General features: G+C 35.6%; 3 protein-coding genes across 3 annotated transcripts in view; 1 reads left to right on the top strand and 2 right to left on the bottom strand.

Annotated features, from left to right (window-relative positions):
- Positions 1 to 33,820: 33,820 nt before the first annotated feature.
- LOC101896341 (mucin-2) lies at positions 33,821 to 72,005 on the top strand. Its single transcript, XM_011293786.3, has 5 exons — positions 33,821 to 34,288; positions 57,487 to 57,822; positions 65,225 to 65,305; positions 65,365 to 67,881; positions 69,254 to 72,005. The coding sequence occupies exons 1-5, from the start codon at positions 34,189 to 34,191 to the stop codon at positions 70,999 to 71,001; spliced, it is 4,782 nt and encodes a 1,593-aa protein (XP_011292088.2). The 5' UTR covers positions 33,821 to 34,188; the 3' UTR covers positions 71,002 to 72,005.
- A 16,772-nt stretch (positions 72,006 to 88,777) lies between these two features.
- On the bottom strand, positions 88,778 to 106,938 carry LOC101895834 (protein rhomboid). The gene is made up of 4 exons (XM_005182468.4): positions 106,367 to 106,938; positions 94,799 to 94,942; positions 89,923 to 90,102; positions 88,778 to 89,648 (listed from the first exon to the last, which is right to left on the bottom strand). Exons 1-4 carry the CDS (start codon positions 106,571 to 106,573, stop codon positions 89,466 to 89,468), a joined length of 714 nt encoding a protein of 237 aa, XP_005182525.1. The 5' UTR covers positions 106,574 to 106,938; the 3' UTR covers positions 88,778 to 89,465.
- Positions 106,939 to 125,720: 18,782 nt separating this feature from the next.
- Positions 125,721 to 144,179, bottom strand: part of LOC101896170 (gustatory and pheromone receptor 33a) — a 42,900-nt gene continuing 24,441 nt past the window's right edge. Inside the window, exons 2-5 of the mRNA XM_005182470.3 lie at positions 131,199 to 131,629; positions 126,466 to 126,795; positions 125,944 to 126,409; positions 125,721 to 125,838 (exon numbers count right to left, since the gene is read on the bottom strand). Coding sequence (XP_005182527.1) covers positions 125,755 to 125,838; positions 125,944 to 126,409; positions 126,466 to 126,795; positions 131,199 to 131,617 — 1,299 coding nt within the window. The 5' untranslated portion in view covers positions 131,618 to 131,629 and the 3' untranslated portion in view covers positions 125,721 to 125,754. The remainder of the gene's footprint in view (positions 125,839 to 125,943; positions 126,410 to 126,465; positions 126,796 to 131,198; positions 131,630 to 144,179) is intronic.

The following is a 144,179-nucleotide window of genomic DNA, read 5'->3' as shown; positions in this document are numbered from 1 at the left end:
CCAAATTTGACATACTAGCTTCTAGACTCAATTCGGTCGTAAGTGCCAATTCCATCCCATTTGGACAAATATTAGACGTTTGGTGCACAATAAAAGATAAACCGGACGAAGTTATATATGGGAGCTATATCCAAATCTGAACCGATCTCGATAAAATTTAGCAAATGTATTTCTGAGCTGTATTTGATATATTTCCCCAAATATTGTTGTTAGAGAGTGCATATTACGGCTGCGAGGGGACAAAAATAACAAATCGGATGAACAATATATATGGGAGCTATGGCTATATCTGAACCGATTTCGATCAAATTTGGCATACATATTTTTGGGTGTATATGCAAAATTCCATACAATTCGGGCTGATATTACACGTTTGGTGCACAATAAAAGGCAAAATGGACGAAGATATATATGGGAGCTATATCTAAATCTTGACCGATTATTTCCAATTTCAATAGGGTTCGTCCTTGGGCCAAACAAATGATCTGTGCATTCATTTGGATCGGGCAATAAATGCGACCTGTATTTTGTTTACAAAAATACATGGACAGACGGACAGACGGACGGACGGACATGCATAAATCGACTCAGAATGTGATTCTATGCAGATCATCAAAAGGAACTATGGGTCTATCTCGTTTCCTTCTGCCTGTTACAAAGAAATGCACAAAGACATAATACCCTAACCACCTTGTGGTGTAGGGCATAAAATCAGTCGAAAAATGTGTAGTATATCACCCATTTTTAATATTAACAATTCTGCGGACCTAAAATACATTTTAGTTAAATTTTGTAAATTTACTTTAATTTGTTCGGAATCTAGAGTGATTTACATAGGCGTACGGACATGGCTAAATTGACATGGAGTTTTACGTTGACCAAAAATATATACATTTTGGGATCTAAAACGGATATTTCGAGGAGTTACTAATAATGGAATTACTAATTAATAGAATGACAAATTTAGTATAAAATCCATAAGTTAATTATCGATCCCCTTAAAATTACAGAATTCTCCAATTTATTTGGATCTCTTCATAAAATATTCACAGTGACGAAAACTTGTCTGATTAAGAAGTTTTCCACATTAAAGAAACAAGTAAAAAAGCAGTAAGTTCGGCCAGGCCGAACTTTGAATACCCTCCACCATTTGGAACGAATTACAAAATTTTCAAAAACTAAAATTCATTAAAAATTCTGTTAAAATCTTTAAAATATCTAATATCGGTGTCGATATATGGGAGGATATACGATATTGTAGACCTATATAGACAAATACCTTTCAGAGGTTAAAGTGCTCACAAAGAACTCCTTGTGTGGATTTTCAGACAATACCATAGGAAAATATGGCTAACATCATAAAAATACCGAATATCGGGGGGTACAGTTATATGGGGGATATACGATATCGTGGACCTATATAGACAATTCTTTTTGAGGGGATAAAATGTCCACAAGGGACTCTTTTTGTGGAATTTCAGACAATTCCATTGAAAAATGTATCTAAAATCATCAAAATACCGAATATCGGGGGGTACCGTTATATGGGGGCTATACGATATCGTGGACCTATATAGACAATTCTCTTTCAAGGGATAAAGTACACACAAGGAACTCCTTGTGTGGATTATCAGACAATTCCGTTGAAAAATGTGGGTAAAATCATCAAAATACCGAATATCGGGGGGGGGGGGGGGGGGTGCCGTTATATGAGGGCTATACGATATCGTGGACCGATATAGACCATCTTCGAACTTGACCTGCCTGCAGACAAAAGAGAGATCTGTGCAAAATATTAGCTTCCTATCTTAATTCGTTTAGACTGTAGCGTGATTACAACAGACGGACAGGGCTAAATCGTCTTAGAATTTTACGCTGATCAAGAATATATATACTTTGTTGGGTCTAAAATGATTATTTCGATGAGTTACAAACGGAATGACGAACTTTTTGTACCCTCCATACTTTTTTTGGTGGAGGGTATAAAAATTTACTAAGTAATTTCCTAAGCGACCAACTTAACATGCGGCTTAACAGAAAGCGTTAATCGACCCCAAATTACACCCTGATGTAAATACCAAAAAATCTCCCATTGTGTTCTGTTGCCAGATAGTCATGACCATGACCATCACACCGCCAGCCAGCCAGTCAGCCAGCGAGCAGTCATCAGCCAGCCGCAACACAATATCAACAACAAACGACACAGACTCTTCTTCTTTAAAACTTTTGCGGCTCTAACAGACAAGTTCAGTTGCCAACAAGAACAAGACGGGTTAAGATCGTGTTTCGAATGTAACCGAACGAACGGACTAAACAAACAAAACAAAATCATACTAAAATACACTAACAACAACAAAAAGCGAGCCTAAGAAACCTAAAACTTTAAGAATCTTAAGTGACAGTGGAAAAAATAGAGAAGTGGGAATAAGCGACAATACAAAAGGCAAACAAACAAACGAAAAGCATCTTTTCAAAAAAACAACAAAACAAGTATCAGGTGGATTATAAAGGAAATTCGTTCAGAAAAAAAAAAAATAAAAAAATCAAGGAAAAATATACCTCAAGCAAAACGAAAAATGCACGTGCTTCGTGTGCAACAATTGCAGTAGTGGCAATGCCACATTACAACAGTTTGGCAAAGATCTAGTGTCTGCCCTCCAACTAAATACACCACCAAACCCCCCATTTTCTAAATGCATCAATTCGTCTTTTCATGCTTGAAAGTCAATTCTATAGAAAAACAGAACCAAGAAGTGGTAGTGGAGTGTTAGCTACTGCCTTATACTGAATTATATGACATAAAATGTTAATGACACTAAAGACCACACGGCTCACAATGAAAATATTACATAAATTATAAAAAAATGTGGTAATGAATGTTTTAGAAGAATACAAAAAAACAAAAATAAATAATAAAATAAACAAAACAAAGCAAACGAAAAGAAGAAAAATAACAAAATAAATGAAAAAGCGCCAAGAGTAAATTTGTGTGTTTTTCTCAAATAGTTTGAATGTTTAAGAAAATTTTTGAAGTGAATACCAACAGCGTCCAGACATCGCTTAAATGAATGAATGAGAGATATTGAAATTTTGAATTTGTAAGTATTTCAAAAGAATATCTATCCATATATTTAAAAGAAAGTTGTGTTAGTTACTACGCTTACAACTCAAGAACCGCAGGTCTGATTTTAACGATTCATACAAATTCGGAATTGTCTTTTGGCAGAAAAGGATTAAATCCAAAAAATAGCGTAAAAATGAAAGATTTGAAGTTTTTAATTTGGATTTTTGAAATGTGTTTTGAAATGTGTTCATTTTGACTTACTATTTATACCCTACAACACTATGTGTTGGGGGTATTATAAGTTTGATTGGGCCAAAAATTATGTAACACCTCGAAATATTAGTTTCCCATATAGGAAAGTATATATGGTTCTTCCTAGCTCGCCGAGCTGAGTCGATCTAGCTATGTATGTCCGTCCGTCCGTCTGTCCGTCTGTTCGTCTGTCCATGTTAATTTGTAATCACTCTACAGGTCGCAATTATGGTCCGATCTTCACGAAATTTAAAATGGAGGTGGGGCTAGGGTCAGAATAGAACCCTATTTCTTTTGGTGATGATCGCATAATATTTAGGGGTTGAAATGGACCAAAAACTGAAAAAATTCCTGATTTTGCAGTTGCTCTACAGGTCGCAATTATAGACCAATCGACGTTCGACAATCGAATTTCGCATGTAGCTAGAGTTTAGGGCTGGCAAGAAGCCTACCCATTTGGGTGGTCATCGGATAATATTTAGCGGGTAAAATAGACCATATCTTTTTTGTTGAAAAAATTCAAAATTTTTCATTAAACCGCGAATATTTTAAATCCCGGCGAAATCACAAAGCCATGACAAGGTTACTTCTGATCTTTACATTGATGTTAACATCCAAAAAAACGGATATATAGCAAAATATGTGCGATATATATGTTTATCAAAGAAGATATGCTTGAAAAATCTCTTATATGTCGAGAACGGCTGAACTGATTTCGACAGTTCTCATTAATTCAGAATGGCCTCTTGGCAGGAAACATAAAACGTCTAAAAAATCGCATAAAATAATCTCTCTAAAGATGAAAATCTTGATTTTGTAAAATTTTCTCATATTTTTTCAATTTTGTCATATTTTTGGCATATTTTCATTTTGAATTAAACATTTGGTAATATTTCTACAGCTAACAAAACTAAGTAGTTAGGATATCAGGATATCATGTACAGATCGCATTTATGGCCCGATCCTTACGAAATTTTGCATGGAGATAAGATGAGGGTCAGAATAGAGGCCTATTCTTTTTGGAGATGATCGCCATATATTTAGGGGTTGAAATGGACCAAAAAACTGCAAAATTGTCAGCAGGTCGTAATTATGGGGGTTACCGGACATTGGATGGATGGCCATCCAAAAATATTAAATGTGTGAAGGAGTTTGCCAACTTTTATAGACAAAATACGAAAATGTCCATTCCAGTGACTTTTTGGAGAATTCACAAATACAGGATAGACGCACTTCTGACTATTTCGTTAACGCTGATTTCGTTGAAGAATATAGTCAAATGTCTGTATCTCATATAGATGCGTTTCAGTCAAAAACCAATAATAAATGTTAATCTTTTGCCACTTCTGAGAGATTATAGGTCTTTGGGAAATATTGGTTCCAGATCTAGGAAGACCATTTACGTGCAACATCTACCAATAAATTGGAAATAAGCAAATTCGTTTAAGTTGCTATTATTCGAAAATTAGAGAACGGAACCTGATGGTTTTTATTTTATTATTTGTCACAATATCTTGTGGATTTCTTTCGAGTATCTGGCATATATTAACTGTATCGTTTATTATAGTGTTGTAGGGTATTCAACGGTCGGCCCCGCTCAACTGTAGCCTTAGCTTATTTGTTTCGAATACGCAGCGTTTTTTTTTTTTTTTTTTTTTTTTTGTATTCTTATATGATGTGTATTTTTTTGGGTAGTATAAAGCGACAACGGACAAAACAGTTATTTATAGATTTTATGTATTTATTGGGTAAGTGGAGCTATACGAAGAGGATACAAAATAACTTGACGGATTTTGACAATTCATACAATGTCTTGACAAAAAGAAATCGCGTGAAAATATGACAATAAAAATTTGAATGACTTTTGTTTTCGAATGAATGATATTAAAATTGAAATGAGTGAAATACGATATTAAATGACGATCTTTCACGTCTAAAATTGGCATCTACCTTTCAACTCCAGAACATATATAGTACTTCAGCTAGAAGATGCGAACACATTTAAACAAACAAAAATGATCGACAAAGCCTAACAATAATCTGTGGAATGAGGGCTCAAAATGCGAAATTCGTTGGGACTGCAATCATTGAAATACCGAGTATAAAGGGTGCAAAATAGTAGATCAAATTAAATATTTAGTAAGAAAGGGATTTATATCCTCCAGAAATTCTTCCCAAACATTAAAGATACCTTAAATCGCTTTTGTAGGTCATGATAAGAGTCATAACCCCCGGATAAGGGTACAACCCGATTTTAAGCATATTTTACATTTTAACCATTTTATATAACCATTTTTACAATTTAAATGAGGAAAAAATCCTTTCTTACGGTAATGGGTGTAAAAGAATAATTATTTTTCACCATTCTGAAATCATTCTGCCCTAATTATGAGTTGGATAAAACTAAATACTACGCAGTACTGTATTGTAAACGTTGGACTTACAAATTCCAAATTACAGCTGATTTGAATGGAAAATGTTGCAAAGCTCTTTACAATACCAAAAATTGATCTGAGTTTTCACATGGGGCTATTATAGAAGTTTCATGTAGCTTTTTAACACTCAATTAAAGAATATGGCTGAAAAATAAGATCAGGCTATTCTATTATAATTGTTGCCATGAATATTTATTTTTATTTAGAAATTACATGGAGTCATCACTTATAATAAAAACCAGTAAAGAAAGTCTTAAAGTCGGACGGGGCCGACTTTGTGATACCCTACACCACTTTTAACAATTAAAAGTTTTTGTGGGAGTACTCAATCATACACGCTATGATTATAATTACAATTTAAAGTTCAAAGGACTAAATATGCCGAAGCATTTGTATCTTTTAAATTCGGACTTGTATTGCCCATTTGGTGCAAAATTAATTTGAAATCGGATAAAGATATATATGGGAGCTATATCCAAATCTGAACCGATCTCGATAAAATTTGGCAAAGATATTTCTGAGCTGTATTTGATATATTTCCCTGAATATCGTTGTTACGGAGTGCATATTACGGCTGTGGGTAACAAATACAACAAAGGGAATGAACAATATATATGGGAGCTATAGCTATATCTGAACCGATCTTCATCAAATTTGACATACTAGCCTCTAGACTCAATTTGCTCGTAAGTGCCAAATTTCCAGTTTCATCCAATTTGGACACATATTAGACGTTTGGTGCACAATCAAAGGTAAATCGGACGAAATTATATATGAGAGCTATATCCAAATCTGAACCGATCTCGATAAAATTTACCAAAGATATTTCTGAGCTGTATTTGATATATTTCCCTAAATATTGTTGTTATAGAGTGCATATTACGGCTGCGGAGGACAAAAATAAAAAATCGGATGAACAATATATATGGGAGCTATAGCTATATCTGAACCGATTTCGTTCAAATTCGGTATATTTATTTTCTGACCTAATTTTGTTGTATGTGCATAATTCCATACTATTCGGGCTAATATTATACGTTTGGTGCACAATAAAAGGCAAATCGGACAAAGATATATATGTAAGCTATATTTAAATTTTGACGGATTATCTCCAATTCAATAGGGTTCGTCCTTGGGCCAAACAAATGAGTTGTGCAAAATTTCATCTGGATAGGGCAATAAGTGCGAACTGTACTTTGTTTACAAAAATACATGGACAGACGGATGGACGGACATGCATAAATCGATTTAGAATGTGATTCTATGCAGATCATCAAAAGAAACTATGGGTCTATCTCGTTTCCTTTTGCCTGTTACAAACAAATGCAGAAAGACATAATACCCTGACCACCTTGTGGTGTAGGGTATAAATATCGCATGCGATAAAAAGTATGAAAAAATAAGAAATTGTCACAAAATACTACAAAATCTATAATAACATCATTATTGGCATATTTTTTACATCGTGTTTCTTAGATTTTATAATTTTATGTCAAGAGGGCATTCTGAATTGAAAAAAATTTCAAAATCTGTCCAACCATTCTCGAGATATAAGCATTTTAGCTAACATCCTCTTCCTTTGTGTATACACATTGTATATATTTCGCAATATTTATCCGATATAATTACTATTGGCATCCTATAACGGTCAGAATTTACCGGTTTGTCTATTTGTGATTTCGCCGGGATAAAAGTATTTGCGGTTTAAGAGAGAATTTAACTTTTATTTAACACAAATGTTGTGGTCTATTTCACCCAGTAAATACTATCCGATGACCATAAAAATTGGAAGGCTTCTGCCGGCCCTCAGCTCTAGCCCCATGCTAACTTCCGCATCGATTAGTCTATTATTGCGACCTATAGAGCAACTGCAAAATCAGAATTTTCTCAGTTTTTAGTCCATTTTAACCCCTAAATATTATGCTATCATCTCCAAAAACAATATGCTTCTATTCTGGCCCCATCCCCATTCTAAATTTCGTGAAGATCCGGCCATAATTGCGACCTGTAGAGTGATTACAAATTAACATGGACAGACGGACGGACATACATAGCTAGATCGACTCAGCTCGGCGAGCTAGGAAGTTCCATATATACTTTCCTATGTGGGAAATCAATATTTCGAGGTGTTACATAATTTTTGGCCCAATCAAACGTTTAATACCCCCAACACATAGTGTTGTAGGGTATAATAATAAATAAATAATAATAAAGTTCTGGAACTTTATATGATGTAAATTGAAATTTTTCCCAACTACTTCATTCTGAAATGATGCTTTGTAGGAGAAAACTTTGGACTTTTGATGCATTTTGGGACCTTTAACATAATTTAAGAACCAATAATTGCGTACAATATTTTGATAATGTTTTCAAAGAAAGGGCCAAAATAATCCTCATATTTTCATCTGTAATGCTGTTAAAGACACTATATATCTAAACTGTAGTTCCAAGTAATCTTAATCCATGTCAGATAGTCCTTTATGGATTACTTAGTTTTATTTTTTAGGAAATCTACAATTAAAATATATATGCAATATTTAAATATAAATTATTCTAAGAATGACCCCAGAAAAAAATCAATGACTCTTTAAAAAAGGATGCTGGGAAAATGCTCGATTATTTTGAAAATTTTTCATACATTGTTTGAAGCCTTTATAACTTTAATAGTCAATAAAATTTTTTCTTAATAACACTTCTGAAAGTCTTATATAATTATGTTGCCTGTTTTTATAAAAATGTGCCTACATTATATTATGGCCTCATTAGTATGTTGAATACTAAAAGCATTCCCTTTCCCCAATTTCGGGACTATCATGGAAAAGGTAACATCATAAAACTCAATTGTATTCTTGTTCATTCTTCCGAGAAAACTATTTGTTTTTAAAATCGCTTTTTAACAAATAACCATCACGTGCTTAAGCATACACGGGTATTTTTTATGTTTTTAATTGTTTAGCTTCAAGAAAAAGAAAGAGTGAAAGTGGAAGTAGATCTTCTTTTAATTATTTAATGAATGTAACTTTTGAGAAATAGAAATGCCGATATTGGTTTTACAATATGTTCCTTTTATTTTCGTTTCGGTTTTTTAATCGATTATGATAATAGGGCTTAAGTTCAGCGGATCTTCACTCACGATATAGATCAATTTGCGTGTTCTAGGAAAACCGGATTGATTATATACATATTGGACGCTGCGCCATCGTCAGATTCCCTTTGATATTCGAATAACTTTAGTTGTTATTCGATTTTTACCTTTTTAATGATTTTCGAATGATTTCGTTTGAAATGCATATTTTTCGGTTAGTATTTAGAATTAGTTTTTTTTCTAAATCTAAAAAATAATTAGGCATCCAATGATAACAATATTTTGTATTTTTATATCCTAAGCCACATTGTGGTATGGGTATTGGTGAATTTGTTTGTAAAATGTAAAAGGAAACGATAACTTATAGTTTAATTTGGTAATCTGATGGGATTCACATTTTGAGTTGATGTAAAGATGTCAGTCCATCCGTCTATCCTATAATCAGCATAAAATTCTAAGTCTATTTAACGATGTCCGTCTGTCTGTCCCTCTGTCTGTCTGTCCGTCTGTCTGTTGAAATCACGATACAGTCCACATTATTTGACGTAGAGCGCCAAAATTTAGCAGAGCAATTTGCATTATGTCTAGGATGGTTGGTATTAAAAATAAGATATATCGGCCCACGTTCTGGTATAGTCCCCATATAACGGTACCTCCCGATATTCGGTATTTTGATTATTTATGCCACATTTTTTCACGGATTTGTCTGAAAATTGGTACTTGTAGGTCATAATGGGTCCCTATGCGTGTGGCAAAACATTGCATGTATGGGTCCATGATTTGGTATAGCCCCCATATAACGGTACCTCCCAATATTCGGTATTTTGATGATTTTTGACCTATTTTTTCACTGATTTTTCAAAAAATTGGTATTTGTGGGTCACAATGGGTTTTAGTTCGTGTGGCGGAATATTGTATGTATAGGTCCGCGTTTTGATATAGTCCCCATATAATGGTACCTCCCAATATTCGGTATTTTGATGATTTTTTACACATTTTTCCACGAATTTCTCTAAAAATTGGTAGTTGTAGATCATAATGGGTTCCAGTTCGTGTGGCGAGTCATTGTAAGTATAGCTCCACGTTTTGGTATAGCCCCCATATAACGGTACCTCCCGATATTCCGTAATTTGATGATTTTTGACACATTTTTCACGTATTTTTCTGAAAATTGGTATTTGTAGTTCATAATGGGTTCTAGCTCCGTTGTCGAAACATTGCATGTGTAGGTCCACGATTTGGTATAGCCCCCATATAACGGTACCTTCCGATATTCCGTATTTTAATGGTTTTTGCCACATTTCTTCTAATGTTCTTTTACCCTAAGGTGGAGGGTATTAAAAGTTTGGCCCGGCCGAACTTAATGTTTTTTACTTGTTTTTCGGGTGTTTTAGAAACAATTTTAAAACGAATTTGCTGTAAATTGTGAAAATATGGGTCCACGTTTTGATATAGGCCTCATATAACGATACCTCCAAATATTCGGAATTTTGATGATATTTGTCACAATTTCCCCCGGAATTGTTTAAAATGTGGTATTTCAAGCTCGCAGTGGATACTGTCTTCTATGACAGAACATTGGCCACACAAATGCACGTATTATTGTAACTTCCATATAAAATTACTACCCAATATTCGGTATTTTGATGATTTTAAATACCCTCTTCAAGGAAATTATCTTAAATTTGATATTTGCAGTTCTTAAACGGCACCTCCTTCTCTGGCAGATAATTGGCTGTAAAGGTGCATAGCTTCCAACAAGCCCCATAAAACTGTAACTCCAAATATTCGGCATTTTGATAATTTTTTAACACAGTTTTCACCGAAATTGTTTTAAATATGGTATTTATAGTTTAAATTGGTACTACCTCCTATGACCGAAAATTGGCTATAAAGTTCCACATCTTGGTATATCTCCCTACATTCGATATTTTGACGATTTTTGCCACATTTTCACCAAAATTATTTCAAATCCGGAATTTGGAGTTGGCAGTGGGTACTGCCTCTTATGACAGAAAATTTTCTATACAAATTCACGACCTCGTGTAGCTCCCCTACAAGGGTATATCCCGGCATATATATAACTTTTTCAACATTTTTACCGAATTATCATAAACTTGGTATTTGGAGTTCGTAAAAAAAACACCACCTTCTCTGCCAGTTAATTGTCTCAAGAGGTCTTCGTTTTCGAGTCGTCCCATGTAACTCTAACACCTGATATTCGAAATTTTTAAAATAATAGCGACATAGTTCAATGGATTTTTTTACATTTTACTAGTTCCTTCGAAATGGATGAAGGCCCGGCCCAAATTTGCTGCTTTTTTACTTGTTTTTAATCAAATTACACTATGGGACAATTTTCGGATCATGGTTTGGTGGGTGGGAAATTTCAAATGCATGTTTTGGCATTAGATCAAAATAGATCTAATCTAGATCTACGACAAAAGTAAACTAAATAAAAATTGTTACCAAATCGAATGGAAAATGTTGTCTATACCCGGGTAAAATCAGAAGGCACTTTTATATGGGGGTTACTCCGAAACATTGATCTACAAATTTTTTGCAAAGCGGTTTTCTATCCCCTTTAAAATCAAGATGCCAAACAAGGCGAAATCAATTGAGAAAGGTGATCAAGACCCCCGAAATAGCTTAAATCAGGGGATACATTCATATGAGATTATACCAAAACATGGGCCTGAATTGGCAATTGTTTGCAAGGATGATTTCTTCTTACTAAGGACTCAAATTATATATAAAAAATGTGTAATGTAAAAAATGCTTGAGTTCGTGGTATACCCTTTATATGGGGACTATACCAAAACGTGGACCGGCATGACCCACATTTTGTAGAACTTAGTCTACATGTAAAACATAGGCATGTATCAAATTTAAAGCTCTATCTTAAATTCTGCGAAGTATAGAGCAACATATTTGATGCATTTTATATAATGGACCCTGGCAAACCCAAACACTTTTGGAATTTTTCTTTACTATCCGAACACTACCACCTCCACTTAGAATTTTCCACTCCCCACATTGGCTTGTGACCAGTGTAATTTATTCAGATTGATACCAAACTTTTCACAGCACATTTGTTTGTCGCTTAAATGAGCCCCTTATTCTTATTACAGGTATAATCGTACAAAACGTCTCAGAAGGCCGAGGAAATATAAAAATATATTTTTTTTAAGTTTACCTCAGATATTATATATAAGAAAATGAGATATTTTACAATCTGTCGGAGTCGGAGCCAACTATATGGTACCCTACACCACTATGCGTTTTTAGAAGAGCTCCCGTAACAAAAATGTTTATTTGGGAATTTATGTCAATGATATGACTTCGATAAGAATTATATTAAAAACATTCATTGGAGCAATAGATATGCCGGACCGAGATTCACCAAATGGAAAAATTCGCTTGAATATAAAAAAATCTATCTAATTTGGGCTGATATTACATATATGGTGGACAATAACTGTAAAATCGGATGAAAATGTCTATCGAAGGTATATAAAACTCTGAACCGATCTCAATAAAATTTGGCAGAGTTTTTTTTTTTTTTTTTTTTTTTGAGCTTTATCTGATGTCCGTTATCAAATATCATTCTTGTACATATTATGCATGTGAACGACTTTAACACAAATTTTCACCAAAATATGCTTTTAGGCTGAAATGCATCGAAAGTGCCAATATTTAGTCCATTTGAGCTGATATTAGCCATTTGGTGCACAATTAATTTGAACTCGGGAAAATATATATGAGAGCTATATCCAAATCTGAACCGATCTCGATAAAATTTGTCAAAAGTATTTGTGATCTATATTTGATAAATTTCTCCGAATGATGTTGTTACAGAGAGTATATTATGGATGTAGAGGAGAAATTGAAACTAATGGGATGAAGAATAAATAGTGTGCCATAACTATATCTGAACCGATTTTCACCAAATTTGACACACTTTTTTCTAGGCTCAATTGGGCTATATGTGCCGAATTCCATCCTATGTGGACTAATATTACATATTTGGTACACAATAAAAGCTGAATTAGACGAAGATATATACGGGAACTAAAGCTAAATTTTGATCGATTGTCTCCAATTTCCATAGGGTTCGTCCTTGGAGAAAACAAATTATTTTTGCAAAATTTCATTTCGATAGGACAATAAATGGAGACGGACGGACAAGCATAAATCGACGCAGAACGTGAGTGTGGTGTATCGTAAAAAAATCAACTTTTTTTTGCACTCTACCAGACACTTTCCTTAAAAAATGTATTCCCATCATGTCTCGTGAATAATCTTAACTTAAGTTTATTATTCGCAAACTAATACTCTTCCTTAAATGCATGCGGAGAACGGCTTCTAACATAAGCTTACACATTTCCCCCCGTACCACCTCACCCCTCAGGCTCTCATTCGCAATTCGAACATACTTCGCATAAATGTTTTCTCAAAACGACCGAAAACATATGCCACGCCCACTACTCATATCTCTCGATATGTTGGGGTGCAACCCCATAATTGTTTCTGGTTTTTTTTTTTTGCCATTGATATTGTGATAATCAATTATTATCACAATGTTTTATTAACAATAAATGTTGCAACGAATCGTGCCGAATCAATTTGCAACGAATGCCGGGGAATGGACACAACACTTAAACACTTTATTGCGTGTCTGGCGAAAAAAAGGAGCTGCCTGTTATTAAGTTGAGATCTAGAGATGATCAGACACACATACATAAAAACATATTTGTAAATGCGCTTAGGCTGTTATTAATTACAAGCTTCCGAGCGCCCGAACTTGGCAACAGGCATCGTTTATCGATGGCAGCACTCACTACTATTATCATCAATATCCACATCGTCATCATCATCTTCCTCATCCTATGGCAACAGCATGCTATCATCAGGGGCACACCAGCACACATCACCGACAACAGCGGTTAGTAGTAATAAAGGGTTTTTTTTCTGCAATCCGTCGCTCGCTGGTGTGTTTATCTTAATAATCGCTAGGGTCTTTTGTAATTTGAATGCCTTCGAGCAAATAGCTAGTTAATGTGTATTAAAGCCGGCTTTATGTTGTATTTACAACTTTTAGGCTACAAGTCATTATAAACAGCTTACGATGTGGCTTAAGATATTACCTGAAGAGTGGCATTTAGGTTTAAGCATGCAGCGAAAGGTTGATATCTGTGGATGGGGTCCAAGACCTTTAACAGGTTCAAATGGTGGAGCGTCTTAAACCAAAGTGCAAATTTAAATGTATATGGTATACCACTACCTCAATATAAAATAGCTGTTATAATTTTTCGAAAGCGTCTTAAAGTTTCGGAGAATCAAACAGAGATTGAACAAGTATAAGATTATCAGTCGATTTTTGCCAACTAATGTATACCCTAAGCTATTGTCAGTTTATTTAAATATGTTTTTGCATCCGTATTTATTATTCATCATGTTGAGCCTTTATGTGGGAGGCCTCGAATAAGTTGGGCAATATTGTCCAACTCCTCTCCGATGTATGGCTGATATAAATATTCCAACGTGCCATATTTGAACTATACCACTTGAGATATATGATAATTTAAAAAAAAAATGTTGAAATGTGCGTGAGGTGCCAGATATAGTGGATCGAAGTAGTCAAATTCATCTAATACTAATAAACATGACGGAGGAGGTATCAGAGGGAGTGGGCAGAACAATTCATTCACATCAGATCTCTTTTTGAGGGAAATATAAAGATATACCTGGTTTGAATGGAATCGCTGACTTCTTTCGAAAGTTATGAGAGATTTAAGTATTTAAAATTCTGATACTTTGTGGCGGAAGTTCCAGAAGATGTAGGCCGATATTTATCACTTTCATATCTTGTATTAGTACAAATATTGAGATGAGTGAAGTTTAAAATGAATCGGTTTTTTTTTGCATTTTTGAGGGTGATTTGTTATTGAAAATTTGATCTCTCTGTGGAGGAGGTGTAGATCGAAACATCTCATCTTTACACCAGATCTTGTGTTAAGAGAAATATTAGGATGTGGGAAATGTTAAGAGAGTCGGATGCTTATTTCACATTTTATGAAAGATACAATTATTCAAAATATTGACTCATTGTGGGGGAGGTACCAGAATGTGTAGTCCAATATCTGCCATTTTTATAACAGAACTTGTGTTGATGGAAATAGTGAGGTGTACCAAGCTTGAATGGAATCGGATGCTAATTTCGCGATTTATGAGTTTCATTGCTATTAAAAATTTTGAGCTTTTGAGGAGGAAGTAAGAGAAGGAGTGGACCGATATATCCCATTTTCAGTGCAGATTTTGTGTTAGTAGAAATTATGGGGTATGTGAAATTTGAAAATCGGACTTTTACATCACATTTTGTAATCGTTTTTATACCCTCCACCTTGGAAAGGAGGGTATATTAACTTTGTCATTCCGTTTGTAACATCCTTAAATATTCGTTGTAGACCCCATAAAGTATATATATTTATAATCAGCATAAAATTCTAAGTCAATTTAACGATGTCCGTCTGTCTGTCCGTCTGTCTGTCTGTCTGTCCGTCTGTCTATTGAAATCACGATACAGCCCACATTATTTGACGTAGAGCGCCAAAATTTAGCAGAGCAATTTGTATTGTGTCTAGGATTGCTGGTATTGAAAATGAGATATATTGGTCCACGTTCTGTATAGTCCCCATATAACGGTACCTCCCGATATTCGGTATTTTGATGATTTATGCCACATTTTTTCACTGATTTGTTTGAAAATTGGTATTTGTAACGGGTCCCTGTACGTGTGACAAAGCATGGCATGTATAGGTCCACGTTTTTGTATAGCCCCCATATAAAGATACCTCCCGATATTCGGTATTTTAATTATTTTTGCCACATTTTTTTCACGGATTTGTCTAAAAATTGGTATTTGTTGCTCATAATTGGTTCCAGCTCCGGTGGCGAAACATTGCATGTATGGGTCCACGATTTGGTATAGCCCCCATATAACGGTACCACCCGATATTCGGTATTTTGGTGATTTTTGACACATTTTTTCACGAATTTCTCTGAAAATTGGTAATTATAGATCATAATGGGTCCCAGTTCGTGCGGCGAGTCATTGAGATTATAGGTCCACGTTTTGGTGTAGCCCCCATACCAATATTCGGTAATTTGATGATTTTTGCCACATTTTTTCACGGATTTGTCTGAAAATTGGTATTTCTTGGTCATAATGGGTTCTAGCTCCTTTGGCGAAACATTGCATGTGTAGGTCCACGATTTGGTATAGCCCCCATATAACGGCACCTCCCGATATTCGGCATTTTAATTGTTTTTGCCACATTACTTCTAATGTTTCCTTTACCCTAAAGTGGAGGGTATTAAAAGTTTGGCCCGGCCGAACTTAATGTCTTTTTACTTGTTGTTATGCAAAACTTTGACCATTTGTGTGGGAGGTACCAGAAGGAATCGCCCGATCTCTAGGAACTTTATTATAGAACTTCTGTTGACAGAAATATGAAGATGTGCCAAAACTGATTGCAATCAGATATTCATTTTACGTTTTATGAGCTTCATGTGTATTCGAAATTTCGACCCTTTGTGGGGGAAGTACAAAATGGAGTGGACCGATATATTCCATATACATACCCATCTTTGGGTTCATAAAAATATTGTGATGTTTGTAATTTGAAGACAATCGGTCTATTAAAACAAAATTTATAGGAGTTATAATTATAAAAAATGGAATGGACCGATACTGTCCATTTTAGCACCTGATCTAGCACTGATGAAAATATTAGGATTTGCAGAGTTGGAGCAATATCGGATTATCCTTTATCTTTCTGTAAAATATCTGAAAATTTCGCCCGATATTGCCATCTCCCAACTCAACCAAGTTTGGACCAAAACGGACACTTCCTTCGAAAGCAGCCAGACAGACAGACTTACTGACGGACGGACGTAGGGACGGACATCGTTAGATCAACTCCAAATTTCCTGAGATGGATTTGGTCCAAAGAGACCTAGGGTTATTTTCGAAAATACAACTCAAAAGAAAACCGTTATATGTGACTATATCGTGGACCTATAAAGACAATTCTGTTACAGGAAGTAAAGTACTCAGAAGGAAGTCTTTGAATGGATTCTAAGAAAATTCCATTGACAAATTTAGCTACAATAATCAGAATACCCGGAGATACCGTGGGGGCTTTTCGGTATCGTTGACTTATAAAGACAATGTTCTTCTAGGGGTAAAGTACTCAGAAGGAACTCCTGGTGTAGATTTTGAGACAATTTAATAGAAAAATGTCGCAAAAATCCTGAAAATGTCGAATATCGGGATGTACTGTTATATGGGGGCTATACGATATCGTGGACCAATAAGTCTATCTTCGGACTTCACCTGCCTGCAGACAAAATACTGATATGTGCAAAAGTTTAGCTTCCTATCTTTATTCGTTTTGACCCTAGATTAAAACAGATGAAAAAAACGGACAGATCTAAATCCTCTTCCAATTTTACGCTGATCAAGAATATTTGGTAGGTCTAAAATTATTATTTCGATGAGATAAAAATAGAATGACGATCTAAATATACCCTCCATACAATTTATGGTGGAGGGTATAAAAATTTAGTCCTTAATTTAGTTCTAAAGAACAAATTTACATCAAAGTGTTTGATATCCAGCATCTCGTTTTACAATTTTTTCCACACCACCGCCTGGAGACAGATTTCATTTCAAACATCCAAATTGTAATTTTCATCCACCTTTTAAACATTTTGGCAAGGTGTATGCATACATTGCATATCCAATCGTCTTTGTTTCCTCCTTTTTCCCCTTTTGTAGTTTTGTGTAATGCTGCAACATGTCTGCTTGCCTTGTCGGACATGCATTTGCATGTCGGTGCAATTTTGTTTGACACTCTTAGTGGCTGGCCACATGTTTTCTTTCATGTCGGTGTTTTTTTTTTGTTTCTTTTTTTTTTTTTGGTTTCTTAGAATTCTCAGGCTGCTGAAAGTCTGCATTCATCAACATTAGTCGCAATGATTGCTGGTAAAACGACTGCAACTTTGTAATTTTCTCTTCCACTTTTACGTGGCCAAAATGGAATGAACAATCCCACCTAGCAATTTTAGATTCTAACAAAGTGAAAGGTATAGGTATAATAGGTTTAGTTACATCTGCTAACACTAAGGACTGGTTGTGGGTCATTTTCCAAGTTGGCCTGGAATGGAATGATAATTTTGGAGAAAATTAAAGGAAAGTAAACAATGTTCTTTCCTTTAGTATTGAACGATTTATGCCATATTTCCTTCAATCCTCAGGTTTGTTCCTGGTATAAATGTTTTAGACAAGATAGCTTTTTTTATACCCTCTCTGCCATATGGCTAGAGAGAATATATATCATTTGATGTGGCCAACACGAAGGGAGTTTCCAATTTGGTCCAAACTTGGTACATCGTAATGTTATTATAAAACTTTGATCGAGTTCGGAGATGGGCAGTATCGGCCCACTCCTTCTGGTACCTCCCCCAAAAATTTCAACATTTTCAAAAAAAAAAAAAAAAATTAACTGCAATAGAGTAAAGATAATCCGATTTTGCTCAAACTTTGCAAATCCTAACAATTACATCTGTGCTACGTAAGGTACGAAAATAGACAATATCGGTCCACTCAATTCGGTACCTCACCCACAAATGGTCAAAGTTTTGAATAATTATGACTCTTATAAGATGTAATGTAAGTGTCCGATTGTTTATTATTTCACACATCACAATATTTTTATTAACCCAAGGTCTGGTGTGAAGATGGAATATATCGGCCCACTCCTTCTGGTACCTCCCCCACAAATGGCCAAAATTTGGAATATTCATGAAAACACGAAATTAATATCCGATTCCATTCAGACCTGACACATCTCAATATTTCCATCAAAACAAGATCCGTTATAAAGATGGTAGATATCAGACCATACCTTCTGGAATCTCCCCCAAAAAGGGTCAAAATTTTGAATATTCATAAAGCTCATAAAACACGAAATTAACATCTGATGCCATTCAGACTTGGTACATCTCAAAATTTCCATGAGCACAAGATCTGTTATAAATATGGTAGAGGTCGGACCGCTTCTTCTGGTACCTCCCTCACAAAGGGTCAACGTTTTGAATAACAAAAACGATCACAAAAATCCGGTTCTCTTCATACAAGATCTGCTGTGGAGATGGAATATATCGGTCTACTCCTTCTGGTACCTCCCCCACAAAGGGTCAAATTGTTGTCCTTGAAGGTCATAAAACGCGAAATTAACATCCGATTCCATTCAGACTTGGTACATCTCAATATTTCCATCAACACAATATCTGTTATAAAGATGGTAGAGGTCGGACCATTTCTTCTGGTACCTCACACACAAAGGGTCACAATTTTCGATACTTTTATCTGTCATAACTTGCGAAATAAGTCAGCGATTCTGTAGAACTTGCTATATCTAAATTATCAACCAAGAAATTGATAAAAATATGGAATTTATGATTTCGCAACAAAAAATTGGATATGGATGTTAGATTTTCTTGTAATTTTGCCTATAAAAATATTGTTATCTGTATTAGATAGAGTATAACAAATAAAAAAAGCAGTAAGTTCGGCCGGGCCGAACTTCGAATACCATCCACCATTTGGAACAAAATTGGAAATTTTCAAAAAACAAAATCCGTTAGAAGTTCTGTTAAAATCTTAAAAATACAGAATATATCCGTTGTATTAGGGTCTCTACGACGTGGACATATATAAGCATTGTTTGTCATATGCCATTACCATATTCAAATTCGAAACGTGAAATAAACGGTGAATAGTGTAGCTAAAATCATCAGAATACCGTATATAGGGTGGTACCGTTATATCGGACCTATACGAAGACATGGATTCTTTGTCGCAGGCTGTGGCATCCATTACGAACTTCAAATACGACATCTCAAACAATTTCGTTGAATATTGTACCTAAAATCATCAAAATACCGAATATTGGGAGGTACCGTTATATGGGGGCTATATGAAGACGTGGACCTGCACGGAAAATTTTCTGTCTTAGGCTGTAGGCATTACGAACCTCAAATATCAAATTTGAAACAATTCTGGTGAATAATGTCGCTAAAATCATCAAAATACCGGGGAGGGGGGGCGGGTTGATATGGCATATGGGGGCTATACAAAGACGTTGACCTACATGACCCATTTTCTGTTTTATGCTGCAGTATCTATTACGAACTTCAAATACCAAATATGGAATGATTCCGTTAAATAATGTCGCTAAAATCATCAAAATACCGAATATCGGGGGGTACCGTTATATAGAGGCTATGCGAAGACGTGGACCTACATAGATTTTTTCTGTCTTAGGCTGCAGTATCCATTACGAACTTCAAATGCCAAATTTGAAACAATTCCGGTGAATAATGCCGCTAAAATCATCAAAATACCGAATATCGGGAGGTACCGTTATATGGGGGCTAAATGATAACTTGGACCTACATGGCCTATTTACGAACTTAACCTGCCTACTGGCAAAATATACATGTGTGCAAAATTTTAGCCTTCTATCTCAATTTATTCGAAAGATAGCGTGATTACAACAGACAGACAGACGGACATCGCTAAGTCGACTTAGAATTTTACGCTGATCAAGAATATATATACTTTGTTGGGTCTGACATGAGTATTTCGAGGAGTTACAAATGGAATGACGAAGTCAATACACCCTCCATAGTTTGGTGGAGGTTATACAAATGGAATGTCTCGGTCGGCTATATCTGGTACCTCGCTCACATTTTAACATTTTAGTCCAAACCTGGCACATCGCAATATTTATATCATATTTATTTAGGTCCGTTACGAAATGGACAATATTGGTCCATTCCTACAGAACCTACTCCATAGAGGGTCAAGAATTTGAATAATCATAAAAAAAGTCAACATATATTTGAAGAATCGAATATTGTCTAAGTCGGCGAAACCGACTGATCCTTTTTAACTTGTTTTAGTAAATTTTGGGCCCCTGAAAATAGTGATTAAATTTGCAATTGCATCAGCTCGTCAAAAAGAATAATATATATTAGTACATACTTGCAAATTCATCCCCATCTTTCCCCCATTAGTCATTTAATGTCTTGACCGTTGGGAGACTAAAAATGACTAACTTTTTGTCAGAAGAAATCTAAAAAATCAGATGCTTAAGTTCGGATATTCACTCACCAAATTGCTCATTTAAAAACAAACCTAGTACTCTGATCTGCACTATATATATTGATATTATCAATGTATACCTACCTTCTAGGCAAATTTGTATAACCCAATTTACACACCAACCTCGCTCATGTTTATTGGCACATTCTCCTATTTCATTGTTAATATAGCCTCCAACCAAGTATTCTTACATATTCCTACAAAACTTTTTTCTTTCGTCGCTCTACTCCTTTCGTTAAATGGATGACTTCTTTTTGTATGGATGTGTGTATGTATGTATATGTGCCTGTGTTTAATTTTATTGTTTACCTCAAGTGGATGGCTCTCACACGTATTACAGTGTTTATTTATATATATTTGGATGTTTGTAGTCTGTAATAGATTACGTTCTACAGTTATTATTTACAGCAGTTGCATAGCCTCAGCCAAAGCAGTATATGACTGTGGTGGCATCAGACTTAGAGGGAGCAATGGTAGTTTGTTGTCGTAGACGTTGTCGTGTGTTTGTTTGTTTGCTGTTGAACAGACATAATAAACAAACAAACAAAAAATCAAGTTTGTGTCTTAAGTCTTTCGTTTTTTATCTCCTTTATTTGGTTCAGAGACTTGCATTGCCAATTCGGTCTCTCTTCATTCAGCACTGCCTTCGATAACATCAAACTACTTTGTACAGTGCATGTGTGTGTGTGTGGATGTAGTGGTTATTTTCGCACGGCAAGTGAAATATGAGCTTTTTTGCTGTTTTTTCTCTCTTTTTTTTTTCTTTTTTGCTCTCTTGGCAAAAGAATCGATGAGAAAATAAAAAAAAAGGAATAGAAACATGCACTCACGAATTGCTGGAGTATTGTGACGATGGTGTAGCTGGTTCTATTATTCCATACGGGATATCCAGCCATTTCCAGATCATCAGTTTTAATTTAATTAGACTTGCTCCAATTCGATATAAATCTTATTGCCAGCATTATCTCTGTTATAAAATTGGTTTTTATGTGTTTGACTTAGTTTGAAAATAGAAAAAATGGAATTTATAAAGGATAATGTCACCAGACTTAATTGACTGCAAATAAACTGCTGTGACAAGAGTTCGTAATGCCGTCACCTGGGAAAAATATAGAATTGAATATGGGTTGCATTAGTGAATCAGGATATACCCGCAAAATCACTTGAAGATTGCTATGGCATTGCTATGCTCTGAAACATGTATAAATATGGGATAAAGGCGAGAACTGTCAAACCATTCAGCACAGCAGTATTTTTTCAATCAAAATAGCAGCCTATGGTTTCTTAGAAATGATCGCAAAATATTTAGGGGTTGAAATCGATAAAATTCAAATTTTCCTGAATTTACTGTTGCTCTGTAGGCCACAATTATAAAGCAGTCGAACTCGCATGGAGTTAGAGTTAAGGGAAGGAGAAGCCTACCAATTTGGAGGTCAACAGACAATATTTACCGGTCACTTGGGTAAAAAAAAATGTTTTTTGTCATAGAAGTTATTTTTAAAATAACTTCTGGGGAAAATATCCCAGACAAAAATCAAGGGAACTGAAGAGGATTGGTGACTCTTTCCGAAACCTAGGTATTCCCTGCCTTACCCCCTGGTAAACATTACCATCGTTCTCCGCTAATAAACAAACGTTGTTTTTATAAAAACATAATAATACATAACCAGTAAAGAAAGTCTTAAAGTCGGGCGGGGCCGACTTTATGATACCCTACATCACTTTGTTAATTTAGTAGAGCTCCACATAACAATTAAAAGTTTTTATGGGAAAATCCAATCATACACGCTATGATTATAATTTAAAGTTCAAAGGACTAAAGATGCCGAAGCATTTGTATCTTTTAAATTCGGACCTGCATTGCCAATTTTTTGCACAATTAATTTGAAATCGGATAAAGATATATATGGGAGCTATATCCAAATCTAAACCGATCTCGATAAAATTTACCAAAGATATTTCTGAGCTGTATTTGATATATTTCCCTGAATATCGTTGTTACGGAGTGCATATTATGGCTGTGGGTAACAAATATGACAAATCGGATAAACAATATATATAGGAGCTATAGCTATATCTAAACCGATCTTCACCAAATTTGACACACTAGCTTCTAGACTCAATTCGGTCGTAAGTGCCAAATTCCATCTAATTTGGAAAAATATTAGACGTTTGGTGCACAATAAAAGGTAAATCGGAAGAAGCTATGTATCGGAGCTATATCCAAACCTGAACCGATCTCGATAAAATTTGGCAAATGTTTTCCCCAAATTTTGTTGTTACAGAGTGCATATTACAGCTGCGGAGGACAAATCGGATGAATAATATGTATGGAAGCTATGGCTATATCTAAACCGATTTCGATCAAATTTGGTATCCTTTTTTTTAGGCCTAATTTGGTTGTATGTGCAAAATCTTATATTACTCGGGCTGATATTACACGTTTGGTGCACAATAAAACGCAAATCGGACGAAGATATATATGGGAGCTATATCTAAATTTTTATCGATTATCTCCAATTTCATTAGGGTTCGTCCTTGGGCCAAACAAATGATTTGCGCAAGATTTCGTCTGGATGGGGCAATAGATGCGAACTGTACTTTGTTTATTAACATACATGGACAGACAGACGGACGGACATGTATAAATCGACTCAGAATGTGATTCTATGCAGATCATCAAAAGGAACTATGGGTCTATCTCCTTTCCTTTTGCTTGTTACAAACAAATACACAAAGATATAATACCCTTATCACCTTGTGGTGTAGGGTGGTGGTGGTGTGGTGTAAATACGAAAATCTAAGGGTAACATCTTCGCAGAGCTCTATGACATCATTTCAAAAACGAAATCTTCCAAATTGGATTTGGATTTAAGGAGGCTTCCAACATATTGTGGTTTTGTAGGGTATTATATGGTCGGGCCCGCATGACTATAGCCTTTGCTTACTTGTTTACACCACGTCCATGGTCTATTCATATGAACGTGGTGTTGCAGAATATTGCCTATAAGAATTAGAAGAATGTTCCAAACTTAGCTACACGATGATGGATATTGTTGACTTACTTAATGCGCCTTCTCACTTAGTGCGAGGAGCCAATAAAGGTTAGGCTTTCTAATATAAAATTGCATTTCAAACTTACTGGTATGGTCTTCCCAGCCCATAGCTACCATTTTTAATTATTTGTACTTCAAATTACACCCGTTATACAAATCATGTAAATTACAACTTCAAATGTACAATTTTTGAAATCTCAAAAAAAAACCTCACAAACAGTTTCCTCCATACCAACTTGTGATGTTAACTGCAAATGGCATCATAAATATTCTTCATCAACATAATTTTCACTCTAAATGAGTGGAGATTATTTGCAAAAATTCTAATTAACTAACGGTAATGGCAACAACCATATATATGTATATTATTATTATTATTTTACTTAGATTCATTGCTGGTAATTAGATATGTACACACACACACATATGCAAGCAGTTAGTTTGTGTACAATATGTTTACCATGAGCCAACCAACCAGTGCCAGTGCCAGTGCCGCCTGTTGACAGGGAAAGATCAAAACGCGTTTGTGTCTTAAGTCTTTTGTTTTTATTAGCCTTCATAGCCGGTCGGTGGCTTCTAGACGCCAAGTCTATTTGCCAGATATGAATGAAAGCCTCACCGCCTGATTGTCTGAATGAATATGTTAACCCTATCACATGGCAATAAATGAATAATCATAAATATGGACAATGTATAGGAGAGAGAGAGCCAGAAACAAGAAAACTGAGATTGAAGTACATAATAATCGTAAAAAACGAATGAGCAAACATTCAACATTCAAGTTGTTATAATTAAAACATCACTTCAATTATGGGCCATAGAAATGGTTAATAGTCACGTTATAATGTTACAATACAAGTTTACAAGTTTTAATAATAGGAAGATGAAAAGAAAAGAAGAAGTAATGCAAGCGGAAACAATAATAACTGCAAATTCAGAAAAAAAACATACACAATAAGGAAAGCCCTTTTATTTTGCCAATTCATGGAAATCTTTCTAAGGCAAACAAAAAAATGTTTGCAAATTAGTTAGTTTTATTTATGTATTTTAAAGGGAAAATTTTCATTTGCCATTAAGAAACCGAGAAGAAGAGGAAGAAAATTTTGCAAACAAAGACGATTGTCATTGTTGTAATGTAATGAATGCTAATAAGGAAGTAATTTGAAAGCAAAATCAACGAGATAATTAAAGACTAGCTTATTGAGGTCAAAATAGTGAAGATTTTCCAAAAAAATTCTTCTGTGTGATGAGTTATGTTTATTTCCACAAATACATAATATGAATTCAAATTGGTTCAATTCTATTAATGTTCTATTAATATTAATTGAGGACCACCAGCCAGTGGAACAAATGATAATGTCCGTCATCTTTTATTTATCTTCTGTCCATATATTTTTGTGAGCAACATGCAAGTCACATTTATTAAAACCCAGGACAAAAACCACAAATTTTACAAAGAAGATAACAAATCATTTTCTCCTTAAAATTATTGATTTTTAATAGTTTTTCATATAAAAAAGGTTAACAAAATGCATTGTAAAATAATACGGGGTGAGATGAAAAAACTGCAACCAATTTCAGGCTGCTGTCATTTATAAGCCACTCGTTCGACAGCTATTAAAATTATTCCAGTGACAGCTCATTATATTGTTTACAAGCGTTCAAAAGCATTTTGGTGAGAACTTTCCAGAAAAAAATTTTATTCGAGATGGAATTCAAGCGTGATAGGGAGATTTCTTTATATTTGGCTGGAAAAGCACAAATGGCTATCGTTAGAGCACTCCAAGAAAACAACAACATCAGCGGAAATGATTCGAAAAGTAAAGAAGCGACTTGATCGAAACCCGCATCGCAGTGGCTGAAAAATGGCTCGTGAGCGGAAAATATCGAAATATTCCATTTGGCAAATATTGTAAAATGAGCCCGAGGTAAAGCCATTAAAATTCCAAAAAGTGCAAGAACTTACACCGCAACAGAAAGAAACGAGCAAAAAAAAGTCTTAAAGTCGGGCGGGGCCGACTTTATGATACCCTACACCACTTTGCTAATTTAGTAGAGCTCCACATAACATTTAAAAGTTTTTATGGAAGAGTTCAATCATACACGCTACGATTAGTTCAAAAAACTCAATATGCCGAAGCATTTGTATATTTTAAATTCGGACTTGTATTGCCCATTTGGTACACAATTAATTTGAAATCGGATAAAGATATATATGGGAGCTATATCCAAATCTGAACCGATCTCCATAAAATTTCGCAAAGATATTTCTGAGCTGTATTTGATATATTTCCCTGAATATCGTTGTCACAGAGTGCATATTACGGCTGTGGGTAACAAATATAACAAATCGGATGAACAGTATATATAGGAGCTATAGCTATATCTGAACCGATCTTCACCAAATTTGACATACTAGCTTCTAGACTGTCCTAAGTGCCAAATTCCATACCATTTGGATAAATATTAGACGTTTGGTGCTATATCCAAATCTGAACCGATCTCGATAAAATTTGGCACACGTATTTCTGGATATTTGATATATTTCCCCAAATATTGTTGTAACAGAGTGCATATTACGGCTGCGAAGGACAAAAATAACAATATACAATAACAATATAACAACATACTTATTTTCAGGCCGAATTTGGTTATATGTGCAAAATTTTATATTTTTCGGGCTGATATTACACGTTTGCTGCACAATAAAAGGCAAATCGGACGAAGATATATATGGGAGCTATATCTAAATTTGTACCGATTATTTCCAATTTCAAATAAATGATTTGTGCAAAATTTCATCGGGATCGGGCAATACTTGCGAACTTTACTTTGTTTACAAAAATCCATGGACAGACGGACGGACGAACATGCATAAATCGACTCAGAATGTGATTCTATGCAGATCACCAAAAGGAACTATGGGTCTATCTGGTTTCCTTTTGCCTGTTACAAACAAATGCACAAAGACATAATACCCTGACCACTTTGTGGTGTAGGGTATAAAAAGTAATTCGTGATGGAATTCAAGCGTGATAGTGTGATTTCTTTATATTTGGCTATCGTTAGAGCACTTCAAGAAAACAGCAACATCAGCAGAAATGGTACGAACAGAGCTAAGAAGTTACTTTGCTTGGCCGAAAGTTGTGAACTGCCGATTCGTTGTCCAACAAAGTGATTGTGTTGACTTTCCAAACAGGTCAGCTGAAATTGTGTACCTTCGGTTGGCTACCAGAACTCAAGCGCCGGACATGGTGATGGTGTGGGCCGCCATAACAGCCGATTGTCGCTCTTCGCTCGAATAAATCAGGCTATTTTGCTGGCCAGTGCAAACCGAAAAAACAGGAGATTAGGTGCCCGAGAAACGCATACTTCAGCATATCGTTTGTGATACGTGTAGTGTGTGCCGTTGCACAGTACTGCTGAAATCACATGTTTATACCTACCACAAGGTGGTCAGAGTATTATGTCTTTGTGCATTTGTTTGTAACAGGCAAAAGGAAACGAGATAGACCAATAGTTACTTTTGATGATCTGCATATAATCACATTCTGAGTCGATTCATGCATGTCCGTCCGTCCGTCCGTCCATCCGTCTGTCCATGTATTTTTGTAAACAAAGTACAATTCGCACTTATTGCCCTATTCAGATGAAATTTTGCAAAAATCATTTGTTTGGCACAAGGACGAACCCTATTGAAATTGGAGATAATTGGTCAAAATTTAGATATAGCTATCATATATATCTTCGTCCAATTTGCCTTTTATTGTGCACCAAACGTCTAATATCAGTCCGAATAGCATGGAATTTTGCACGTACGATCAGATTGGACCTCAAAATAAGTATGCCAATTTTGATCGAAATCGGTTTAGATTTGGATATAGCTCCCATATATAACTTCGTCCGATTTACCTTGGATTGTGCACCAAACGTCTAATATTTGCCCAAATTGGATGAAATTTGGCACTTACGACCGAATTGAGTCTAGAAGCTAGTATGTCAAATTTGGTGAAGATCGGTTCAGACATAGCTATAGCTCCCATATATACTGTTCATCCGATTTGTTATATTTGTTACCCACAGCCGTAATATGCACTCCGTAACAAAGATATTCAGGGAAATATATCAAATACAGCTCAGAAATATCTTTGCCAAATTTTATCGAGATCGGTTCCGATTTGGATAAAGCTCCCATATATATTTTTACCCGATTTCAAATTAATTGTGCACCAAATGGCAATACAAGTCCGAATTTAAAAAATACAAATGCTTCGGCATATTAGTTCTTTGAACTTTAAACTATAATTAAAATCATAGCGTGTATGATTGAATTCTCTAAAAACTTTTAACTGTTATGCGCAGCTCTACTAAATTAGCAAAGTGGTATAGGGTAACATAAAGTCGGCCCCGCCCGACTTTAAGACTTTCTTTACAGGTTTCTAATCCCAAATCATCAAAAAATAAGTCAGAGTGTAGTATGGGGATATGGAGGAAGTTTTCAAAATTTGTACTTATGTGCACGAAATGTACTAAATGGTACTAAATTTGGTACAATTTTTATTTGGGTGAACCGATAAAGCTGGAATGCTGAAATTTGGAAATGAGGTTGTATTACATCATAGGAGGGGTTTATAAACTCGTAGTTATGTGTACTTAATGGTGTTTAATTGGTGCAAGTTTTGGGGGGAACCGATAGATTTTAAATCGTGAAATTTTAAATTGGGATTACTGTGAAAGTGTAGGATTTGGGTATGTAGAAAACTTTGGAAATTCGTACTTATGCGTACTAAACGATGGAAACGATACTCTTGAAATGAGATTTGAAGTGGTTTTGGAAATAAATGAATATAAATGTAATGAAATAACTGACTGACTGATTTATCAACGCTCAGGTGGTGTTTGGGGAAGGAATAGAGTTGGAAATCTGAAATTTGGAGTGAGAGTCTTTGATGTTGTGTGGGATAGACAAACTAGTTTTTTTTTTTCTAAATACTAACAATATGTGCGTCACTAGATTTGGTGCCCTTTGGAATTATAGGAATATATAGACATAAAAACTTGAATTTAGTTATTGAAATCAAGTCTGAAAAATAGGGTTGATGTAAAAGGTAGTTTTTAAAATACGTACTACATTTATACGAAAAGTACTAAATGTTACTAAATTTAGTATAAATCAGATAGTGCTAGAAATCTGTAATTTGGTGTTAGGGTTGAAAGGTGTTTTGGAAATATTTCTAAATAGTTCTAAATTTGGTATTTATGGTAGGAATATACCTTGAAATCTAAAATGTGAAATTTGTATTACTTTTTGTGGGGTAAGGTTGATATACAGGAGAAGTCAATTGTGAAAAAAATGTGAGAAGTGCGCCTTCTAAGAACACCATTAAGCATTTATACGAAAAATTTTCGACTCGTAAGGCTCTTTCTTATCCGAAGAGGCCATATAAAAGTCGACCAAGGCGATCGGCCGAGAATATCGCTGCCGTACGAGCCAGTGTTGAGAGGTCCCCAAGAACATCCCAAAAACGCCGTTCTCAGCAGTTGGGCATGGCTCGGTCCACTTTACAACGGATTATTCGCATTGATTTGCATTTTTTCCCGTACAAAATTCAATTGACGCAAAGAATGTTGCCTGCTGACAAGCCTCGTCGATTGGAATGGGCCCAAAGAGTCATCGAAATGGCCGAAGATGATGAGCAATTTGGGACAAAAATTATCATGTCCGATGAAGCCCATTTCACATTGAATGGGACCGTAAATAAGAAAAATTGCCGTTTTTACCCCACTGAAAATCCTCAGGAGATTCAAGAAGTGCCTCTTCATGACGAAAAAGTCACAGTTTGGTGCGGCGTTAGTGCGAAAACGGTCTTTCAAAATGAAAATGGCCATGCTGTTACCATCAATCAGGAGCGTTATCGCAACATGATGATCAATTTTGTGATGCCAATTATTCGTCGAAAGCGTATGAGGCAGTTCTGGTTTCAACAAGACGGCGCTCCACCGCACACAAGTCGCATAACAATCGATTTTCTGATGAATTTGCTTCCGGGCCGTTTGATGTCGAAAAGTGGTGATTTTGACTGGCCACCGCGTTCGCCCGATTTGACGCCGCCTGACTTCTTCTTGTTGGGAAATTTGAAGTCAAAGGTTTACGTTCACAAGCCAGGGACCGTAGAAGAGCTCAAGAGGACAATATTCGTGAAGAAATAGCCGCTATTCCGGCCGAAATGTTGGCAAAAACGATGGAAAATGCAGCCAAAAGGGCACAATACGTCATCAACGCCAGAGGCGGCCATTTGAGAGATATCATATTCAAAAATTGATGTAAACAAATCTACTTGGAACAAATTAAATGATTAACATTGTCAACCGCCAAATTTTTACTTTTTTCTTTGATTTAAAAAAAAACATGGGTCCGTCGAATATGGGCAACCCTGTATGGAGGAAGTTTTGAAAATACATGCTAAAAACGTGCTGAATGGTTTTAAACTTGGTATTTGAGGAAGGTATCTAGCTGGAAATCTGAAATGAATGTGTTTTGAAGATTTTCATACAATTTATAACTTGATATTAATCAATTGTGTTTTTTTTATCGAATAGATTCGATTTGGTGTAAAATCTTAACATAAATTCACTTAATGTAAATTCCTTACTCTGCACACGAATTTTTATTATAAATATTGTCGTATAAACCTTCAATTTTCTTTTTATTTTATTATTATTATTTTTCTATTTAATAAATGCTCTCTTTGGCTGACTGTTATAAAATCAAACCGATTATAAGAAAAAATCCAATAAAACTCTTTTTTCTTCGTTATGATTTAATGCTTGCAACATTACATCTTCAATTGTCGCACTTAACCATATTCTAACGGCTTCGGACCTCATGCTGTTACAAAACTTGTTCAAATGACGCAAAACAACTATCTTTCTTCTTCTACTCTAAGTCGATTCAAGTTTGTTTTTTGACATCATTTACAAAATATTTATGTGTCCATCAAATGGCCATGACAATGATGCAGCCAGTCAGACACAGAGCCACATGAAGTTGTAAAACAACTTTGATGCCACAACATCTTTGACTGTGCAACATGCGGTGTGTGTGGTGTTTTCTTGTTGATAGCGCTGTTAATCTCATGCTTTTTTTTCTCACACTTAACGGGAAATGTGTTAAATCATTTCAACATTTGAACATCACTAAGTTGGGGAAATTATTAAATCGCATCATTAATATGTTGTGGCATTAGCGTTGATAGTTGGTTGTGTCATTTTGTAATTATAAACGATTTTTTTTGGGAAAAGTTAAAAATCAGCTTTATTAAAAACAAGTGAAAAGGCCGTAGATTCGGCCGGGCCGAACTTCGAATACCCTCCACCATTTGGAAGAAATTTGCAAATACAAAAAAAAAACACATTGGAAATACTGCTAAAATCATAAAAATAACGAATATAGGAAGATACCGTTATATGGGGGTTGTACGAAGACATGGACCTGTGTGAGCAATTTTCTGTCATAAAATAAAATAGGAAGATACCGTTATTCGAGGTTGTATGAAGACTTGGACCTGTGTGAGCAATTTTCTGTCATAGAATGTAGAACCCTTAAGAAAATTAAAATTTCAATTTTGAACCAATTCCTGTGAAAATGGTGACATATATCACAACAAGTAAAAAAACTATAAGTTCGGCCGGGCCGAACCTGGAATAACCTCCACCATTTGGAATATCGGGAGGTATACGAAGACGTGGAACTGCACAGACAATTTTCTGTCTTAAGCTGAAGCATCTATTGCGTACTTTAAATAACAGATTTGAAACAATTCCGGAGAGTAATGTCGCAAAAATCATCAAAATACCGAATATCGGGAGGTACCGTTATATGGGGGCTATACGAGGACGTGGAACTGCACGGACAATTTTCTGTCTTAGGCTGTAGCATCCATTTCGAACCTTAAATATCAATTCCTGTGAGTAATGTCGCTAAAATCATCAAAATACCGAATATAAGGAGGTACCGTTATATAGGGGCTATACCAAAATGTGCATCTGTACAGACAATTTTCTGTCTTAGGCTGTAGTATCTATTACGAACTTCAAATACCAAATTTTAAACATTTCCGATGAATAATGTAGCTTAAATCACCAAAATACCGAAAATAGGGAGGTACCATTATATAGGGGCTATGCGAAGACGTGGAACTGTACGAACAATTTTCTGTCTTAGGCTGTAGCATCCTTTTCGAACTTTAAATACCAAGTTTTAAATAATTCCGGTGAATAATCTTGCTAAAATCATCCAAATACAGAATATCGGGAGATATCGTTATATGGGGGCTATACCAAAACGTGGACCTATATGACCCATTTTCAATACCAAAAGTCCTGCAGACATAGACATTTGAGTAAAATTTTATCAACCTACTTCGTTTCCTTCGGAAGCTAAAGTGAATTCCACAGACCGACGGGCATCGCTAAATCTGATTCTGCTGATCAAGAATATATACACTTTGTGGGGTCTAAAATGTATATTTCGAGGTGTAACAAACGAAATGACAAACCTAATATACCCTCCATACTATGGCAGGAGGTATAAAAATATATAGCGGAGCCGAGTTCCACCAAATGGAAACGTATGTTCGTAAATTCATTCCATTTGGGCTGATCTTAGCCATTATTTTCCTAAATCGGATTCAGGATATATATGGGAGCTATATCCAAATCTGAGTCGATCTCGGTAACATTTGGCAAAGATATTACCGAGCTCTAAAAGATATCTGGTACCAAATATCATTGTTGAATGTGAGGGACTTAAACACCTAATCGGATAAAACATACATTTGAGAGCTATTGGTATATCGGAACCGATTTTCAAATTTCAAATTTGATGTACTTGCTTCTAGACTGAATTCGGCCGGATGTACCAAAATTCAGGTCATTTGGACTGTTATTGGCCATTTGGTGCACAATTAAGCCGAAATCGATGAAGATATATATGGGAGCTACATCTAAATTTAATCCGATTCTCACCAATTTCAATAGTTTCTTCCTTGGGCTAAACAAATATTGTTTGAAAAATTTCATCTCAATCGGATAATAAATGCGACATGCATTTTGTTCACAAAAATACATGGGCGGGCGAACGGACAGACGAACTGACGTGCAAAAATTGGCTCAGAAAGTGATTCTATGAGGATGTTCAAAAGTAACTATGGGTATATCTCGATTCCTTCTCCATGTTACAAACACTATTTCGGTGTTTGGGTTTAAAAATCTAGATAGCAATCCTCGATATAGTTCCTGTATTCCTAGAACAGTGTTGGCTTGTTTGTTCGGGATACTATAGTATTTTGTTGTTGCAAAATGGTCAGGCTTAATCCCATCATATTGGAAAAAAAGTTCATATATTCCTTTCAAAAACTAAGAAGTTTTTGGATCGTCTTATTTTATTTTCTATTTTATTTTTATTTATTTTTCTATAAAGGATGTGCTATTTTTTTTTTTTTTTTTTTTTTTTTTTGATTTTGAGTGTATTGTAGAACTTTTCCTAACTTGTGTTTTCTTTTTTTCATTTCAGATGCAATGACACTGCGGAATATTCTCTAAAAAATATACAAATTATAAATTCTTCTTTAATTATAGCCTAAATTAAAATACACCCGCAATATCTCATGAAATCAATATTTATATGTGATTTAATTGACTTTGAAATACCACAAGATAGTGACAATAAAAAGTTTACGAAAAAAAATATTTGGCAGCATAGCTGCAACAAAAATTGTCAGTTCTATTTTGGCAATAATGTCTTATGTTTCTGACACATTTAATTCCAAAGATTAGCAGCCAAATACAAGTTCAGATCACACACTTATATATCATTCAGCAATTAACCAAGCCCAGCAGCAACAAACATCCATACAAAGCGAGAGAGAGAGAGGGAGACAACTTGGTTGGCATGCACCTCAGAGCGCGTGTGGCAGCGATTCATTTGATTTGGTCTCATTAATCATAAACGTGTTAAGAACACTGTAAACTTTTTGCACAACAAGACGACAAAACTCAGCATGGCATCGTTAAGTTTGATGAATGTTCTAACCATGGCCATAGCGGCGGTAGTGGTCATCTTACCATCGCAGCTGGATGCCTATTATACGCAAAATACAGGTAAGTAGCTCGGGGCGACCAAAACATAATATATTTAGAGAAAGAATTTAAAATATTTTAGAAATTTTATAATGTTGTGAATTTAAAATTAGGGATGTCGATTACGTTGAGATTTTTGAAAATCCAAATATTTCAGATCTAAATACAATAGAGATGAGGAAAAAAACTTCTATATCAGCAATTACATTAAAAATATTTAGTAATACCTTGAAAGTATCGTATTTTTATATACCTTTTCATACCCTACACCACTAGGTGGTCAGGGTATTATTATTTATTATATATTATTTATTATATAGTTATTATATAGTTATTTATTATATAGTTATTATTAAGTTATTTATTATATAGTTACTTTTGAGGTTCTTCATAGAATAACTTTCAAAGACGATTTATGAATGTCAGTCCATCATTCCGTCATTCCATGTATTTTTGTGAACAAAATGCAGGTCGCATTTGTGAGAATCGGTTCATATTTAAATAAAACCCACATATATATTTTTAACCGATTTCGGGTTAAATGTGCACCAAATAGCCAATGTCAGTCCAAAACGATCTGTATTTTGGCACACAGACCAAAGTCAGTCCAGATTTCGGGAAAAGTGTGCACCAAATGGCCAATGTCAGTCCAAACCGACCTGCATTTTGGCACACCGACCAAATTCAGTCCAGAAGCATTAAAATCGGTTTAGGTATAGCTATATGCTATATATTTCATCCGATTTGTGGTTTTAAGCCCCTCACATATGTAATATGCACTCCAGAAGAAAGATTTTTGGTACCGGATAACTTATGGAGCTCGAAATTACCTCTGCCAAATTTTATCGAGATAGGATCGTATTAGGATATCTTTTTCCGATATCAGGTGCTTGATATAGTGCTAATATCAGGCAAAATGGACTGAATTTTGGCAATTTAGCCTAAATTTATCCTAGAAACAAGTACTTCAAATTTGGTTTAAATCGGTTCAGATATAGCTGTTGTTTTATCCGATTTGGTGTTAAGATCCCTCATATGCATAATATGCACTCCACAACAATAATATTTGGTACCAGATAAAAGATACGGCTCAAATTTCATGTTTCAGTCTCTCTGTGCAGTCATTCTGTGCAGACGTACTTTTTGTGCTAGCAAGACCTTTGTATATTTTTTCCTCAAAGTTTAAACATTGCACTTTGTCACCAGACTGTTTATTGAAACGGTGAATGGTAAATATTACCAACAAATTCAAACCTTTTTTTTCGAAACCCGAACAAACGGACACATTCTACAACAACTCCACGTACCCACACTCAACTGCTGAACCAGCAGCATGAGTGTTGGCAACAACAAAACCACAAGTGCTAGTACCTCCAGCACTAACCATGTCAGAGACCTCGATTGGCAGGTAGTAAAATCCAATAAACGTCGAAGCGAAGATTCCCCAATTCGCAACAACACAAAACGTCTTGCATTAAATGACAGTCCATCAACAAGTGCAAATAAGTATCATCTACTTTTGAACAATGATGTTGAAGAAACACAAGAGATAGAAGAAGTCGCTGAACCCAAACCACCACCTATAATCATACCTGATGTTGCTGATATCAAAAAAATGTTAGAGGATATTTCAACGATTATTATGCCTCAAGAATTTACATACAAATCAGTGAAGAATGGTCAAGTAAGACTAATGACAAAATCCACAAGCGCCTATCGAACTGTTGTCAAATATTTAGACATAAAAAAGAAAATGTTTCATACTTATCAGTTGAAACAAGAAAGAGCATATAGAGTCGTTGTTAAGAACTTGCATCATACAACACCCCCACATGAAATTAAGACTGCTATTGAGAAGGAAGGTCATAACGTGAGGAATGTCATGAATGTAAGAAGCATAATTAGCAAACAGCCAATGTAAATTTTCTTTGTGGATTTGGAACCAAAAGCTAACAATTCTGACGTTTATAAAATGAAATACATAGGCAATGCAGTAATAAAAATCGAAGCCCCTTTGAAATCGAATGATATTGTACAATGTCAGAGATGCCAAGGACATGGCCACACAAGAAAATACTGCAGATACACTCCTTTTTGCGTTAAATGTGGTTTAATCACCTAAGTAGCGAATGTAAAAAAGATAAGAAAGATCCACCTAAATGCGTAAATTGCCAAGGTGAACATCCAGCAAACTACCGAGGTTGTACTGCTTACAAATCACTTCTGCAATTGAGATCTCAACAGAAACGTCAAAATATTCGCCCTGCTATCGACCGGGAAATATTAAGAAATCCCAACGAAGACTGCAACGAATCTTCCCCAAACTCATATGCAGGCATTCTGAAAAATAACGAGCAAACGACTTTCGGCAAAATAGAAGAGCTGTTAAACAAACAAATAGAGTTAACAAATACCCTCCTTAATATGATGTCGTTACTAATCTCAAAATTATGCAATTAAACCTGCGAATAGCGTTTTGGAATGCCAATAGGCTTCTAAATCATACAAGAGAAGTTGAAATCTTCCTTAAAATTAACTATATTGATGTGTTTCTCATTTCCGAAACACACTTTACAAGTCGTTCATATTTTAATATAAGTGGTTATGACCTTATAAAAACTAATCATCCTGACAACAGCGCTCATGGTGAATCTTGCATATTGGTGAAAAATACAATTAAATATGAAACACTAGATGAAGTAAAGGAAAATTTTGTTCAAGCTACATGCATAAAAGTTAAAAGTAATGATGGAGACATGGTAATCTCATCAATCTATTTTCCACCACGACATCAAGTTTTATACCGGCAATATGTCGATTTTTTCAATAAGATGGGACACAAATTCATTGTTGGAGGTGATTACAACACTAAACATCCTTGGTGGGGCTCGCGTTTAGTTAATCCCAAGGGAAGGGAATTGTACAAATGTATTCAAGACACAAATTTATCAGTACTTTCATCTGGTTCACCAACGTATTGGCCATCCGATCCAGGTAAAATTCCTGATCTTCTAGATTTTGCTGTTTATCGTGGTATTCCATGTACCAGTTTAGACATATCAAACGTAGACGACCTGAGCTCGGATCACATACCAATATTGATAAACATTACTTTGTCTATTCGATATACACACTTAAAAAATAAACTGATAACCCCCGAAACTGACCTCCGGACTTTTAGAACGAGTATTGATCGCAAAATAAGTCTAAATACAAGTTTAAAAACTAAATGTGAAATAGATAATGCTATAGATCATCTCACGAAAACAATTCATGAATCTGCTTCTCTGGCAACACCCACAATTTCGAACATTCCGAGAGACAATTTGAAATTATCATTCGAAATAAGGCAACTAATAAGTGATAAAAGAAGGCTTCGAAAAATCTGGCAAGCAAGTAGACAACCCACCGATAGTATACGGTTCAATAGAGCATGCAGACTGTTGAAAAAAGTTCTTTCTGATTATAAGAATGACGCCACAGCTACCTTTCTAGAAGCGATAAATAATTCAAAGTATGATGAACACTTATTGTGGAAATCTACTAAATATTTGAAAAGACCTGTCAAGAAAAATTTCGTAATCAAGAACGCTGACGGAACATGGTGTAAATCATCTAAAAGCATAGCAGATGCTTTTGCAACTCATCTTACAGAAATTTTTCAACCCTTCGATTTCGTTAATAGAGAAGATTACAATGAAACTTGCCAATATTTGGATTCAGCTTGTCAAATGGATCGGCCAATTAAGCACATATCATTGAATGAAGTAGCAGATGAAATTAAAAGCTTAAAAACAGGAAAATCACCAGGGCATGATTTGATAGATGCTAATGCCATTAAAAATCTTTCCCGCAAATGCTTAATTTTTCTAACCAATATATTTAACGCGATCTTGCGATTGGACCACTTTCCAACAAATTGGAAAACCGCCGAGGTAATTATGATTCCGAAACCAGGTAAACCTGAACACATCCTGTCCTCATTCCGGTCGATTTCACTTTTACCAATATTCAACCCTTCAACCCTTCGATTTCGTTAATAGAGAAGATTACAATGAAACTTGCCAATATTTGGATTCAGCTTGTCAAATGGATCGGCCAATTAAGCACATATCATTGAATGAAGTAGCAGATGAAATTAAAAGCTTAAAAACAGGAAAATCACCAGGGCATGATTTGATAGATGCTAATGCCATTAAAAATCTTTCCCGCAAATGCTTAATTTTTCTAACCAATATATTTAACGCGATCTTGCGATTGGACCACTTTCCAACAAATTGGAAAACCGCCGAGGTAATTATGATTCCGAAACCAGGTAAACCTGAACACATCCTGTCCTCATTCCGGTCGATTTCACTTTTACCAATATTCTCGAAAATATTTGAGCGAATTTTTAAAAAAAGATTGCTACCGCTGTTAAAAAATGAAAATATTATTCCCGATCACCAATTCGGTTTTAGACAAAAACACGGCACTCCTGAACAATGCCACATGATCATCAACACCATAATAGACACTTTAGAAACTAAAAAATATTGTTCGGCTGTTTTTCTAGATGTCCAGCAAGCCTTCGATCGTGTGTGGCATGACGGATTATTGTACAAAATAAAAAAGCTACTACCAGCTCCCTACTTTCTCTTTTTCAAAAGCTATCTTGGTCATAGAAATGCTTACGTAAAAGTTAAAGATGAAAAATCGCCCAAAATTGAAATTCGATCAGGAATTCCCCAAGGCAGTGTATTAGGCCCTATCTTATACACCCTGTACACTGCAGATATGCCGATATCTCCAAGGGTTACTATTGCGACCTACGCCGATGATACTGCCATTGCTGCAGTAGATGAATGCCCCCAAAATGCCTCTTTCGATATACAAAGCGAACTGAATGATCTTGAAAATTGGTATAAAAGATGGAATATCAAGGTCAATTCTGAAAAATCAAGTCATATTACTTTTTCACTACGAAGAGGAGACTGCCCCCCCCAGTTATTATTAATAACGAACCAATTCCCAAGCATAACACGGTGAAATATCTTGGAATGACGCTGGACCGCAGTCTCACCTGGAAACCGCATATTAAGGCAAAACAAAACATGCTAAAAATTAAAAGCCGCAAGCTTTATTGGCTACTAGGACCTAAATCTAAACTTAATTTAAACAACAAAATTCGCGTGTATAAAGCTATACTAAAACCGGTTTGGACGTATGGCATCCAATTATGGGGAACATCTTGTAAATCGAACATAAATATTATACAAAGTTTCAATCGAAGATGTTACGATTAATTACAAATGTCCCATGGTATGTCAGGAATAGTACGATATCAAGAGATCTGCAAGTACGCACAGTGGAAGAAGAGATTAAAAGACTAAGTAGAAACTACAATGAAGACTTCAAAACCATCCAAACCCTCTTGCCAAATCTCTATTGGACAACATAAATGAAACAAGAAGACTGAAGAGAAAGCACGTACTAGATTTAAGTAATTGAGGAATTGCATTTATAAAATATATATCTTCTTTTTAATTATGTCATTTACAATTATGTATCTTACTGAAGTTACATAATTCCTGTTAACTTTACTTTATCTAATTTGCTTATTGTCTAGTTTTAAAGATAGATTGCAAATAAAGAAATAAATTTATATTAAAAAAAAAATCATGTTTGAATATAGCTCCCATATAAATCTTTATCCGATTTCAGATTTTTTATGCACCAAATAGCGAATTTTGGCGCTTTCGATAGAATACTGCCTAAAAGCAAGTGCTTCAAAATTTTATGAAAATCGGTTCAGATATAGCTTCGCTCCCATATATATGTTTTGTCCGATTTGGTGGTAAAGTCCTTCACATGTATAATATGCACTCCGCAACAATAATGTTTGATGCCGGGAATCAGATACTGCTCGACAATACCTCTGTCAATTTTTATAGAGATTTGTTTAGATTTTTATACAGCTTCGATACATATCTTCATCCGATTTTGCTGTTATTGCTCACCGTATATGAAATATCAGCCCAAATTGGATAGATTTTATATTCAACCGAATTTAACCATTTGTTGAAACTCGGTCCGGAATATCTATTGCTCCAATAAATATTTTTTTATAATCTTTATCGAAGTCATATCATGCACTATATAGCAATGTTATTTGTTTAATGGTTGGTATGATCTACTTCAAAAAAAATCTCCATATAAACTTTTTTTACGGAAGCTTTACTAAATACGCATAGTGATGTGGAGAATCATATAGTCGGCCCCACCCGACTTTTGATCTTTCCTTGCTGGTTTTAATGGTTCGATAAATTTTGCGGCCAGCTTCGCTCTTTATTAACATCGGCTTAGGAATCCCTATATAAATACAAGCTGTCATCTCTAATTTTTTTACCCACCTCATAGTCAATATGCTTAATAAATTTGTATTATCAGCTTACAAATTCCCGATCTTTGTTTCCACTGCCACTGTAATGTTCGATAAAACGCGTTAGGTTAAATGATTTAACCCATTCGATTTGTGTGTGTTTTCACTTTATTTATGATCCGCTGTTGATGAATGTTCTTTTTCTCTCTCTCGTCGCAGCAGCATAATTGTGTTAATCGTATGCATAACTCTTCCCGCCATTAACACTCGTGTATCGATCGCACACAATGAATGCTTAATGATTACCCATCAGACAAAGAATCGATTAATTTTACAAATGTTTCTAAACTTTCGTTTTCAAATCGATTCATTCTTATTCCAATGATGATAATTTATTGATCATTATGTGTATATTCAGATAGTAAGTTTAATACGTTCAAAGTTATAAAATTAATGTAGGAAATAATGTGGGAAACATTTTTTAATCTCTAGTTTGGAATTACTGTTGTATTAGGTACGAAAATTATTTTGTAACATCAGAAAACTCTTAAGCAATACCATAAAATTTCCAAAGAAAATTAAAGAACAGTAAGGAAAGGTCAAAAATCGGGCGGGCCCACTTTATGATACCCTACACCACTATGCGTATCTAGTAGAGCTCCCGTAACAAAAAAATTAATATTGGGAATTTATGTGAAGTAGGTCATACCAACTATGAACCAAATAATATCGCTATAGTGCATGATATGACTTAAAAAATATTTATTGCAAAGATATACCGGACCGAGTTTCACCAAATGGTAAAAAAAATTCGATTGAATATGAAAAAATCTATTCAAGTTGGGCTGATATTACATACATGGGGAGCAATATCCGTAAAATCGGATGAAGATGTATATCGAAGCTATATAAAAATCTGAACCGATCTCAATAAAATTTGGCAGAGGTATTTTTGAGCAGTATCTGATGCTCGGTGTCAAATATCACTGTTGTGGAGTGCATATTACGCATGTGAGGGACTTTAACACCTAATCGGATGAAACATACATAGGAGCTATAGCTATATCTGGACCGATTTAAACCAAAATTTTAAACATTTGCTTTTAGGCCGAAAACCGTCGGAAGAATCAAAATTCGGTCCATTTGGGCTGATATTAGCCATTATTTGCACAATAAACCTGAAATCGGATTAAGGATATATGTATAGGATTTGAACCGATAAAATTTGACAAAAGGTATTTTCGAGGTCTATAAGATATCTGGTACCAAATATCATTGTTGTCGAATGCATATTACTCATGTGAGGGACTTAAACACCAAATTAGATGAACATATATATGGAAGCTATACCTATTTTTGAACCGATTTTCTTTGATGTACTTGCTTCTAGACTGAATAAACTAAAATTCAGGACTTTTGGGCTGATATTGACCATTTGGTGCACAAATATTCCGAAATCGGTTGAAGATATATGTGGGAGCTGTATCCAAATCTGAACGGAATCGCCCCAATTTCAATAGGGCTCTTCCTTGAGCCAAGAAAAATATTTTTTGGAAAAGTTCATCTCAATCGGATAATAAATGCGACCTGCATTTTGTTCACAAGAATACATGGACAGACGGACTGACATGCTTAAATCGACTCAGAAAGTGATTCTATGAAGATCCTCAAAAGTAACTATCTCGCTTCCTTCTCCATTTTACAAAGAAAGGCATAATACCCTTACCTTAAAGTATACAAATTCTTCGAACTAAAATGCATCTCCTACTACATTTCGTTTGGAAGCTAGAGTAATACAGAGTCTTATGCTGGTCAAAAGTATTCATACTTTGTGAGGTCTAAAATGTTTATTTGTTGGAGTTACAAACGGAAGGGCAAATTTAATATACCCTCCATGCAATAGTGAAGGGTGTAAAATAATAAAAGTATGCAGGGCATAACTTTAATGCGCTCCAATGAAGAAAATCGTTGGAATCTCCGTCCGATTTTTATATCGAACGCGCCTCATCGAAATAACGGTTTTAGACCCTATCCGTTTCAGGGCATTTGTAGTCGATCTAGGGGTGTCCGTCCTTTCGTATGGTGCGCACGATAACTCTCGAATGAAGTATCCGATTTGATCCAAACTTGGTACATCGTAATATTATTGTCAAACTTAGATCCAGTTGGGAGATGGGCAATATCGATCCACTCCTTCTGGTACCTACCCAAAAATGTCAACATTTTCAAAGTAAATAATTTACATCTTGCAATCTTGGCAAATATGTTTATCGGTGCTAGTTCACGTACGAAAATGGACAATATTGGTCCACTACATCAAGTACCTCTCCTACAAAGGGTCAAAATGTGGAATAATTATAACTCTTAAAAATGTAAAATAAGAACCCGACTATCTTCATATTTAACGCATATTTGTACTAATACAAGATCCACCGCATCATCATAAGATGGAATATATTTGTCCACTCATTCTGGAACCTTCCCCACAACTTGAAAATTTTTAAGTAATTATAGCGAAAATTCGCATAAAAAATTGAAATGATTGCTCGATTTTCTTTAATATTTGAACATCCCAATATTTATTATCAGTATTAGAAAAAATGAATACATAGGTCCACTATATCTGCAGCCTCACGCATATTTCCACATTTTACAAAAATAAGCATATATTGCATATAAAGGAAGTAGTCGATATAGTCAAAATCTGTAAAAAAAAAAAACAGAAGTCGGGCGGGTCCGGCATTGTGATACCCTACACCACTTTACATATTTAGTAGAGCTACCCCTAACAAATAAATGTCTTTATGGGAAATTTATGAGAAATAAATTATAACAACTATGAGTTTTTAAATGAAAAGGTAATAATCTAAATCTAATGGAGGCATTTGTGTCTAAACCTATTTCTATCACAATCCATCCTATTTGAGCTAATACTGCTCTTCGTAGGTACAATATGTAAACGTGAAATCGGAAGAAAATATATATGGGAGCTATATCCAACTCTGTACGGATCTCTTCTAAATTTAGCAGAGATATGTCTATGCTGTATCTGATGGCTGGCACCAAATATCGTTGCTGTGGAGAGTATTTTACGTGTGAGAGAGAGTAAAATACAAAATCGGATGGATCATATATAAGGGACCTATAGCTATATCTTAACCGATTTTAACCAAATTTGATAAACATTAACCATTTGGTGCACAACAACCTGAAATCAGATGAATATATATGTATTTGAGAGCAATATCCAAATTGTAATCGATATTGATACAATTTGGCAGAGGTCTTTCTGAGTGTATTTTACATCTTTTCCAGAATAACGCTGCTATGGAGCATTATATATTGAAGCTATATCTATATGTCAATCGATTTTAATCGAATTTGACATACTTGCTTCTAAGCTCAATTTAGTTGCATTTGCCAAATCCTATTTAGGCTAATGTTACATATTTGTACACCATAAAAGACAAGTCGGGAACTATATCGAAGTCTGATCCGTTTATCTCCAATTGCGATAGGGTTCGTCCTTTGGTCAAACAAATGACCTGTGTAACATTACAATAATACATGTTTACAATAATACATGGAGACGGACGGACGAACATGCGTAAATCGACTCATATCCTCGAAAGGAACTATGGGCCTACCTCTCCATTTTAGAAACAAATGGAAAATACTGTGTGGTGTAGGGCATAAACATGAAATAAAGAGAAATATATATGAGGCTCTACCAAATCGAATAAACATATATATATGGGAGATAGATATATTGATTTTCTACCTAATAAAGACCGAAATTTTTTTCAAAATTAATATTGCATGATGATTAACCAGCCTTCGTATGGGGCTTATAGGAGATTATTAATCTGCCCATTACTAACTTCAAATGTCAACAGATTTAATAAAACTTAAATGTGCAGTGTTTTATTTACGATGTCAAAGGATCTAATGTGTTGACAGACTTTTTTGAAACCTGAGTTTTTGATAAATTTTTAGCGCCTATTTGAGTAAGGATCATGTCTGCAACTGAGTTTCCTAAAATCTGTTCCCATTCCTTGATATTTTCTGCCAAGAAAATTTAAAAGACAAAAATCAATAAACGATATACAATCACAAAACAATTCCAGCATGACCTGCAAATCGAATAACCATTTCAAATGAATGGCTCATCAATTCAATATTATACAGTCATTAAAAGTCATCTCTATTGCTTGACGTCATTAGATTAATTCAAGGTGAAAGTTTGCTTCACTAAAAAAGATCCAAATTCAACTACTTTAAAGCGGCCAGAAACTAACAAAAAAGCAATGGTACTTTAGAAAACAAAACATTTTATTAAGCCTTTCGTTACCTTTTTGTTGGCTTCGAAATCGCCGAAAAGACATTAACTTAAATAGTCATTAGATAGGTAGGCAGGCAGCAAGAATTGACTGCCGCCTGAAGATATAAGAAAAGAAACAAATTGTACAACAGAATATCAGCGGGATAGAAAGAAACCTTTCACAAAGCAACCGATACTAAATAAGTATCATTTGCTTCGTTTCAATTTTATTATTATTTTTTAATACGAACTTTTTTTAGGAAAGGCTGTTTATTCTATTCAATAGGGCAGGATAGGATCAGAACAGTATTTTCTCCTTTTTTGATTTTTGCAATTGATTTTTTTTAGTCTCGAGCTATACAGGGTTGCCCATATTTGACGGACCCATGTTTTTTTTTTAAATCAAAGAAAAAAATAAAAATTTGGCGGTTGGCAATGTTAATCATTTAATTTGTTCCAAGTAGATTTGTTTATATCAAATTTTGAATATGATATCTCTCAAATGGCCGCCTCTGGCGTTGATGACGTATTGTTCCCTTTTTGCTGCATTTTCCATCGTTTTTGCCAACATTTCGGCCGGAATAGCGGCTATTTCTTCACGAATGTTGTCGTTGAGCTCTTCTACGGTCCTTGGCTTGTTAACATAGACCTTTGACCTCAAATATCCCCACAAGAAGAAGTCAGGCGGCGTCAAATCGGGCGAACGCGGTAGCGAGTCCAAATCACCACTTTTCGACATCAAACGGCCCGGAAACAAATTCTTCAGAAAATCGATTGTTATGCGACATGTGTGCGTAGAGCGCCGACTTGTTGAAACCAGAACTGCCTCATACGCTTTCGACGAATAATTGGCATCACAAAATTGGTCATCATGTCGCGATAACGCTCCTGATTGATGGTAACAGCATGGCCATTTTCATTTTGGAAGAAAAACGGCCCAATGACTTTTTCGTCATGAAGAGGCACTTCTTGAATCTCCTGAGGATTTTCATTGGCGTAAAAACGCCAATTTTGCTTATTTACGGTCCCATTCAATGTGAAATGGGCTTCATCGGTCATGATAATTTTGTTCCAAAATTGCTCGCCGATCGCCTTGGTCGACTTTTATATGGTCTCTTCGGATTAGAAAGAGCCTTACCAGTCGAAAATTTTTCGTATAAACGCTTAATGGTGTTCTTAGAAGGCGCACTTCTCACATTTTTTATACCCTCCACCAAAAAAAGTATGAAGGGTATATTAAGTTCGTCATTCCGTTTGTAACTCATCGAAATAATCATTTTAGACCCAACAAAGTATATATATTCTTGATCAGCGTAAAATTCTAAGACGATTTAGCCCTGCCCGTCCGTCTGTCCGTCTTTTGTAATCACGTTAGAGTCTAAACGAATTAAGATAGGAAGCTAAAATTTTGCACAGATCTCTCTTTTGTCTGCAGTCAGGCTAAGTTCGAAGATGGGCTATATGGGTCCACGATATCGTATAGCCCCCATTTTTCATCGGAATTTTCTGAAAATCCACAGAAGGAGTTCCTTGTGGGTACTTTATACCTCGGCAGAGAATTTTCTGTATAGGTCCACGATATCGTATAGCCCTCATATAACGGTACCCCCGATATTCGGTATTTTGATGATTTGAGCCACATTTTCCAATCGTATTGTCTGAAAATCCACACACGGAGTTCTTTGTGAGCACTTTACCCCAATAAGCGATGTGACATCTCTGTCAAAAGTTATGGCGTTGCCAGATGTGTCCGTCGAATATGGGCAACCCTGTATACGAAGAGTACTAAATGGTAAATTTGGTATTTGGTGAAGGGATAGGGCTAAGATACCGAAATTTAATATTAAGTACAAAATAGTACCATATTTGTTATCTGAAATATGAAATGGTTTTGGAAATGTGTGCTAAAATGCAACGAAAAGTACTGAGTAGTACTAAATTGGATATTGGGTGAAGGGATGGGGCTGAAATCCCGAAATTTAATATTGATGTCACTATTGGTATCTTATATTGAGATATGGAGATGATTTTGGAAATGTGTACTTTAATTGTACAAAAAGTCCTGTATATTACTAAATTTAGTATAAGGTCATGGAAATCCTGAAATGTGATATAGATATCACTGTTGGTGTCTGTGGTGAGAGAAGGAGAAGGATTGTACTAAATGGTACTAAGTTTGGTAATGGGGAAAATTAAAGAGCTGAAATCCTAAAATTTTATATATAGAAGTCGCTGTTGGAATCTGTGTTTAAGATTCGGAGGCAGTTTGGAAATGTGTACTATAATTGTACGAATTATACCTTACAGTACTTAATTTGATATTGGGTGAAGGAATAGAGTTGAAATCTTTAAATCTGATATAGATGTCACTGTTTGTGTCAGTGGGTAAGGTATGGAGGTGGTTTTGGAAATATGTACTATAATTGTACTAAATGGTACTAAATATGGTAATGGCGGAAATCTAAGAGCTGAAATCTGTTGGTGTGGAGATTGTTTTTAAAATGCGTATTATAATTATTCGAAAGTACTTAATGCTACTAAATTTGTTACTGGGTTAAGAAATTGGGCTGAAATCCTTAAATTTGATAATAAGGTCTCTGTTAGTGTCTGGTGTTGAGATCTGGTGGCGGGTTTGAAAATTTGTACTCTAACTATTCAAAAAGTACTAAATAGTACTACATTTGGTACTTGGTGAATGAATAGAGAGGAATATAGATGTCACTGTTAGTGTCGGTGGTTGAGGGAAGGAGAAGGATTGAACTAAATGGTATTGAATCTCGTAATGGGGAAATCCTGAAATTTCCTAGAGATGTCGCTGTTGAAATCTTTGTTTAAGATTTGGAGGAGGTTTAGAAATGTGTCCTATATTTGTAACAGATCTTGTATTGATATAAATATTGAGATATGCCAAGACTGAATGGAATCGGATGTTAATTTCGGGTTTTATGGACTTTATGGATATTCAAAATGTTGACCCTTTGTGGGGAAGGTACCAGAATTCATATTCATATTTTCCATGTTCACACCACACCTTGGGTTAATAAAAAAATAGCGATGTGGGTTATTCGGAAACAATCGGACTCTAACATTACTCAAAATTTTGACCATTTGTGGGGAGGCACTTGATGACCTAGCACTGATTTGCAAAGTTGGAGCAAAATCGTGTTATCCCTTCTCTTTGTGTGCAGTAAAATATTTATTTTGAAACTTTCAACCTTTGTTGGGCTAAATAACAGAAAGAGTGGGTCGATACTGCCCATCTCCGAAATCGAATTCGAGAATTATAATGCGCACCATCCAGACAGAGGGGCGGACGGCTCGACTCTTACTATCCTGAAACGTATTTGGTCCTAAGAGACCTAGAGTATAATGAGGCTAAGAGTATAATGAGGTGGGAAAATAAGCAAAAAATAATGGGCAGTAACGTTACAATACAGGTTCGAAATTATTTTTCCAGGGAAATTTTGAAATATTGTTATTGAAGAGCATAAGTGGATCTCATTACCAGTGATGCTAAAAGTTGCACAAATGCTATCACTTTTTTGCGTGGAATATGAAAATTTTACATAATTTTACATTTGAATAGAGTTTTTATTCCATTTGTTGAAGTGGTATTAAATAAGAGTATTGAATTTTGTTACCAAAATTCAGCTACAAACAATATATGAGATAGATGTTGGCACATGTACAAAACTTATTTACTGGCATGTACAGGGTTGCCCATATTCGACGGACCCATCTGGCAACGCCATAACTTTTGACAGAGATGTCACATCGCTTAATGACATACCGCGTTTGAAGCGTCAGTCCAAGCAGATTTTTACCATGAACAAACACACGCCACGCTAAATAGTTGAAATTTACATTCAACAGAAGAAGTCAATTGTGAAAACTCAACGTGCTTTTAAAATATTAAAAAATGTGAGAAGTGCGCCTTCTAAGAACACCATTAAGCGTTTATACGAAAAATTTTCGACTGGTAAGGCTCTTTCTAATCCGAAGAGGCCATATAAAAGTCGACCAAAGCGATCGGCCGAGAATATCGCTGCTGTACGAGCCAGTGTTAAGAGGTCCCCAAGAACATCCCAAAAACGCCGTTCTCAGCAGTTGGACATGGCTCGGTCCACTTTACAACGGATTATTCGCATTGATTTGCATTTGTTCCCGTACAAAATTCAATTGACACAAAGAATGTTGCCTGCGGACAAGCCTCGTCGATTGGAATGGGCCCAAAGAGTCATCGAAATGGCCGAAGATGACGAGCAATTTTGGAATAAAATTATCATGTCCGATGCAGCCCATTTCTCATGGAATGGGACCGTAAATAAGCAAAATTGTCGTTTTTACGCCACTGAAAATTCTCAAGAGATTCAAAAAGTGCCTCTTCATGACGAAAAAGTCACAGTGCGGCGTTAGTGCGAAAACGGTCATTGGGCCGTTTTTCTTCGAAAATGAAAATGGCCATGCTGTTACCATCAATCGGGAGCGTTATCGCGACATGATGACCAATTTTGTGATGCCAATTATTCGTCGAAAGCGTATGAGGCAGCTCTGGTTTCAACAAGACGGCGCTCCACCGCACACAAGTCGCATAACAATCGATTTTCTGAAGAATTTGTTTCCGGGCCGTTTGATGTCGAAAAGTGGTGATTTGGACTGGCCACCGCGTTCGCCCGATTTGACGCCGCCTGACTTCTTCTTGTGGGGATATTTGAAGTCAAAGGTTTACGTTAGCAAGCCAAGGACCGTAGAATTGCTCAAGGACAACATTCGTGAAGAAATAGGCGCTATTCCGGCCGAAATTTTTGCAAAAACGATGGAAATTGCTGCATTTCCACAATACGTCATCAACGCCAGAGGCGGCCATTTGAGAGATATCATATTCAAAAATTGATGTAAACAAATCTACTTGGAACAAATTAAATGATTAACATTGCCAACCGCCAAATTTATATTTTTTTCTTTGATTAAAAAAAAAAAAATGGGTCCTTCATATATGGGCAACCCTGTATACAAATCTACTTTCATTACGAAAATCAGAACTTTCAATCTTTCCATTGCTTTAGGGCAGGTCAGATATTTTTCCTCAAAAACAAAGAAAACAACCAGAAAGAGTAAAACAAAGTAATTAATTATTACCAACAATAGCTGATAATAAACCTGAACGACGATGCGACGGCTGCTGTAAATAAAAGTGAAATTTCCAAGAAAAGTTCAACGAAAGTCTGACGGAACACACATACACATATGTACATGCTTTGCTGTCGTTTGTCTGCTCGTTCGCATATTCTCACATCCGACTGCATCTTCAATTAGCTGCCATTGTCTGGAAGAAAAAACGATCTTGTGGGACGTTAAACGGACTGCTATTATTTCATTCATTGGCATTTTTAAAGTGACTGACTGACTGACGAGATGAACGAACAACCTGCCATGCGACAGTAGTTTTAAAGCATTTAAATGGACAAGCCATGGTATGTGATTGGAATAGCCGCACATAGCTGTCTGCGGTATGCATGTTACCATTATGTTTTTTTTTTTTCTTTTATCAAGCGAGAGTAATCTCTGCTTCCATGAATATGAAGATGCTTCTGGTTAATGTGTGTGTGTGTGTGGGGGGGGGGGGGGGGTAGTATTAAGTCCATTCTGTCTTCTGCTAAAGATAAATAACCGAGGAATTAATCGTTGTAAATGTAATAAATTTTAAGTATTTTATTAATTAGTTTGTTACCGACACTCGTTTGTATCCTCTACATAATATTATTTAGTGTAGGTAAGGTTCAATAGAGAGACCATCGAAGAGAAATGAATGACTGATTTAAGTCATATAGATGAGAAACGAAGAGACAAGATCTTTAAAATTACGATATTTCTTAATTTTTGCTGGACGTTTAGATGATAATAATTACGTCGAGGATACAAAAATATATGTACGTGAAAACAGTAAAGAAACTACCAAAGTATGCCGACTATATGATACCTTACAGAGGGTACAGTTATGCCTTTCAACAAATACAGGGTGAGGTGAAAAAACTGCAACCAACTTCAGACTTCTGTCATTTCTAAGCCGTCCAACTCGTCCGACAGCTGTTAAATTTTTTCCAGTGAAACCTCATTATTTTGTTTACAAGCATACAAAAGCATTTTGGTGAGAACCTTCCAGAAAAAAAAACTATTCGTGATGGAATTCAAGCGTGGAAAGCACAAGTGGCCTGAGAGCACTCCAGCATTTAAATGTGAATACATCTTTTGTGTTTCGTACCATCGCTCGTTTCCGTGATACTGATATCGCAGCCCGACGTCAAGGAAGTGGGCGAAAGTAAAGCAGCGACTTGATCGAAACCCCCGTCGCAGTGGCCGAAAGATGGCTCGCGAGCTGAACATATCGCAATATTCCATTCGGCAAATATTGAAAAATGAGCTCAGGGTAAACCATTGATATTCCAAAAAGTGCAAGAACTTATACCGCAACAGAAAGAAAATAGGCTCAAAAGAGCTAAAGAGTTGCTTCGCTTGACCGAAAGTGGCGATATGCCGAATTCGGTTTCTCCGGTGAGAAAATATTCATTGTCCCGCAGCAAAACAAAATGATCGTGTTTACTTGCCAAAGAGGTCAGCTGAAAATGTGCACCTTCTGTTGGCCACCAGAACTCAAGAGTCGGCCATGGTGATGGTGTTGGCACTAAAAAATACCAAAGTGTCAATCACCTCAAACAAGCGCTTCGCCGGGAATAGGTCAAAATATCGCAGAGCAACATTTGGGCAGCGTGTGACGATTTCATTGGCCGTTGGAAGGCCTTAATTCTTGCCAAAAGTGACCAATTCTAACAAATCTAAACTTATTTAACATTTGATGCTATTTCCGATATTTTCTGCTTTCTTGCTATAAAATAAAAAAAAATAAAGACAAGTTAAAAAGCAGTAAGTTGGGCCGGGACGAACTTTGAATACCCTCCACGAATTTGGAAATTTAAAAAAAATAAAATCCTTAAAAAAATCTGTTAAAATTTTAAAAATACCAAATATAGCCGTTATATTGGGGTCTATACGACGTGGACCTACATAGGCATTGTTTGCCTTTAGCCATTGCCATATTCAAATTCGAAATTTGAAATAAACGGTGAATAATGTATCTAAAATCATCAAAATACCGAATATCGGGAGGTACCGTTATATGGGGCTATACGAAGACGTGGACCTGCACAGATAATTTTCTGTCATAGGCTGTAGTATCCGTTTCGAACATCAAATACCAAAGTTGAAACAATTCCGGTGAATAATGTCGCTAAAATCATCAAAATACCGAATATGGGGAGGTATCGTTATATGGGGGCTATATGAAAACGTGGACCTACGTGGTGGCCTTCTATCTCAATTCGTTCGAAAAATAGCGTTCTTACAACAGACAGACAGACGGACATGGCTAAATCGACTTAGAATTTTACGCTGATCAAGAATATATACTTTGTTGGGTATGACATGAGTATTTTGAGGAGTTACAAACGGAATGACAAAGTTAATGTAGTATGTTGGAGGGTATAATTATGGCGTTTGACTTTGTTGCATATTTTTTATTTCACCCTGTATGCGTTAATTTAAAATCATCTATCTATAGAGTAAAGTAATTGGCTGACTGACTGACTCACTTAACAATTCATCAAGTCCCAGAAACAGACCAGAAACGGCTGAACTTTAAATTTTGAGTGAGGGTCACTATCGGTTCGAAAGAGTCAGATAAGGCTGGGTCGTTTTGAAATTCGTATTAGAACGGTAAGAAAAGTATAAAAAAGCATTAGCTATAAACTTTAAATTTGGAGTGGGTATTAAGGTTGAGGAGTAGAGTCGATGTAAGGAGGTAGTTTTGGAAGTGTGTGCTAATGTATACGAAAAGTACTAAACGATACCAAATATAGTACAATTTGAATTTGGAGGAACGGATGGAGCGGAAATTTGAAATGAACATTACTGGCGAAGTATAGTGTTGAGATATGGAGGAAGATTTCGAAACGTGTACTTTTGTGAACGAAAAGTACAAAATGGTACTAAATTTTGGTACAATTTTGAATTAGATGAACCCATAGAACTGAGGAATGTAGGGTATTTTGGAAATTCGAACTTATGTCTACTACATTTGGTACAATTTATATTTTGGGACAACCAATAGAGTTCGAATCCTGAAATTTGTTAACAAGATTACAATTGCATTGTAGGACTGAGGAATGTAGGTAGTTTTGGAAATTTATAATTATGTGTACTAAATGGTACTAAATTTAATACAATTTACATTTTTAGTGAACCAGTAGAGTTGGAATCCTGAAATTTAAAAATAACGCTGTAAGATGCAGGCTTTTGCTAAAATTTGTACTTATGTAATCTAAATGGTACTTAACTAGGTAGAAACTGATATTGTGGTGAAGAGATATATCTAGAATTCTGAAAATTGGAACGAGAGTCAAGATGGAGTGCAGGATAGATATACCAAAGGGTTTGTGGGAATTGGAACATTTTGATTATAAAAAGTTCTTAAATTGTATTAAACTACTAAAATGGAGCCATTTGGTATTATGTGAACCGATAACGCTAAAAACATGAAATGTAGTATGGTTTTTGGAAATGTGTACTAAGTTTGCGAAGTGTACCAAATGGTACTACATTTGGACCAGTTTGCTTTAGCTTGAACAAATGAAGCTGGAATTTTGAAATGTTGTATAGAGGTACCTTTTGATGGTAGGTTTCTGCAGAGGAGGTATTATAGGATATGTTTACAACAAGTGCACGAAAAGTACTTAATAGTACTATATTTGGTACTATTTGGTATTGGGCAAACATAGTGCTTGAAATCTGAAATTTGGTATTTGGGTTGGTATTGTTCATGTGTAGCCTGAGTATAAAGAGTTGGTTTCGGAAATGTGTACTAGTATTTTACGAAAAGTACTGAATGGTGAATGGTGGCATAGAAATGACAGCAGTCTCAATTTGGTTGCAGTTTTTTCAACTCACCCTGTATACACTTTAGTTGTACGAAAAGAAATTAATAGAACAAAATTTGGATTTGGGTAAAGGAATAGAGCTGAAGTCCTGAAATTAGACATAAATAACACTATTGGCGTCTGTGGTTAAAATATGGAAATGGCTTTGAAAATGTGCACCATAATTTTTATACCCTACACCACAAGGTGGTCAGGGTATTATGTCTTTGTGCATTTGTTTGTAACAGGCAAAAGGAAACGAGATAGACCCATAGTTCCTTTTGATGATCTGCATAGAGCCACATTCTGAGTCGATTTATGCATGTCAGTCCGTCCGTCTGTCCACGTATTTTTGTAAACAAAGTACAGTTCGCATTTATTGCCCTATCCAGATGAAATTTTGTACATATCATTTGTTTGGACCTATTGAAATTGGAGATAATCGTTCAAAATTTAGATATAGATCCCATATATATCTTCTTCCGATTTGCCCTTTTTTGTGCACCAAATGTCTAATATTTGCCCAAATAGTATGAAATTTAACAACCACATACAACCAAATTAGACCTGAAAATAAGTATGCCAAATTTGATCGAAATCGGTTCAGATATAGCTATAGCTCCCATATATATTGTTCATCCGATTTGTTATTTTTGTCCTCGGCAGCCGTAATATGCAACAATATTTGGGGAAATATATCAAATACAGCTCAGAAATACCTTTGTTATTTCGAATTGAGTCTAGAAGCAAGTATGTCAAATTTGGTGAAGATCGGTTCAGATATAGCTATAGCTCCCATATATACTGTTCATCCGATTTGTCATATTTGTTACCCACAGCCGTAATATGCACTCCGTAGCAACGATTTTCAGGGAAATATATCAAATACAGCTCAGAAATATCTTTGCCAATTTTTGAGTGTAGGGATAGAGCTGGAATGCCATCATTTGATATTGAAGAATCTGTTGGTATTTGGTATTGAGATATGGTGGTTGTTTTGCAAATGTGTACCATATTTGTACGAAAAGTACTAAGTGGAGCTTAATGGGGTTAAGGGATAGAGCTGGATTCTCGAAACTGCCTGGAATTGGGATATGTGCCATTATCCCGCGGACATAGTCCCCATTACAATTATGGCAAAAATATAGGAATTGGGTCCAAGAAAAAATCGTTCATAATCCCCAGAAAGTAGCGGACATAATTCCCAGAATAATCGGTATGTCCAAAACGAATGCGGACATAAATGGTGTGTGGAATAATATAGATTTTCTCCTCTGGTCTTGTCCTCCGTTTGTAAGTAGCCGACCTTCGTCCATGGCTAGAGATTTTCTCCGTTGGGCATATCCCGCACCAGCTAACGCGAACCCAAATTCACTACTTATTTTTGTACCAAACGGTAATAATGCCCATAATTGCAATAGGGGATTATTTCTGTAGGGAGTATGTTCGGGCGCCTTGGGAACTTGCACTATAATTGCCCGACAAGAAATAAGTAGTACTAAATTTTGTATCGTTTGAAGGAATAGAGCTGAAGTCCTGAAATTTGATAGAGATGTTATTGGTGGTGTCCGTGATTAAGATATGGAGGTGGTTTGGAAATGGAAAATGCACTATAATTACGACCTGTATGATGATTAAGAAGTAAGCAAAGGCTATAGTCGTGCGGCGCCGACCATGTGATACCCTACAACACTACAATATGTTCGAAGTCCCCTTATATCAAAGAGCCCCGCCCAGACCCTTAGTTTTTTGTCTCAGAGAATTTGGCCAATATTTACGCACTTCGTAGTGTTGTTCAGAATTCAAAACAATTTCACACGAAAGATGTGGTCCAATTTACAGCTAAATATAATCCAATGGTCATCCGAAATGCTGGACTTCTTCCCTGTCCTTAAATCTCTTCTGATGCGAAATTCCGTGTCGAGCGACTACACAATTAGGAAAAATTAAGTTTTTTTAGTCCAGGTGTTAATTCTGACCCTAACCCTACCCTCATGCAAAATTTCGTGAGGATCGGACTATAAGTGCGATATGCATATAATACCCTTAAAACGTAGTGTTGGCGGTGCAAAAATTTAGAAAATTTACAATTCAATATTGTAAGTCAAATTGAAAAAATCGCATGCGATTAAAAAATATAACAAAAATTGAAAAAAGTCGACAAAAAATATTCATTTTTTTATTGGTATATTTTTCCGCGATTTTCTAAGATTTAATCGTTTTCTAGCAAGAGACCATTCCGAATTGATGGGAATTATAAAAATCGGCCCAGCGGTTCTTGATTTATAAGCAATCAATTCTACATATATTGCTATATATCCGATTTCTTGGCTATTAGCATCACTGTAATGGTCAGAAGTGATCTTTTAATGTATTTGTGATTTGGCTGGGATTGAAAATATTCGCGGTTTAGTGGAAATTTCCCTATTATTTTACAAAAACGTTAGGGTCTATTTTACGCGCTAATTATTGTCCAATGGCCGCCCAAATTGGTAGGTTTCTGCCCACTACTAAACTCTAACTTCATGTAAATTTTCGCGTCGATTGGTTCATAATTGTGGCCTATAGAGCAACTGCAAAATCGGGAAATTTTTCTGTTTTTGGTCCATTTCAACCCCAACACATAGTGTTGTAGGGTATAAAAATTAAAATGGCCAGACGGACAGACCAACGAAGCTTGAACAACTCAGCTCGGCGTGAGAAGAAAATAGATCAAATCGGTAGATCTAGAAGTTACAAATTTTAAATTATCACCACAGAAAAAAATAGTTTGGCGGTAAATACCATCTGAAATTGTGAGGGACCTGATTGACAGATATGTCCAAAACTATGAATCCAAGAAATCTACAACTAAACTTCTGTTTGGGCTATGATTTCTCCCAAGGGGATTCAAAGTCTCACCAAATGGAATTTATTTTCTTTCTTTTCTTAATAACCAGAATTTTCCAACTATTCGTATCAGAAGCCATACGATTTAATAAGTGTTAAAAATGTGCCAATTCCATGAGAAACTGCATTCAGCTCTTTGAATGTAATACCATATGGAGGTTTCAGCAAAGCAAAAGAAGATAAAATCTACCTAACCACTAAACATACCATAATTGCCAAACATGGAAAGTCATTCTTGGAGACAAGTTTTATTCACACGATTTTCAAACATTTATGGTAACATCAGCAACATTTCCTCCAACACAACAAGCAGCCTTATCTTAATAACTTTATCGGCACTGTTAGTAACACTTTTAGAGTAGAGATGGTAGAGTGTTTTGAAAAAATGCAGTAATTTCCCAAGTCATTCCAAACTAATTTTTATATTTAGTTCCCATCCCACCACACCACACAAACGCACACATACACCCAAACAATGTATGGAACTGCAATGGGCGATCTTCATAAGCCAGGTGATTTGTTGCGTTGATTATCAGCACCAGCTTTCATTAAAACCAGAGTCTTACCACCACTTGCCAACTTGCCAAGATGGTTGTTGTTTTTGAGATTCATTCAATTTTTATTATTTTTGTTGATGTTGTTGTTATTTTATTTTTTCTCTTCTACTTGCATCTTACAGGTTGTTACCACAATGGTACTTGGTACGCGGACAAATCATTAGTTCCCACAACCGAGAAATGTCTCAACTGTCAGTGCACCAAGAAGACGCTGGTCTGCCGCTTAAAAGTTTGCCCAGAGATGCCGATGCCACCGCCGCGCGGCTGTGTCGTCGTCCAAAAGAAGAACACATGTTGTCCGTATCTGTCGTGTGCACGTTTAGATGCCTTCTACAAGATACCCGCCACGCGACGTATTATCGCTTATTTGGATCATTACGAGCGTGAATCAATTGATCGTGTGGTCAATGACAATATGCTGCAACGCCGCTCCGACGATTCGGATGTGGATTTGTATGGTAAGTTGGAAGAATTTGTAAAGATATCCCTGCGATAGGCAGGCAGACAGGTCGAGAGACAGGCAGGCAGTCATTTGGTAGTAATTGGATCCTTAAATCTATATCTATAAAAGAGGAAAATGTTTGTACGTTTGTTTGTTTGTTTGTTTGTTTGTTTGTAATTTATGGACTCGAAAACTGCTGAATAGATTTTTCTGAAAATTTCCATATATACTGCAACATCGCCTGAAAGTAACATAGGCTATATACATTTTTGAATTTCCACTTGGAACTGGAGATATAGCATCAGAATCGGAGGTACCTCCCAAAAATTTAGATTTTATATGCACATATCTATTGATCGGTTAAAGATACAGTCTACAAATTTGGAATGTGTAACGGAATTTGGAACAAAAATAAGTTTGCTAAATTATATTGTAATCGGTTCAGATTTGGATATAGCTCCCATATATATTTTCGACCGATTTCGTTCATTTGATGCCTCAAACACAATATGAATGTTCGATTCCAATGAAATTTGGAATATATGACGGGATTTGATCCGAAAATAAATTTGTCAAATTATATTGAAATCGGTTCAGATTTGGATATAGCTCCCATATATATTTTCGGCCGATTTCATGTATTTGGTGGACCAAATAAGATATGTATGTCCAAATTTAATGAAATTTAAAATAAGTAACGGAATCGGGAGCAAAAATGAATTTTTCAAATTATATTAAAATCGGTTCAGATTTGGATATAGCTCTCATATGTATTTTCGACCGATTTCATGTATTTTATGCATCATACACGATATGTATGTTCGATTCCAAAGAAATTTGGAATATGTAACGGGATTTTGATTAGAAAATAAATTAGTCAAATTATATTAAAATCGGTTCAGATTTGGATATAGCTACCATATATATTTTCCGCCGATTTCACATATTTGATGCACAAAACACGATACGTATTTCCGATTCCAATGAAATTCGGCATGAGTGGCTAAACTTGGTACAAAAATAAATTTGACAAATTATATTCAAATACGCTCAGATTTAATTATAGCTCCCACATATATACGCAGCCGATTTCACATATTTGATGCACCCAAAGCGAGAAAGACGAAATCTGGCACCAGAAAAAATTGCCAAATTTTATTGAAATCAGTTGAGGTTTGGGTATAGCTAACATATGTGTGGTTACAATAATAAATGTGACAAATTAATTGGAAATTAGTTAAGATTTGGATATAGCTCCCATATATATATTCTCGGCCGATTTCACGTATTTGACGCACCAATTTCAATGAAATATGAAAGGTGTGGCGGAATTTGGTGTAAAAGTAATTTTTTTAAAATTATATTTAAATCGGATCAGATTGGGATATGATTTTAATAAGAACCATTGACCAACAACGCCTTAGGCTAACACTAAAAATCAACACAACAATTAATTTGAAATACGCTTATTACGGCGAAGTATGTTGCTATCTCGAATTCATTAATTGCAACAGAAATGCCACTCAACTTCAAAAGATTGCAGTTTACTGCACGCTTGGTATTTGCTATGAAATAAATAAATCCGAAGGACAAACCCTTCGTGTATGTATGTCATAAAATTTTGAATGCATATAAAATCAAAAGGGGTAGCGAAGCGCACCGGGTTCAGCTAGTGATTCTATAAAGGTGGCGGCGGCATGCCTTATTCGTAAAGAAAATGGGCTTTTAATTAGTCTGCATTTTAAGTGAGTGAATTTATTTATTTGATTTCAACGGGGTAGTTCATGTGTACTAACGAGATGGTTTATAATTGATTATTAATGAAGGCTAATACTGCTATGGAATATCAAAGAGGTTTTGGACTAGAGACAGAAGAGATAAGCTACAATAAAATTGACTTGTTTGAAGATAGAAAATAGTATTTTTTCATATATTTTCAGATGCTAATATAATCGACTTATCAAAATATTAATGGAGGTATTCACAGGTATAATCGTAAATTTAAAGAAAATTTGAAAGCCTATCATAACTGTAGTAATGGATTTTAAGACATTTTTCTCAAGACCTAACTCAGCTATGTTCTTGGACTTTAAAAAATACATTTCAAGCTTTATCTCAGTTGAAGTCGTATTTCGAAAAAATATTTTTTGAGGTCCCTCTCAGATATAATCGTGGATTTATATATATATATATATATATATATATATATATATATATATATATATATATATATATATATATATATATATATATAATTCTATATATATATATATATATTTTAAGGCCTACCGCACCTATATCCGTAGAATTCGGGATAAGATTATGCAAGGACTATCGCGCTATAAATGTTTACTTTTGAAATATTCTGAAATCCTATCTTTCTAGAGCAATGGTTGTTAAGAACAGTTTTGAAGGAGCATAACAGCTATAATCGCTGATTTTTAAAGATATTTTTCAAAGCCTGGACATATGGGGGTGGTTTCGGAAATGTGTACTATAATTGCACGGAAACTACTGAATGGTACTTTATTTGGTATTGCATTTATAGGGACAGAGATAAAATTCTGAAATTTGTTAGCTAGATTACTGAGGGTATCTGTGTTTGAGATTTGGCGGTGGTTTGAAAAAGCATCATATATACATATAGAAAAAGTACTAAATGGCACTAACATTGGCATTGGGTGAAGCAATGGGGATGGAATCCTCAAATGTGATGATATTGAGATCTCTGTTGGTATCAGGAATTGGGATATTGAGGTTTTTGATCTTTCATTTTGCAGTTTATCGAGGAGGATATTACTAAAACCATTGTACAATGGACCAACATTAAATTTTTCTACCCAAAACTATAAAGGTTGATTTACCTATCAGGGCTAATAGTGGATCTTAAATAATATTTGTGGCTTAAGTCTAACTTAATAAAAATTGTCGGATTTTTTTGCAGAGGTTGTTATCTGTACTTAAAAAAAACGTAAAAGAGTAGTAAAATAATTTACTGAATGATCGACATACAACACCTTATAAAAACGGCTGAAGTTAGAATTTTGAGGGACAGTCTTGATTCGTAGGCGTGAGGCAAGGCTGAGTTTTTTGAAAATTCGTACAACAAGAATACGAAAAGTACTAAAATGTACTAAAAATTGAATACTTTGTATTGAACAAAAGCGATAGACTGCGGATAGATTGCGAAACCAAGCGATTTTTGGTCATTACGAAAAGATCTAAAATGGTACTAAAGTTTTGAATGGTACCATTTGGTATAATGTGAACGGATGTAAGAATCAAGTTTGGAAAGTAGGTTTGATATATGAAGGTGTTTTTTGGAGCTGTACTAAATAGTACTAAATTTGGAACAGTTTGATTTAAGGTGAACGAATTAGGTTGATTAAGAGGTTGTATTGCAAATACCAAAAGTATTAAATACAATACATACATGACACTTTGGGCCCATTCCAATTGACGAGGCTTGTCCGCAGGAAACATTCTTTGCGTCAGTTGCATTTTGTACGGGAACAAATGCAAATCAATGCGAATAATCCGTTTTAAAGTGGACCGAGCCATGTCCAACTGCTGAGAATGGCGTTTTTGGCGTTTTCTCAACACTAGCTCGTACGACAGCGATATTCTCGGCCGATCCCCTTGGTCGACTTTCGTATAAACGCTTAATGGTGTTCTTAGAAGGCGCACTTCTCACATTTTTTAATGTTTTAAAAGCACGTTGAGTTTTCACAATTGACTTCAATTGACACAATTGACTATTTCAGAGCGCTCACGTGGCGTGTATTGGTTCATCGTAAAAATCTGCTTGGACTGATGCTTCAAACGCGGTATGTCATTAAACGATGTGACATCTCTGTCAAAAGTTATGACGTTGCCAGATGGGTCCGTCGAATATGGGCAACCCTGTAGTATTGGTCGAAGGGATAGAGATAAAATTCTGAAATTGAATATTTAGATTACTGAGGGTATCTGTGTTTGAGGTTTGGCGGTGGTTTTGAAATGCGTTCTATAGTTGGAAAGTACTAAATGGTACTAAACTTGGCATTGGAAAAAGGGAGAGAGCTAGAATCCTGAAATTTGATATAAATGTCACTCTTGGTGTCTGTAGTTAAGATTTGTAGGTGGTTTTGGAATTGTGTTCTATAATTGTACCAAAAGTACTAAGTGATACTAGATTTTTCGTTGGGTGAAGGAATAAAGCTGGAATCCCCAAACCTGATTTAGATTTCACTGTTGGTGCCTGTAGTTAAAATTCGAATGTGGTTTTGGAAAGGTTTACTATAAAAATTAGTATCACTTAGTGCGAAAAGTACTAAGTGATACAAATTTAACCTTGGGTGAAGGGATAGTGCTGGAATCTAAACATTTTATACTGAGGTCCCTGTTTGTAACTGGGATTCAGATATGGATGTGATTTAGGTAATGTCTACTATAATTGTACGAAAGGTATTAAATGGTATTAAGTTTGATATGTTGTTAAGGGGTAGAACTGAAATCCTTAAATTTGATATCGATGCCACCGTTGTTGTTGGGGGATTAGGAAGGGACCTGGTTTTGGATATGCGTAATATAATTGTACTAAATAGCACTAAATTTGGTAATGGGGGAAATTAAAGAGCTAATATCATGAAATTTTATAATAAGGTCACTGTTAGTATCTGGGGTTGAGACATAGAGATTGTTTTGAAACTGAGGGTATTACCTGCACCAATGGTATAAAATGGTACTAAATTTGGAATTGAGTGAGGGGATAGAGCTGAACTCCTGTAATTTAATATTGATTTGAGATGGAGGTGGTTTTGGAAATGCATATCATAAACGTAAAAAAGTCCAAAAATGCCAAAAAAGAAAGTGCCGTTTGGTGTTGGGATATAGATATAATTCTCAGATTTTATATTGAGACGGTGAAATAGTTTTGGGTAGATAAATGTAATGTTGGTCCATTATACAATGGTTTTACTAATATCCTCCTCGATAAACTGCAAAATGAAAGATCAAAAATCTCAATATCCCAATTCCTGATACCAACAGAAATCTCAATATCATCACATTTGAGGATTCCAGCCCTATTGATTCACCCAATGCCAATGTTAGTACCATTTAGTACTTTTTCTATATATATATATATATATATATATGATGCTTTTTCAAACCACCGCCAAATCTCAAACACAGATACCCTCAGTAGTCTAGCTAACAAATTTCAGAATTTTATCTCTGTCCCCATAAATGCAATACCAAATAAAGTACCATTCAGTAGTTTTCGTGCAATTATAGTACACTAATACCAAATTTCAGATTTCAAGCATTATCTGCTCACCCATTATTAAATGTAGTACTATTCGTATAATTATAGTACGCATTTCTAAATCCACCTCCATTTCTCAATTCCAGATATTCATCAAATTTGAGGATTCTATCCCTTCACCTAATACCAAATTAAGTATCATTCAGTACTTTTCTGCAATTATGGTACACATTTCCAGAACCACCTTTTTATGACAAATATATCACCAACAGGGACAAAATTTCAGCTTCATCCGTTCACCCTAAACCAAACTATTCCAAATTTAGTACTTTTTGTGCATAGGTAGTACACATTTCCATTATTTCTTAACCTTGATTGTCATTTCAAATTCAATTTATTAGCTCGATCCATTCATCTAATACCAAATTATACCATTTTTAAAGTTTAGTACAATTTTAGAACTGTTCGTAACCTTATTTTCTAAAACCTCTTTGGAACATATATCAGTGATTCTCATTCGAGACTTAAGAATTCGGCTTATTGCGTTTGTCCAATACAAAGTATTAAATATTTAGTACTTTTGTACCCTTTTAGTACGAGTTTCCAAAAAACGCAACCCTATCACAAGCCGTTTTGTCAGGGCGTTGATTCTCACTCGGTCAGTCAGTCAGTTATTTCACTACTCTTTATACGCTACAACACAAGGTGGTCAGGGTATTATGTCTTTGTGCATTTGTTTGTAACAGGCAGAAGGAAACGAGATAGACCCATAGTTCCTTTTGATGATCTGCATAGAATAACATTCTGAGTCGATTTATGCATGTCCGTCCGTCCGTCCGTCCGTCTGTCCATGTATTTTTGTAAACAATTGATTGGCCCAAGGACGAACCCTATTGAAATTGGAGATAATCGGTCAAAATTTAGATATAGCTTCCATATATATCTTCGTCCGATTTGCTTTTTATTGTGCACCAAACGTATAATATCAGCCCGAATTGTATGCATATACACCCAAATTAGGCCTGAAAATATGTATGCCAAATTTGATCGAAATCGGTTAAGATATAGCTATAGCTCCCATATATATTGTTCATCTGATTTGTTATTTTTGTCCACCGCCGCCGTAATATGCACTCTGCAACAACAATATTTGGGGAAATATATCAAATACAGCTCAGAAATACATTTGCTAAATTTTATCGAGATCGGTTCAGATTTGGATATAGCTACCATATATAACTTCGTCCGATTTACCTTTTATTGTGCACCAAACGTCTAACATTTGTCCAAATGGGATGGAATTTGGCACTTACGACAGAATTTAGTCTAGAAGCTAGTATGTCAAATTTGGTAAAGATCGGTTCAGATATAGCTATAGCTCCCATATATACTGTCCATCCGATTTGTCATATTTGTTACCCACAGCCGTAATATGCACTCCGTAACAACGATATTCAGGGAAATATATCAAATACAGCTCAGAAATATATTTGCCAAATTTTATCGAGATCGGTTCAGATTTGGATATAGCTCCCATAAATATCTTTATCCGATTTCAAATTAATTGTGCACCAAATGGGCAATATAATTCCGAATTTAAAAGATACAAATGCTTCGGCATATTTAGTCCTTTGAACTTTAAATTATAATTATAATCTTAGCGTGTATGATTGAATTCTCCCATAAAAACTTTTAAATGTTATGCGGAGCTCTACTAAATAAGCCAAGTGGTGTAGGGTATCTTAAAGTCGGCCCCGCCCGACTGGAAAATTATAATGTTTTATAAGAAGCGAATGAGCCACAAGAACCGAATGTTAACCGAATGAATGAAGTTAACTTCATTATCCATTTGGGTATGCAGAGTGAATGAGAATTATTTCCACATACTGAAGAATTAGTGTCACTAAACTCATCATTTATCACAACGATGACTTGAAAGAGTATATAGTTTAAAATAGGGTGGTTCAAGTCGACGAATCCTATAATTCACCGATAATTTAAAATTATATATAGAACGGAATCATAGCCGTTACGTCACAATTTTCCAAGATTATTATGTAAAAGCTCTCGAGGAACAATAGTCGATTTTTAAGTCTAAATTTTAAAATATATATACAGTCTTAACTGTTCTGAATTATATTGTTATTAACCATATTTCTTTCTTTTTCAGTTTGCGTGAAAAATGGAACTGTCTACAAATCTGGGTCGGCTATGTCCTCATCGAATCTCTGTACCTATTGTTATTGCATTGGTAAAAAGTCACAAAAATTACAACAACATGTATACAGAAATAAATTCTCTCCCTTTCAGGTGGTACTGAGAAATGCGTCAAACCGAAATGTATGCTACCGCTGGAGGGTTGCAAGCCGATTTTTGTCGACTCCACCTGTTGTCCGGTTCGTTACGATTGCAGTACCAAACAGACGGGTAAATCATCACAAGAGGTACGCTATCGTAAAACTGCAAATAAACATTACATGAGAATGTCCCAACGTCTGCAACGGAATCGTGGCTGCACAGTGGGCAGCCAATTCTATGCAGAGGGCCAGAAAATGAAATCCGATAAAGACAAGCCATGTGATATTTGTTTCTGTATACGAGGTCAAAGGAAGTGTGCCCCTAAAAAATGTGCACCCGCTTTGCGGAATTGTATTCCTGTCGTGCCGAAGGGCCAATGTTGTCCCTCCAGCTATGATTGTGGCAGCCAGAGAGATTATCGTAGATCCCAGAATTCGAGGCAGTTTAATTTATTCTCCCTGCTTTTTGGTAAAGATGAGGAGGAAGATCAAGAGGCCAGCCCATCAGAAATTGCGGTACAATATCCTCCGGACCGTCACCCCGAAGTGGTGGAGAAACAGCCGTTGAAAACAAGGCCAAATGGTGAGGTTATGCTGGAGGGGGGCCCAACAACAGAGAAAAGTATTTTCGATACCCTGCGGGAGGGTCTGGAATTTATTGACAACAACAATAAGCAAATGTTGAAAGATAATGGCGATTTGGTGGGAATTCAACCATCACCAAAGCCCATACCTCTAGGAGGTATGCTCGAGGCCCCCTCTTCAACTACAGAAATAAGTTTGTTGGATCTACTCTTGGGTCCCTCGGAGGGTAATAACGAGGAGAATTTATCCGAAGAAATCGAACCCGAAGAGAAAACCACACCAACCAGCACAACGGGTATATCATGGGTTGATCTTCTGCTGGCTCCAGATGATGAAGATATTAGAGCCTCCACAGCGGTGGCTGATAAAATTGATTTTAGCCAGCCCTCTACGGTTCAGGATTTAACAGATTTCTATGAAACCACTCCAACAGCTACCACCAATACCATTGATCGCTTGGATCACGGCAATTACACAGAGAGTGAAGAAGAGGAAGAAGAATTAGGTGTTTTCAAGGCTGAGGATCAAGAGAAATTGTACTTGACCACAACGGATATGGGGGATGATAGCACCATGGACACCCTTAGTGCAGAAGAAACCACCCAGACATTGCCAACAACACTCAGTGAGACAACGGAAGCAGGCAAATCGACAGAGGCAATACCCAGTGCAAAGCCACAAGACTCGACGACGACAACAACAACAACTAAGAGACATATAACAACAACATCCACCACCACAACAACAACGAAAAAGCCAATGATTACAGAAAGTTCCACAGCAAAATTAGAACTGCAACTTAAAACCGAAACTCCGACTCCAACCAAAGTTCCCCTCAAACTTCCCCTGAAAAATTCCACAAAACCTGATAACGGCCCAGATTTACTTACCGTCTTGCTGGATGGCCTCAGTGGCATATTGGCCAGTGATAAACCTCTAAAGAACCTTACAAAATTGGATAACTACACGATACCCAAACTTCCTCCCGTCAAAATTGTTACAAATAATTTACCCTCAACCAAACCTCTGCCATTCTTTAAACCCCTTCCAACAGACAAAACCTACAGTCGCATCAATTCAAAAATTGCCAATCTCACGGTCAAACCGCCCATGATTTCCACGAAAATTTCAAACAATGCCACCTTCAAACCACTACCTCCACATTTAAGTAAAAATCCTATAATACCGATTTCGGAAAGTCTACTCACAGAGGCTACCACAAGGATAACACCCCCCAGCAGCACCACACCGGTTGCAACAACCCCCACAGCAAGTTCGGAGAGTGCGAGCACTACCACAACACTAACCACCACAACCAGCTCCAAACCTTCAACCACAACATCAACCCTGAAACCGGTTGTCATCAAAACAAATCCCACAATTTTAGAAGCCGAACCCTTGGATCAAAACACCGATCACACGCTACCACCGAGTCTACCCAATTTGAAAATTATACCCTTCCTACCCACCGATGCCGTCAAGGCTGATCACAACAAAGCCTCATCCTATGATTTTTATCATCATGCTGGAGGACCCACATCTCGCATAGATTATGATCAATACGATGACGCCAATTTGTATCCTTCAATAACGGAAAAATATCCCCTCTACCCAGATCTCGAAGATGGCAGCAAGGCGGAATATATTTACAAATTTAATGTTGAAGGGCCCGATTCGTTGGTCTCTTCGCCACCGGGGAAATTTGACGGCACTTTGGGTTCGCCTGCCTTCGTAAAATATGATTTCTCATCGACAAATTTACAACCTCCGAAGGGTTTCTCACCACCCACCAAGACCGAGGGAGGATTTGTACCCAAAGATCCGTTGATATTGGACGATGATCGTGACAATGTCAGTGTGAAAGTTAGCGATAGTTATCAGGTTACCCAACATATCATAGATATAACAACATCGGCGGATGTTTTGAATACCACTAAAGTTATAGGTGAGTACAAGAGGAAATAATTTGAGGGAGAATTTGTAATTGAAACCGAAGTAAACAGAACAGACGTAAATTTTTTTTAATTTCCATAGTTGGCTATAAAATGGGCCATGTAGATCCACGTTTTGGTATAGGGGCAATATAACCGTACCTCCCGATATTCGGTATTTTGATGATTTTAGCGACATTATTCACAGGAATTGTTTCAAAATTGGTATTTAAAGTTCGAATTGGATACTATAACCTAACACAGAAAATTTTCTGTGCAGGTCCACGTCTTCGTATAGCCCCCATATAACGCTATCCCACTATATTCGGTATTTTGATGATTTTAGCGACATTATTCACCGGAATTGTTTCAAATTTGGTATTTAAAGTTCGGAATGGATACTACACCCTAAGACAGAAAATTGTCTGTGCAAGTCCACGTCTTCATGTAGCCTCCATATAACGGTACGTCCCGATATTCGGTATTTTGATGATTTTAGCGACATTATTCACCGGAATTGTTTCAAATTTGGTATTTAAAGTTTGAAATGGATACTTCACCCTAAGACAGAAAATTGTCTGTGCAAGTCCACGTCTTCGTATAGCCCCCATATAACGCTATCCCCCTATATTCGGTATTTTAATGAATTTAGCGACGTTATTCACCGGAATTGTTTCAAAATTGGTATTTGAAGTTCGAATTGGATACTACATCCTAAGACAGAAAATTGTCTGTGCAAGTCCACGTCTTCATATAGCCTCCATATAACGGTACCTCCCGATATTCGGTATTTTTATGATTTTAGCGACATTATTCACCGGAATTGTTTCAAATTTGGTATTTAAAGTTCGAAATGGATAATACACCCTAAGACAGAAAATTGTCTGTGCAAGTCCACGTCTTCGTATAGCCCCCATATAACGGCACATCTTGATATTCGGTATTTTGATGATTTTACCGACATTATTCACCGGAATTGTTTCAAATTCGATATTTGAAGTTCGTAATGGATACAACAGAAAATGGTCTGTGCAGGTCCACGTCTTTGTATAGCCCCCCATATGACGGTACCTCCCGATATTCGTTAATTTGATGATATTAACGACATTATTCACCGATTTTTTCAAGTTTCGCATTTGAATATTGTAATAGACTATGACAAAAGTTGCCTATGAAGGTCCGCGTCGTCGTATAGACCCTAATATAAAGGCTACATTCGGTATTTTAAAGATTTTAAGAGGATTTTTAAGGGATTTAATTTTTTTAATTGCCAAACTTTTTCCAAATATTGGAGGATATTCAAAGTTCGGCCGGCCGAACTTACAGCTTTTTACTTGTTTTATTGTAAACTTGTCGAAACTTAAGTCATCCATTACGTCTTTTCAGAAATCACAACACCAGACCCATTCAAAGATGTCATTCGTACCGAACTGCCACCGGATCTAACATCGCTAATCGAGGATAAGCTAAAAAATTTGATTACCCAATCGAACTACAGCACCACTCAACAGCCATCAAAGGAAAATTTACAAATCTCTTTTGACATGGATGTGAAGGAACAAGCCGTAAAGGCAACCGCCGGAGCGGCAGCAACTCATTTCCATAATGCAGATTTAATACCATCGAATTCGATGGACGATATTGGGGATAGCAAAAAAGAAGTTACACAAGACATGAGTGACAAACGAACAACAGAAAATGTCATGAAGGAGAAGCAACGAGAGGATGAAAAATCAAATCATGGCATGGATTCGACAGTGCCACAGGCAATGGCTTTCAAATACATGCCAAAAGGAACCACCAACAGTTCGTCATCGAAGAACGCTGAAACAACAGCAGCAACAAAACGAACAGAGCCAACTAAACAAACAACATTGATGTCATCGTCGTCAACAACTACAACGACTGTTAGTACTACCAACAAGTCCGGCAAAAGACCGGCCATCAAGAATAATAACAATAAAACAATTGCCCAGGCGGCAACAACAACAACAACGACGACAACAACAGCTACGGCCAATAGACCGAACTTGAAATTGACCAAAAACAAAGTGGATGGCCAGTCAACTGCAACGGCATCGGAAACAAAGATATTGGCGTCATCCTCATCCTTGGTCTCATCGAAGACCAAATCATCGAATGCAACACGACGTGTAACAAGCAATAAGCCGACAAGGCAACAGCATCACAACAAACCCAACTCCAGGCCAAGCAACACGCCAGTTACGGCAACGAAAATGGCTAATGCCACAGTGAGTGCGGCTAAGGGATCATCATCAGCATCATCATCCTCTGGAGCAGCAGTGCAACGATTAAATGGGACAAATATTGAGCCATCCTCTGGCAAAAATACAAAACGTACTGGCGCTGTAACGGTTGGCGGCAATAGACCCAAAAAGCCAACAACAAAAGTTACAATAGGCACCACAACAACGGCAGCAGCAACAACAACAACAGCAGATACACCATTGGCAAACTCATCTGCAACGAAGACGACAACGACAGCAGCCACTAGAAGAACATCCATGCAGACAAAGCCACCACCAGTAACAACACCAACACCAACAACTACAACAACAACCACTACAAATCCATTTTTAATGTCACCTTTTGACAAATTGCCTTTCATGGATGCCAGCTTTGAAGTGAAACGTAATTCAGCAACGCCTTCATTTGCAATTCCAAGCCAAACCTTTTTAGTGGCCAAGGAATCAGAAGAGGATGCTCAACCATTCTTCTCATCATTATCATCGGTGTCGTCGTCATACTCCTCCTCATCCTACTCTGCAGAGAAGCCTTATTCATTGTCTTCGCCGGGACATATTTCATCTGTTAACCATGTTAAATTAATATCTGTCATACCAACACACCCTCTTGGCCAGAAATCCTCCAGCAGCACCACCACCACCTCTACCACCACCCATGGCCATGTTGAGGTGTCAACATCAGTGCCGTCACGCAGTTCAGCAACGCTGAATAATTTAATCGATCCAATTGGAATCTTAAAATTAGCTGGATGCAACATCTATGGCCGCATGTATCGGGTGGGTCGAATCATACTCGAACTCTCCTCACCCTGTCAGGAGTGTCGATGTACCGAGATAGGTGTTAAATGCTCCCCCCTCGAATGTTAGGAGGCATTCAGGAGCGGCGGGAAAAATAAAATTAAATATTTCCATGAGTAGTATTAGCATCATTTCCGTTTTGGAACGAACATTCTGTGAGCACAACGTAACGGGCGAACAAACAACTCTGTTGGTAGTAGTATTAGTAAGTTCGATATTAAGTTTTTAGCGTTCAAAAATTAATATAATATTTATATTAAATACATTTAAGAAATAAAAAAATAATTTTAAAAATTAAAATTTTAGACAGGAGATTAAATACAATTACAGATGTCCATTGACCCACTAATGGAATAAAAATTTAAAATTATATCCAAAAGAGAAAAAAAAGGACAACAGCTCCCTTGCCTTTTATTTTAGCTGGAGTAACATAAAGTGGAGTGGAATAAGCGGTATATTCGGCTTGGCATTAAATACTGTTTCTGGTAAAATAATAAAGATATAAATATATATATGGCTCGGACAGTCCTCCATATCTCTGTCGGAAATGGTATGCATCTCAAACGTCTGCTTGTGTATGTCCCGATTAAGGCATAATAAAGATTTAAATATGGCTCGGACAGTCCTCTATATCTCTGTCGGAAATGGTATGCATCTCAAACGTCTGCTTGTGTATGTCCCGATTAAGGCATAAAAAAGATTTAAATATGGATCTGACAGCGCTCCATATCTCTGCCGGAAAAGGTTGCTTATGTGTCTCCCGATTAAGGCATAGCAAGCAAGGATTAAGATTAAGCAAGGATTTCCGAACTTTTGAGTCCTCTGCAGTATTCGACAATACTCTAATTGTTTTTAATCTCTAAATTTATAAGAATAATACATCTTTAATTTTAATATTTTTAAATATAACAAACATATATTAACATACTTATTTATATCAGTATAAGCAAATATATTAAGACTTATTTCTAAACTAAGCACAAATTAAAATAGTAATAAAATGTATATTTAAATTATTTTTATATAGACGTACATGATAAGTTTGAATTAAAAATTCACCTAATAAAATATGAATAAAATATTAAAACGGTTTTTATTATTTAAAGCCAGGTTGGGGTTAAAAACGCTAAGATCGGCCAAAGTCAAATCATCGCTAAATCTCTTGTTCTCAAAATTATCAAATATTTTTTAATGGTGCTACTTGACCGATATTTGCCAGTAACCACCATACTATGGTGGAGGGTATAAATACTCATGTCAGACACAACAAAGTATATATATTCTTGATCAGCGTAAAATTCTAAGTCGATTTAGCGATGTCCGTCTGTTTGTCTGTCTGTCCGTCTGTCTGTCTGTTGTAATCACGCTATCTTTCGAACGAATTGAGACACAAGACTAAAATTTTGCACACAGGTTTATTTTTACAGTAGGCAGGTTATGTTCGTAAATTGGCCATGTAGGTCCACGTTTTCATATAGCCCCCATATAACGGTACCTCCCGATATTCGGTATTTTGATGATTTTAGCGACATTATTCACCGGAATAGTTTCAAATTTAGTATTTGAGGTTCGAAATAGATACTACAGCCTAAGACAGAAAATTGTCTGTGCAGGTCCACGTCTTCGTATAGCCCCCATATAACTGTACCTCCCGATATTTGGTATTTTGATGATTTTAGCGACATTATTCACCGGAATTGTTTCAAATTTGGTATTTAAAGTTCGAAATGGATACTACAGCCTAAGACAGAAAATTGTCTGTGCAGGTCCACGTCTTCGTATAGCCCCCATAAAACTGTACCTTCCGATATTTGGTATTTTGGTGATTTTAGCGTCTTTATTCACCAATTTTTTTTTTTCAAATTACGCATTTAGAGTTCGTAATGGAAACTCCAGTCTGTGACAGAAAATTGTCTATGCAGGTCCAGGTCTTCGTATAGGCCCCATATACCAGTACCTTCCTATATTCGGTATTTTGACGAGTTTAGGTGCAATACTCACCGAAGTTGTTTGAAATGTCGTATTTGAAGTTCGTAAAGGATGCTACAGATTATGAGAAAAAATTGTCTACAGGTTCAGGTCTTCGCACAGCTCCGATATAACGGTACCTCCCTATATTATATACTTTGATGATTTTAGCTACATTATTCGCGTCTATTTCAAGTTCCGAATTGGAATTTGGTAATGACTCATGACAAATAATGCCTGTGTGGGTCCACGTCGTATAGGCATCAATATAACGGCAATATTCCGTATTTTTAAAATTTTACCAACATTTTTTGTGCACCAACGGGCTAATATCAGCGCATATTGAATGAATCTTGGCAATTCCGACTGAATTTATTCTAAAAATAATTACTGCAAATTTGGTGAAAATCGGTTCAGATATAGCTATAGCTCTCATATACAGGGTTGCCCATATTCGACGGACCATTGTGCCCTTTGGGCCCATTCCAATCGACGAGGCTTGTCCGCAGGCAACATTCTTTGTGTGAATTGAATTTTGTACGGGAACAAATGCAAATCAATGCGAATAATCGGTTGTAAAGTGGACCGAGCCATGCCAACTGCTGAGAACGGCGTTTTTGTGATGTTCTTGGGGACCTCTCAATACTGACTCGTACGGCAGCGATATTCTCGGCCAATCGCCTTGGTCGACTTTTATATGGCCTCTTCGGATTAGAAAGAGCCTTTTCAGTCGAAAATTTTTCGAATAAACGCGCACTTCTCACATTTTTAATGTTTTTAAAGCACGTTGAGTTTTCACATTTGACTTTTTCTGTTGAATGTATATTTCAACTATTTCAGAGCACTCGAGTGGCGTGTATTGGTTCATGGTAAAAATCTGCGATGTGACATCTCTGTCACAAAAAATCACTTATGAAGGAACTCGTTATCGTGTAGCCCACGTAAAATGATATCATGTGAGAAGTATTTTTCTTAATTCTTTTCTTTCAAGAAATGGTGGAGGGTATTAAAAGTTCGACATACACCATGTTCACAGTACAACATGGTGTAGAGATTTCTGGATTCAGGGGAAACATGGCATGCCAGTTTTTCCAGCCTATCGTCTTCTATACATGAGGGCGGACTACTCGACGACGTTGCTATTACAGGGCCAACATAATGTTGTTAGTGATATACGTAAATATTCGGCATGTTAAGGCAACAGCGCTTCCATGGAATATACTTATTTTATATTTTTAAAGTATAGTTTTAGGATGACAAAAATAAAACTGAAGACCATTTTAACATTTCTGTTGTTAACAGAACAATGTTAATTTTTTTTAAATCAGTAACAGACTTGCTCCATTTGGATCAGCGAAATAATAATTTCATATATCAATTATCCGATTATATTTACTTAGATTTATGTACATCCTATTCCATTTAGATAATTTGATTGAACCACAATTTATAGGAACTTATATGTTTATTTAGAAGAACTACCAAATATGTACAAAATTATCTAATTTAATTTTTTTTATCAAAATATTCGTCTATCAGTGTACAATTAAACAATATATAATACATAACAATTTATGAAATAAAAGTAAACTAAAAGTATTGCAGCAAATAGGATCTTTTTAAATTTTATAAGGAAACATTTTTTTTTTTTAGTTATATACAAACTTAAGGCAAAAAAAGATAGGTAAAAACCTTTTAGAAAGCAAATAGCCATGATAGCTAAGATCACGCTACAGGTCGCAATAATGGCCCGATCCATACGAAATTTTGCACGAAGGTGGGGTTAGGATCAGAATAGAAGCCTATTTCTTTTGGAGATGGTCGCCAAATGTTTAGGGGTTGAAATGGACCAAATACTGAAAAAATGTCGGATTTTGCAGTAGCTATACCAATCGACCAATTTCGCATGTAGCTAGAGTTTAGGGCGGGGAAGAAGCCTACCAATTTGGGTGGTCATCAGATAATATTTAGCGGGTAAAATAGACCATATCTTTTGTGTTGAAAAAATTTAAAAAATTTTCATTAAACCGTGAATTTTTTAAATTCCGGCGAAATCACAAAGTCGTGACAAGGTTACTTCTGATCTTTACATTGATGTTAACATCCAACAAATAGGATATATAGCAAAATATGTGCGATATATATGTCCATCAAGGAAGATATGCTTGAAAGATCTCTTATATGTCGAGAACGGCTGAACTGATTTCGACATTTCTCATTAATTCAGAATGGCCTATTGGCAGGAAAGAAAAAACGTCTAAAAAAATCGCATAAAAATATCTCTCTAAAGATGAAAATATAGATTTTGTAACATTTTCTCATATTTTTTTTCAATTTTGGCATATTTTCATTTTGAATTAAACATTTAGTAATATTTATACAGCTAACAAAACTAAGTAGTTAGGATATCAGGATATCATATACAGATCACATTTATTGACCGATTCTTACGAAATTTTGCATGGGGATAATACGAGGGTCAGAATAGATGCCTACTCTTTTTGGAGATGATCGCTATATATTTAGGGGTTGAAATGGACCAAAAAACTGCAAAATTGTCAGCAGGTCGTAATTATCGCCCGATCCTCATGCACATTTGAATGGGAGTTACCGCGCATTGCAAAAGCCAAGCAGTTTCTGATGGCCATCCAAAAATATTCAATGTGTGAAGGAGTTTGCCAACTTTTGTAGACAAAATACGAAAATGTCCATTCCAGCGACTTTTTGGAGAATTCACAAATACAGAAAAGACGCACTTCTGACTATTTCGTTAACACTGATATCGTTGAAGAATATAGTCAAATGTCTGTATCTCATATATATGCGTTTCAGTCACAAATCAATAATAAATGTTAATCTTTTGCTACTTCTGAGAGATTATAGGTCTTTGGGAAATACTGGTTCCAGATCTAGGAAGACCATTGCAACATCTACCAATTAATTGGAAATGAGCAAATTCGTTTACGTTGCTATTATTCGAAAATTAGAAAACAAAACATGATGGTTTTCTTTTATTATTTGTCACAATATCTTGTGGAGTTCTTTCGAGTATCTGTATGGTTTATTATAGTGTTGTAGGGTATTCAACGGTCGGCCCCGCTTGACTGTAGCCTTTGCTTACTTGTTTTACATTAATATTAATTTCTCAATCATGCAATTTTTTAGCAATGTAAAATTTGAAAATCTATTACGCATTTCAAAATTGTTTGTAATTTTTTCGATGAATGGGATGATTATATCCTCTTGGTGCCGTTGATGGAGAAGTTCTGTGGAATATCGTCTATTAAGACCATATATAATTTTAAGATTTTTATTTTGAATTATTTGTAACTTTTTGATGTGAGTTTTTGCACACAAACCATACCATACCGGACAGCCATAGATTTGAGGTTAAGTAGTGGAAATAGAGCTCGACCACATTTGACTGCTTTTTCTGATGAAGTTATAACGTGATCTCTAAATGTGAGATTTTTATCTAATTGTATTCCGAGATACTTTACAGATGTTTGCAGATTTATATTGTTGCTGCAAAATATCAACATTGGAATGCGTTTCGGGGATTTGTTGAAGGGAAAAATTATTGCCTGGGTTTTCGCTTCGTTTATTTTTATTTTCCACTTGTCAAAATACTTTTTAATATGATTTAATGACAACTGAAGTTCCTTGATTATTGAATTGGAAACATTTCCATTGGTAATGATAGCCGTGCCATCAGCATACAATGCGACGTCTTGTTGTTTAAGAAGCTTTAAATCGGATGTATATATCGAATATAGGATCGGGGACAACACAGATCCTTGTGGTAAACCTGCAGTAATTTCTTTTTGATCTGAATGCTCATCATCAATATGTACAGCAAATTGTCTCTCTGTCAGAAAACTGTGTACAATCTTTTGTAGGTAAACAGGATAATCAAACTTGTGAAGTTTAAAAATCAAACCGTTGTGCCACATAGAATCGAATACCTTCTCAATGTCTAGGAATACTGCACCTGTACTTTTACGCTATCTTTTATTTGTTTTAATAATGTTTACTATTCGTTTAACCTGGTGGACAGTCGAGTGTTGTTTGCGAAATCCAAATTGTTCTTCTTGGATGATATTGTGGTTTTCTGCGATTTCGTTAATTCTATGCCGAACTGATTTTTCAAAAACCTTATCCAAACAGTTTAGCATACTTATTGGTCTATAGCTATTAGGATTTTGTGAATTTTTTCCATTCTTTAGCACTGGTAATATTTTAGCCTTCTTAAATACAGTTGGAAAATAACCATTTCTTATACACCACGTAAAAACCTTTGAAACGATCATGAAAAAAGAGTTTGGCATATCTTTAAGGACTACGGATTTTATACCATCTAGACCCGGGGCTTTACAATTTTTAAGGTTTTTGGTGAACCATTTGACTTCTTCAACTGATATTGAATCAACATTCTCTGTTATTATGTTTTGTTTATCAAGCCACCGAATATGTCGTTCAACAGGCCGATCCTTTGATGATACCACATTTGCAGTAATCTTGTGAGATTCTTCAAATACTTTTTGCAATAATGTTAGCCTTTTCAAGAATGTTGCTTACATCAACGCCATCTACCGCTAAGGTCCCAACACTTGTTCGTGTTCCCCTTATAGTCCTGGACAATAACCAAAATTTCTTGCTTCCACGTTGCAAGGATTTCAGGAAGTTACTCCAGCTGACATTTCTATCTTTTAACACGTGGAATTCTATCAGCTGATCTAGCTGCTTTAGTAAACCAATGAATGTTGTTCTCTCCGATACCACGTAACATCTTTGTAGTTTTCGGCGGATTCTTCTCCGTTGTCCAATTAAATATAAAGTTAGTTGAGAGAGCTTTTTTTGCCAGCTGACTTTCTTACACTTTGGAACCATTTTCTCAGTAGTTTGCATTATTGCTGTAATTTCATTAAGAATTCCATCGACATTTAAAGAGGTCACCACTGGATTTTCAATGTGTTTTTGGAGTATTGCGCCTTCAACATATCTGTGGATAGACCTCCAGTTTGCCTTATGATAGAGACGAGTTTGCATGGATTTCATGTTAAAGGAACCAAAAATTTTACAGGTTATCGGAATATGGTCCGATTTTAAAATATTTGGGTGTGTCACTAGTTGTGAAAATTGAAGTCCAGAATTCGTGAGCATAATATCGACAACAGAGGGCAGTTGTGGTGCTTGACGCTGTGTATATCGCGTAAAACCATCGGGATTGTGAATGTAAAAATTGGAGCTCAGTTGAAGATGGTATAAACGTTGTCCAGCCGTATTATTTTGTTTACAATGCCAACTGGTATGATGAGCATTGAAATCTCCGAAAATAAAAAAGTCATTTGAAGAGTTTGTTAGACTTTTTATATCATTAATAAAGTGCGCTGTATATTTGGGGCAATAGGCTGCCGTCAGCCTGACTGGTTTTCTATTAATGTGTATAATTATAGAAATGTTTTCTATAGAATGGGTAGGAATTTTAGGCAATTTTTGATGAGGAATGTTGTTTTTTACTGCGATAAGAACTCCTCCACCATGTCCTGGTCTGTCTTCTCTATATATTATGTAATTTCGCAGTTTCATTTTATGATTTGCTTTCAAAAATGTTTCATTCAGGAGTAAAATATCTATATTCCTTCCATTTATTGTGTGCTCTAACTTTAAAATGATGCTGGTTTTGTTATGCGTTGGACATTAAAATGCATAACATTTATATCGTGTTGAATTAATTGGTTATATGACATGTCTGAGCATCATTCCAAGAACTCGCATTTTGTCATATTTGTTTTGACATTTCTGTAGGGCATCTATAGCCTCGATATAAATTTGAAGGATTTTTTCATTTGATAAATCATCATCATTTTTTTTTTCATCATTATTTTTAACCTTTGAAGCATATGATGTTGACAAATTTGGCATTATAAAAGGGTCACTAGAAAGTCCATTATGCACCCTTTGCTGGTTATTATCTGGTCCAATATTTTGCACAGGGAAGGTTCTTTTCAATTTATTAGAGATATGTTTTGAAGTAACTTTTGCTCTAATTTGAAAGTACTTGTTTCGCTGTGGGCAATTTTTGTCATCTGCTCTGTGATTAACATTGCTTAGACCTTTTGCAATGCAATTATAGCACTTATATATCACGGGCCCATTATTAGCTGTTTTGTTTAATTGACAAGTGGAGTAGTCGTGGTTCTCTGCACAAAGCAAGCACACCTCCTTTCGGTAACAATTTGTGGAACCATGTCCATGCATCGCACATTTGGAGCAATGAGTTGGACCTCGTTTCTTTCTAAGACGATTCCTCCAGTGCACTACAACGTCACAGAGAAACCTTATTTTCCTTACTTCATTTTTACTTACATGGTTCTTGTCAAATTCGATCATATATAAAGCGTCGTCTGGGTTACTTCGTTTAGTTGGAATTTCGTTTAAGTCGAGAGGTTCAATGTTGAAGGTATTCTTAAATTCATCCTGAAGGGTTCCGATACTTATTCTGGGCAATCCAAACTGAACAAGCTTAAATTTCTTCTGATCGACCAATGAATGGGCGAAGAATTGCATGCCATTGGCTTTTAGTTTTTCAACCGCCTCGTAGAAGTTCGCTATTGTTTGTGGAAATACTTTGATTCCAATTGACATTCTTTTGTATTTGGAGCTGTGTCCAAGAAGTATCATAACTTTTGTTAAGCTGTGTTGGCTGTCAACTACTATCGACGGAATCTTAATTTTGCTTTCCGCAATCTCACCACCTTCAATACTACCATCATCATCTAGGTCAGATAAATTCTGGTATCCGCTTCGCCTGGCTGACCTAGGGCTATTACCACAATACTTCTTTCTTTTTTGAGACATTTTTACAAAATTTTTTAAAAAATTGTTGTTTGAGTTTAACTTTTTAGTCAGAGTGAAAAACAGCTGATTTTTATACGTTTTGTTGCTTCAACTATTAGCAAATTTATTTAAATTAATTTTATTTAGAAGCCATAAAGTTTCACAAATTTCTATCAACTTATCCCTGTAGGTAGGAGTGACTAGGTCTACAAATATTTTGTACGAACAACAACGCTGTCAATAATATGGTACCCAAAATATTTTCTTATTCCCAAATTTAACATTGCACTGTGGATAAAAAGCATGATTTTTTGGCATAAAGTCATTTTTTTTGGTTTCATATTTTGAAATTTAACTGATTTCCTAAATGTAGATACCCATATTAGAAAAAAAATATTTAATATCAATGCGGGTGACAACCCTTTTTTGCTGACGAGCTTTTAAAGTCAGCTGTTTGAAAGTCACTTTGTTTTGCTACAACTTTAACAAAATTGAAAAAAATTAAAATGTGTAATTATGGAAAACGTTAGTGCAGGTATGTAAAATTAAGACGAGATGCCCTTTTTGTCATAATTGTCTGTTGTTGTAATACTGTGAAATGTTTTGTTTATGTATAACTTTATATAAAATCTATAAATTGTAGTTGTGTTCCGTGGAGTGTAACTTGCGAAGGTATAAATGCCAAGTTATTAACAAAAGTGTGTTAATTAATGAGTAACTAGCCTTTTTTGTTCTATTTTGTGCCAACACGTGTTTTGCAGATAAACATGTGTTTGCCCATGCAGCGCTTATTGAAAATTGGAGCAGCAACAATCGCTCAGAAGATGCACTTGTGAAATATGTGTTACAGAATATCAATAATATCAGTTTAAATGAAGACCAAATGCGTTTGATATCAAAACAAGTGAAAGATTTTGTTAACTTTATAAAAAAGCATTTGCCAAAGTGCATCCGTAAACTAGAGCGATTTAAAACCAAACATTCAAAATGGCTTAGCAAAAGTATAATTATTGTAATGAATGAGCAGTATGTTTCCTCAAATCATCTTGGGAGAATAAAAAATGTACACAAAACAAATTTCACTTCAATAGCTTCATAAACAAAAAAGTTGGGGTCAAATCGACCAGATCGGCTATATAGCAGCTATATGAAATAGTGTTCCAAATCATATGAAAGTTCGTAGGTCATCTTGGGGGCATAAAAAATGAATACAAACCAAATTTCACTTCAATAGCTTCATAAACAAAAAAGTTGGTTCAAATCGGCCAGATCGGCTATATAGCAGCTATATGAAATAGTGCCCCAAATCATATGAAAATTCATAGGTCATCTTGGGGGCATAAAAAATGTATACCAAACAAATTTCACTTCAATAGCTTCATAAACAAAAAAGTTGAGTCAAATCGGCCAGATCGGCTATATAGCAGCTATATGAAATAGTGTCCCAAATCATATGAAAATTCGTAAGTCATCTTGGGGGCATAACAAATGAATACAAACCAAATTTCACTTCAATAGCTTCATAAATAAAAAAGTTGGGTCAAATCGACCAGATCGGCTATATAGCAGCTATATAAAATAGTGCTCCAAATCATATGAAAATTCATAGGTCATCTTGGGGGCATAAAAAATGAATACAAACCAAATTTCACTTCAATAGCTTCATAAACAAAAAAGTTGGGGTCAAATCGGCCAGATCGGCTATATAACAGCTATATGAAATAGTGTCCCAAATCATATGAAAATTGGTAGGTCATCTTGGGGGCATAAAAAATGTATACAAATCAAATTTCACTTCAATAGTTTCATAAACAAAAAAGTTGGGTCAAATCGGCCAGATCGGCTATACAGCAGCTGTACGAAATAGTGTCCCAAATCATATGAAAATTGGTAGGTCACTTTGGGAGCATAAATAATGTATACAAATCAAATTTCACTTTAATAGCCTCATAATCAAAAAAAGTTGGGTTAAATCGGCCAGATCGGCTATATAGCAGCTATATGAAATAGTACCCTAAATCATATGAAAATTAGTAGGTCATCTTGGGAGCATAAATAATGTATACAAATCAAATTTCGCTTCAATAGCTTTAAAATGAGAGCTTATGCCAAAATACTACACTACACAAACTACACAATTCCCCTTCCCACAGTTCCAAAATAATGTGAACTAAAACTTAAATCTCCATTTAAGGGGTGTCATATTTTATGTGGCATTTAAATTGGCCATCCATGAAAGGGCTGCAAACATATCGAGTACAAGTGTGAACATAGCTAATTACGTGACACAAATAATATTTTATGTCTGCACGATAATTTATGTTCAAAGAAAGTGTCAAAATTTGATTACCTCTCCAAAAACGATAAATTAAAATCATGGGTGACAATAACACAATAATAACCATTCATTTAGCACATCAATAACCTCCTCCAAATGTGGATGCAATTGACAATACACACACGCGCATACACCCACACACGGACACATTTACATGGCACACGAGCGCACTCGAGCAAACCATTTACCGGCGGAAAACAAATTACAATTAAATTAACTATTCAAATTGATAATTTATAGCCATGAAACGATCGATGTATGTAAATAAATGAAAACAAAACAAAATGAAATAAAATTAACTGCAAATTGTTGATGACGAAAAAATAAACTCGATAATTGGATTTTTTTCGCAAGCGCCAAACGAACTTAAAATGCAATTACAGATGAGACGCTAACATGACGTGACGATGGTGACAAGAGTAGTAGAGTGGCAGATTTGGTATTTTTCGACCAAAATTTTTAGTAAAAACATTTTTTATACCCTCCACCTTGGAAAGGAGGGTATATTAACTTTGTCATTCCGTTTGTAACATCCTTAAATATTCGTCGTAGACCCCATAAAGTATATATTTATATTCACAATCAGCATAAAATTCTAAGTCGATTTAACGATGTCCGTCTGTCTGTTGAAATCACGATACAGCCCACATTATTTGACGTAGAGCGCCAAAATTCAACAGAGCAATTTGTATTGTGTCTAGGATGGTTGGTATCGGTCCACGTTCTGGTATAGTCCCCATATAACGGTACCTCCCGATATTCGGTACTTTGATGATTTATGCCACATGTTTTCACAGATTTGTCTGAAAATTGGTATTTGTAGGTCATAATGGGTTCCAGCCCCGGTGGCGAAACATTGCATGCATGGGTCCATGATTTGGTATAGCCCCCATATAACGGTACCTCCCGATATTCGGTATTTTGATGATTTTTGACACATTTTTTTCTAGAATTTCTCTGAAAATTGGTACTTGTGGATCATAATGGGTCCCAGTTCGTGTGGCGAGTCATTGTAATTATAGGTCCACGTTTTGGTATAGCCCCCATATAACGGTACCTCCCGATATTCGGCAATTTGATGATTTTTGCCACATTTTTTCACGGATTTGTCTGAAAATTAGTATTTTTAGGTCATAATGAGTTTTAGCTCCTTTGGCGAAACATTGCATGTGTAGGTCCACGATTTGGTATAGCCCCAAATAACGGTACCTGCCGATATTCGGCATTTTAATGGTTTTTGCCACTTTTCTTCTAATATTTCCTTTACCCTAAGATGGAGGGTATTAAAAGTTTGTTTTTATACCCTACAACACTATGTGTTGGGGGTATTATAAGTTTGATTGGGCCAGAATTTATGTAACACCTCGAAATATTGGTTTCCCATATAGGAAAGTATATATGGATCTTCCTAGCTCGCCGAGCTGAGTCGATCTAGCTATGTATGTCCGTCCGTCCGTCTGTCCGTCTGTCCATGTTAATTTGTAATCACTCTACAGATCGCAATTATGGCCCGATGCTTACTAAATTTTGCACGAAGGTGGGGTTAGGGTCAGAATAGAACCCTATTTCTTTTGGAGATGATCGCCAAATGTTTAGGGGTTGAAATGGACCAAATACTGAAAAAATGTCCAATTTTGCAGTAACTATACAGGTCGCAATTATAGACCAATCGACGCGGAATTTCGCTAGAGTTTACGGCAGGGAAGAAGCCTTCCTATTTGGGTGGTCACCGGATAATATTTAGCGGGTAAAATAGACCATATCTTTTGTGTTGAAAAAATTCAAAATTTTTCATTAAACCGTGAATATTTTAAATCCCGGCGAAATCACAAAGCCATCATAAGGTTACTTCTGACCTTTACATTGATGTTAACATCCAACAAAACGGATATATAGCAAAATATGTGCGACATTTATGTTTATCAAAGAAGATATGCTTGAAAAATCTCTTATATGTCGAGAACGGCTGAACTGATTTCGAAAGTTCTCATTAATTCAGAATGGCCTCTTGGCAGGAAAAAAACGTCTGAAAAAATCGTATAAAAATATCTCTCTAAAGATGATAATATTGATTTTGTAAAATTTTCTCATATTTTTTCAATTTTGTCATATTTTTGGCATATTTTCATTTTGAATTAAACATTTGGTAATATTTCTACAGCTAACAAAACTAAGTAGTTACGATATCAGGATATCATATACAGATCGCATTTATGGCCCGATCCTTACGAAATTTTGCATGGAGATAAGATGAGGGTCAGAATAGAAGCCTACTCTTTTTGGAGATGATCGCTATATATTTAGGGGTTGAAATGGACCAAAAAACTGCCAAATTGCCAGCAGGTCGTAATTATCGCCCGATCCTCACACACATTTGAATGGGGGTTACCGCACATTGCAAAGGCCAAGCAGTTTCGCATGGCCATCCAAAAATATTCAATGTGTGCAATAGTTTGCCAACTTTTGTAGACTAAATACGAAAATGTCTATTCCAGCGACATCTACCAATAAATTGTAAATGAGCAAATTCGTTTAAGTTGCTATTATCCGAAAATTAGAGAACGAAAGCTGATGGTTTTCTTTTATTATTTGTCACAATATCTTGTGGAGTTCTTTCGAGTATCTCGCCTATATAAACTGTATGGTTTATTATAGTGTTGTAGGGTATTCAACGGTCGGCCCCACTCGACTGTAGCCTTTGCTTACTTGTTTTACTTGTTTTTATACCCAACAACACTATGTGTTGGGGGTATTATAAGTTTGATTGGGCCAAAAATTATGTAACACCTCGAAATATTGGTTTCCCATATAGGAAAGTATATATGGAACTTCCTATCTCGCCGAGCTGAGTTGATCTAGCTATGTATGTCCGTCCGTCCGTCTGTCCATGTTAATTTGTAATCACTCTACAGGTCGCAATTATGGCCCGATCTTCACGAAATTTAGAATGGAGGTCCGGCTAGAGCCAGTATAGAACCTGATTTGCAGTTGCTCTACAGGACGCAATTATGGAGCAATCGAAGCGGAAGTTAGCATAGGGTTAGAGCTTCAGGCTGGGTAAGATTTGGTGGGTGAAATAGACCATAACATTTCTGTTGAATAAAAGTCAAATTTTCCATTAAACCGCGAATATTTTTAATCCCGGCGAAATCCCAAATAGACGAACAGGTCAATTCTGACCGTTTCGTAGATGCCGATAGTAAATATATCGGTTATATATAGCGAAATATATACAATGTATATATACAAAGGAAGGGGATGTTAGCTAGAATGCTTATATCTCAAGAGTGGCTGGACAGATTTCGACAAAAACAAAAGAAAAAAAACTAAGAAAATCGAATAAAATATGCCAATAATGGTGTAAATGTAGATTTTGTAGTATTTTCTGACATTTTTATACCCTCCACCAAAAAAGGTATGGAGGGTATATTAAGTTCGTCATTCCGTTTGTAACTCATCGAAATAATCATTTTAGACCCAATATTAGGTCCACAATATCGTATAGCCCCCATATAACGGTACTCCCCTATATTCGGTATTTTTATGATTTTAGCCACTTTTTCCAATGGAATTATCTGAAAATCCATACAAGGAGTTCCTTGTGAGTACTTTACACGTAGACATAGACCTTCCTATATTAGATATTTTAAAGATTTTAAAAGAATTTTTATTGGATTTATTTTTTTTGAAAATTTTCTAATTCGTTCCAAATGGTGGAGGGTATTCAAAGTTCGGCCCGGCCGAATTTACTGCCTTATTACTTGTTTTATTTTTCCTTTTTTATCGCATGCGATTTTTTCAATTTGACTTATAATATTGAAGTGTATATTTTGTTATATTTTTCAGCTTGCAACACAGGTTGGGGTTATTATATGCAGATTGCAATTATCGTCCGATCCACACGAAAATTTTCATTAGGGTAGGGTTAGGTTCAGAAGGGCTAGGCCTGTTGTTGGGTTGAAATGGACCAACAACTAAAAATTTTCTGATTTTGAAGCCGTTATAAAGGTCACAAATAGAAACCAAAGTACACAGTACACGATATCTCGCATGAAGTTGTTGTTTAGAACAGCAGGTTGAATGGACCACTACTTCTGTGTGAAAAAATACCAACATTTCCTTTCTACCTAAACGCTGAAAATGGCTAACAGCGAAATAAAAAAAAAATGCGAACTTCTGGTTGAGAAGATTAGTCTAAATTTGGCAATTCAGTGGAACCTATTGCATTTGGAGATGGTAGCAAAATATTTAGGGATTCAAATTAACCAAAAACCCGAAAAATGTACCTCATCACACAATTGAAACAAATCGACACGGAATTTTGCCTGAGAGAGAAGAGGGAAGAAGTCTATCATTTTGGATGACCAGACGAAGGGCGTAAATATTGGGCAAATATCCCTGGTCAAAATGCTATGGGTAATATCTGGGCAGTGCTCCGTGCCATAATTTCAAAAGCGAAATCTTCCAAAATGGATTTGGACATAAGGCGGCTTCTAACATATTGTAGTGTTGTAGGGTATAACATGGTCGGCCCCGCACGACTATAGCCTTTGCTTACTTGTTTTTTTTTTAATTTTATTGAATGAAAGCAAAAAATGTCGGATATAGCATCAAATTTTGGTATAAGATTAGATTTGTTCGAATTGGTCACCTTTGGAACGAATTATGGCCTTCAAACGGCCAATGAAACTGACACACGCTGCCCGAATGTTGCTCTGCGGTTTTTTGGTACATACCCGGCGCAGCGCTTGCTTGAGGTGATCGACACTTTGGCATTTTTAGTGCAAACCTTGATTTCCAAAATACTCCAGACACAATAGTCCAACGGATTTGTATCCGGAGATTTTGGTGGCCATTGTGCGCTGGAAATGAAGCAAGGAACCTCATTTTGTAACTATTCCAAGGTAAGCGGCCAAAATGTTTGTGTGCCCAAGGCTTTAATACACCCTGCAGAATATTTTCGCGATAATATTCGACATTTATTCTGATGCCACGGTCGATTAATACGAGCGGAGAGCGACCATCGGCTGTTATGGCGGCCCACACCATCACCATGGCCGGCAATTGAGTTCTGGTGACCAACTAAAGGGGCACATTTTTAGCTGATCTCTTTGGCAAGTAAACACGATCACTTTGTTTGTTTACAAACTGCTGGACAACGAATGTTTTCTCATCGGAGAATACCAAATTCGGTAGTTCACCACTTTCGGCCAAGCGAAGCAACTCTTTAACTCTTTTGAGTCTATTTTCTTTCTGTGGCGTTGTAAGTTCTTGCACTTTTTGGAATTTCAATGGCTTTACACCGAGATCATTTTTCAATATTTGCCAAATCGAATATTGCCATATGTTCAGCTCACGAGCCATTTTTTCGGCCACTGCGACGCGGTTTACGATAAAGTTTCTTCTCTACTTTTCGAACCATTTCCGCTGATGTTGATGTTTTTTTCCGTCCACTTTCATGACCTCGGGTTACGCTACGAGTATCACGGTAAGGAGCGATGATACGAGACACAAAAGATATATTCACACTTAAATGATGGAGTGCCTTAACGATAGCCACTTGTGGTTTTCCAGCCAAATGTAAAGAAATCACACTATGACGCTTGAATTCCATCTCGAATAACATTTTATCTGGAAAATTCTCACCAAAATGCTTTTGTGCGCTTGTAAACAATATAATGAGCTGTCACTGGAATAATTTTAACAGCTGTCGGACGAGTGACTTAGAAATGACAGCAGTTTTGAAGTATTGAAGTATTTTTATCTCACCCTGTACTGTCCGATGATCCAACAAAGTGGTAGGTATCTGCCAAGCCCATCTAGCTCAAATCATTAATTACGCGCCGTTCGACCTCCTATTGCGACCTGTTGAGCAACTGCAAAATCAAGAAAATTTTCTATTTTGGTCCACTTCAACCTATAAATTTTTCCCGATCATCTCCTCCAACAATAGGAACTTACCCAAACCCTACCTCCATGCTAAATTTCGCGTAATCACAAATGAACATGTACAGACGGACGGACATACATAGCTAGATCGACCCAGCTCGGCGAGATAGAAATATCCATAAATACATTCCTATGTGTAGGACAAATATTTGGAGGTTTTACATATTTTTGACCCAATCAAACTTATACAGGGTTGCCCATATTCGACGGACCTTTGGGCCCCATTCCAATCGACGAGGCTTGTCCGCAGGCAACATTCTTTGCGTCAATTGAATTTTGTACGGGAACAAATGCAAATCAATGCGAATAATCCGTTGTAAAGTGGACCGAGCCATGCCCAACTGCTGAGAACGGCGTTTTTGGGATGTTCTTGGGGACCTCTCAACACTGGCTCGTACGTCAGCGATATTCTCGCCGATCGCCTTGGTCGACTTTTATATGGCCTCTTCGGATTAGAAAGAGCCTTACCAGTCGAAAATTTTTCGTATAAACGCTTAATGGTGTTCTAAGAGGGCGCACTTCTCACATTTTTTTCACAATTGACTTCTTGTAAATTTCAACTATTTCAGAGCGCTCGCGTGGCGTGTATTGGTTCATGGTAAAAATCTGCTTGGACTGACGCTTCAAACGCGGAATGTCGTTAAGCGATGTGACATCTCTGTCAAATGTTATGGCGTTGCCAGATGGGTCCGTCGAATATGGACAACCCTGTAATACCTCCATCACATAGTGTTGTAGGATACAGAAATAAAAGAGTTTTATTATTATAAATATATATATTTTACAATTTTGATTTGAATTTCCATAGACTAGGAACTGAAAAATATATGTCTCAATGACTGGTGATTATTTGCAGATCTCCAAACCCTATATTTTTCCTTGGATAATACATGGACTGGGAAGAGTAATTGTTGTTGAAAGCAGTTCTTCTTACTCTGGTGGTTGACAACTTCAACTTCAAAATTCTTTATACTTTAATTCCGAGTAGCTATATCAATACATATGACTTTGTGGAGGCTCGATTAAGATCAATGCACGAAAAGCAGTCCCCTGAATTATTACTAAATTTGACTTGGTATGATTGCTATTTTGATTTTATGAATCCTGAAAATAAACCACTCTTTTATTTGGGTACAGTCAGCCACTTTATGTTTCCAATTAGAGGATTTGTTTGAACCTCCTATTCTGATTTGGACCAGACTCAATTTTGTTCATGTCCAATATTATTATTCTGGTATATTTTCATTTTGCCCAATTTCATTAATTCCATTTTCAGCGGCAACTCTGGTTACATCGTTCGTTGTTGTTGTTATTATTACGTTTGTATTACAAAAGGTGTGTATGAGTGCGTTTACATTCAACTGTTGCATGCAACCAAGAGACACGATGGCTGCTCCAGCTCCCTTTTCATCACATTACTACTGGCCTTTGATATGGATTAATATATGAAGAATCCAAAAATCAGACCGAACAGAGCACCTGCCACATGGGCTTCGACACAAATGCGTGGATTCGTATTTTGATTGATGACTATGTGGAATGTCGTAAAACAGATGTCGCTCAGGAATAAAATCATTAATGCCATGATGCGCAAATATCGATGGGCAAGTGAGGGAAAATTCTGCAACGAAAAGAAAAACAGAACGAAATAAAAATAAATATTTTTACAATACACCCTCTCCCCACCAATCGATATTGGCACTCTGCAACAATGGATGAAAAACAGACTCTCATAAAAATAAACGTTCATCGTCATCATCTCCATCATCATCGTCGTATATTTACACATTAACGATGGGCACGTTTATTGATATGCGTCTTTTTTTTGTAACCAATCGTCCATTATTGGGTAGCTAGCTACTGTGCTGCTGCGAGAAAGTTTACGCTTCACTGACCTTCAAAAGATGCGGAATATGGCTCATCAACAGAGCATATACACCGGCCGAGGCTCCCATCAGCGACAATTCTGGCTGCAAATAACGTGTGGCCAATGAACCAGAAATTCCGCCACTTATATAAATTGTTGCTACTTTCCAGTGGCTTTGTTCGCTTTCCAAACAAAAGGCTATAACAAGCTGAAAATATACGTGTGTACGGACATATAGGAAATTATTGATTATTAATTTACACATTTAAAAAAAAAAAAAACAAGTAAGCAAAGGCTACAGTCGAGCGGGGCCGACCGTTGAATTCCCTACAACACTATAATAAATGATACAGTTTATATAGGCGAGATACTCGAAAGAATTCCACAAGATATTGTGACAAATAATAAAAGAAAGCCATCAGGTTTCGTTCTCTAATTTTCGAATAATAACAAATTTGCTCATTTCCAATTTATAAGTAGATGTTGCACGTAAATGGTCTTCCTAGATCTGGAACCAATATTTCCCAAAGACCTATAATCTCTCAGAAGTGGTAAAAGATTAACATTTATTATTATTGGTTTTTGACTGAAACGCATCTATATGAGATACAGACATTTGACTATATTCTTCAACGAAATCAGCGTTAACGAAATAGTCAGAGGTGCGTCTTTCCTGTATTTGCGAATTCTCCAAAAAGTCACTGGAATGGACATTTTCGTATTTAGTCTACAAAAGTTTGCAAACTATTTCACACATTGAATATTTTTGGATGGTCATCCGAAACTGCTTGGCTTTTGCAATGTGCGGTAACGCCCATTCAATTGTGCGTGAGGACCGGGCGATAATTATGACCTGCTGACAATTTTGCAGTTTTTTGGTCCATTTCAACCCCTAAATATATAGCGATAATCTCCAAAAAGAGTAGGCATCTATTCTGACCCTCATCTTATCCCCATGCAAAATTTCGTAAGGATCGGGCCATAAATGCGATCTGTATATGATATCCTGATATCCTAACTACTTAGTTTTGTTAGCTGTAGAAATATTACCAAATGTTTAATTCAAAATGAAAATATGCCAAATATATGACAAAATTGAAAAAATATGAGAAAATGTTACAAAACCAATATTTTCATCTTTAGAGAGATATTTTTATGCGATTTTTTAGACGTTTTTTCTTTCCTGCCAAGTGGCCATTCTGAATTAATGAGAACTGTCGAAATCAGTTCAGCCGTTCTCGACTAATAAGAGATCTTTCAAGCATATCTTCTTTGATAGACATATATATCGCACATATTTTGCTATATATCCGATTTGTTGGATGTTAACATCAATGTAAAGATCAGAAGTAACCTTGTCATGGCTTTGTGAATTCGCCGAGATTTAAAATATTCGCGGTTTAATGAAAAATTTTGAATTTTTTCAACACAAAATATATGGTCTATTTTACCCGCTAAATATTATCCGATGACCAGCCAAATTGGTAGGCTTCTTCCCCGCCCTAAACTCTAGCTACACGCGAAGTTCCGCGTCGATGGGTCTATAATTGCGACCTGTATAGCTACTGCAAAATCCGACATTTTTTCAGGTTTTGGTCCATTTCGACCCCTAAATATTATGCGATCATCTCCAAAAGAAATAGGGTTCTATTCTGACCCTAGCCCCACCTCCATTCTAAATTTCGTGAAGATCGGGCCATAATTGCGACCTGTAGAGTGATTACAAATTAACATGGACAGACGGACAGACGGACGGACGGACGGACATACATAGCTAGATCGACTCAACTCGGCGAGATAGGAAGATCCATATATACTTTCCTATGTGGGAAATCAATATTTCGAGGTGTTACATAATTTTTGGCCCAATCAAACTTATAATACCCCCAACACATAGTGTTGTAGGGTATAAATATTTATGTTTATTACAAAATTAGGTTACGAAAATGGATTGAAAAAATCGTTTTGATTTATGTTATTATTGCGATCATTTTTAATTGATTCAATAATGTATATAAATTCCCAATAAGGATAGATGTTATTAGAGATGTGCTTCATTTCCATGGGGTATTTAAAACATTTTCAGATTTGCTTTAATGTGGACAAAAAAAAAAACAATTTAAAAAGCATCAGTCGGTTTTGCCGACAGATGTATACCCTCAGCCAATGATCAATTACTCAAGTATATTTTGACTTCTGTTATGATTATTCAAATGTTTGACCCTCTGTGGAGTAGGTTCTGAAGGAATGGGCCAAAATAGTCCATTTCGAAGGGGACCTAAAAAAAATATTATATAAATATTGCAACGTGCCAGGTTTGGACTATATTGGTTACATCTTTCACTTTTTATGAGATATGTGATAACAAAATGTGCCTGAGGTACCAGATATAGTCGACCGAAGTGTTCCATTTGTATACCCTCCACAATACATTGTATGGAGAGTATATTAAGTTCGTCATACCGTTTGTAACTCATCGAAATAATAATTTTAGACCCAAAGTGATCAGCATAAAATTCCAAGACGGTCTAGCCCTGTCCGTCTGCCCGTCTGTTGTTATCACGCTAGAGTCAAAACGAATAAAGATAGGAGGCTAAAATTTTGCACCGATCTGTCTTTTGTCTGCGGACAGGTTAAGTTCGAAGATGGGCTATATCAGTCCACGATATAGTACCGTAGTTTGATGATTTCGCCCACATTTTTCAATGGCAGGAGATCCTTCTGACTACTTAACCCCCTGAAAGAGAATTGCCTATATAGGCCCACGATATCGTACAGCCCACATACAATGGTGAGCCCCCTTTCCTTTGGCATTTTAATAATTTTAGCCACATTTTTCAATGGAATTGGTTTAAAATCCACACAAGGATTTCCTTTTGAGAGCTTAAGCCTCTGAAAGAGAATTGTCTATATAGGTCAACGATATCGTATATCCCCCATATAGTGGTACCTCCCTACATTCGGCATTTTGATGATATCAATTACATTTTTCAATGGCATTGCCTGAAATTCTACATAGGTACTCACAGAGAACTTTAGCTCCTGAAAGAGAATTGTCTATATAGGTCCACAATATCTTGTATCTCCCATATAACTGTTACTGCCGACATTCGGTATTTTGATGATTTTAGCCACAATTTTCAATGGAGTAGTCTGAAAATCCACACAAGGAGTTCCCTCTGAGTACTTAACCCCCCAGAAGAGAATTGTCTACATTTTAGTATAGCACCCTTACTAGAAGGAGGGGACCGATATATCTCATCTTCACAGCAGATCTTGTGTTAGTAGAAATAATGAGATGTGTGAAATATGAAGAGAACCGGATGCTTATTTCGGTTTTTATAATCGCTTTGGTTATTCAAAACTTTGTCCCTTTGCGAGGAAGGTAGCAAAAGAAATGGTCCGATCTCTACCATCTTTATAACAGATCTTGTGTTGATGGAAATATTGATTTCGCTTTTTATGAGCTTCATAGATATTTTTTGCCTTTGTGGGAGAGGTACCAGAAGGAGTGGACCCATCTTTACAACATATCTTTTGTTAGTAGAAATAATGGGATGTGTGAAATATGAAGAGAACAAATATAACAAACCGGATGAACTATATATATGGGAGATATAGCTATATCTGAACCGATCTTCACGAAATTGTACATACTATCTTCTAGACAAAATTCAGTCGTACGTGCCAAATTCCATCCCATTTGGTCTAATACTACACATTTGGTGCACTATAAAAGGCAAATCGAACGAAGTTATATATGGAAGCTATATCCAAATCTGATCCGATCTCGATAAAATTAGGTAAATGTATTTCTGAGCTGTATTTGATATATTTACCCAAATATTGTTGTTGCAGATTGCATATTACGGCTGCGAAGGACAAAAATAACAAATCGGATGAACAATATATATGGGAGCTATAGCTATATCTGAACCCATTCGATCAAATTTGGCATACTTATTTTCAGGCCTAATTTGGGTGTATATGCAAAATTCCATACAATTCGGGCTGATATTACACGTTTAGTGCACAATAAAAGGTAAATCGGACGAAGATATATATGGGAGTTATATCTAAATTTTGACCGATTATCTCCAATTTCAATAGGGTTTGCCCTTGGGCCAAACAAATGATTTGGGCAAAATTTCATCTGGGCCGGGCAATAAATGCGAACTGTACTTTGTTTACAAAAATACATGGACAGACGGACGGACGGACATTCATAAATCGACTCAGAATGTGATTCTATGCAGATCATCAAAAGGAACTATGGGTCTATCTCGTTTCCTTTTGCCTGTTACAAACAAATGCACAAAGACATAATACCCTGACCACCTTGTGGTGTAGGGTATAAATATTTTGTTAATGGAAATATTGAGATGTACCAAGCCTCAATAGAATCGGATGTTAAATTCTCGTTTTCTGAACTTTATGGATATTGAAAAAATTTATCCTTTGTGGGGAAGGTACCAGAAGGAGTAGACCGATACATTCCACCTTCACACCAGACCTTGGGTTATTAAAAAAAATATCATGAAACGGATTTGGTCCAAAGAGACCAAGGGTCTAAGTCCTTTATTTCGATGTGGCACTTTTCGGCCGTATCAAATGATATATATACCCTCTATAGCCATTTGACTGAGTTTATAAAAAATATTCAATTGCGTTTAAAAAGTTATTTTCCAATTCCTCCGACATCCTTAGAATACCTCATGCCTTCTTGTTTTTTAACTTTTTAAAATTACCCTGAAAATGTTTTCCATTCCACTATTTTTGAGATAGTCTTCCTGCCCCAATTAATCAGTATCACATAAATCGCTCTTTCGTTTCTCTCTTACCATGACCTAATAAACTAAAAACCAAAATAATAATAAAACCATCCCTCAATCCCAATTACTTACCTGTAAACAAATATTCATCGTCAAATGCAGTATGTCCGAGTGTAGCAGCATATACGTAAAATAGCGCCAATATTCGTTCACACCATTCGGCATAAACATTAAATGCTGACGAATACAACGATTATCCATTAAATACAATGAGATCTAGAGGGGGGTAAAAACAACAACCATAACAACAGCAAGAACACACAATTAAACAATTACCGAAAAAAACACAAAAATTCAACCAAACAAACAGTCTATAAAAATAAATCGAATATTTTCGAACAACTTAAAAACATTCTAATAACTTTATTTGCAACATCTCTGTGAATGTTGTGTTGTGTTTGCAACACAATTAGTCAATCGATTACACGATTTTCTGTCATCGTATATGGCTAAATCATGTTGGCCAAATAAATGAAGTTGCCATGACACGTATGAATTCATGCCAAATTCAGAGATCAGTTTTTTTTTTTTTGTTGCGTTAAAAAATGTCTACAATATTTTATGTCATGTATCAAGATACCGCCAACATCCAAATCAAAGCTAAGGTTTGTTTAATTATCGAAGAAAAAATGATCGATGACTGCTCAAGAAAATTTTCGTATACTACATCATGCTTGATCAGACCACCAGACACACAATGTCCGTAGGCAAAAGTTTACTTTGGAACATGCCTCGCTGGCATAAAATTGGCTATAGAGGTCCACGAATTCTTATATAACACATGATAATCGGATTCGGATAGAAGCATTTTTCAAATTTTTTTTTAAATACGTACACCTTAATTTTTTATACCCGACACCACATTGTGGTATAATTATATCCTATGTCTATGTGCATTTGTTTGTAACATGGAGAAGGAAGCGAGTTAGATCCATAGATACTTTTGAGGATCTTCATAGAATCACTTTTGAGTCGATTTATGTAGGTCATTTTGGCACATGGATGAATATATATCGATTTCGGGTTAATTGTGCACTAAATGCCCAATATCAGTCCAACTGACCTGAATTTTGGCACACCTGTCCGAAATCAGTCTAAAAGCAAGTACATCAAATTCGAAAATCGATTCAGATATATATATGTTTCATCCGATTTGAGGTTTGATGGGCTTCATCACACGCGTAATATGCTCTCCACGAGAATGATATTTGGTAGCAGACTATCATCGGATCAGATTAGGATATAGCTCCCATACAGGGTTGCATATATTCGACGGACCCATCTTGCAACGCCATAACTTTTGACAGAGATGTCACATCGCTTAATGACATACCGCGTTTGAAGCGTCAGTCCAAGCAGATTTTTATCATGAACCAATACACGCCCTCTGAAATAGTTGGAATTTACATTCAACAGAAGAAGTCAATTGTGAAAACTCAACGTGCTTTTAAAACATTAAAAAAATGTGAGAAGTGCGCCTTCTAAGAACACCATTAAGCGTTTATACGAAACATTTTCGACTGGTAAGGCTCTTTCTAATCCGAAAGGCCATATAAAAGTCGACCAAGGCGATCGGCCGAGAATATCGCTGCCGTACGACCCAGTGTTGAGGGGTCCCCAATAACATCCCAAAAACGCCGTTCTCAGCAGTTGGGCATGGCTCGGTTCACTTTACAACGGATTATTCGCATTGATTTGCATTTGTTCCCGTACAAAATTCAATTGACGCAAAGAATGTTGCCTGCGGACAAGCCTCGTCGATTGGAATGGGCCCAAAGGTCCGTCGAATATCGGCAACCCTGTACATGTCTTTATCCGATATCAATTTTATAATGCAAGGGAATTTTTAACCATATTACCCTCAGCATTTTGACCAGGGACATTTGCCCAATATTTACGCACTCCGTCGTGCTGTTAGTTGTTGTGATCCATTTTACACCTAAATATAATCCAATAGTCATCCAAAATGCTAGAATTCTTCCCCGTCCTTAACGCTCTTCTCAGGCGTGTCGAATGGCTTCAATTATGTGATCAGGATTTTTTTCTGTTTTTGATTCATTTGAACCCCTAGTATTTTGCGATCATCTCCAAAAGCAAGAGGCCCCTCTGTATCTCCCAATTTAGACTCATCTATATGATTTTCATGTCTACGATATTTGGCTATATTAGTCAGCGAAATCAGCATAAAAAAGTTCGCCAGAAGTTCGCCTTTTGTGTATTTCGAATATCCCCTGTAAGTAATGTTGGTATTTTTCAGAGAGAAATAGTGGTTCATTCGCTGTCCTAAACTCTAACTTCATGCAAGATTTCGTGTCCTTTGGTTTCTAATTATGACCTTTATAACGGCTGCAAAATCAGGAACATTTTTAGTTGTTGGTCCATTTCAACCCTTAAATATATTGCGGACATCTTTGAAAACAATAGGCCTAGCCCTTCTGAGCCTAACTCTACCCTTTTCGTGAGGATAATTGCAATCTGCATATAATATCCCCAACCAGTGTTGTAAGGTGAAAAAACATTACAAAATATACGCTTCAATATCATAAGTCAAATTGAAAATATCGTATGCGATAAAAAATATAAAAAATAAAAAAAATGTCGTAATATACTACAAAATCGATATTAGCATCATCATAGGCGTCTTTTTTTGCGATTTTTTAGATTTTACACTTTTATGCCAAGAGGGCATTCTGAATTGACAACATTTGTCAAAATCGGTTCAGCCATTCTTGAGATATAAGCATTCTAGATAGCATCCCCTTCCTTTGTATATACACACTTTATATATTTCGCTATATATATCCGACATATTTACTATCGGCATCTATGTAACGGTCAGAATTGACCTGTTCGTCTATTTTTTATTTCGTCGGGATTAAACATATTCGTGGTTTAATCGAAAATTTTACTTTTATTTATCACAAATGTTATGGTATCTTTCACCCACTAAATATTACCCAATGACCATGAAAATTGTAAAGCTTCTGCCCAGCCCCAAGACTTAGCGCCGTGCCAACTCCCGCTTCGATTGGTCTATAATTGCAACCGGTAGAGCAACTGCAAAATCAGGAAATTTTTCAGTTTTTGGTCCATTTCAAAACAATAGGGTTCTATTCTGGCCCTAACCCCACCTCCATTTTCAATTTCGTGAGGATTGGACCATAATTGCTACCTGTAGAGTGATTACAAATTAACATGGACAGACGGACGGACGGACATACATAGCTAGTTCGACTCAGTTCGGCGAGCTAGGAAGATCCATATATACTTTCCTATGTGGGAAACCAATATTTCGAGGTGTTACATAATTTTTGGCCCAATCAAACTTATAATACCCCCCACACATAGTGTTGTAGGGTATAAAAAGTACCTAAAAGTGTCCTTTGTATTTCTTTCCCAGTATTTGTTATTTCTCAAATTTTTATCTGCAATATTGCCGAATACAGTATATATCTAGAATTCACGGATTCCGGGGAATATTAACCTGAAGATGTCCAAAATTGTATATATTCTTGATCAGCGTAAAATTCTAAGTCGATTTAGCGATGTCCATCTGTCTGCCTGTCCGTCTGTCTGTTGTAATCACGCTATCGTTGGAACGAATTGAGATAAAAAGATAAACTTTTGTTCACTTGTGTATTTTGCAAATAGGCAGGTTAAGTTCGTAAATGGACCAAGTCGGACCATGTTTTCATACAGCCCAAATATAACGGTACCTCCCAATGGTCGGTGTTTTGATGATTTCAGCAATATTTTGGACGATATTTTTTAAAATTTTGTAGCCTATGCCTAAAAATCACGTGTGCAGGTCCATGTCCAGGATTTATATATTTCGTATAGTTCGTATTATGATGATTTTAGCGACATCATCAACACCGGAATTGTTTCAAATTTCATATCGGAAATTCGTATAGCCATAGCCATATAGCCCCCATATAACGATACCTCCATATATTCGGTATTTTGATGATTATAGTTCTATTATTAACCAGAATTATTTCAAATTTCGCAATTGAATTTGAATTTCAAAATTCGTAATGCGTACTACAGCCTATGACAAAAATTACTTATGAAGGAACAGTTATTCGTATATAAGGGGCTACACCACATCACTTCTTGAGTTGATTTATGCATGTCAGTCCGTCCGTCTGTCCATGTTTTCTTGTGAACAAAATGCAGGTCGCATTTATTATCCGATTGAGATGAAATTTTCCAAACAACATTTGTTTGGCCCAAGGACGAACCCTATTGAAATTGGGGATAATCGGTAAAAAAAATAGATATAGTTCCCATATATATTTCTTCGTCCGATTTGCATTTTATTGTGCACCAAACGTGTAATATCAGCCGGAATAGTATGGAATTTTGCACATGCAACCAAATTAGGCCTGAAAATAAGTATGCCAAATTTGAAATCGGTTCAGATATAGCTATAGCTCCCATATATATTGTTCATACGATTTGTTATTTTTTTTTTCTCCGCCGCCGTAATATACACTCTATAACAACAATATTTGGGGAAATATATCAAATGCAGCTCAGAAATACCTTTGCTAAATTTTATCGAGATCGGTTCAGATTTGGATATAGCTCCCATATATAAATTCGTCCGATTTACCTTTTATTGTGCACCAAACGTCTAATATCTGCCCAAATGGAATTTGGCACATACGACCGAATTGAGTCTAGAACCTAGTATGTCAAATTTGGTGAAGATCGGTTCAGATATACCTATAGCTCCCATATATACTGTTCATCCGATTTGCTATATTTGTTACCCCCAGCCGTAATATGCACTAGGTAACAACGATATTCAGGGAAATATATCAAATACAGCTGAGAAATATCTTTGCCAAATTTTATCGAGATCGGCTCAGATTTGGATATAGCTCCCATATATATATTTACCTGATTTCAAATTAATTTTGCACCAAATGGGCAATACAAGTCCGAATTTAAAAGATACAAATGCTTCGGCATATTTAGTCCTTTGAATTCTAAATTATAATTATAATCATAGGGTGTATGATTGAATTCTCCCATAAAAACTTTTAATTGTTATGTGGAGCTCAACTAAATTAGAAAAGTGGTGTAGCGTATTATAAAATCGGCCCCGCCCGACTTTAGAACTTTCTTTAGTGGTTTTTACTTGTTATTTTCAACCTACTGGTTATATGTAATTATACCCTACAACACTATGTGTTGGGGGTATTGTAAGTTTGATTGGCCCAAAAATTATGTAACACCTCGAAATATTGGTTTCCCACATAGGAAAGTATATATGGATCTTCCTAGCTCGCCGAGCTGAGTCGATCTAGCTATGTATGTCCGTCCGTCCGTCTGTCCGTCTGTCCATGTTAATTTGTAATCACTCTACAGGTCGTAATTATGGCCCCATCTTCACGAAATTTAGAATGTAGGTGGGGCTTGGACCAGAATAGAACCCTATTTCTTTTGGAGATGATCGCCAAATGTTTAGGGGTTGAAATGGACCAAATACTGGAAAAATTTCGGATTTTGAAGTAGCTATACAGGTCGCAATTATAGACCAATCGCGTAGATAGAGTTTAGGAGGGGGAAGAAGCCTACAAATTTGGGTGGTCATCGGATAATATTTAGCGGGTAAAATAGATCATATCTTTTGTGTTGAAAAAAATCAAAATTTTTCATTAAAACGTGAATATTTTAAATCCCGGCGAAATCGCAAAGCCATCACAAGGTTACTTCTGACCTTTACATTGATGTTATTATCCAACAAATCGGATATATAGCAAAATATGTGCGATATATATGTCTATCAAAGAAGATATGCTTGAAAGATCTCTTATATGTGGAGAACGGCTGAACTGATTTCGACAATTCTCATTAATTCAGAATAGCCTCTTGGCAGGAAAGAAAAAACGTCTAAAAAAATCGCATAAAAATATCTCTCTAAAGATGAAAATATTGATTTTGTAAAATTTTCTCATATTTTTTCAATTTTGTCATATTTTTGGCATATTTTCATTTTGAATTAAACATTTGGTAATATTTCTACAGCTAACAAAACTAAGTAGTTAGGATATCAGGATATCATATACAGATCACATTTATGGCCCGATCCTTACGAAATTTTGCATGGGGATAAGATGAGTGTCAGAATAGAAGCCTACTCTTTTTGGAGATGATCGCCATATATTTAGGGGTTGAAATGGACCAAAAAACTGCAAAATTGTCGCCCGATCCTCACGCACATTTAAATGGGGGTTACCGCACATTGCAAAACCCAAGCAGTTTCGGATGGCCATCCAAAAATATTCAATGTGTGAAGGAGTTTGCAACTTTTATAGACAAAATACGAAAATGTCCATTCCAGTGACTTTTTAGAGAATTCACAAATACAGGAAAGACACACTTCCGACTATTTCGTTAACGCTGATTTCGTTGAAGAATATAGTCAAATGTCTGTAACTCATATAGATGCGTTTCAGTCAAAAACCCATAATAAATGTTAATCTTTTGCCACTTCTGAGAGGTTATAGGTCTTTGGGAAATATTGGTTCCAGATCTAGGAACATCTACCAATAAATTGGAAATGAGCAAATTAATTTAAGTTGCTATTATTCGAAAATTAGAGAACGAAACCTGATGGTTTTCTTTTATTATTTGTCACAATATCTTGTGGAATTCTGTCGAGTATTTCGCCTATATAAACGGTATGGTTTATTATAGTGTTGTAGGGTATTCAACGGTCGGCCCCGCTCGACTGTAGCCTTTGCTTACTTGTTTAATTTATTTACATTCGACATTCCGATTTTTTGCTTTTTTGTATTTTTCGTATCTTTTGAGTACGAAGCAGCAGATAAGCTTAAATTTGTGTTTGGCATATACAAATATATGCTGGCCGGTCTATGGCAATTTAAGCTCATGTAAATTCTATGTAAATATGTCACTTAATATCTAAGTTACATTTGTTTCAAAAGAACCGATTGACTCATAATGAGCGAACCCAAGTAAGCTTTCAGACTGTGACCTTGGTTAAAATTGAAATTCCATTAGAAATTCAAACAAATAATGAGATAAAATAATTCCCAAATATAACTGTCTACGATTAGCCACTTCCGTTCTACATCCTTCTCACTTCATTAGTTAGATATTTTCACGTTAAACTAACCATGCCAAAGACAAAAACTATCAGACTATCGACGAAAATTGTTTGTGTGCCATAACCACAGATGTTTTTGGTGGCACCCAACAAACAACAAAGTTTGTGTGCGGAAAACTCCAACCGCAGTTAAATCTGTTCCATTGCCCCCTAAAACCACAAATAGAGTGTGTGTGTGTGTTGTTGAACGTGTGGGGTGCATATTGGAGCATGTTGTCTGTTGACATTGAAGTTGAAGTTGCCAATATCATCGACAACATGGTGCACAAGCAATAGTTCAACGATGGCGTTTAGTGTTTTAGTTGTTGTTGGTGGTTGCATTGCATTGCATGTTGCAACAAATGAAGCATAAATGTCCAAAAGCATTTGTATTTCATCGATCATCGTTGCATGGCAATGCAATCAAGTTTTATTTTATGAGCTATTGTTTGGCAACTGTCACACACACACACCGATACATACACACATGCACACACACAAAGCATTGTGTGCGGGTGGATGTTTTTCCGATGAAACTGAATGATATCGTTAGATATGTATGTGTGTGTGTTGCTTTTCTGGCTAAAATAGTTTGAGACAACAAATGTTACGATTCATTTGTCAAATATAATCTCTTGAACGTGTTCACTGGTCAGATTAGATGGATGTTCAATTGTTCGAATCGAATTGTTGGTGTTGCTGTTGAATTTGGCCAAATTGGTAGCTAGTGCAGTTTGATAGTGGCAAGCCAGCCAGTCAGCCAGCATCTGGTAATACGATACCCTTTCAAATGGCCTGCTTTACATTTTTGTATCCAGGTGATGACGATTTAGTTTTTAGTTTTAGTGGAACAAGTTAATCACTAGACCACAGTTAACTGCGGTTTGGACTAATTGCCACTACCACCACCACCACCAGACAGACGTCATCGACTGACACATAACTAACAACAACAAGAGAATTTTGTTTGATCACAGCATTACTTAGTATTCCGCTGGTAATTCGATGCATTGCAATAATTAGTAAATCTAATTTTAATGAACTTTTGTCTGACTGTAAAAACGTATGTATGTCTGATTAGTTAAACATGAATAATTATTTGGCAGGTGATTTGATAATGGAATTTAGGAAAATAAAAGCAATAATTTTTTTTTATATCCTACAACACTATGTGTTTGGGGTATTATAAATTTGATTGGGCCAAAAATTATGTAACACCACGAAATATTGGTTTCCCACATAGGAAAGTATATATGGATCTATCTATCTATCCTATCTCGCCGAGCTGAGTCGATCTAGCTATGTATGCCCGTTCGTCCGTCTGTCCATGTTAATTTGTAATCACTCTACAGGTCGCAATTATGGCCCGATCGTCACGAAATTTGGTAGGGAGGTGAGGTTAAGGTCAGAATAGCACCCTATTTCTTTTAGAGATGATCGCATAAAATTTAGGGGTCGAAATGGACCAAAAACTGAAGAAAATCCTGATTTTGCAGTTGCTGTACAGGTCGGAATTATGGACCAATCGACGCGGAAATTAGCATGGGTCTAGAGCTTAAGGCTGGACAGAAGCCTTCCAATTTTGATGGTCATCGGGAAATATTTAGTGGGTGAAATAGACTATAACATTTGTGTTAAATAAAAGTTAATTTTTCCATTAGACCGCGAATATTTTTAGTCCCGGCGAAATCATAAATACACAAACAGGACAATTCTGACCTTTACGTAGACGCCGATATTAAATATATTGGATATATATAGCGGAATATATACAATGAATATATACAAAGGAAGGGGATGTTAGTTAGAATGCTTATATCTCAAGAATGGCTCGGCCGATTTTGACAAATTTTGTCAATTCAGAATGCCCTCTTGACATAAAAGTATAAAATCTAAAAAAATCGCAGAAAAATATGCCAATAAAGATGTTAATATAGATTTTGTAGTATTTTGTGACATTTTTTTTATTTTTTCATATTTTTTATCGCATGCGATTTTTTCAATTTGACTTGTAATATTTTGTAATATTTTTTTCACCTTACAACACAGGTTGGGGATGTTATATAAGTATTGCAAATATCGTCCGATCCTCACGAAAATTTGCACAACGGTAGGGTTGGGCTCAGAAGGCTAGGCCTATTGTTTTTAAAGATGTCCGCAATATATTAGGGCAACAACTAAAAATTTTCCTGATTTTGCAGCCGTTATAAAGGTCACAAATAGAAACCAAAGGACACGAAATCTCGCATAAAGTTAGAGGTAGGACAGCGGGTACAATGGACCACTAATTTTGTGTGAAAAAAATGCCAGCATTACTTACAGGCGATATCCAAAATACACAAAAGGCGCACTTCTGGCTTTTTTATGCTTATTTCGTTGACGAATATAGCCAAATATCGTAGACAAACAAATAATATAGATGAGTCTAAATTTGGAGATACAGAGGGGCTTCTGGCGTTTGGAGATGGTTGCAAAATATTTAGGGGTTCCAATTAACCAAAAACAAAAATGTTTTTCCGATCACACAATTGAAGCCAATTGACACGCTTGTGAAGAGAGTTAAGGACATGGAAGAATTCTAGAATTTTAGCTGACCATTGGATTACATTTATCTGTAAAATGGACTACAACAACTAACAATCCGACGGAGTGCATAAATGTTGGGTAAATGTCCCTAGTCAAAATCTTAATATCAAAAGCGAAACCTTCCAATATGGATTTGGACATAAGGGGGCTTCTAACATATTGTAGTGTTGTAGGGTATCACATGGTCGGCCCCGCACGACTATAGCCTTTTCTTACTTGTTTTAATTTTAATTTACCCAGAGAATGACCGGGAAACGGCCGTCAATAATTCTCAATTTACACCTGCCAAAAATAAATTCAGGAAAAGCGCTTGAGCGTTGATAGAAATATTTTTTTCTACACAACAAATTTGAATGAATATTGAATATATGGTAGTCTCAAATTTGAATTTGAATAAAAACATATATTGGGCGCCATTTCCATTTAGGAAAATTCTTTCTTTCCAATTGTGTCTTTGTGTATTTATTTGTAACATGAAGAAGAACGCGAGATAGACCCATAGTTACTTTTGAGTATCTTCATTGAATCACTTTCTGAGTCGTTTTGTGCATGTCGGACAGGCCAGTCTGTCCATTTATTTTTGTGAACAAAATGCAGGTCGAATTTTTTATCTGATTCAGATGACATTTTCCAAACAATATTTGTTTGGCCCAGGAAAGCTACTGAAATTGGTGAAATTGTAATCGGTTCAAATTTAGATGTAGCTACCATATATATCTTCACCCGATAGCAGGTTAATCATACACCAAATGGCTATTATCAGCCTAGCAGAACTGAATTTTGCCACTTCCAACGGATTCATCCCAGAAGCAAGTGCTTCAAATTTTGGTGAAAATCGGTTCAGATATAGCTACAGCTTCCAAAAAAATGTCGGAAATGGCACCAGATTTTAGAATAAGTTTAGACTTGTTCGAATTGGTCACCTTTGGCACGAATTATGGCATTCAAATGGCCAATAAAACCGTCACCCGCTCACCCGAATGTTGCTCTGTGGTATTTTGGCCCATTCCCGGCGAAGCGCTTGCTTGAGGTGATCGATACTTTGGTATTTTTTAGTGCCAACCTTGCTTTCCAAAATACTCCAGATACAATAGTCCAACGGATTGGTATCCGGAGATTTTGATGGCCATTGTGTGCTGGAAATGAAACGAGAACCTCATTTTGTAATCATTCTTGTGTGGCTCGTGCTGAATGCGATGGTGCTGAGTCCTGTTGGCACGTCCAAAGTCTGCGGCAAAAATGTTTGCATGCCTAAGGCTTCAATACACTCTCCAGAATATTTTCGCGTTAATATTCGGTTTGCAGTTTTTTCATCTCACCCTGTAAAGTGCGAACTGAGGGAAATATTGTAGCCATGAAGGTCATATGCAAAAGCTGGACTTGCTTGGCATGTGGTTTCAACAAGACGCTGCAACATGCCACACAGCACGCGTTACAATGGACTTAGTGAGGGATGAGCTCGGTGAATATTTTATTTCACGTTCTGCACCCTTTAATTGGTCGTGCGACTAAAGCCTATACAGACTAGCCTGCCTCAATACCTTCAGGTACCGGCCGAAATGTTGGAAAGAGTACGAAAAAATTAGAATAAGAGGATGGACCATCTGAGGCGCAGACGAATTAATTTGAATTTCCCTCTTCCCTCATGGCATTGTCTGAAATTCGGTATTTGAAGTTCGTAATAGGGATCAATCCTTGCGGAATAAAATAGTCCATATACTTTTATGTTTAATTGCCCTGATATTCTCTTGGCATATTCACTTCCGCCTGTTCATTGATTTTATTTTTATTCACACATTTAATGGCCTAATTTAATCAATCGGTTATTGATTAATTGATTGATTCTATTGACATTTTATGACATATTAAATTTAATTGATAATAAATATACATACATACACACGAACGTACGTACATACATATGCACATACCTGCAATGAACACATTATCACTATGAACCAGGGAACTTTCCACGGTTGTTTCGTGCGTCGTAAACTATTGACAAATTCTTTGTGATCTGTTAACAATTTAACGCTGGTTTCCTCTTCCGCATTTTCTTTTGAACTTTGAACAATGGCAGGTCGAATGAAATCCTTTGAACATTTTTCTCGCAGAATCGGCTCTACTGTTGTATCCATTATAACATGGCAAAGAAAGAGATTTCTTTGTTTACCGACACTTGAGACCGTTTCCACTTCGCATAAAAAAATGGAACACGCCGAGAAACAAACAAATAAAAAAACGGCAGTAAATTAACGTATTTTACGAATTTCTTTGTTTTATCATTTCGCAGAGAATAATTTTACTTTATTCTTTTATTTTAGTACTCATTTATTTTTTTGTGCGTCCACTTTGTTTTATCAATGAATTAAATGTTGTTATTGTTTGTCTTTTTTACCGTTGTGGCCAGCCGGCGATCAACGATCGACTGTCTATAAATTTATTGATCCACAGAAATTTTGTTTGCCGAGTGGCAGTGCGATGCGTTGCGTTGCGCCGTTGCTGCCTGTTGTCGTTGTTGTACTTGTAGCGATTAAAAGATTTTTCCAATATCATGAACAACAACAATCCAGCAACAGTAATGACCGCAGAATGTATATCTGTATGTAGAAGTACTTTGTTTAAAATAAAGAGGTTGTTTTGTTTAATATACATTTGGATGATGGTGAATCACAGTCATTCTAAATGAGATATTTTATTAAAAAAATGTAACATACCATTAGGCGCAAAGAGAAAAAGCGGTTTGCGAATTTAATAAGCTGTGCACATTGCATTAGGTTTACACACTGTAAAATCAATTTGTGTTTAAGAGGTAGCCAGAAATTTTAAAAATTTAGTTTATAATGAAAAATGTCAATTGTAATAAAATAATTTTTTTTTTTAATTTGAAAAGTGGGATATCCTAACATCCACATATTGTAAATTGTAAGAAATTATTGCAAGGATCTTTTTCTTCTCATTAAAATTTTAAAATATCAAACATTCATTTATATATATACCGACGAATATTGCACACGGAGTAAAAAATTCAATATAACAATATAATTAATATAATCTATATCTATAAAAGAGGAAAATGTTTGTACGTTTGTTTGTTTGTTTGTTTGTTTGTTTGTTTGTTTGTTTGTTTGTTTGTAATTTATGGACTCGAAAACTGCTGAATAGATTTTTCTGAAAATTTCCATATATACTGCAACATCGCCTGAAAGTAACATAGGCTATATACATTTTTGAATTTCCACTTGGAACTGGAGATATAGCATCAGAATCGGAGGTACCTCCCAAAAATTTAGATTTTATATGCACATATCTATTGATCGGTTAAAGATACAGTATACAAATTTGGAATGTGTAACGGAATTTGGAACAAAAATAAGTTTGCTAAATTATATTTATATAAAAAAATTTATTTCCCAAATTATGTTGAAATCGGTTCAGATTTGGATATAGCTCCCATATATATTTTCGGCCGATTTCATGTATTTGGTGGACCAAATAAGATATGTATGTCCAAATTTAATGAAATTTAAAATAAGTAACGGAATCGGGAGCAAAAATGAATTTTTCAAATTATATTGAAATCGGTTCAGATTTGGATATAGCTCCCATATATATTATCGACCGATTTCATGTATTTGATGCACCAAACACGCTATGTATCTCTAATTTCAATGAAATTTGGAATCTGTAGGGGAAATTAAAACGAATATACATTTGTCAAATTATAGTAAAATCGGTTCAGATTTGGATATAGCTCTCATATATATTTTCGACCGATTTCATGTATTTTATGCACCATGCACGATATGTATGTTCGATTCCAAAGAAATTTGGAATATGTAACGGGATTTTGATTAGAAAATAAATTAGTCAAATTATATTAAAATCGGTTCAGATTTGGATATAGGTCCCATATATATCTTCCGCCGATTTCACATATTTGATGCACAAAACACGATACGTATTTCCGATTCCAATGAAATTCGGCATGAGTGGCTAAATTTGGTACAAAAATAAATTTGACAAATTATTTTCAAATACGCTCAGATTTAATTATAGCTCCCATATATATACTCAGCCGATTTTACATATTTGATGCACCCAAAGCGAGAAAGACGAAATCTGGCACCAGAAAAAATTGCCAAATTTTATTGAAATCAGTTGAGGTTTGGGTATAGCTAACATATGTGTGGTTACAATAATAAATGTGACAAATTAATTGGAAATTAGTTAAGATTTGGATATAGCTCCCATATATATATTCTCGGCCGATTTCACGTATTTGACGCACCAATTTCAATGAAATATGAAAGGTGTGGCGGAATTTGGTGTAAAAGTAATTTTTTTAAAATTATATTTAAATCGGATCAGATTGGGATATGATTTTAATAAGAACCATTGACTCACAACGCCTTAGGCTAACACTAAACAACAACACAACAATTAATTTGAAATACGCTTATTACGGCGAAGTATGTTGCTATCTCGAATTCATTAATTGCAACAGAAATGCCACTCAACTTCAAAAGATTGCAGTTTACTGCACGATTGGTATTTGCTATGAAATAAATAAATCAGAAGGACAAACCCTTCGTGTATGTATGTCATGTTACTGTTTTTCTAATGGTTTTGTATATTTACGCATTAAAGTAGTGCAATAATTTTTTTTTTTTTAATTATAAAATTTGTTTTTTTTTAACCAACATATATTCGTAAATAAAATTTTGAATGCATATAAAATCAAAAGGGGTAGCGAAGCGCACCGGGTTCAGCTATTTAATATATAAGTGATGTTGCAAAAGTCATCCATAGCCCTTAGTCATCCAAATTTTTTGGTTCGGGACGGCCAGCTGCTCTTTAGAACTACCAAGATATCTCTTTGAGAGTGGTAGCGCTCCACAGAGTTCTAGGACTTCATTTCTAAGGCTCTACAGCAAAAAAAAAAAACATAAAAACAAGACGATACTTTTCGTACACTATATGCATTTTCAAATTGATCAGTACCTTCATTTTTCAACAGAATTGTCTTACACTTGCTATTGGATTCGTTACATGTGCCAAAATGTACTAGTAAGTCTCTTATTTGGGAGTAAGATTTGTTGAGGTGGCTTAAGTCGAAGCAGAATCTGAAGAGATGTTGAACATGATATAATTTGGAGTCAAGAGGACTACAATGAATATGATTAAGTATTTTGATCGCATTTGGTTTATATCGAATAGACTCAATCAGTCGATGAGATGTATACCCCCAGCTATGTGTTATGATTAGTTGGCCAATATTGACCAATTCGTATCTGACCTAAGATTAATGTAAATATTACAACATGCCAGATTTGGACTATATCGACTACTTCCTATACTTTATGTGAGATATGTGAAAATTTTTGGAAAATGGCAAGTTATGAAAGATAAAGGTAATAAAAAAATGTGACCCTCTATGGGTGAGGTACAAGAAGGGGTTCGCGTAAACATACGGGGTGAGATGAAAAAGCTGCAACCAACTTCAGACTGCTGTCATTTCTAAGCCACTTGTCTGACAGTTGTGAGAATTTTCCAGAAAAAAGTTATTCGTTATGGAATTCAAGCGTGATAATGTGATTTCTTAATATTTGGCTGGAAAACAACAGGTGGCTATCGTTAGAGCACTCCATCATTTAAATTTGAATAAATCTTTTATGTCTCGTAGCATCGCTTGTTACCGTGATACTGGTAGCGTAGAACGACGTCAAGGAAGTGGGCGGAAGAAAACAGCAACATCAGCGGAAATGGTTCGAAAAGTAAAGAAGCGACTTGATCGAAACTCGCGTCGCAGTGGCAGAAAAATGGCTCGTGATCTGAATTCTATTCTATTCGGCAAATATTGAAAAATGAGCTCGAGGTAAAGCCATTGAAATTCCAAAGTTCAAGAACTTACAACGCAACAGAAAGAAAACAGACTCAAAAGAGCTAAAGAGTTGCTTCGCTTGGCCGAAAGTGGTGAACTGCAGAATTTGGTTTTCTCCGATGAGAAAACATTCGTTGTCCAGCAGTTTGTAAACAAACAAAGTGATCGTGTTTACTTGCCAAAGACCTTGGACATTCCAGGACTCAGCACTATCGCACTCAGCACGCGAATGGTTACAAAATGAGGTTCATCGCTTCATTTCCAGCGCACAATGGCCACCAAAATCTCCGGATACCAATCCGTTGGACTATTGTGGCTGGAGTATTTTGGAAAGCAAGGTTAGCACCAAAAAATACCAAAGTGCCAATCACCTCAAGCAAGCGTTTCGACATGAATGGACCAAAATACTGCAGAAAAACATTCGGGTAGCGTGTGATGGTTTCATTGGCCGTTTGAAGGCAATAATTCGTGTCAAAGGTGACCAGTTCGGGATTGGCTTGTTTAATCCCTTTATTGTTGTTTTTATAAAAACAACATTTGTTTAATAGTGGAGAACGATGGTAATGTTTACCAGGGGGTAAGGCAGGAAAACCCTAGGTTTCGGAGAGAGCCACCAATCCTCATCAGTTCCCTTGTTTTTTGTCTGGGATATTCCGCCCAGAAGTTATTTTAAAAATAACTTCTATGACAAAAAACTTTTTTTGCCCAAGTGACGAGATCGTAAGCTCAAGAGGGAGCAAAGAATTAAATATAACTAAAATTCTTTTGGAATCTTCTAAATCTTACAACCGCACTTATTAAAATTTTCATCTTTCTCCACTTGTTATGCTTTCGTTTTAAATGAACGAAGTAGCATAATTGTGTAAGTTGATTCTTTCTGCTACAAAAAAACCCCTTCGTCGACTGTGCCTTGTCTATTAATAGAACAGCATTGGCTTGTTTCTTCGGGATTCCATGTTGCAAAATGGTCAGTCTTAATCCCTTTATTGCTGTTTTTATAAAAATTTGATGCTATCTCCGACATTAACATTTGATTCTATTTCCGACATTTTTGCTTTCATTCAATAAATTTAAAAAATGTAAAAAATATGGCGTTTGACTTTGTTGCAGTTTTTTATCTCCCCCTGTAAATCTCTTATAAAATGCGAAACAAAAAACAAATTGCCAATATATGTACATATCTTATATTTTATAAATTTATTTTCAGAATCTGCTGGGCTTAACCTGTTATTATTGAAAAAATAAATTTTGTCGCATAGTATAATGGGAAACCATAGACTGACTGTTTGAGAACATCTCCAAAAAATTTACGTCCCAACAAAACGGCCAGAAGCAAAAATATGCCTCTTGAATGTACCAACTGCATGCAATTTCGATATCAACCAAAATTTAATAATTATTATAAATCTGATGTTGATCGATATATGAGCTGAACCATCATTTCGATATGTGTCAAACTTTTGTATGTAAACCCTCTTCACATAGAGGTGCAGAATATAAACAATATTTATGCCATGTTTACGTTAGAACTTTTTGTAGGGTTAACCTACTTTGAGAGGATTTATTTGAAGTAAAAGTAATGGATATGACAATTTAAATCCAAATCCAGTGGGTTAACCCTCATATATATAAACGTACTTTTACATCCAGTTGTAAATTTAAATTTCATGTTGAAAAAGTATTGCTTAATCCAAGGAGTATAATATTAACTCTTCGAATTTTTTTTTCTATTGGAGTAATTTTTTTTTTTTTTGACCGGTCCATTCCTTTTCCCTACTCACTATTCGATCTTCCGTTCGAAACAAAAAAAAGGTTCATACAGAAAACACCAAAACAATTTCCCCTAGAATTTACTGAATAATTTCATTTACTTATTATCATCTGGCAAATAAAGGAAATACCCATAGTAGGCAGTGTTCTAATTTTGGATTTGATGTAATTATGTGGGTCATAAAGAGTAATTTCCCTTGAGTTTGTTGGGATTTTATGACGCACTTATTATAGGGATAGGGCTTCTGGCTTTTGGCAATTTGTTAATTATTTATGGTATTACAATGGCATGTTATTCTCAAGTTTTTAATGATAGTTAGGTATGTACTAAATTACTAAAGATACGGTAAATTAACCCTGTTTATACATTTAATCCTCGGCATTAACTATGTTTGCCTACATACAAAATTTAAGATAATACAAGCTCCCACATATTTGAGATTTTTTTCTCTTTGTCATTAACTTTCATCAAAAATTCAACGATCTTGGGGATGTAAAGGAGGCGTTGAAGAAAGCCATTTAATGTAACAACATACCAACATGTTTACTACTATTCTGAGGTTGTTAAACGAAACCATTACAAAAACTATTGTTTCATGACAAGATTGTGGGTGGTGTATGTACATATATGGCTTATAAATAATATAAGCTCTCTCTCACTTTCTCTCTCACCAATCCCTTATTTCTTGTAACATGTTTAATGTTATCCCAAAACTCCTTTGCAACACTTCAATCATATCCCCCAAAGATATCATCATCATCAGCAGCATCATCACCCTCCGACATTATCTTCGTCCCACAATCATTTTCCTTATTTTATGCCCAACAATAATGGCGGGCTTGCTTGTTGTACAATTAACTTTATGAGCGTATAGCCACACTTATTTGCAGAGATAGAGAATATTCGTTGCTGGTGTCTCTATTAATGGCACCATCTTATCAATCATGCCATAATCCTTAAATCGTAAAATAACTCCATAAAAATCTGTAAAAAGGATTTTGTCTTATGAATATGTATTAGCATAAATGTATATTTATTGTACATGTAGTATACAGGGCGATGTGGTTGTATTGTAGTTTATTGATGGCACCAATGCAAATTCCGAAAAAAAATATTACTTAAAGTTAAAGTAACTTTTACAGAGGTCTACAGTTTTATAAAGATTGATTTACAGGAGGCGAATTCAAGCCATAATCTTCAAATCTTATATATTATAATTTCTTTTCAAATAAAAATATTTATTTAGTAATTTTAATAAACAAAATGTGTTTTGACAGCACCTTGTATGTACACCTCGGTTGTATCGTTCGCCATAACTTTAAGTTTCCTATTCTCTTTGTCATTTTCCGAAATAATTATTTAGTTTTATTTTTATATGACCGGTTGGGCGATTTTTTATACTCTCCATCGTACTACGTCAATTTAGCGATGTCCGTCTGTCTGCGTATTGTACTCACGCTATCTTTCGAACTAATTAAGATAGAAGGCAAAAGACACACATGTGTATTTTGTCAGTAGGCAGGTTCGTAAAAGGGTCATATCGATCCACATTTTCGTATAGCCTCCATACAACGGTACCTCTCAATATTCGGAATTTTGATGATTTTAGAGATGTTATTAACCGGAATTGTTTCAAATTTTGTATTTTAAGTTCGTATCCATTCCCTACCTGTGAGAGGGAAGTGTTTATACAGGCCCACGTCTTCGTATGCCCCACGTATGACGGTACCTCCTTTTTTTCGATATTTGGATATTAGGGTCATTATTCAACGGAATTGAAACGCAACGCAAGATCTGGTGTAAATATGGGATATGTCTATCCACTCCTTCTTGTACCTCCCCATAACGGGTCAAAATTTTGAATAGCCATGAAGCTTATAAAACGGGAAATGAGAATCCGCTTCCTTTTAAACTGGGAATTGTGATCTTTCTATCAATACAAGATCTGTAGTGAAGGTGGATGATGTCGGATCACTCTTTCTAATACCTACCCCACAACGGGTCAACATTTTGAATGATTATATCACTCACCAAACTCATAATTTATAAACTGACATATGCTGAGGGTATACTGGCATATGCTGAGGGTCCATATACGACGGATCCATGTTTTTCAGCCATTTCGATGACTCTTTGGGCCCATTCCAATCGACGAGGCTTGCCCGCAGGGAACAAATGCAAATCAATGCTAATAATCCGTTGTAAATTGGACCGAGCCATGCCCAACTGTTAGAACAGCGTTTTTGGGATGATATTGGGGACCTCTCAACACTGGCTCGTACGACAGCGATATTCTGGGCCGATCGCCTTGGTCGACTTTTATATGGCCTCTTCGGATTAGAAAGAGCCTTACCAGTCGAAAATTTTTCGTATAAACGCTTTTAAAAGCACGTTGAATTTTCACAATTGACTTCTTCTGTTGAATGTAAATTTCAACTATTTCTGCTTGGACTGACGCTTCAAACGCGGTATGTCATTAAGCGATGTGACATCTCTGTCAAAAGTTATGGCGTTGCCAGATGGGTCCGTCGAATATGGGCAACCCTGTACATATGTCGGCAAAGCAGACCGATACTTTTTAACTTGTTTTTATACCCTCCACCATACATAGTATGAAGGGTATATTAAGTTCGTCATTATGTTTGTAACTCATCGACATAATCATTTTAGACCCATCAAAGTATATATATTCTTGATCAGCGTAAAATTCTAAGACGATTTAGCCCTACAAGTAAAAAAGCTGTAAGTTCGGCCGGGCCAAACTTTAAATACCCTGCACCATTTGGTACAAATTTAACAATTTTCAAAAAACTACAATCCGTTAAAAATTCTGTTAAAATCTTAAAAATACCGAATGTAGCCGTATATTAGAGTCTATACGACGACTTGGACCTACCTAGGCAACTTTTGTCACAAGCTATTACAATATTCAAATGTGAAACTTGAAAAAAATCTGTTTATAATGTAGCTAAAATCATCAAAATACCGAATATAGGGAGCTACCATGGGGGTTATAAATGAACCTGCCCAAACAATTTTCTGTCATAGACAGTAGTATTCATTACGAACTTCAAATACTAAATTTGAAACATTTCCGGTAAATAACGTCTCTAAAATCATCAAAATACCCAATAACGGGAGGTACCGTTATATGGGGGCTACACAAGGACGTGGACCTACATGACCCATTTTTATACCCTACACCACAATGTGGTCAGGGTATTATGTATTTGTGCATTCGTTTGTAACAGGCAAAAGGAAACGAGATGGACCCATAGTTCCTTTTGATGATCTGCATAGAATCACTTTCTGAGTTGATTTATGCATGTCAGTTCGTCTGTCCGTCCGTCTGTCCATGTATTCTTGTGAACAAAATGCAGGTCGTATTTATTGCCCTATCCAGATGAAATTTTGCACAAATCATTTGTTTGGCCCAAGGACGAACCCTATTGAAATTGGAGAAAATCGGTCAAAATTTAGATATAGCTCCCATATATATCTTCATCCGATTTGCCTTTTATGTTGCATCAAACGTGTAATATCAGCCCGAATAGAATGGAATTTTGAACATACAACCAGATTAGGCCTGAAAATATGTATGCCAAATTTGATCGAAATCGGTTCAGATATAGCTGTAGCTCTTATATATATTGTTGATCCGATTTGTTATTTTTGTCCTCCGCAGCCGTAATATGCACTCTGTAACAACAATATTTGGGGAAATATATCAAATACAGCTCAGAAATACCTTTGCTAAGTTTTATCGAGATCCGTTCAAATTTGGATATAGCTCCCATATAAAACTTCGACCGATTTACGTTTTATTGTGCACCAAACGTCTAATATTTGCCCAAATGGGATAGTATTTGGTACATACGACCCAATTGAGTCTAGAAAGTAGTATGCCAAATTTGGTGGAAATTGGTTCAGATATAGCTATAGCTCCCATATATATTGTTCATCCGATTTGTAGTATTTGTTACCCACAGCCGTAATATGCACTCCGTAACATCGATACTCAGGGAAATGTATCAAATACAGCTCAGAAATATATTTGCCAAATTTTATCGAGATCGGTTCAGATTTGGACATAGCTCTAATATATATCTTTATCTGATTTCAAATTAATTTTGCACCAAATGGGCAATACATGTCCGAATTTAAAAGACACAAATGCTTCGGCATATTTAGCCCTTTGAACTTTAAATTATAATTATAATCATAGCATGTATGATTGAATTCTCCCATAAAAACTTTTAATTGTTATGTGGCGCTCAACTAAATTAGCAAAGTGGTGTAGGGTATCGGCCCCGCCCGACTTTAGGACTTTCTTTACTGGTCTTAAGGCGTAGTGTCTATTACGAACTTTAAATATTAATTTTGAAACAATTCCGGTAAATAATTTCGCTAAAATCATCAAAATACCGCATATCGGGAGGTCCTACATGGACCATTTTCAATACCAAAAGTCCTGCAGACATATTACACATTTGAGTAAAATTTTATCAACCTACTTTATTTCGTTCGGAAGCTAGAGTGATTTCCACAGACGGATAGACGGACGGACATTGATAAATCGACATAGAATGTTATGCTGATCAAGAATATATTTACTCTATGGGGTCTAAAATGTATATTTCGATGTGTTACAAACGGAATGACAAACTTAATATACCCTCCATACTATGGTGGTGGGTATAAAAAAGTGTTTTTTGTGTAAGGGTTCAAGAATGAGCTGTTCCTGAACTGTAAGAATATAAACGTTTATACTACGATAACCGATTTTCCCTTTATGATATCGAAAACATTTCGAAACTAGTAGATTCTTGTAGGTTCTGCAAAAAATTAAAGCAGTATTCTTATCCGACCATATGAAGTAGGCCATGTTCTGAAAACTGTTCAAAATACATTTGCAATAGAAGCCTTGGAAATAAACTTTCAGAAATATTAAAACAAAAATATATTGCTCGCATTTGTAAATGTTAAAGAAAAAATATCTAGAAGAATATCTAATTCGAAGACTCAGTATAACTAAAATATTCTCAAAATGGCGAAGCAATAAGGATATCTGCCTTAAAAATTGCAACAAAACATCTATAAATCAGATCAGATGTTGGTGCAACATGCAAAAACCAAATGTAAGTAATCATGATCCTATAATATTCTGTTTATGTTGTATGTGTCAGTTTTAATTGGAATATCTTAAAAAAAAAAACAAATGAATATTTGTTCTGCTTTCGAAGTTATCGACCAAAAAAAAATAATTTCGTTTCGTACAAACCCTTCCATCTCTACATCCTAAAGAAATGGTTAATATCGTCATGCTAGCGTTCATGCATACTTAAATATTTCAAATGGCCTGAATTCTCTAGAAATTCCATTCTCCATAATATGGGGTTAAAGAATCCAAGCAGATTCTTACCATGAACAAATACACGCCACGCGAGCGCTCTAAAATAGTTGAAATTTATATTCAACAGAAGAAGTCAATTGTGAAAACTTAACGTGCTTTTAAAACATTAAAAAATGTGAGAGGTGCGCCTTCTAAGAACACCATTAAGCGTTTATACGTATAATTTTCGACTGGTAAGGCTCTTTCTAAGGCCATATAGAGGCCATATAAAAGTCGACCAATGCGATCAGCCGAGAATATCGCTGCCGTACGAGCCAGTGTTGAGAGGTCCCCAAGAACATCCCAAAAACGCCGTTCTCAGCAGATGGGCATGTCTCGGTCCACTTTACAACGGATTATTCGCATTGATTTGCATTTGTTCCCGTACAAAATTCAATTGACGCAAAGAATGCTGCCTGCGGACAAGCCTCGTCGATTGGAATGGGCCCAAAGAGTCATCGAAATGGCCGAAGACGACGAGCAATTTTGGAACAAAATTATCATGTCCGATGAAGCCCATTTCACATTGAATGGGACCGTAAATAAGCAAAATTGCCGTTTTTACGCCACTGAAAATCCTCAGGAGATTCAAGAAGTGCCTCTTCATGACGAAAAAGTCACAGTTTGGTGCGGCGTTAGTGCGAAAACGGTCATTGGGCCGTCAACAAGACGGCGCTCCACCGCACACAAGTCGCATAACAATCGATTTTCTGAAGTATTTGTTTCCGGGCCGTTTGATGTCGAAAAGTGGTGATTTGGACTGGCCACCGCGTTTGCCCGATTTGACGCCGCCTGACTTCTTCTTGTGTGGATATTTGAAGTCAATGGTTTACGTTAACAAGCCAATGACCCTAGAAGAGCTCAAGGACAACATTCGTGAGGAAATATCCGCTATTCCGGCCGAAATGTTGGCAAAAACGATGGAAAATGCAGCAAAAAGGGCACAATACGTCATCAACGCCAGAGGCGGCCATTTGAGAGATATCATATTCAAAAATTGGTGTAAACAAATCTACTTTGAACAAATTAAATGATTAACATTGCCAACCGCCAAATTTTTATTTTTTTCTTTGATTTAAAAAAAAAAAAAAAAACATGGGTCCGTCGAATATGGGCAACCCTGTACAAATCGATTGGTCAAGAAATTTCTTTTCCGAAGGAATTTTTTTCTTGGAAGTTCCTATTTTCATATAACTCACCTTCAACGTCATAATCGATATGGAAAAATTGCGAAAATCACAACAGATGTGCAATGTCCTGATCCTCTAGGCGATTAACTCTTAGATTTTAATAATTCCGAATTTGTCTTCCTCAAATTATGCCTTCATCCATTCACGAACGATAGTAACTTAGTGGCATTCGAACATTTTTCTAATTTTTATCATTTTTTTCCTTCAGTACTGCAACAGCAAATGTCAATTTCTTCTTCTTCTTACTTATTTCCTGACACAATTAAGTTTAACTTATGGCGGTTTCCGTTTCCTTGGAAAGGACGTTAAAGACGATGTTAAATCTTGTTTGAGTAACGCCAACACAGAAACTCAAACATACACACAGTAATTCTTATGCCCGGTAATGTTGATGTTGGATTTTATTTGATTTCAATTCCTTGATTACGGTATTTCATCCTTAGAAGTAGAAAGTTGTCAATGAGTGTGTGTGTGTGTGTGAGTGTCGTCGACGGAATGTTTGTGTGACAGTCCATAAAAGTGAAATTGTTGCAAGATTGGGTTTTTAAAAGGAAATTATCGATTAAGAGTTTGTTTGGCTGATTGCTCATTGGATGGTTGGATAAATGTTGGATGATTGTTGGTTTACTGGGTTAGATGATTGTATGGGACTTGGTTTTCTTTCCAGAGGATTTTTGGTTTTATGCAAGTAACAAGGAATGAGAGGAGATAAAATGCGCTTAGTCAAACACTATTAAAATTGAATGACAATTTTGTTCTTTTTTCTCTGTTGTGTTTATCACAAATTTAGTCAATTTTCCAAGCGTTAAGATAAAATGTTTGAAGATTTTAATGGTTGGCAATTTTTTTTTAAATCTCTAATGGACTAACTGCGAGTATATGATAGAAGATAATTTGAAAGAATATTTAAAATTTATAAAATGTCCTTAAAATTATAGGTGTGATTTTTTGAGAGCTATACGAAACTTCTTCCAAAAATACATAAAAATCTGAAAAATTAAAAAGAAAAAATTATTTGAAATAATAGTACGATCCATATTATTTAATCCTTGAAGATTACCTCATGCAAATGTTGGTCGCGTCTGTGCCTCAAATGGTCAATCCCCTAAGTCCTACTTGGTCATACTCTTTACAACATTTCGGTCGGTATTTCATGATGCTTCAATGTTGTCCTCTAATGCGTCAATTGAAGTCTGTATAGACGTGAGCTTTGACATAGCCCCACAAAAATACACTAAAGGCGAAATCTAGGCGACCAGAGTGCTGTGCGGCATGAGGCAGTGCAGAATCATTCTTTATTTGACACTTTTTGCCTATAAAGAAATTTCATGTTATTTTCAGGCCCCGACTCGAAAGTAGTGCAAGAATAAATTGATCAAAAAAGTACGAAATATATTCTTTGAAAACATTGATGTAAATACTTTTATACCCTCCACCATACTATGGAGGGTATATTAACTTTGTCATTCCGCTTGTAACTCCTCGAAATACTCATATCAGACCCAACAAAGTATATATATTCTTGATCAGCGTAAAATTCTAAGTCGATTTAGCGATGTCCGTCTGTCTGTTTGTCCATCTGTCTGTTTGTCCGTCTGTCTGTCTGCCCGTCTGTCTGTTGTAATCGAGATATCTTTCGAATGAATTGAGATAGATGGCTAAAATTTTGCACACATGTTTATTTTTCCAGTAGGCAGGTTAAGTTCGTAAATGGGCCATGTAGTTCCACGTTTTCATATAGCCCCCATATAACGGTACCTCCCTATATTCGGTATTTTGAAGATTTTAGCGACATTAATGAATACTACAGTCTACGATAGAAAATTGTCTGTGCAAGTCCATGTCTTCGTATAGCCCTCATATAACGGTACCTCCCGACATTCGGTATTTTGATGATTTTAGCGACATTATTCACGGGAATTGTTTCAAATTTAATATTTAAAGTTCAAAATGGATACTACACCCTAAGACAGAAAATTGTCTGTGCAGGTCCACGTCTTCGTATAGCCCCCATATAACGGTACCTCCCTATATTCGGTATTTTGATGATTTTAGCGACATTATTCACCGGAATTGTTTCAAAATTGATATTTGAAGTTCGTTATGGAAACTACAGTCTGTGACAGAAAATTGTCTGTGCGGGTCCAGGTCTTCGTATAGGCCCCATATATCAGTACCTCCCTATATTCGGTATTTTGACGATTTTAGGTGCAAAACCCACCGAAATTGTTTGAGATGTGGTATTTGAAGTTCGTAATTGTTGCTACAGCCTGTGTCAGAAAATTGTCTATGCTGGTCCAGGTCTTCGCACAGCTCCAATTTAGCGGCACCTACTTATATACGATATTTTGATGATTTTTAGCTACATTATTCACCGTTTATTTCAAGTTTCGAATTTGAATATGGTAATGGCTTATGACAAACAATGCCTATGTATGTCCAAGTCGTATAGACTCCAATATAACGGCTATATTCGGTATTTTTAAAATTTTAACAGAATTTTTTAAGGATTTTATTTTTTGAAAATTTCCAAATTCGTTGCAAATGGTGGAGAGTATTAAAAGTTCGGCCCGGCCGGACTTACTGCTTTTTAACTTGTTTGATATACAGTGGAAATAGAGATTTATTTTCATTGAAAACATATAGTGAAATATGATGAAGAATACTTTTGTCTATGACGTCATCCTTCTAAAATGATAGTTTGTAGAAGATTTTTGCACAAACTCACACTGATTGCGGTTTTTATGACTAAAATGACTCTCTGCTGTATGCAAGTTCCTGGAGTTTAGCCTAAATTTACCTTTTCGACGTCATTTAGGACTTTTAGTAGAATTTTATGACAAATAATTCGGAATTTTGTTTGACAAAAATGTTAAATCAAAACTTCATACATCGTAATAAATTTAGTACGCATTTTTAAAACAAACTTTATAAATCAAATTCAGATACCAAAATTGGCCTTAACATCAAATTTCATGATTTCAGTACTTAATTTCCCCAATTACCAAAATTAGTACAATTACAGTACCCAAAACCAGCTCCGTCTCTAACCTAAAGACACCAAATGTTATATGCATAACCAATTTCAGGATTCCAACTCTGTTCCGTCACCCAATACCAAAACCACCTCCATATCTCAATTTCAGATACACAAAATCAAATTTGAGGATTGCAGCCCCATCCCTTCATCCTATACCAAATTTAGTACATTTTAGTATTCTTCGTAAAATCACAATACACAATTCCAAAACCACATTTAATATCTCAATTCCAGATACCAACAGAGATCTTTTCGTACAAATTTATAAATACTCATAAAGGCCAACGCATTTCCAAACCACTGTCAAATCTCAAACACAGGTACCACCTGTAAACTAAATATCAAATTTCATGATTTCATATATATTCCATTACCAAGTACAGTACCATTTAGTACTTTTCGTACAATTATAGCACACATTTCCGAAACCACCTCCATATGTCCAAACTACCCGTGAACAGCGAACCTTATACCAAATTTCAGATTTCAAGCACTTTCTGTTCACCAAGTACAAAATTGTACCAGATATAGTACAATTTAGTACTTTTCATGCACTTGTAGTACATATTTCCAAAACCACCACTTTATCACGAACCTACCACCAAGAAGGACCTCGCAGTAATCCCAATCCCGAATTTTAGGATTCCACCCCTGTTGGTTCGCCAAATACAAATTGTATTTTTTTTTAGTACAGTCTAGTACATATAAGTAAAAATTTCCAGAACTACCTACATATCCCAATAATACACTCCGAAAGTAATCTTATTTCCAATTTTCAGGTAGCCACTTCTTTTGGTTCACCCAAATCCAAATTGTATCAAAATGTGGTACCATTTAGTACACTTAAATACAAGTTTGCATACATCATAGAGTCAAATAGAAATCTTACTTTCAAATTCCCGGATTCCAACTCTATTGTACCATATTTAGTACCATTTAGTACACATAAGTACGAATTTTCAAAACTATCTACATTCCTCAGTCCCAGAATGCCATATTAATCCTATTTGTAAATTCGGTTCACCCAAACCGAAATTGTATTAAATTTAGTACCATTTAGTACTTTTCTTGCACCTAAGTAAACATTTCGAAAACTTCATCTATATCTAATCCTACACTCCACCAGTAATGTTAATTTCAAATTTCAAGATTCCAGCTCCATCCGTTCAGCTAAATTCAAATCGTATTAAATTTAGTCAAGTTTAGTACTTTTCGTATACATGGATACACAGATCCAAAACTACCTCCATACATCGACTCTACTCCTTAACCTTGATTCCCGTTCCAAATTTCAAGCTTTTAGCTCTAACAGTTCATGTGATATGTAATACATTTTAGTACTCTCGTACACTTAGAGTGCGTATTTTCAAAAACCCTTTGGTACATCTATAATACACTCCATAAATGACTCTCATTCCAAATCAAAGAGTTCTTCCCCAGATACAAAGGGTACCATATTTCCGTACCGTTCTAGCACGCTATTTCCAAAACCCCAGCTTTATCTGACCCTTTCGGACCAACTCTCACCCAAAATTTCAAGATTCTAGCTTCAGCCTTTTCGTCTGTTCGTTACTGTCAGGCAGGCAGGCAGTCAGTCGGCCAATTACTTTACTCTTTTATTAATATAGATTTAACAGAGATGTTTGACAGTAAAACAAAGCACAAAACATGCATATATTTTTTTTTATCATATAAAAATAATAGTTATCCAGTAAACCAGTAAAGAAAGTCTTAAAGTCGGGCGGGACCGACTTTATGATACCCTACACCACTTTGCTATTTTAGTGAGCTCCGCATAACAATTATGATTATAATTTAAAGTTCAAAGGACTGAATATGCCGAAGCATTTGTATCTTTTAAATTCGGACTTGTATTACCCATTTGGTGCACAATTAACTTGAAATCGGATAAAGATATACATGGGAGCTATATCCAAATCTGAAGAGATCTTGATAAAATTTGGCAAAGATATTTCTGAGCTGTATTTGATATATTTCCCTGAAAATCGTCGTTAAGGAGTGCATATTACAGCTGTGGGTAACAAATATAACGAATCGGATGAACAGTATATATGGGAGCTATAGCTATATCTGAACCGGTCTTCACCAAATTTGACATACTAGCTTCTAGACTCAATTCGGTCGTAAGTGCCAAATTCCATCCCATTTGGATAAATATTAGACGTTTGGTGCACAAAAAAAGGTAAATCGGACGAAGTTATATATGGGAGCTATATCCAAATCTGAACCGATCTGGAAAAAATTTAGCAAAGGTATTTCTGAGCTGCATTTGATATATTTCCCCAAATATTGTTGTTACAGAGTGCATATTACGGCTGCGGAGGACAAAAATAACAAATCGAATGAACAATATATATGGGAGCTATAGCTATATCTGAACCGATTTCGATCAAATTTGGCATACTTATTTTCAGGCCTAATCTGATTGTATGTGCAAAATTCCATACCATTCGGCCTGGTATTACACGTTTGGTGCACAATAAAAGGCAAATCGGGCGAAGATATATGTTGGGGCTATCTCTAAATTTTTACCGATTATCTCCTATTTCAATAGGATTCGTCCTTGGGCCAAAAAAATGATTTGTGCAAAATTTCATCTTGATAGGACAATAAATTCGAACTGTACTTTGTTTACAAAAATACATGGTCAGACAGACGGACAGACGGACGGATGGACATGCATAAATCGACTCAGAATGTGATTCTATACAGATCATCAAAAGGAACTATGGGTCTATCTCGTTTCCTTTTGCCTGTTACAAACAAATGCACAAAGACATAATACCCTGACATAGACATTGGCATAAAACCTGACTTGTGGTGTAGGGTATAAAAAGCAGTAAGTTTAGCCATTTGGATCGAATTTGGACATTTTTAAAAACATAAAAACAAATATAGTCGTTATATAGGGGTCTATATGAAGACGTGGACCTGCATAGGACAGAATATAGGGAAGTACCGTTATATCGGGGCTATACGAAGACCTGGACCTGCATAGACAATTTTCTGTCATAGACTGTAGTTCCCATTACAAACTCTAATCATCTAAATAAAGAATATTGGGAGGTGCCGTTATAGGGAACTATACGAAGCCGCATTCGCAATTTTTTATCACAGGCTGTAGTACCCATTACAATTTCCAAACAAGAAATTTGAAATAACTCCGGTGAATAATTTCGCTATAATCATCAACATACCGAATATTGGGAGGTACCGTTATATGGAGGCTAAACGAAGCCGCATTCGCAATTTTTTTATCACAGGCTGTAGCACCCATTACGAATTCTAAACACGAAATTTGAAATAACTCCGGTGAATAATGTCGCTATAATCATTAAAATACAGAATATTGGGAGGTACTTAGGGCTCTAGCCCCATGCTAACTTTCGCTTTGATTGGTCTACAATTGCGACCTGCAGAGCAACTGCAAAATCAGGATTTTGTCAGTTTTTGGTCCATTTATAAATCCTAAATATTATGCGATCACCTCCAAAATAAATAGGGTTCTATTCTGACCCTAGCCCCACTAAATTTCCATTCTAAATTTCGTGAAGATCGGGCCATAATTGCGACCTGTAGAGTGATTACAAATTAACATGGACGGACGGACATACATAGCTAGATCGACTCAGCTCAGCGAGATAGGAAGATCCATATATACTTTCCTATGTGGGCAACCAATATTTCGTGGTGTTACATACTTTTTGGCCCAATCAAACTTATAATACCCCCAACACATAGTGTTGTAGGGTATAATTATTATTATTTCGATGAGTTACAAACAGAATGACGAACTTAATATTCCCTTCATACTATGTATGGTGGAGGGTATAACTAATCACCCTTTACAGCATCATATTTCAGCAGCAGATAACATATTGCAATGAAGAAAAATGTGTGTACAAGAAACCCCATTTTTTACATTACAGCCATATTGTTTATTGAAAAAGATGAAAAATCCATACACTTTAAATATAAAACATAATTAAAATATTAAAAATTCTTTGCATATCCCATAATATTAAAGTAATCCTTCAGATTTCAATATCGAGCTCATATCGAATTGCAGCAACACAATTAAATATGATGTGGCGGCACTGACAGTCTATAAAAGAGAGAGAGAGAGAGAGAGTAGAAAATTAAAATCTTGCAAACAAATTCAATTTATCTCAAATGTCACCCCTCCTCTCATATCACCCCACCAACTTACCGAAAATATAAACGTATAGTCCAAGGTGAACAAACCAATACCGTTAAACTGAAAATAGCCCTCCCAGTGCAGGAACTGCAACGTAAAGGATTTCATTTTGTTGTAGTACAGGTCATTGCCCAACATGAAGGCAGGTTTCTTTTGCATTATTTCATGCACAATCATGGCCGATTGCTTGGAAAAACTGTTGGCATTGCAGCACAAACGCAACACCAAATAGGCCACGACCATCGTTGTGAGGCTCCAGACCATGAACAAAATGATGACATAATCCAACAGACGACTCTTGCCACCCACCACAAAGAAAACTTTTGTCAGCAAGAAGATGCCAAAAATAGTGATGACAAAGCACACCGCCATATAGGGAACACTTTGCGGCCCATATTCGGCATTGGTGATGACGCTCAGCGAAAGAATTTTATCGTGAAGTTTAAACAATTCGGGCAGATTGCTTTCAGAGGTGGGTCTAAAAAGAAAAGAAAATTTCCATAAATTCCAGGAAAAAGAATTTCATTTCCCTACCCATCATCTGGTATGGTTTCGGTGTCATAAAAACTCTCCAAATCATCATTGAGTTCATCACTTTCCTCATTGGTGGCCGTCAGGTGTCGCTGCCGTAGTTGCTGATTTGGTGGCATATCCTTTTTGGCATCCGTCTCAATATCGAATATCATCAAGGGAATATGTTTACGATCACTCTCGGCATTGATTTTCTCAAACAACTCGTTGAGTTTTTCAAAACGTTGTGATATTTCCGAAACGAAATAAATGAACTGACCCAGCATCACACTAGCCGCCGAGTATGGAAAATTCGAGACCATCAGCGTTATGAAGAAATATTCGTGGTAGTAACTGAAATGATGAAAAAAATGTTCAGTCCATCGATTTCGAGAAAAAAAAAATTTAAATGCAATAAAATAAAATATTCTTCATTAGTGTTAAATTGAAAGTTTATTAAGAATCCAAAAAATCTTTTTTTTTTAATTCTTTAAACTACGCATATCCCAAAAAACGGCCCAAATTTAAAAAGAGGGCATTACAAAAATTTTCATTTTTTGACAAGCAAATTTCCATTTTGTACCTCTCCTACAAAGGATACGATATTTTAATAATCTTAAATACAACACTATGCAACACAAAAAAAAATAAAGGAAAAATTCAGCAGGTTATGAAAATAGACCAAATATGTAAAAAAAAAACTATTTAAAATGTATTAGTCGGTTTTGTCGATAGATGTATACCCTCAATCAATGTTCGATTATTTAAATATATTTTGACTTCTGTTATGATTATTCAAACTGTTGACCCTCTGTGGAGTGGGTACTGAGTATTGAAAATTTGTATCGTTAGTGGAGGAGGTACCAGAAGGATTGAATCGATATATTCCATCTTCACAGCAGAACTTGTATTGATACAAATATTGTCATATGGGAACTTGAAGACAATCGAACAATTACGTCACACTTTATAACAGCTTTAATTATTTGTATGGGAGGTACTTGATGGAGTGAACCGATAATGTCAATTTTCGCACCTTACGGAGGACTGATGGATATATTAGTATTTGCAAATTTGGATCAAAATCGGATCGTCCTTTCTCTTAATGTCCAGTAAAATATCTCTTTTTTTGAAAATTTCGACATTTTGTGGGGGAAGTACGAGAAGGAGTGGGCCGATATTGCGCATCTCCGAACTTGATCCAAGTTTGATAATAATATTAAGATGTATCCAGTTATTTCGCTTTCTTTGAGCGTTTTACTTTTCAAAATCTTCAACCCTACGGGGAGGCTCCAGAAGAAATAGTCCGATCTCTACCAACTTTATAACAGATCTTCTGTTGATCAAAATATTCAGATGTACCAAGTCTGAATGGAATCAGATGTTAAGTTCGTGTTTTATAAGCTCCATGGATATGCAAAATTTTGAGATTTTGTGGGGGGAGGTACCAGAAAGAGTGGACCGGTATATCTCATCTTTACAGCACATCTTGTGCTAGTAGAAATGGTGGGATGTATGAAATATGAAGAGAACGGATGCTTATTTCCGATTTTATAATCATTTTGGTCATTCAAAATGTTAACCCTTTGTGGGGGCGGTACCAGAAGGAATGGTCCGATCTCTATAAGCTTTATAACATATCTTGTGTTGATGTAAATATGGAGATGTGCTAAGTCTGAATGGAATCGGATGTTAATTTGGCGTTTTTTGAGCTTCATGAATATTGCAAATGTTGACCCTTTGTGTGGGAGGTAAAGAAGGAGCTGTCCGACACATTCCATCTTCACACCAGACCTTGGGTTAATCGAAGACAATCGGGCTCATACATCACTATTTATAAGAGTTATAGTTAATCAAATATTTGACACTTTGTGGGGAGGTACTTCATGAAGTGGGCCGATATGGTCCATTTTCGCACCTGACGTAGCACTGATGGAAATAGTAATATTTTCAAAGTTGGAGAAAACCGGATTATATTATAGATAACCCCCCTCCCCCACACGACCTTATGTGGGGGAGGTACCCCTTGAAACGGATTTGATCCAAAGAGACCTTAGACCCTAGGTCCGTTATTTCAATGAGAAATTGTATTCAAATCATTTGTTTAGCTCAAGTACAACCCCTTTTAAAATTGGCTATAATCGGCACAAAACGTAGATGCAGCTCAATATATATTATTACCCCATTATTATGCGCCAAATGGTTAATATCGACCTGAAGGGATTAAATTTTGACGCAAACAACCGAATTTAGCTTAGAAGCAAATACTTCAAATTTGATCAAATACTTCAATCGGTTCAGATATAGTGTTAGCTCCCATACATATGTTTCATCCGATTTTGTATTTTAGGCCCTGACACTCATAATGTGCATATATCAGATACAGACAGATATACCGGTAATAGGTTTAGATTTGAATATAGCTCCCATATATATCATTACCCGATTTCACGTTTATTGTTCACCAAATAGTTAATACCAGCTCAAATTATATGAATTTTGGCACAGGCCGCCGAATTCAGTACTTTGAATTCGGTGTAAATCCGTTCAGAAATAGCTGTAGCTCCCATACAAATGTTTCACACGAGTTTTTATTTAAGTTCCTCAGACCCCTAAATTCATTACGTGCCAGCTATAGTATATAGCATAGAAATACCTCTGCTTAACTTTATGGGGATCGGTTCAGTTTTGGATATAGCTCCAACAATATCGTCATCCACTTTTACGTTTACTATCTTCCAAAAATGTAATATCAGCTCAAATATTATGAGTTTTGGTGAAAACCGATACAGTATCTTCTACAAATTTTAGTGAAAATCGATTCAGAGTAGAATAAACCTCCCAGGATTTGAGGCGCAGTCGCGGATATCCTTCTAAATTAATTGTGCAACAAATGTGTAATTTTTGTCCAATTGGGATGGATTTTGGCAAATTCGACAGAATTTGCCCTGTTCGTCCAATTTGGTGAAAATCGGCAAATTTCCTGCTGTTACAATTTCAAAAAACATTTTGAGGACCTAATTGAGTTTTTTATACCCTACAACACTATGTGTTGGGGGTATTATAAGTTTGATTGGGCCAGAATTTATGTAACACCTCGAAATATTGGTTTCCCATATAGGAAAGTATATATGGATCTTCCTATCTCGCCGAGCTGAGTCGATCTAGCTATGTATGTCCGTCCGTCCGTCTGTCCGTCTGTCCATGTTAATTTGTAATCACGCTACAGGTCGCAATTATGGCCCGATCCTAACGAAATTTTGCACGAAGGTGGGGTTAGGGTCAGAATAGAAGCCTATTTCGCCATGATCGCCAAATGTTTAGGGGTTGAAATGGACCAAATACTGAAAAATTGTCGGATTTTGCAGTAGCTATACAGGTCGCAATTATAGACCAATCGACGCGGAATTTCGCATGTAGATAGAGTTTAGGGAAGAAGCCTACCAATTTGGGTGGTCATCGGATAATATTTAGCGGGTAAAATAGACCGTATCTTTTGTGTTGAAAAAATTCAAAATTTTTCATTAAACCGCGAATATTTTAAATCCCGGCGAAATCACAAAGCCATGACAAGGTTACTTCTGATATTTACATTGATGTTAACATCCAACAAATCGGATATATAGCAAAATATGTGCCTATCATAGAAGATATGCTTGAAAGATCTCTTATATGTCGAGAACGGCTGAACTGATTTCGTCAGTTCTCATTAATTCAGAATGACCTCTTGGCAGGAAAGAAAAAAACGTCTAAAAAAGTCGCATAAAAATATCTCTCTAAAGATGAAAATATTGATTTTGTAAAATTTTCTCATATTTTTTCAATTTTGTCATATTTTTGGCATATTTTCATTTTGAATTAAACATTTGGTAATATTTCTACAGCTAACAAAACTAAGTAGTTAGAATATCAGAATATCATATACAGATCGCATTTATGGCCCGATCCTTACGAAATTTTGCATGGGGATAAGATGAGTGTAAGAATAGAAGCCTACTCTTTTTGGAGATGATCGCCATATATTTAGGGGTTGAAATGGACCAAAAAACTGCAAAATTATCAGCAGGTCGTAATTATCGCCCGATCCTCACGCACATTTGAATGGGGGTTACCGGACATTGCAAAAGCTAAGCAGTTTTGGATGGTCATCCAAAAATATTCCATGTGTGAAACAGCAAAATACCAAAATGTCAATTGCAGTGACTCTTTGGAGAATTCACAGATACAGGAAAGACGCACTTTTGACTATTTCGTTAACGCTGATTTCGTTAAGGAATATAGTCAAATGTCTGTATCTCATATAGATGTGTTTCAGTCAAAAACCAATAATAAATGTTAATATTTTGCCACTTCTGAGAGATTATAGGTCTTTGGGAAATATTGATTCAAGATTTAGGAAGACAATTTAATTACCAATAAATTGGAAATGAGCAAATTAGTTCAAGTTGCTATTATTTGAAAATTAGAGAACGAAACCTGATGGTTTTCTTTTATTAATTGTCACAATATCTTGTGGGATTCTTTCGAGTATCTCGCCTATATAAACTGTATCGTTTATTATAGTGTTATAGGGTATTCAACGGTCGGTCCCGCTCGACTGTAGCCTTTGCTTACTTGTTTTTTTTTTTTTTTGTATTCGATAATTAAGTTTTTTTTTTTTGCTTAAATTGTGCGTAGTTGAAGCACTTGATAAATAGACTTTCTATAAATAAAAAAATTCGAATTCAACGATTTTTTATTATTTCAGTTTTACTTACTGCACCAACTCCTTCACATCATAACAAAATGACGCCGTAAATGCCAGTATAACCACAATCCATGTTCCATAAAATAAATACTTCCGTTTCTTCTTCGGTTTACCATCCATGTCACCACCGCTGACAGCTTGACATCTCCTCAAATTCTCATCGATGTCTTGAAGTGAATTTTCAAAGACAATAAAGAATTTCTTACGACGCCATAAATTCAGAGCATGCATGGATAGATAGAGGAAGCAACCCAAATGCACAATCAGTGCATTGCCCAGACGACACACGCTATCACAGCTGGGATTGTGGGCAATGCCAAAGGATCCGAAATTGATCAAGCCATAGCATATGATATAGAATGTGGGAATAATGTACATTTGTATGTAATCGAATATGTTCGAACGTGCATTCAGACGATCGAATGGCATGATCCCATACAGCTGAAAGGAAAAAAAAAACAAATGGAAAAAGGGTAAGTTGAAGTTATTTGTTACAGTATTTGAATTTTATTCAAGCAAATATATACATATATTTTAGCACATATGGTCGAATTTATCACATAAGCAAGTATGTGTATATAAGTTTTATCCAATTTGACCTTTAAGCCGTCAAAACCTTTAATGTCCACTTCACAACAATGATTTTCTGTAAAAGATTTTATATACATCTTACAAAAAAAATTCTCGAGATGGGTTCAGATTTGGATATAGATCTTTTATATATCCTCTTCCGCACCAAATGTGTAATATCTTCCGGTACCTCCTCCACAAAAGGTCAAAATTTTTAAAAAATGTATTTTCTGCACAGAAAGAGAAACGATAATCCAATTTTGCTCCAACTTTGTAAATCATAATATTTGCGTCAGTGCTACGTCAGGTGCGAAAACGGACAATATTAATTCACTCCATCAAGTACCTCCCATTAACCCATGATGGTGCCATGATGGAATACATCGGCCCACTCCTTGTGGTACCTCCCCCACAAAAGGTCGACATTTTCAAAAAAAAAAAAAAAAAGTTAAAAAGTATCTGTCGGTTTTGCCGACACATGTATACCCTTAGCCAATGCACGATTATTTAAAAATATTTTGACTTATGTTATGATTACTCAAATGTTTAACCCCTTATGGAGTAGGTTCCGAAGGAATGTGCCAAAATTGGCCATTTCGTATCGGACCTAAATAAATATGATATAAATATTTCGAAGTGCCAGGTTTGGACTATATTGGTAATTTCCTTCACTTTACATGACATATATGATACTTTTTTATAAAAAGTGCGTGAGGTACCAGATATAATCGATCGAAGTATTCCATTTTCATGCTTCATCTAATACATATAAAAATATTGGTATGGGCAATATTACAAGAAAATAAAACATTTATATCCAATTTATGGAAAATCATAAATTTCATATTCACCTCAGGTTTCTGGCAAAGAGAGATATACTTAGATATAGCAAGTTGTAAAGAACCGCTGAGTTGTTCGCAAATTATTACAGATAAAAGTATTGAAAATTGTGACCCCTTGCGAGTGAGGTATCAGAAGGTGTTCACAGATATATATCATCTGCACAACAGATATTGTATTAGCAAAAATGTTAGTATGTGTGAAATTTGAAGAGTGTTGAATGCCTTTTTCACTTTCTTTGATCGTTTTGTTTATCATGATATTGAACCCTATTGGAAGGTAGCAAAAGAAATTGTCCGATCTCTGCCATATTTATAACAGATCTTGTGTTGATGGAAATATTGAGATATACCATCTTGAATATCTTGAATGGACTCGGATGTTAATATCGCTGTTTATGATGTTCATGGATATTAAACAATTTCAGCCTTTGTGGGGGTGGTACCAGAAGGAGTGGACCGATATATTTCATCTTCACAACAGATCTTTTGTTAGTGGAAATAATGGGATGTGTGAAATATAAAGAGAATCTGATGCTTATTTCGGATTTTATAAACGTTTTAGTTATTCAAAACTTTGACCCTTTGTGGGGAAGGTACCGGAAGAAATGGTCTGATCTCTACTGTTTTTATAACAGATCCTGTGTTTATAGAAATATTCAGATGTGCCAAGCCTACATGGAATCGGATATTAATTTCGTGTTTTAATTCTACCTTTTGTGGGGGAGGTACCAGAAGGAGTGGACCGAAGTATTCCATCTTAACACCAAATCTTGGGCTTATAGAAATATTGGGATGTGTGAAATTTAAAGACAATCGGATTCTTACGTCACATTTTTATACCCTCCACCTTAGTATGGAGGGTATATTAAGTTTGTCATTCCGTTTGTATCGAAATATACATTTTAGACCCCATAAAGTATATATATTATTGATCAACATAACATTCTATGTCGATTTATCAATGTCCGTCCGTCTATCCGTCTGTCCGTCTGTGGAAATCACTCTAGCTTCCGAACGAAATGAAGTAAGTTGATAAAATTTTACTCAAATGTGTAACATGTCTGCAGTACTTTTGGTATTGAAAATGGGCCACGTCTTCGAATAGCCCCCATATAACGGGGCTTTAATATTTAAAGTTGGTAATAGATACTACGGCTTAAGACAAAAAATTGGTCATGTGGGTCCACGTCTTTGTGTAGCCCCAGTATAACGGTACCTCCCGTTATTGGGTATTTCGATGATTTTAGCGACATTCTTTACCGGAACTGTTTCAAATTTGGTATTTGAATTTCATAATAAATACTACAGCCTATGACAGAAAATTGTCTGTGCAGGTCCGCGTCTTCGTATAGCCCCCATATAACGGTACACCCGGATATTCGGTATTTTCATGATTTCAGCCACATTATTTAACGGAATTATTTCAAATTTTGTGATTGAAGTTCGTAATGGATACTACAGTCTATGACAGAAAATTGTTTGGGCAGGTTCATTTATAACCCCCATGGTACCTCCCTATATTCGGTATTTTGATGATTTTAGCTACATTATAAACAGATTTTTTTCAAGTTTTGCATTTGAATATTGTAATAGCTTGTGACAAAAGTTGCTTAGGTAGGTCCAAGTCGTCGTATAGACTCTAATATACGGCTACATTCGCTATTTTTAAGATTTTAACAGAATTTTAACGGATTGTATTTTTTTGAAAATTGTTAAATTTGTACCAAATGGTGGAGGGTATTCAAAGTTTGGCCCGGCCGAACTTACAGCTTTTTTACTTGTTCAAAAGTTATAATTATTCAAAATGTTTACCCTATGTGGGAGGGCACTTGATGGAGTTGACAGATATTATCTATTTTTTCACCAGACCTAGAACTGACGCAGATATTAGGATTTGCAATGTTGGAACAAAATCGGATTATTGGCTCTCTATCTGTGCAAAAAAAATTTTTTTTTTTTTTTTGAATATTTCGAACTTTTGTGGTTGAGGTACCAGAAGGAACGGAGTACTTTGATTTAAGGTTCGGATAGGCTCGAATTTGTACTTCCGTTTGCAATTTCCGGAAATCTTCATCTGAGACCTCATAAAATGTATACGCACTTGTTCATTCGTTCGCCTATTTTTTTATGTTTGTCTGTTAAAATAAAGTCCACATTATTTTACATAGATTTAAGAAATTTTACATAATAGTTATCTGTAGGTAGAATTTCTCCTCCCCCATAAAAGTTATGCATGCTTCCGGTATTTACCATAACCTCCATATAACGCTATCTCTCGATTTGAGTTTTCTGCCATTTCGGCTTCAAGTTAGGTTTTAATTGTCCTCACAAAAAAGTTCCTGTATAAGAGTACCTCCCGACTTTCAGTATTTTGACGGTTTCTATATCTAAAGTTTCACCGGTGTTAGGAAGGTACTTTTTCATGCCTTGAACCCATTTTGCCCCCCTGTAATTTGATATTTTGAAATCCTAATTAGTACAAAACATCCTCGTAAAAAAATTCTAAATGTAGTCCCTCAAATAACTGTAGGCTCCTAATTAGGAGTATTTTGAAGTCCCTAACGCCATAATATCAAAATTTAAATTATAATTTGAGTAATCACATTAACACAGTTCTTACTTCTTTATAGAGTAAGTGTACCAGTAATCGGCACTTTTCGGATTTTCTAAAATATTACTAAAATTTACTAAAATATTAGTTTTTGCCAGTAGTCGGCATCATTTTCCAATGCTCGGCATGTCTATTTGCCAGTAGTCGGCATATTGTATTTCAGTAAAAAATATTATTTTGTAATTTTTTTTATTTCAAATAGTATAAAACAATGCTATATTGCTAATTCATAAAGATTTGCAATTAATTTTGTTTTTAAGTAGTGTTTTATTTAATGATCATTACCTTCAGAACGTATGGATTTTCAATTAAAATAAAAATGTTATTAAATAAAAAAAAGAAAAAAGTAGCTTTCTTATATTTGGAATTTGTGGATTGATATTTTTCTTTAAGATAGTCAACATTTTTTTTTTTTTTTTTCAAAAATGCCACCGCTATCTAAAACGTCGAATAGCTGATTTAAAAACCTACTTAATTTAGAAACGTTGGTCAAAAAGCACAAATAAAAGCAACTTCCGACTCAAAACTATTTTTTATTTGAATAGTTTTTGGATTATTTTTTAATACTTTTCTCAAGTTTTGGTGAAATTGGTCAAAAATGATATTTTTCTAGTAATCGGCAGCCCCTGCCGACTACTGGCAAATCTCTTTTTTTCTGTTCCTAATATCGGCATTAAATAATATAACAGAAAAATGCTTGATTTGTATATTTTTGAGTTATAAAATGATCTTTAGACTGTTTTTTACTATTATAAAATATTTCTGATTCCAAAAGTATTAAATTCAATTTACTTAAATCGATTATTAAGTTGACGCTACCACTAATTTCTTCTTTACAAACAAGCACTATCGCACGCGTTGGAAGATACTCACTGACGAAAACCGTTATTCTCTTGCAATAAATGATAGGAGCTCATTGTTTTTTTTTTACAGAAAGAGAGCAGAGAACACTGTTGACGTTTTTTACAATTATTTCATTATTTGGTTAATTCTATTTTTAGTTATTTAAGTTTAAATTTCAAAACTGCCGACTACTGGGACATGCCGAACTTAGGCACACTAACCCTACTAAAGTTCATAATTTTTTCTGTAATGCCATTGGATTTGCTTTATGTGTGGCTAAAGAAAAACATAGTTTCAGTGTTTTCAAGAATTGTAACTATTCAGAATTGAATACCAGTTATAGGTTTTGAAAATACATATAACGTAGTCTTTCAGTCTCTTTTGTTTTCTTTCGGCATGCAAAAAAGGCCCTTAATTATACCCTACACCACATAGTGGTAAGGGTATTATGTCTTTGTGCATTTGTTTGTAACATGGAGAAGAAACGAGATAGACCCATAGTTACTTTTGAGAACCTTCATAGAATCACTGTCTGAGTCGATTTATGCATGTCAGTCCGTCTGCCCGTCCGTCTGTCCATGTATTCTTGTGAACAAAATGCAGGTCGCATTTATTATCCGATTGAGATGCAATTTTCCAAACAATATTTTTTTGGCCCAAGGACGAACCCTATTGAATTTGGTGAGAATCGGATCAAATTTAGATATAGCTCCCATATATATCTTCATCCGAATTCGGGTTAAATGTGCACCAAATGTCCACTATCAGTCCAAATTACCTGAATTTTGGCACACACAACCGAGTTCGGCCTAGAAGCAAGTATATCAAATTTGGAGAAAATCGCTTCAGATATAGCTATAGCTTCCATATATATCTTTCATCCGATTTGATCTTGAAGTCCCTCACATTCCTACTATGCACTCCACAACCGTGATATTTGGTACCAGGTATTAGATGGAGCACAGAAATAGCTGTTTTAAATTTTATCGAAATCGGTTCAGATTTGGATATAGCTCCCATATATCTCTTCATCCGATTTCGGGTTAATTGACCACCAAATGGCCAATATCAGCCCAAATGGCCCGAATTTTGGCATATGTGACCGAGATTAGCCTTAAAGCAAATACAACAAATTTGGAGAAAATCGGTTCAGAGACAGCTATAGCTCCCATATATATGTTTTATCCGATTTGGTGTTTAAGCCTCTCACATTCGTAATATGCACTCCACAAGAATGATATTTGGTACCAGATATAAGATACAGCCCAGAAATTGCTGTTTGTAATTTTATCGAAATCGGTTCAGATTTGGATGTAGCTCCCATATATATCTTCATCCGATTTCGGGTTAATTGTGCACCAAATGGCCGATATAAGTCCAAATGGACTGAATTTTAGTACATCGGACCAAATTCAGCCTAGAAGCAAGTATATCAAATTTAGTGAAAATCGGTTCAGATTTAGATATAGCAACCATATATATGTTTCATCTGATTTAGTGTTTTAGACCTTTACATTCGTAATATTCACTCCACAACCGTGATATTTGGTACCAGGTATTAGATGGAGCACATGAATAGCTGTTTTAAATTTTATCGAAATCGGTTCAGATTTGGGTTAAATGTGCACTAAATGATCAATATCAGCCCAAATCACCTGAATTTTCGTACATAAGACCGAATTCAGTCTAGAAGCTAATACGTCAAATTTGGAGAAACCCGGTTCACAGATAGTTATAGTTCGTAAAATGCACGATAGAATTAGATAGATTTTGATTTTGTACCAAATATCTCATAGAGCTCTGAAATGCCCTGTATAAACCTTTTTACGAGAGCTCTACTAAATATGCATAGTGGTGTAGGGTATCATATAGTCGGCCCCGCCCGACTTTTGAGCTTTCCTTACTGGTTTTTCCTTAAAATATTTACACACTTTTTTCATATGTCTAAATATGTTGGTGTCAGCATTTCAATTTTTCAGAATTTCAAGAGTTAACCTTTAAAGGGATGAACTGAATTCTCACACACATAACGTAATATTTTATAAAAATATAAACACTTTCGTTTTGGTTTTGGTCATTTACCAGTGAAAATGTTAAAATAAACACATTCATAATGAACTGTTGTTGTTGTTGTTGTTATTGTTGCTATCGTTTAAAATTGCTCTTTCTAAAATTTCTTCACAATAACTCCAGGCAAAAGTCCCTTTTTCGTTAGCTTTTTGGTTTGCGACACAATACTTCCGCCACCGAAACACTTCGAGTGTTTAACTTAAAAAAAGGGTTGTTCGTAACTTAAATGGTCGCCATTATGGCCGAATGCTTTTATGGCTAACAAAACGCATTGTACATTGCGACAGATAACAATCAGATGGAAGCGCTCTTGACCACTTTGTTTCGTATTTGTTTTGTGTGTGTTGCTTAGCCCAAATCAATTAGTTTATTAGAATAGCATTTGTGACCCCTACATGAAAACGGCAATGCAAAAGGGAATTTATACTCTATTAATTTTTGTGTGAAATTATTTGGTATTAGTGACGGGTGTTAGCTTGAAATGGTTCTGAATGCATTTTATGAGACTGCGGAGACTATTTCAGAAAACTCTTCGCACTGAAATTAGTTTATGAAAAAAGAATGGTGAGAAATGGACAAAAAAATTATAACTATAGAAGTACTCTATTTTAATATTTTTATCAAACATAAATTAAAAAAAAAGTAATGAAGTGTACCTCACTGTCGACTCATTCCGCTTTAATATTTATCCGGCAAATTGTTGATTACAGCTCATAATAAAATTAATTAATAAATTAACTAATGAAACATATACAGATATCGTTTAAGTTAAATTTTTGTTAGATACGAACCTTGAAAGTTATTTCAATATTTGCATTGTGTTTACTGAGGGTTCCCCTAGAGAACTCAGACTAACTGAAGTGAGTTGTAAAGTATGTGCTGACTTCTGAAACGCAATTTCGGTACATATGACAATAATTCTAATGTGAAGTATGTGTATTTTTCCACTTTTGACACTTTATCTCTTAAATAGAGTTTTTTTTAATATAAACCAGTAAAGAGAGTCTTAAAGTCGGGCGGGGCAGACTTTATGATACCCTATACCACTTGGCTAATTTAGTAGAGCTGCGCATAGCAATTAAAAGTTTTTATGGGAGAATTCAATCATACACGCTATGATTATAATTATAATTTAAAGTTCAGCGAAGCTTTTGTATCTTTTAAATTCGGACTTATATTGCCCATTTGCTGCACAATTAATTTGAAATCGGATAAAAATATATATGGGAGCTATATCCAAATCGGAACCGATCTCGATAAAATTTGGCAAAAATATTTCTGAGCTGTATTTGATATATTTTCCTGAATATCGTTGTTACGGAGTGCATATTACGGCTGCGGAGGACAAAAATAACAAATCGGATGTACAATATATATGGGAGCTATAGCTATATCTGAACCGATCTTCACCAAATTTGACATACTAGCTTCTAGACTCAATTCGGTCGTAAGTGCCAAATTTCATTCAATTTGCACAAATAATAGATGTTTGGAGCATAATCAAAGGTAAATCGGACGAACTTATATATGGGAGCTATATCCAAATCTGAACCGATCTGGATAAAATTATCAAAATTATTTCTGAGCTCTATTTGATATATTTCCCCAAATATTGTTGTTACATAGTGCATATTACGGCTGCGGAGGACAAAAATAACAAATCGGATGAACAATATATATGGGAGCTATAGCTATATCTGAACCGATTTCGATCAAATTTGGCATACTTATTTTCAGGTCAAATCTGATCGTAAGTGCGAAATTCGATACTATTCGGACTGATATTACACGTTTGGTGCACAATAAAAGGCAAATCGGACGAAGATATATATGGAACTATATCTAAATTTTGACCGATTATCTCCAATTTCAATAGGGTTCGTCCAAGGGCCAAACAAATGATTTGTGCAAAATTTCAATAAATGCGAACTGTACTTTGTTTACAAAAATACATGGACAGACGGACAGACGAACATGTATAAATCGACACAGAATGTGATTTTATGCAGATCATCAAACGGAACTATGGGTCTATCTCGTTTCCTTTTGCCTGTTACAAACAAATGCACAAAGTCATGAGCAACTTGTGGTGTAGGGTATAAAAACCGAAAAAAAGGACATAGGACATTTTTTGTTTGCCACTTACAGATGCAATAAATGACGATTTTTTATAACCTAGTGGTCAGGGTATTATATCTCTGTACATTTGTTTGTAACAGGTAAAAGGAAAAACCATGGGTCTAGGTTCCTTTTGATGGTCTGCATAAAGTCTGCCCCCCCTGTCTATCGGTCTATCTGTCCATGTATTTTTGTAAACAAAGTACAGTTTAGATATAGCTCTCATATAAATCTTCAACTGATTTCGGTTAAATTGTGCACCAAATGGCCAAAATCAGTTCAAATGACCTGCATTTTGGCAATTCAGACTAAATTCATCCTAGAAACAAGGATCTAAAATTTGGTGAAAATCGGTTCAGATATAACTATAGCTTTTATATGTATGTTTCATCCGATTTAGTGTTAAAGTCCTCAACAATGACATCAGATACAGCTCGAAAATATCTTTGCCAAATTTAATCGAGATCAGTTCGAATTTTTATGTACCTTCGATATACATCTTTATCCGATTTTACGGTTATTGTCCAGAATATATGTAATATCGGCCCAAATTGGCAAGTTTTTTTTTTCATATTCAACCGAATTTTTCATTTGGTGAAACTCAGTCCGGTATAACTATTGCTGCAATAAATATTTTTAATATAATTTTTATCGAAGTCCTATCATGCACTATACAGCAATGTTATTTAGTACTAGAGGTATAAAAGCCTCCGTCAAACTTATTGAAAATCGATTCAGAGTTGAATATATTTCTCGAATTGTGTCTTCTCTAAAGCCATGGTATGCATTCAAATAATGTTCTTAGTTGGGATGATCTACTTCACATAAATTCCCAATAAAAACATTTTTGTTGCGAGATCTTTACTAAATACACATCGTGCTGCAGGGTGTCATATAGTATTTATTTATTAGCTCCTGGTGTTTTTGTAAGATTTAAAGTTGTGATGTATTCTGTTACACAGTATAAAATTTTATGGCGAAAAATTTTGATGAGACATTATGGTTTGAAATGATTCCGATTTAAGGTAGTATTTAATAATTTTTATAAAATCGACAAGGTAATTCCAAAAAAATAAAAAGGTCAGTTTGTAATTCCTTGAAAAAGTCACGTTTGACCCCACAGAGTATATATGGCATATGGCTTAATTTGAGTTTAGAGACTATGCTTGAGTCTCTTTAAAATTTTTACCGGAGGTAGGTATTTTTAAACTGAAGATGGCAAATAATTTTTTTTGTGAGGGAAATATCAGGTTTTTATCCTGTTACACATAACCGATATCTATCATTTGAAAGCTTATGGAAGCCGGAGTAATTCAAGAAAATTGGTATTTTTGTGACAGTACCTTACACACCATATTATATACATATGTGTTAGTATCTCTTGTACTTCCGAGGATATTGGCTTTATAGTCGTTACATATGGAAAGAGTTTTAAGTGAAGCCAAGATTTTGGTTTAAACGTTTTTGCTAATTTGTTGTGCTTTAAATTCGGCTTTAACTAAAAACTAAATTTAATTTAACGGTATTTGTCGTGTATTTTCTTTTCACGAAACTAAATAAAAAGGAAATCAAGATATAAAGAATAAAATTTCTACGAATGTACGCGGAAGGGAATACCTAAGAAGTATCGTTAAAGGTTAGCTAGTTTTTTATTCAATTTTGCATTCGTAATGGATCGTTTGGAACTCCTTGAAATTTTTCCTACGATTTTTTTAATTTAAAACCATGTACATCTTTATCAGATGGTGCCCTTCATCAACTAGAAATGTGGGTCTTATTCCTAATTCTGGCACATTGAAATACATTTATATTATACCCTACACCACATAGTGATAAGGGTATTATGCCTTTGTGCTATTGTTTGTAACATTTGAATTTTCATAGAATCACTTTCTGAGTCGATTTATGGATGTCAGTCCGTCGGTCTGTCAATGTATTTTTGTTAACAAAATGCAGGTCCCAAGGACAAACCCTATTGAAATTTGTGAGAATCGGTTCAAATTTAAATATAGCTCCCATAAATATCTTCAACCGATTTTGGATTAATTGTGCACCAAATGGCCAATATCAGTTCAAATGACCTGAATTAGTACATCCCACTGAATCCAGTCTGAAAGCAAGTACATAAAATTTCAGATATAGCTATAGCTCACATTTGTAATATTCATTCGACAACAATGATATTTGGAACCAGATGGCTAATGTCCAATATCAACCCAAAGGGAGTGAATTTCGGGACGTACGATCCTATTTTATGGAACTCGGTCCGATATATAATTTGTATACCCTCCACCATAGTATGGAGGGTATATTAAGTTTGTCATAATACACATTTGAAGATAGATATATATATTGGCTCCGATATATCGGCTCTGAAATAGTTGAAATTTACATTCAACAGAAGAAGTCAATTGTGAAAAAAATGTGAGAAGTGCGCCTTCTGCGCCCGTACAACATTCAATTGACGCAAAGAATGTTGAATGGGCCCAAAAGCCCTTTACTAAATACCTCCCTTTTTCCCGTATTTTAGTGATTTAGGCATTATTAGACATTATTCACCAGAAATATTTCAAACTTTTTATTTGAAGTTCGTAATGGATACTACAGCCTAAGACAGAAAATTGTGTGTGCAGGTTTACGTCTTCGTATAGCCCCCATACAACGGTACCTTCCGATATTCGGTATTTTGGTGATTTTAGCGACATTATTCACCGGAATTATTTTAAATTTGGTATTTAAAGCTGGTAAGGGATACTACAGCCTATGACAAAAAATTGTCTGTGCAGGTCTACGTCTTCGCATAGCCCTTAAATAACGGTTTCCTATATAGGTCAACGTCGTCGTATAGATTCTAATGTAATGGCTGCATTCGGATTTTTTAAGGTTTTAACATAATTTTTAGCGGATATTTTTTTAAAAATTGCCAAAATCGTTATAAATGGTGGAGGGTATTCAAAGATCAGCCCGGTCGAACTTACAGCTTTTTTATTGTTTTAATATAATCCTTCTGGAAGTGATATCATACGCTCCATAGCAATTTTTTTGATATAGAAGATTAAAATGAAAATCCGGTGAAAATCGATTGAAAATTGAATATGCCTCCCATATTAGTTCCCTCTGAAACCAAGCTATAACTGCTCTAAACCAAATGTTCATAGGTGGTATAATCTACTTCAAATAAGTTGTTTTGTTACGGGAGCTCTACCAATATGCATGTAGTGTAGGCCCCGCCCGACTTTTAAATTTTCCTAACTAGTTTGTTTGGTTGTTTGTTTGTAATTTATGGACTCGAAAGCCGCTGAACAGATTTTTCTGAAAATTTCCAAGTATACTGCAATATCGAGGTAACTCCAAAAAAAATTAATTTTACGAGTATATGCACATATCTATTGATGTATTACACCGAACACTTTATATTTCTCCAATTTCAATAAAATCTGGAAATAAATTTGTAAATTATATTGAAATCGGTACAGATTTGCATATAGTTCCTACATAAATTTTTCGACTGATTCCTTATGCACCAAACACGCTATGTATGTCAAATTTCAATTAAGTTTGGAATTTGCCTAGCTATGCTAAGAGTACAAAACTACACAGCAACCTAATTGAGTTGATATGTATTGCTACCTAGAATCCCTCCAATAGCTACAACAATGCCGTTTAACTTAAATATATTGCAGTTTCCTATACGGTTGGCATTTGCTCTAACATTTAATGACATGCGGACTAAATTTAATATTTTCCTGCTTTTCCCATGGTCAGCTGTATGTGGAATGTTTATGTGAGGGTAGAGGTCTACCGATCAATTTTATTGTTTACAGCAAATACGTTTTTTTAAATTCTTGAATACGTTTTAATTTTATTTAAAAATTACAAAATATTTGTATATAAAATTTTGAATGTATGTAAAAGCAAAAGGGGCAGCAAAGTTCAC

Source organism: Musca domestica, unplaced genomic scaffold (genome assembly GCF_030504385.1).
Source record: "Musca domestica strain aabys unplaced genomic scaffold, Musca_domestica.polishedcontigs.V.1.1 3, whole genome shotgun sequence".
In the NCBI taxonomy this organism is placed as follows: Eukaryota; Metazoa; Arthropoda; class Insecta; order Diptera; family Muscidae; genus Musca; species Musca domestica.
The sequence above is the reverse complement of the archived record's forward strand: the minus strand, read 5'-3'. Positions and strand labels throughout refer to the sequence as shown.

Excerpts from the sequence above, each read along its gene's own strand:
- LOC101896341 (XM_011293786.3), top strand. The coding sequence starts at position 34,189 with ATGGCATCGTTAAGTTTGATGAATGTTCTAACCATGGCCATAGCGGCG. Across the intron at positions 34,289-57,486 it reads CTATTATACGCAAAATACAG|GTTGTTACCACAATGGTACT; the intron begins GTAAGTAGCTCG and ends TGCATCTTACAG. Across the intron at positions 67,882-69,253 it reads GAATACCACTAAAGTTATAG|AAATCACAACACCAGACCCA; the intron begins GTGAGTACAAGA and ends ACGTCTTTTCAG.
- LOC101895834 (XM_005182468.4), bottom strand. The coding sequence starts at position 106,573 with ATGGATACAACAGTAGAGCCGATTCTGCGAGAAAAATGTTCAAAGGAT. Across the intron at positions 94,943-106,366 it reads TGATAATGTGTTCATTGCAG|ATCTCATTGTATTTAATGGA; the intron begins GTATGTGCATAT and ends ACCCCCCTCTAG. Across the intron at positions 89,649-89,922 it reads ATATTCCGCATCTTTTGAAG|AATTTTCCCTCACTTGCCCA; the intron begins GTCAGTGAAGCG and ends TTTTCGTTGCAG.